Here is a 101,063-nt window from a genome sequence, read left to right as displayed (position 1 = left end):
TGAACTTTTCCTTGAGATGTTTTATTTCTGTAATGACCGATTGTACTAATAAAACCTCAGTTCGAAATAGTAGCTGAAAAAATAAAGTACTCTACGTGTTTATTTATTTTTGTTTTATTTGTTTTGTCGGAATTTTATGGTCTGTTCACCCTCTCTGCTGCTATTAATTTACCACCATACCAAGTTTGATGAATATTTCTCAACTCGTTCTCGCTGTCGTTTTTCCTCATCTGTTTCATCTTTATTTGTTTCATCTTTATTTGTTCTATGTTTCAAGTAATATTCAAGTTCTGATGGTGGTTTTTCTATTTTTGGATTTATGTTCTTTCTGTGTTTATAATATATCATCAAACTTCTGTATCGATCTCCACCGCAATTTTTGCAAATCTGATATAATCCTCTAACGCCGTTGTTTTCAACACAACTTCGTGGACCAGCATGAAGGTTTTTCTTTATAAGATAATTATGTTTCTTGCAATATTCTCCACGGCATTTTTTATTACATTTATCTGTTGTTCCTTGACGCAGCCACGCACAGTTGTTCATTATCTGTTTAATTAAATTTAATTTTATCATCACCCCTGCTACCCAAATATTTTATCAAGACCCACACGATATCTTGTTCTTGGATCATGTAAATTTATTGTTATAAATCCATGTGGAGTAGCTTGCGCTCGTGAGAAGAAATTTTTGAAATTAATTATATCCATGTCACCACCACACCAAGTTTGATGAATATTTCTAAGTGTGTGTGTGTCTACGCCATTAAACACAACTAAAATGTTGCAGTTGTCTCTGATCACCTTCGGAATTTGTGTATATCGTTGAGTAACATAGATCACGTCTGTATTTTTATGTCTACCTCGGGAAAATATTCTGGCTGGATTTGATTGTTTATCTAGCATCACATCGTCGTATACAACTAAATTATTAATAAATCCGTCTATGGAATCTACGGATGGTGCTTCATCAATATCGGTTATAAACTCTATAACATCATTACCTTCATCCAGTAATCGTGCGTTTTCATTGAAATCTTTAAGTACATGATAACATCGTTGATCATCAGCGGATGGTGCTACTAAATACAATTTATCCCATTTCAACCATCTCATTATCAGATTAAGTAATAATTGCGTCTTACCCGATCCAGATGGTCCTATGATAATCATTCTGATGGAATTTGGTAGCGCAGGATGGTGTTTAACTGGCTCTCGTTTTCTTGTTGCTGAGAAATCAATTATATCCATATATTTTATAACATGAATTTATATTGCTTACGCTGTAAAGTTAAAACTCCAACTACTGATTTAGCTACGGTTACAACAAAAAATAAAAAAATAGCGTACGGTGGAAAATGTTCTATATGCGGTAGAAAGAAATTTTCGTTTTTACCTAATAAGCGCGGTGGTGATATTGCTAATTTGATGTCAAAGTTTCCAGGTGCTCCATGGGCTAAATACAGTGGAGAAAAACATCTACCGGGATATAATTATTGCGGTCCTGGTACCAGACTTGATATCAGGCTCGATAATCAAGATCAACCAAAACCAGGCGAGGAACCAATAAACGCTATTGATCGAGCTTGTCATGCTCATGATGTAGCTTATAAAAGTCAAAATCTATAACATAGGCATATTGCAGATGTGAAATTAATTCATGCATTAAATTCTATAAAAAATAAAAATATTAGAGAATCATTAGCTAATTGGTTAGTAAGATCCTCGATGAAAGGTAAATTAGCACTTGGGCTGGTAATTAATAATGGAATTAATTTATTATTCACCAAGAGGATACTGGAGAGGCAAAGCAGCAATTGGTAAACTCGCTGATGCAGCAGCGGTTAAACATTCTACTGCTAAAGCGTGGTTATCCAAACAAGCAATATGGCAAATTTATCTACCATCACCGAAACGAATTCAGTACGCGTATTTCGATGTCAGTGTTCCTAATGAAGTTCATCAAGCTGATATTCTGTTTTTACCGCATGATACTGTGCGTAGAAAAACGTACAAATACGCGCTAACCGTAGTTGATGTTGCAAGTAGATATAAAGAAGCAGAGCCGCTATCAGCGAAAACATCATCTGAAGTAGCCGATGCGTTTGAACGAATTTATCAACGAGGACTCGGACCACGAGGTGGTCTGCAATGGCCACAGCTACTACAGGTTGATCCTGGTAAGGAATTTCTTGGTCCAGTATCATGGCTGATGAAACGACATAATACCAAAATACGACGAGGTCATACTGCAATTCACCGTGATCAAGCAATTGTTGAGCGATTTAATCGAACACTTGCTGAGCGGTTATTTGGATATCAATACGCGAGGGAATTTATTCAGGATAAAAGATCTCGCGAATGGGTTGCAAGATTACCAAGCGTGATAGCTGCATTAAATAATGAGATCACACGAACAACCAACATGAAACCCATTAATGCAATTACAAAAAAAAATATACCAACACAACGAAAAGATGTTGAAAAACAAAAAATATTAGGTGATGTTACAGTTAGATATTTATATGAGCCTGGTGAACTTGAAGGTGGTAAACGAAGAGCAACTGATCCTATTTGGAGTGTTACCACACACAAAATATCTACCGTGACAAGATCCTCAGGTAGACCTGCAATCTACAGATTAGATTCGGCTGCTCCTCAGCGTGGATTTACACGTGAACAACTACAAATAATTCCCGCGGATACACAACTACCGCCAAAATCACTTCAGTGATTTCGATCACTTAACTAGCACTAGCGCCAAGGGTGCCAGCACCCAAGGCGCTAGCGCCTCTACGTCGATTACACTCAAGACAGGTTAACATGGTATTTTCTCGTGTATGACCGCGACTATTATATTTTCTATCTACGGTAAATTGTCTTGAATCATTACTCGAATACCGCCATAACATTATACAATTACAACTTGCGCAATGATTGTTCTGCTGCTGTTTTAACTCAATAATAAATTCAACATCAAGATCAAAGTCACGTTTATTTTTTTTGTCAGATTGTTTGTATCCGAATAATTTTTTTCTTATTATATCATCATCGATGATGTTAAATTTATCAACGATTTCAGGAATTATAATTCTACGTAATTGAGATATATTTCTGACCCTCGATACCGCTAAATAAACTAAATTTGACCACTCGATACGATCGTCTACAATCCAGACTCGTGTATCAGAAATAGTTAATCCCTGAGACGAGTGGATTGTCATAGCGTATCCCAACACCCATGGAGATTTGTCAGCGTGTATTGCATCTTCGACCACACTGATATCAACGGCGACAATATCATTTAATACGAGATTTTGTTTTTCAGTCTGTCCTGGAATATCGACATTAATATTCTGTTTTCGTGTATCTGATGGTCTATAACACAACGGTACGGGTAATTCTGAGTATTTTTTTTATGCCGCTGAAATAACTGCTGTTGTAAAGCGTCTCTGATTATTTTTCTACTTGCTACGATCAAATCGGTGGGTCTCCATAATTTCAAAAAATCACTCATTGAGGTCTCTGAGATCACTCCACGTATTATTTCACACTGAATTTTGTTTGATTGTAATCTGATTAATTTTTTTAATTCCTTCAAATTTGCATCGAGAGCTCTATGATCATCATCTATTTCTTCGTAATAATCAACGAAATTTTTTAACCAATCATGTGGAGATGGTCCAACAAAAGGCGGCGGTTGACCATGATCGCCACACATTACTATAGCGGTATTTTTCGTCAACAACCAATCAAGAAACGTTTTTAATGTATCCAATGAGACCGTGCATATCTCATCCCAAATAATTATTTTAGGTATATATTTTTCTCCCATCCGTTCAGGAGTCCATGTATCTCCGCGCCACCGAAAGAAACTATGATACGTACACGATTGTACTTGCCGCTGTTTCATCTCACGTGCAAGTCTATGTGTGGGTGTCAGCACGATTATATCTGAATTTCTAAAAACATTAATCGCTCGAGTCGTTTTGCCGCATCCACCAGGTCCATTGAGATATACTGTCTTATATCTGGTTATTGGATCACTCAACGATGGTGCTTTCGACATTTCTGATATTTTATTACCCTTACGATAAAAATCTCTCATTGGAACATCTGCCGATTCTGCATAATTGTGTAATAGTTCCTTTTTTATTCTCCACGACCCCCATCGTTCATCATTACTTGTAAATTTCATAACAGGTTCTAAATATTTACTTGAAATATAAAACGAATCTGTTGCGACTCTGACTGCGGTCTCAGGAAATCTATTAATCATCGATAATAAATTTATAGAAACATAAGCCACCATGGAAGATCTTAGATGAGTATATTGTGGGGAGACGTCATTTATGTAACTAACGATCGTACCCAATTTTGTTCCGTCGGATAAATAAACACTTTCTCGATTTACAAATATATTTTTCGCTGTTGTATCAGCAATTATAAAATCGTACTCGGCATCATCTAGAATTAATCGTGCGTGATGTCTTTTATAATCATATGCACCACCTTGAGTAAATTTACCTATAATTTTTCTACCGAGATCTTTTGCGGTTTTGAGTTTATTAGGAATATCATCTTCGGAAACATCAGGATATTTTTCCTTAAACTCGCTAATAACTTCAGAATCTGACATGGGCAACCAAACTTTGGTCTGTGCATGATATGATATAATTGCCTCACTGACCACCAACGATGTCAGTATCGTACAATCTAGCATGTATCGTAACAAAACTATAGGTGCCCAACGTTTTTCACAAAAATGTCTACCAAACCAAACATAACAAATCTTGTGAAGATTTTCGTTAAACTTTTATGATTCAATACAGGCGAATCCAGTCAGATCAAAATCAGGTAATGGTCCATTAATTGCCACTCGCGTCATCTCGTTTGTTGGGTGACCAAATCTTTCAAAGTACACAGAACAATCTCCGTATCCCAGAAAACTTCCTGGATAACATGCAACCATATCAACCGAAATAACATCATTGTAATTGTATTTGGTATTCCATAATCCGCCATGTCCATATTCGACGCAACTTGCGCGTACGTCCTCGAGTAAAATCAAATCGTGTTGGTTTCCATGAATTTTTTTCTCCAGCGAAATGAGCCGCAACAGATGGAACGGTAAAACAATTAGTTAGTAATTTGTCAGTATTTTCCGCGTGCTTGCACGGTAAAAACGTCGCGAGATTTTTCATCTCGTCATGGAGGGATTCTGTTCGATATATTTCACCGTTTGGTTTGACAAACTGATCAAATTCACCTTCCTCATTACTTTTAAATAACCATACCGATACAGGATCGGTTTTACTTATTTCTTTAATAAAATCGAATATACCTCCCCCAGAATTATCTGTGGGGTAAAATCTAACAGTTCGATCACGTGGAAATATTGTTACTGCGTTAGTCCATGCGTGCGCGTTATGATCGATAATATTTATTGGAGCTCCTTTCGATTTATATTTAGATTCGTACAGAATTTCTCCCGTTATTGTCGCTACGGTTATTGGAAATTATAATTGTTTTCCTAGTTCAGCAACATCTTTTATTGTAGCACCGGTATCCTTAACTGAATCAGCCCACGAGTTTATTTTTTCACGCCTTAAATCAGTTAATCCATTTCCACGCATCGCGTTTGTAAAGTGTTCTATTACTCGTTCGGCTACACAATTTAACCTTGAAAATTTCATCGGCGCTAGTTTATCAACGTTGGGTTTTCTATTTATCTCATAGATTCCATAAATAACCGCTGTTACAGGATACGCTCGCTCATAATACAGTTTGTCAATACCCGTCAGTAGACCCGGTCTGGAATTTTTACTTAATATGACAGTTTTATTATTGCCAAGGACAGGATCATATTTGTCACGGATAATCCAACTACCTGTTTCTGTTAATACAATAAATTTTACTCTGAAGAAATATTTTTGATTGCCCTCGTATTCAGCAATGTAGTTAATGATAGTTGCCGCTCGCTTGTCGTTCATTGTGGCGTCCGTGACAGAGTCGACACTGACTTTGTCAGTGTTGCGTATGATCTTGAACGTTGACCATGTATGAGATGCACCATCCGTGTAAAATTCTTTCTTGGCGTCGTGAATTTTCGAGATCAGACTTTTATTTTTCGGATCAACCAAATCTCGCACTGGTAAGTCTGGAGATAATCTGTCAAGGTTGAATTTATATTTAACAGGCCTAGTTTGGGATAATCTCTCAAACTCGTTCATATAATTAAAACAAATATTTAAAATAAAAAATATTATATATACAATGTCTCAATGCAGATGGTTGATGATCGGCTCAGTAAATCGATGCAACAAATCCTGCAGAAAGGAATTTTGTTGGATGCACTTACAAAACATACGACGAGGAAGTCTAGGACCAATACCATGTCTGCGGTGTGGTATTGGAGTGCGAGGAAAAACAGAATTATGTGGAAAGTGCGGCGGAAAACGGTTCAGAGAACTTAAAAGATATTATGACAAAAAAAATAATAGCGGTGAAAACGCTATAAAATCCGTGGAGGATAATATATCAAGATTTCAGACAAACAATGATTTAAACAAATAATATTATTATAATGGAGCAAAATATATTTGTCCCACATCCTGTCATAACAAACTATGAATCAAATATTAATGGTATCATCAGACACTGCAAGTTGAAGAGACCAGTTGGTTGTATTAATAATCATGGTTATCTAAGGTTCACATGCGAGGGGGAAAGAAAAATTATTTCTGTCATCGTTTCATCTACGAATGTTTCTTCGGAGTGATCAAAGACGGTCTTGTTATTGATCATATTGACGGGGATCCTCAAAATAACTCCCTGCACAACCTTCGAGTTGTCACACGAAGCGTGAACTCTGCATGTGGTAATACAGGAAGATGTAAGACAATCGGAAAGAGGGCGGTAATTTCCACAAACACAGAAACTGGCGAAAAAATTATATTTCAGTCTATGCGTGCTGCTGCAAAATATTTTGATATTGACCCGCGTGTGGTAAAATACGTCGCAGAAAATATAACCAGATCTACTTTCTCGAAAAAATATAAACAGAAAATTACCTTTCAGTATCAATAATTATCATCACCACATTGAATTATATCATTATTTGAGGGGGTCCAGTACTGTCTGATTGTATACTACTGAATTTTTGATTATATAAAAGGGAGATTACTTTGTAATATATAGTTTTCTTCGTAGATTTTTGATTTTTTATGATCGTAATTAGTCAGTTTAACTAATTACATCGTAATTAATTACTCGTAGAAGTATTATTTATGTTTTTTAAATATTTCCCATCATACAACATTACGAGAAATCATGATAATGTTATTGATCAGCAGGGAAGCTGTAATACAGGTACAGAATAGAAACCGTTGTTATGGTATAAATCGATCTGCAGGTGTGTTCATGCCACTGTTATTATTGATTCGTAGTCTGCTTAGGAAAAACGCTGTTTTATATTCAGAAACTGTTGTTATAAATACAGAAACTGTTATTATTCAGAAACCGCTGTTTTAGTGTAAATATTGGTTCCTTGGTTATATATTAACTTCCGAAACATATGTTCGTAACAAGGTTTGATAGCTCAATCAGTATGGTATTGGACTGTGACGCTCGCGGTCCAGGATCGAATCCCCATGGCTGACAATTTGTCGGTGGTGCGCGCATAATTGCGATTTTTATAATAATGGGGGAACCGCAACCCCCCCCCCCCCCCCCCCGCTCAGCAAAATTCAACCACAATATTGACTGGTTGTTGATACATATTTTCGTATCACCCACTGGATTAATTATTGTGGGTGGGATTTTTGCTGAGCGTATATGTTTGTACTGTCCTTAATTAAGTTATATGTTTGTGCCGTCCAATGCATAATCTGAGCTCGCTAATACACTCGATAGGAGCTCTTCATTCATAATCTGAGCTCGCTAATACACTCGATAGGGGCTCTTCATTCATTGTATATAACCATTTCATTGTATATATCCATTTCATTGTATATATCCATTTCCTTAGTTAAGTTATATGTTTGTGCCGTCCAATGCATAATCTGAGCTCGCTAATACACTCGATAGGGGCTCTTCATTCATTGTATATAACCATTTCATTGTATATATCCATTTCCTTAATTAATGTGCCGTCCAATGCATAATCTGAGCTCGCTAATACACTCGATAGGGGCTCTTCATTCATTGTATATATCCATTTCATTGTATATATCCATTTCCTTAGTTAAGTTATATGTTTGTGCCGTCCAATGCATAATCTGAGCTCGCTAATACACTCGATAGGAGCTCTTCATTCATAATCTGAGCTCGCTAATACACTCGATAGGGGCTCTTCATTCATTGTATATGTTGTACTGTCCCTGAAACATCCCGACGAACTCGCTAAAGACTCGATAGGGGTTCTAGGGATATTTTTTTTTATTTTAAAGATTTATATATTATATAATGAACCATGAAAATATCAATGATGTAATTGTTGCTATTAAAAAATTGAAAAAAGATGGAATTAATATATCTGATGAACTTAATCCTGAAAAAATAGTTTCTGACTTTGAGATTTTACAAGAACGTAAAACCCAGGGGACACGCACACTATCATCTGAATACAAGCTCATGAAGCGGATTCAGGCGGCAATGTTTCAGTCGCTAGCTACCGTAGAAGATGATCATGTGAAGGAGTTCGTTCCTCTCTCTGCCGCCGTAGAAAGAATTAAATCGTTATTATCCCACGAGTACGAGGCAAAGAAAACGATTAGTACTCGTATAAGACAATTAAGAAAAATTATGTCAGAAAGTAACTTCGTTACTGGTGAAACGATCCAGGGTAACTTCGTTACTGGTGATAATGAAAATGAAAGTTTTGGTAACTGGGGTCCCTGTCAACGCTGACCACGTGTAGTGTAAAATGATCAAATTTTCAGAAAAAAAAAATTTTTCTTTTGCAAGGCCGATTAATTTCTACCAAACACAAATTTGTGCCAGTAATAATAAAATATTTTTTATTTATTTTTTTTAAGTTGATCGAATTTGATTCTGATCTCTGTTACAAATGTTCTTCTAACTGTTAAGAAATCCTCGTGTGTAAAAACCCTCCATTACATAAAGATCTACGATTTCACATACAGATTTATCACAAGTTCTTCTCCACGTATGTCAATTAAGCGATTAAGGTGGTCTGTGAGTTTAAAATTGATTCGTGTTAACATATTATTGTGACACCGTAAATACACAGGATTAGTTGGTTCTTGCACGATTAAACTTCCAGGAGGAACTTGTGGTGTGAACGTGTACAGGATGTATCCTTGTTGAGCCTGATTTGATCTTCCGAGATCTATTTGATAGCTGCCATCGATTACGTCACAAACCAGACTGACCGCGACCGTTGGTGTTATATTAAAGATTCCCGGAGATACATGTCTCCCGCCGCCATGTGGATCATTATCATATCTAAGAACGGTTGCTGGCGGAATTAATTTTCTCCATGCATCGAGTATTTTAGGAAAAAACTCATCAATGACATCATTGACAGATTTTCTTAACTCAACTACACTATACCCGGGAAATTTAAAATTTGGTACATCGGCTTCTGTTAATTTATATCTTTCTAACCATTTATCTGCACCAAATTGTTTAAATGATTTTAAACTAAGCATCGCTTGAACTATTCGGTTATTAAAATATTCCATATCTGATATAAGCTGATTTAATATTTCCACACGCGTGATGATTTTTTCACGTGATGACGCTGATATGTCAAACATATGTTCGTTAAAATATTGATTTAGTTGATCTAGTTGTTTTTTACATTCTTGATTGATTTCCTGAAAATATCTGACAATCTCACTTCGAAAAACACCTTGAGTAATTGTTTCCTCGGGAGTATTTCTAAAAGTCCATGCCTCATCATAACTGTAAATTAAAAACATGCTAAACATTGATTTACTTTTTATAATACGTAGTTTTTCCAGGTATGATGGATTAATTTCATGATATGATTGCCTATCCGTGACATAATCAGACTTTTTCGGTTCTGGTGGTATCGGTGTTATCGGTGGTGATATTTCAGGCCATCCTAGCACGGATCTTATCGTGGATTGATAAATATCAACGGCATAATCAGGCGAGTTTATTTCAATCGTCGAGGACAGGGTCGGTTCATGAACATGAATTGATATTTTTGATTCTTTTCCCGTTATTGATTTTATTCTACGTTGAAATTCCTCATTGATCTCTTCAATCTCATAACTGCCAGTTGGTATTCCAACAACAACCCAGTCAGGTGTTCCATCGGGTTTGTTGTTGTTAGCAAATACAAGCGAATTATTTGCTGGTGTACCATTAAATGATTTTGATCTGATATTTGGCCAGCTGTAATATACTCGTAATTGCGCTAGTGCTGTTTCTTTTACTGGAATTGCAGTAGGAAAATTAACACTAAATTCAGGATTAATTGAACTTACCGAGATCATCGTTATCTTTGGCGGAGTTGTGTTGGTCACGATCTTCTGGAGTAATTCTGTTATTATTGATACTTGTATCTTTAATACCGATACCTTCGTCGTATATTTTGGTCATCATTGAAAATTCGAAATCAGATATAATTCCATCACTGAGACTCGCTGATAAAAACGAGGATAATTTCGAGTATGCTACCGTCGCTGTATGTAATTTTATTATGTAATCGGATAATTTTTCGTTCGTGCAAGTACATATCTTTTTTGTGATGATATTAAACACACCTGCAATAGTTGTTGCTGCTGAAATATAAATAGTCACAGCTACTGGTGCCATCGTTGTCAACGCTGATAATATTACACCGGTTCCAGCAACAACAGCGGATACTGAATAAACAATCACGTCGACGATAACCAATCGTCGTCGATATTTTTTTACTTTTACTGTATATTGATCGACTTGATCTTTTAACGCCGCCTGCCATTAACGCGCTTGATTGTACTTGTATTGTGCACCGTCCATATATATTTTTATGCAGTAACCAATTGAGGTGTTTCAGCTAAAAATTCCAAACACCACCAGTAAGATGTTGCGGTTAATGTCTTATCAGCTGCTTCCAGAATAAATATTTCCTCGTTTCCGTTATTTAATATAACAGATACAACCCCGGAAAACCTGTCGGTGGAATGACGCCATGGAAACGTTGTAAATATTTCAAATTTTGCAGCACTAAACACAGACAGCCTGTACACGCCAGTGACTGTTGCGGTATATTTGATAGTATTATTTTGCTGCGACCATGTTGCAAATCCCGATGATACCGTGCATACGATGTTTGTGATGTGCCCCGGAGTTATTCCAGCTGGAATTTTAATCAAATTTGTTTTGTTGACAATCTCAGGAATTCCCGCTATGATGTCTAGCTGTGTTTGTTTGATCGTGTCTAGGTTACTTTTGATATCAGAAAGTTTTATATCGATGACGGGAGGAGTTCCAAAGAATTTATTTATGGCATCATCGGTTTTCTGAAAATTTCTTCGAAGTCTTGTAAACGCGCCCACGTGAACGTCATACTCGGCCCGCAGCGTGGATAGTTTTACATCCACGTTGTCAACGTATTTTTTGTTGCTGCGTCTTCGTCAGATGTTGGATCTCTTAAAACTACTATTTTATTTCCGTTCATGCTGAGTTCACCTGTCATTGTGTCACCGGTGTTTCTCACGCGCTTAGCAACACTTTTTGCAATTTCATCTCTAATTGTTGCAAACGATATACTTGAATCTCTGATTTTGCCGCTATCAGTAAACACGGGAATATTATCTGTAACTGCACCGAGTACTCGCCGGACTATATCATTCCATTTGATATTGCTGGTTTTTAGTTTACCATATCGATCTTGAAAAATAACAACTTCATCTGGGTCAACTCCAGCCAGGTTCATGATATCAGCAAGGTCATCTTTAGTCGCGTACTTTGACAGATCAACGTCGGATTTTATTTTCTTACTAGTAGAAGATCTTCCGTAGATGTCAACCATTATATAAGATCCTTCGGATCTAAGATCTGTTTAAAACGCTTTACGCGCAACAAATCGGTTACTTGTATAATCATGCACGACTTTATGTGGAGGTTTGGATGATTTTGATATAGCGTCGAGTACATTAATTACTTCACGGCCGCATATTGGCGGATCTGTCATTGTTTGTGTGGGTAGCGTTGAATACCAAACTCTGGTTGTTGCGTGAAGTGGTGCGACATACTTGATAAATTCAACAGGTGGAGCTAACCCGTACGAATCAAAATAAACAATTCCACGTGGATCAACCGCGTATGATACCCAATGAGTACCGGGTCCGGAACGTTCGTCAAGATTAATAATACCTGTTTCGAGTTTGTTTGGTTGTTTCGGTAATTGATCTCGCATAAAAACACCTCTAAAGGCTTTTATTTTTAATTTTTTAGCGGCATTAAGCAAATCAAAATTTGATGCTGGAACGTCTAACGAAGTGATCCTGGAAGCCTTAGGCCTCTCCCCCAACGAGATCCTGGCAATCTTAAGCCGCGTCCCTTTTTTTGTATCCTTGCCCTGTTGCTTTCTTTAGAGCCATTCCAGCAGCTGTTCCAACAGCACCTAACGCGGCTGCTTTTGCTACGGCTGGAGCAGCTGCAGCTATTAATGCCGGAATGGCCGCAAGAAGTGGAAATATACCACCTGTTTTAACCATGTCTTTGATGGCGCTCGGGGAGAGATGGAATTGAACTCCAGTTTTTGATTCTAGGGCTTTATTGAAATGTTTAATCTGATTATTTGTCAGCGATAATTTGTTTGGACCACCACTAATCTGATCTCGTTTTAGTGATATTTTAGTTCCGCATTTGTTGGCGGTTTTTGATTGAAGCTTTTTTACCTGACCGGGAGTCAGAGTAACATTAACATGACTATACGATATTTTTTATATAAATAATATTTTTTCTGATTAATTAAAGATTTTCCACTGGTGCATCAACAACTCTCATTCGACCACTACCACCTTCAAGTAACATGGCTTTGTCGCTAAGTATGACCGCGATCGCTCTGTAGAAGGCACCACCACCTGGCGGGTTAGTAACATGAGCTCGAAAGTGTATATCAACGACAGATTGCTTGGATAAATCAAGATGCTCCAGCGAAAAATAATAAATCGGATATAGACCTTTAAAATCTAGTTGTGATAGTTGCAAACCGGTATCCACATTTTGATCACGTCCCATAAATGACATCAAACGATGATATGCACGCGCTACATGATTTTGATTAAAATTTAACAATATATCCTCAGCCGGTTCTTGATGTCCATTTATCCTCAAGGAAACTTCATTAACTCCAAGGTTATCAAATATCATATGTGAACGTTGTTGATCATTTATCCGGTCAATATTTTGCAGTGCAATAAAAATATGTCGTGGTGCAGAAACACCCTGTTGTGATGCTATATGCCATGTAAATAAACCATTAATATTGCTTTGAGCAGCATCTGTGGTTACTGTTAACCATGATAGCAATGATTTACCTCCTTGATCCATAAAAGATAGTAATTTTTGTTCTTCAGTAATAGATGGTGTCATTACTGGCATCCACAATGAAAGTTTTGTTATATCTACTTTACCAGCATCAGCAACACCAGCACCTCGCCAGATTGCATCATTATCATCACCTTTTCTTACGAGCACAATTGTGTGTTTAGCTCCAAAGATTACCTTTCTAACATTTCTGCAAAATCCAAAGATGTGAGATAATGGAATTGCACACGAAAAATTTCTATTATCTCCTGACAGCGCTGCTCGGCGTGCTGCAAACCCAAAGTTGTAAGTCGGGGCAATATCTTTTATGATTTGAAAATCACCCCCTGGTCTAGTTTCACGATCGGGGTTGGCAGCTTCTGCCTGATTAGCAACAGAAGTATTCTGTGGTGTGAGTAACTTGATATACTGATTATGGTTGGCGTTGTCGGTAATATCTTTAGCGAACATCATTGTTGGACCAGCTGATCTTGTAAAGTCGTCAGAATATCTCGCCAGACCAATTATTGTTGTAGCAACATCAACATCCTTCTGAATTGATTCAATATTTTTTCCATCAATCATGTATGTGGCGCTATCAAACAGTGCCATAATTCCGTTGTTGACAAAACCAACACGCAAATTGGCACCATATGCCGTATCATCCCCCTTTACAAGTCTACCTTCTACTTCAATAAACGCTTCAGCGGGCAAGAAATATCTACTTGTATCATGAACCTGTAATTCGATTCTCCCCCGCTGATTTGGTAGTCTTGCGTCATAGGAATAAAATTGATAATCACGTACCGATTCATACTTAAGGACAGGTGCCTCCATATCAAATACTGGGTCGGATATACGTTTAAACATTTTATTATAATTATCATTTTTCCAAATGATGATCATCGTCGACGAAGACCACTTCCTGCTATTAAATTTGCTGTTATATTTTTTTCCGCTTCTTCAGATAATTCCGTAGTTTTTGATTTGCAGCTTGATTTATTATTTTACTGACATCTGCAGGCATCACCTCAGTACTTGCCAGTTTCACTGGTGGTTGTTGTTTTCGTCGCAATAATCGTGCTAGTCTTTCTTTGATCGCCGAGAACGCCTTACCAGCAACATTGACAATTGCACCAGGAGCTTTATTACGAACAATATCAATAGCCTTCATCGATAATTGTTTTGCTACAGGTGCTACTTTTGGAGCTATCCTTGTAAATAATCCCTGAATAACATCACCAAGTCCATCTCCGTAAGTAGCTCTATAGATTGGTAATCGTGAGTTTACCGCTCTGACCTGTACAGGTTTGCGATGATTATTATGTATTATCATCTTATTTTTATTTACCATTTATCTAACAACTAGTCATCAACAAGTTCATCGATAAGTTCTCGGTAAACGCCGATATCCATGATACCACCTTGAAATAGTCGCCGACAAATATCAGCTGCTTCATTAATTATTTCTGGTGAATTATTTCCGGCACGTTTTCCTCCTATGAGAACTTCTAACCGTGACACGTCATTGATAATATTATCAGGACATAAACCAGATCCTGTTTTAGGTTCATCTTGAGGTGTTTTAAATACTGGTGGTTGCATTACCGGAGTAAGTACTTCAGTGGTGACCGGGGGTAAGCCAGGTGAGTCACTTCCTCGAAATCCAGGTGGTGTATCTATCGGTGTAAATGTTATTTCCGGTGCAGAAATTTTACGTAAAGGTGAAGGAATTTTCTTCCAGGAGGGTGATTTTTTAAGTAGCTCTTCAGCCTTTTTAATTTCCGACTTTAACCTTTGCTGGGGCAAAGAAGATTGCTGTTGTTCTATTTGTTGCAGAGGTGGAGGAAGCTGATACTGGGAGAACTCTCCTTGTTCTGGTTGTTCCAGTCTCTCTCTGTAAAGTCTTTTTACTTCTTCATTAAGTCTTTTGAACTCTGGACCTCTAGCTTGTTTTTTATTGTAATATACGCGATATATCCATTTAATGAAATTATCATCACTTGTTTTTTCATGAAAGGGTTTTAAAATATCAGATTTATCAGATATATTATTTACTTTCATCTCGGGTAATTTTTCTCTTTCAGTATTTCTAATAATATCAACAACTCTTTCGTTAAATCTTGCAATTAATTTTAAGTTTTCTCCTGCTGATTTGGATTTAGATGCAAGTTTTTCTCTCACATCGGCGACTTCAGTACGAAGTTCTCCAATACTTTCAAGTATTTCCTCACCAACAGGTGGAGGTTGAGCTGCAGCTATGCCAGTTGGAAGGTCTCGTAAAATCTTCTTTGCCTGTTTAGTTCTTCTTGCTATTTTTTCTGATACTGGAAGAAGATCTTCTTTGATGACAGTTGTAACTTTCTCAGTAGCTGCAGTGACGGGCTTAAATAGTTTTTTAGTTTCTTCTTCATACTCAACTTGTGCTTCTTGCTGCGCTTGCAGATTTTTTCTGAATGAGTCTCTGACAGGAAGAAATTTTTTAATTGCTTCTAATCGTTCTCGAGCTGTTCTTGCACTATGAGATTCTGGATGTATCATTTTATTATAACATAATGATTTAATTAATATCAGCAGAAGGGGTGTAAATTAAATTAAACAGATAATGAACAACTGTGCGTGGCTGCGTCAAGGAACAACAGATAAATGTAATAAAAAATGCCGTGGAGAATATTGCAAGAAACATAATTATCTTATAAAGAAAAACCTTAATGCTGGTCCACGAAGTTGTGTTGAAAACAACGGCGTTAGAGGATTATATCAGATTTGCAAAAATTGCGGTGGAGATCGATACAGAAGTTTGATGATATATTATAAACACAGAAAGAACATAAATCCAAAAATAGAAAAACCACCATCAGAACTTGAATATTACTTGAAACATAGAACAAATAAAGATGAAACAAATAAAGATGAAACAGATGAGGAAAAACGACAGCGAGAACAAGTTGAGAAATATTCATCAAACTTGGTATGGTGGTAAATTAATAGCAGCAGAGAGGGTACCTACCAACGTTGGTCGTCAAAAAAATAAACAAAAATAAATAAGCACGTAGAGTACTTTATTTTTTCAGCTACTATTTCGAACTGAGGTTTTATTAGTACAATCGGTCATTACAGAAATAAAACATCTCAAGGAAAAGTTCATTTGTAAAAATTTGAACCTTTCTACGAGATGATTTTATTTGTTTGTTTTATTTGTTTTGTCGGAATTTTATGGTCTGTTCACCCTCTCTGCTGCTGTTCTAAAAGCATCAATAATAATAACATTACCAAACACAGTCAATCTAGAGTCTGGTTCACTTGATTAATTACTTGTTTATGTGTTAATCTTTGATAAACAAGGTTTAAAACTCAAGAAATTCAGTGTTATACCAATGTAATACGACTATATTTCTCATGCTAAAATTTTACTTGAGAGGACATGGTTGTTTAGTGACAGATTGCCTTCAGTGCAAAAACTACTTAATGCCTTACTTGCTGTGAGGTGTCAGTGATCTGTAAAGACAAGCGTCTTAGATCACTTGGCCACCCGGGGCCCTTCTAATTAATGTAAATCTGGGAGATAATTTAATATATCATATCTACCTGCATAATCACAAACTATTAATTTCATGTGAATCATCATTTTTGCAATTTTTGAGTCATATGACAATCAGCGTTCGTACTTTCTATGCCATAATATTCCTACGATGCTAGCCGTCCACCTGGAAAATAATAATGGTGGAAAGGGTATTGGCCCTGGGCCATATTATCCAATCAGCAGAGTAGAAACAGAATTATACCATTGAAGCTAATTTCTAACATTGTGCCAACAAATCATCTAAATGCACATTAATCATGCATTAAATGTTTAATACTTACCACGTTAATTGTGCATTATATGTTTCATACTTACCAAGTCAATCATGCATTAAGTTTCATACTTATGTAAATCATGCATGATATGTTTCATACTTACTATGTCAATCATGCATTGTTTCATACTTACCACGTCAGTCATGCAGTATAGGTTTCATACTTACCACATCAATATTCATTATGTTTCATACTTACCACATCATTCATGCATTGTTTCATATTTACCACATGAATCATGCATTATATGTTTCATACTTACCACATCAATCATGCATTATATGTTTCATATACCACTCTGGTGGCCTAGTGGTTAGAGAGTCCACTCTGGGTGTGGGAGGTCATGGGTTCAATATCCAGCCAAGTCATGCCAAAGACTTACAAAAATGGTACTAACAGCTGCCTCGGCACTCAGCATCAACAGATTAGTATTAAGACTGGTCGGCCTGGTGTCAGGATAATGTGACTGGGTGGGACATCATGCTACATGTCTGCGGCATGATGCCCCAATGCTAGACATCACTACAAACTGCCACACTGCAGACATCGTAGCGATATGACTGAAATTTTTTTAAAGCTACATTAAAAATCCAAGTCACACACACGTTTCATACTTACAAGATTAATCATGCATTATGTTTCATAATTATCACATTAATCATGCATTATGTTTAATACTTACCATGTTAATCATGCATTGTTTCATATTTACCACATCAGTCATGCATTGTTTCATAATTACCATGTTAATCATGCATTATGTTTAATACTTACCATGTTAATAATGCATTATGTTTCATACCACATCAATCATGCATTGTTTCATAATTACCATGTTAATCATGCATTGTTTAATACTTACCACATTAATCATGCATTATGTTCCATACCACATCAATCATGCATTGTTTCATAATTACCATGTTAATCATGCATTATGTTTAATACTTACCACAGGGCCCCTGAGTGGCCGAGTGGTCTAAAGCGCTGTCCATTATGGATCACTGCCATCTCACCTCTGTCTGCGTGGGTTCGAGTCTCGGATTCAGCCAATGTGGATATGTGAGAAAGCTTGCCAGTAGCTTCTTGTGTGTCAGTGGTTCTTTCCGGGGTTTTCCCGGGTTCTTCCTCCACCATTAGTACTGGCCGCCATCTATAGCCTATCGTGTGCTGAAAAATGGCATTAAACCCTACAACAACAACAACACTTACCACGTTAATCATACATTATGTTTCATACCACATCAATCATGCATTGTTTCATACTTACCACATTAATCATGCATTATATTTCATACCACATCAATCATGCATTGCTTCATACTTACCACATCAATCATACAGTTTCACACTTACCACATCAGTCATGCATTGTTTCATACTTACCACATCAATCGTACATTATGTTTCATACTTACCACATCAATCATGTATTATGTTTAATACATACCATGTCAATCATGCATTATGTTTAATATTTACCACATTATTCATGCACCACATTAATCATACATCATGTTCCATAATTACCACATTAATCATACATCATGTTCCATAATTACCACATTAATCATGCAATATACCACATTAATCATGCATTATGTTTCATACTTACCACATTAATCATGCATTGTATGTTTCATACCTACCTTTTCTTCTTTGTCAAATCCTTCTACAATACAGAAAATTCTTTCCTTTTTTACAAATTGAGAGGTGGATTTCCTCCTTACATTTTCAGTTACAGTTATTACTGTAGTCAGTTATGCATGCCAATTCTTATTTGTCCATCAGCTCTGATCATTTTCAATCTTTCTGTTGTTAAATAAACAAAGAAAGGTAGAGAGGGAATGTTGCATCTACAGTTTTTATACTGAATCAACTTTCTTTTGGTATTTTATTTCTCTTAATTTTCTTTTTTAAGTAAAAAGTGAAATCAACAAAATAAAATATTATCATGAACTGTTAAAACCAAAAATTGAAATTTTTAATTGGAATTTGTAATCACACCACTGAAAAATACTCTTTTCCAAGTTTATTTCTTTGTAAATGTGATAACTGGTAATATGGGTAATTTACGATGGAATATTTGTATCATAATATTAGTCTAAATTGTTATACCTTTTAAAAGCTGAAAATGATAATTATTTTTTTGCTTATAATAATTAGTACTACATACACACACACACACACACAGAGACAAAAATATAACAAGAGACCCTAGTGCATCTAATATTGCTTCTCAGCAAATTGTGCACACAGATAATATATTTATAATATATATGGAAGTAAAAACGAAGCTGGGTTGCATTACAATTCATGGATTACTTCCCTTAAATAATTCAGTTGGCATGTCCAAGATGCTTTCAATCTAGTTTAGTAAAATTCTTTCACAGTTTTTTGTATACATGATCATTTAAAGGTTTATATGTTTAGTAATGGCAGATCAGCATCAATTTGTATACATTTAAATGGTCTTGATGCCAGTATGCTGTTATATAAAACAAAATTCTCATCAGATTTGGAGAAGTCATTTAAACATTGCTTTTTAAGAACTGTGGCCATGTTTGATTATGGATCAGCATCAGTTCGAACAATTCTATGCCAGGAAAAAAACCTTTCTATCAAATTTGTCCAACTACAGATTAATGTTTTTTTAAAGGTTTGTCAACTCTTAGTAATGTCACCCTAATCTGATGGTGGATTGGCATCACTAGATCAAAAATATATCTAATTTTAAAGACCTTTAATGTTATCAATCAAATTTGTTTGATTCTATTGAGTGGTTTAACAAAGTTGTTTTAAATTTGTCTTCTTCAGTTTTAGACATGGTGGCCATATTTGATGGTGGACTGGTATCATTTGATTACATGGTAAAGACCTTCAAACTATATTCTGCTGAGTGGTTCTTGAGAAGTTGTAAATAACAGATTAAACACGACTATGTCATAAGCTAAGAAAAGTGTAAAATAATTTACAAAACAGCACAGGTAGGTTCATGATCTACTCTTAGTAATGGGTATTGCATTCAATGAGGATACAAAAATTTTAAATAGTGGCCAACAAGAAATAAATGGTAGCCCAAAGAAAAAGGCCAAAGTGGGTATAAAATTGCTCATCTGGCTGATATTCGCCTAATAACTGTACCAACAACTTGTTAATCAACTAACCAAATCTAAGAACATTTAGCCAAGTTTTGTGTTAGTTGGAAGCCATGAATATAATTGTGTAGGATGGTATTTGAGCAGCGAAAAAAGAAGAGTTCAAAGTGTTATTTTTGGTACCAGCAGCAAAATTTGATGACCTATCTCCATTATTGACATAAATAGAAAGGAGTTCGATTCACTGATGCCTTCTGTCCAATTCAGAGTAAACTACTTATAAGTTTTGAAGTTGTTCATTTAAGATTTATTTCTGTTTTCCATAATCTGGCCATATTTGATGGTGGATTATGATCATCATTTGAATAAAAAATGTCTTTATTCTAGGATATCCCAGGTCAAAATGTAGTAAATTATCAAGTGAATTTTTTTAAAATTAAATATTTTTTAAGTCTGTACAACAACAAAAACAATGTTGCTTAAATTTGCAGTTAATATTCTGTTGAGCAGTTTTTATTCTTAATTTCGCAACCTTATTTTAATGGATAACATATAGCCCCTAATGTGCTGATGTACCATAAAATCATGCTGCACATAAGCATATTGTCAAGCAGTTTTGGAGTCATTTAAGGATTTTTGATTGTAAAGAGTCCAATTTTATGGCAAATCAGAATATTTTTAAAAAGTATTTTAAGACCATGATGCAACAAAACTCTCGGTAAACTTTAGGTAAAATGTATGATTTTTCTTTCATTGAAAAATTGTCTGCAGTTTTTATTTAAGTTTTGCAATTGTGGCCATATTTCACAGTGACTATACATTACTTAAAAAATTTGAAAGGTCTGGATTCCAGAAAGCTATTACATTGGGTTAAATTCTGCTTTTTGCAGTGTTTGTCATACTGGATGGCAGATCAACATGTTCGATTTAAATTGTTTTCATGACAAGGAGCTTTTTGATCAATTGGTCTAAGTATGTACCGCAGTTGTATGTTTCACTATTATTAGCAGCAGTGGCCATATCTGATACCTGATATACTAACATAATAAATCTTTTGTCAAAATAAGTCATACTCTGTTTAGCAATTTTTGAGACATAATTTTTGAGGCAATAAAGAAGGACAAGAAAACTTACTAAAACCTGTACTGGTAAACGAAATCAACCAAAAATACTCGGACTATGTTAAAATATATACCGATGGATCAAAAACAAACAACCCACCAAGAACAGCAGCAGCAATAGTCATCCCTGAATTCAATATACAAACGGGATCCAGATTACCTGACTATTGCTCCATTTACACCACTGAATTCTGGGCTATACTTGAATCACTACAATGGATCAAAGACAACCAAATACCTAAAGCAGTCATTATAAGCGATTCCCTAAGCATTATCAAATCGATCCAAAATCGCAATACACACTCTAGGGAACAATTCCTCGACAGAGCATGCCAATTAATCGACGATATCACCACAGCACATCAATTAGTCGAGCTCATGTGGATACCGTCGCACATTGGAATCTCTGGCAACGAAACAGCAGACAAAGTTGCAAAAAACCAAACTAGGAGATCAAAACACTATCAAGCTTAACTATAGCTCTACAGAAGCAATAAGCTTCGCACAAACATATATAGACCAAACATGGCAAGATTTTTAGAACTCCTCCACAAAAGGGAAAAATCACCATGAAACCCCAAAAAACGTAGATAGGAACATACAGCTACCTAAGGGTACCTATTTAGAACAGAAAACCATAAACAGGATAATAACTGGAAAAACTAAACTAGCAAGCAGTTTTGGAAGGTTTATAGGACCCAAACCAGCAACCATTAACTGCTTTAACTGCCACACCACCGAAGATCTACACCACGTATTCAATATATGCCCAAAATATCAACTCGCTCGGAAAATATTTATCAAAAACCAAAAAGAGATTGGATTACCACACACATACCCAGAGTTACTTATGGACTCTAATAAAAATAAACAATCAGCATATAAAAATATAAATCAATTCATAGACTCAGCAGGACTTAGGAACAAAATATAATTACTATCCCCACAAAACCAAAAGACCCAGTAACTAGCTAAATAAATGTAGAAGCCACCACATAAAAAACCATAACATATCATTCAATTTTATAAAAGTATTAATAAATAATTCACTTACGAAGCACCTATAAAAAACTAAGGAAACCGCAAAATCGGATGCCCTAGATGTCCTTAACGAACCGAGTAATGAGATTGGATTCCTGTCCTAGATGTCCTTAACGAACCGTGTAATCGGCTAGGACTCCGGTCTCTTGCTAAATAAAGTATAAATAACATTCAATCTCTAAAAACATCAATTAATAAATAACTTAAAGAGGTAATATCTAAAAACTTATAAATAACATAACGTAGGAAACACACCCTAAACACCTCGACTAGTAATACCATAATAATCTTGAAAATCTCTCTTCATACATGATATCTACTAAGAACCTCTATAAACAGCATAGAACATCCCCCCTCCTTTTAGAACATTTTGAAGAGGAAAAAAAAAAGAAAAAAAAAGAAACCAGCGATGTAAAGCAAACAGGACCGTTCCCGAGCTCTCCTTCCCACTAATGACAGCCAACCATTCAACTGTAGGGACCTTTATGGACCCACAGATTGAGGCCAAACTATCAGGGTTCCTTGAATCCATAAAAGCCTGGGGGAGGTGGCACCATCCCCTTCCCCAGGAACAACTAGCAGGCTGCGGTGCAGTCAGAAAAAAGTGGCACATGCACAATTGTGCGAACGCTACTATAATTAAACTCAACAACAACAACGACATAACTATTGCAAGGCTTTTCTATTATTATAAAGGTGGCTATATTCAGTGGTAGCTTTGCACCATTTTCAAAAAGCCTTGATGTTTGGTCTGTCAAGGTCATTCTGTACAGCAGTTTTTGAGAAGTTTTTTTTATTTTTTTAAGCTATGGTAACCATTTTATGTGGAAGATTGGCAGCAGACTGGTGTCATTTAAGTTCAAATGCCTTCCTTGATTCCAGAAACATTTATCTAAAATCTGGAGCAGAACTGCTTATCCTAAAGAAGTTGAAAAAAAATTGAAACAGGAGAGCTGATGCACGACCTATATAGGTCCATGGAAAAAACTCACCTGGCCTAATGGATAAATGAGGTAGAAATGGCAAGCCAAGAATATCTAGCCTTTTGAATAGGTGAGCAACATATGACAAATGAAAAGTGAGAACATATTGTACAGAAAATTTATTTATCATGATAATATTGATAAATGCTATTAAATACAAACTGAACATACAACAGATCACATACTTTTGTACCATTCATAAAAATTGCACACATAATTACTACGACAAACTTCATCCATCTTTAACATTTTTATGAAACGAATCTTCCACCCTTTATTCCTAATTACCATCATTGCAAAGAGTACAATAGATTCCCAATAAATAATGCATTGCTAGTGAATGCCATATTCTTATCCAATAAAAAAGTTCATGCTTGACAATAAACCCCCCACCCATTTTTATTAAATTTTGGCAACAAATTACAAAAGAAAATCTGTCTTATAATATTCCCCTCAATTTTGTCAAATATATTAAACTGACCTCTGGGTTTTAACATCAGAAAAGTATTGTAAACCATGCCTAATTGCAAAAACAATCTCAAATCTTCCTAACTGCAACAAGAGGCCCAAATCTACCTGCTAACGAAACAAAAAAACCTACCCAACTGCAAAACTAGATCCATATTTGCCTAAATGCAAACTCCCCCCCCCATCAGCCTAATTGCCAAAACAAACCAAAATTTAACTGCCCACAGATCAAAACAGACCCAAATTTGTCTAAACTGCAAATCAGACTCAAATTTACCATTGCATAAAAGTTTAGTGTCTACACTGCATCATTTAGCACAACTCTTAGATTTACAAATTGTATACACTAGATAGTTTTTGAGGCAAGTCATATATCAGTTAGTGTACATCATTAACACAAAACTTTTATGCATTCATTAACACAAAAGTAATAAAATTATTTTAAAAAATTATCAGTGAAATATACACATTTCTCTTGCAACACATCCCATTCAACACCAGTTAAACTCAAGTATGGCTTTAAAAAAAATTCTTAAATCATAATATAAAATTATTATTGATGCTACATTGTAATTCATATCTCAACTGGTAACATATTGACGCCTAATCAAACTAGATCCATAATTTTTTGTTAACATGCTACCACAGGACATAGAAATACTAATTATCATGATGGCTACCAAAAACCTGACAATCATGAAAACCATTTAAAGTCTTTTCCTTTACAACAATTCATAGTCTTCACACCAAGACAGATAACTCATTCAGCAAATCATCAAGACAGATAACTCATTCAGCAAATCATCAAGACAGAATAACTCATTCAGCAAATCATCAAGACAGAATAACCACCCAACAAATCATCAAGACTGATAACCCATTGAACAAATCATCTATTTTTCTATAGAACAATTCCCTTAGAGTATAACTTACAGCCATTTTATAAACAAATTAATGTATACCATTTTTGTACATGTGTTATTAGTCGGTCTAAATTCAACAGTTGCTGGACTGACAAGGAGTTGATACAGATACAGACTGCATCCAGACAAGAAATGTTTGGAAAAATTTGATGCAGTGACTTGATATAGTTGTTGTTGTTGTAGGGTTTATTGCCATTTTTTCAGCACAAGATAGGCTATACATGGTGGCCAGAATAAATGGTGGAGAAAGAACCCCAGAAAGAATCATCAACCCACAAGAAGCTACTGGCAAGCTTTCTCACATACCCACATTGACTGAACCCGAGACTGAGGTGGCAGTGATCTGTAGTGGTTAGTGCTTTAGACCACTCAGCCACTTGGGGCCTGACTTGATACTGAAGAGGACTCCTAGTTGTCACCCATATCAATGTTGACCCTATCAACTGAATTCATTTGTAAGCCACAAAAAAAATCTCCAAGTTTTAGGAGCCATTCATTCGAAATGTGAATTCCACGTATACTGTTCTCCACCATGGCCAGTTGTGTCACAAATAATAATAAAAAAGGTCATGACCTGCATGTCTAAGTGCTGCTGTAAAACATTTGATCTGAACCTAAAAGTCAAAGGGGAAAGTAAACACACTGCACAATGAATGTCTTAGCTTTATAATAGTTCATCCAAAGAATGCAGAAAATCTACGAATTGAATTAGGAAATATAAGCAAATGAAAACACTTTAATCAAAACCTTAATGCAAGGTTTCTATGGCAGTAACCTTGAACCCTATCAACTGAATTAACACTGATGGCAATCTAGTATGTTACAAACAAAAACTATCTTAGCATCTTACAAGTTCATCCAAAGCATGAATAAAATCCATCCAAGGGATTAGTAAATAAAAAGCAAATGAAGAAGAAAAAAACTTAATGCAAATGTTTTGGTCACTTTGATCCCACCTCAAGGTCATAAGGATAAGCAAGCATACTACAAAATGAATTGCTTTTCTAGCTTCATAATGATTTATCCCAAGTAGGAAGAAAATCAACCAGAGTTTTGGAAATGTAAGCAAATTATTATTTTTTAAAAACAAAACCTTAATTCCAATTCTCTTGGAATGTGACCTTGACCAAGTGTCAATTGGGTAAGTTTTGTAGAATTTATTGTCTTAACTTCATAATGATTCATACCAAATATGATGAGAATCTGTCAAGGAAATAAAACCACTGTCACTGAATGGTGTGTGTTTGTGTGCATTTGTGTTTGTATGTACATTTATGTATAATGGTTTAATGGCACATAAGCAAATGCTATATAATGCTGATTAAAAGTTAGTGTATACAAAATACTTTAAATTAATGAATATCCAAACATGTTAGGAATATAAACCCCTGTCAGTTCAATAATGACTTATCCCAACTACAAAACAAATTCATCTAGGCATTTAGGAAATATAAACTGTGAAAAGACTTGAATGAAAACCTGAATGCAAATTGTTTATGACCAACACAGACACCAAGTGAATGAACTCTCTTGGCAACACAAAGACTCGTGCCAAGTATATGCAAGACAAGAACTGATCATGAGATGTTGGAGATGTGAAGAAAAACTTTAACCAAACTAAAAGCTGATGCTGCTGCCAGCAGAAAAGTGACTCATATATCTCACTTCCATAAATGCAGGCATAACATAAAGTAGTGGAGAACAGCTTGGTCTACCTTATGCATATGACCTTGATCAATACCATTCAGTAAACTAAGAAGGGTATTTTGACCTGATGGATGTTTCACAGTCTTTGGCATCCTGTGACTTTCATATCAGCCTGCTTCCCAGCATTGTTTTCTACTTTATAATATAATAATGCAACAAAAAAAAGCAGTGAACCAAATTTGGAAAATACCAGTAAGAACCATTCTGTGTTGTAAATACTAAAATTATCTGTCAATGGCAATTTAGTTATTTTCCTAATAAGGTATGGATTAATATTTCCAAGGATGAAACAGCCAGAGAAGTTGTTGGTCTTTTTGACCATTTAGAATAGAGCTTATTGGTTAATATGAATATTTGTATCATCCAATGGCAAATGGCTAACTTCAGCACTATATTCCTAGTAGCACTGCTAATCAATACTTTACTACAATGAGTATACTGAACATACCTACAAATCCCTGACATTGTGATATGCATCAAATATGACACTTGGAAATGTTTGGATAACAAAGAAGATACAGTACAAATATGAGTCTTTTTTATCGTTTTGTAAATATTACTTAGGATTGACAATGATTTTCTTATTTAAAAAAGTGTAAAAGAAGTCAAAAATGTGAGAAATGTGACAAATGAAAAGCACCATTTTCAAATATGATGCTGTTTCTTATCTTCATGTTCTATCTTTTCAGAATATAGACAACATACAAAATAGTGCACTTTTATCTCTCTAATTATCTTTAGGAAGGCAATTATTCTACTATCTAATTAAGTACCAATACAGTGGCATATGCCGAAGAAAGACTGCTGCTAAATTGTTTCCCATCAAATTGTTTTTTAAGATTTTTTTATGGCAGGTATTGAAATAATACTAAATTAAATATTTCTGAGTATGGACAATGTCATCTTGTGTTAAACCTGGTGCAGAAAAAAATTAATTTTGAAATACATCACATGGCAATGATTTCTAGCAGCGGCTGAATAGGAAACTTAAAAAACAAAAAAACATTCATGCTGAAATAAAATGTTCAAATGAGTGATGTCCCTTTTAAAAAGTTTAAGACCTCAGCTTGAACATCATTACAGGATAAATACCAGGGCATCTTTGTTAATCACATCTTGCAAAATGCAGTTGGGCTAATGACTGCATTTCTCATTTCATTCCCAGAAGTGGTGAATGACTGTCATACAATGATTTGTACCTGCTTCATTCTGATTATTTCCAAGTATGAAGAAAATCAATCAAGGTGTTTCAGAAACTTAAAGAAAACCTAATAATTTCTTGAATCCAAAGTAAAGGGGTGTTTAAACTGTTCTGTTCCGAAAGTGACTGTTGTTTCATTTCCTACCAACATGGTTTCAAATTTTTTTTTTTTAAATCACTTAAATGAGATGGAGTTTTTAAGCAGTTTTGTTGTAGATGTAATCATTGGAAAGCATTATAAACATGACTTAGATATGTAAATTGTGATCTTTATAAAATAATGCTTATTTAGGGTAAGTATCATATTCTAGCACAGCTACAATCATAACATACTTTCTGACTAGGTGAATATCAAAAGTTACAGCAATGAAGTCCACATCAGTGAGGTTGATGCTGTGATGACATGATTCTCCCTGTGATGTAATATCTAAAAAAAATTTGCATTTTCTCCTATTTTTGTAAATAAATTTTAAAAGTGTGAGAAAGGAGATAAGAATTTTGTGTCCAAAGTTATTGAGACACTGGTGGTTTTACTGTTCCATTTTGCGAGTTCTGCTGAAGCATTGTTAGTGAAACTTAAAATAGCATCTCAAAATCCTCAAACACAAGATACAGACACTGATACAATGGCAATCCAAACTAGTGTCATAGGCAGAAAAAATCCTGGCTAAAGTACCATCACATCTAGCACCATTGCATATTCAAGTAAAGATCCATTTGACCTATCACATCTGCACCCAATGGGTTCTCTGTTTCACGGTCCAGGGCCTCAGCTTCATTTCAGATGTTTACATCATCTGATGTATGATACATATCACTGTCATCAGGAGAAGATGGATATATGAGATATATCGTTATGTCAATTTTTAAATATTTTTTATTAGCATCAGGATGTGGCAGTGGCATAAACTTTGGAATACTTGGAAGACTCAGACACGTTCTTCTGATGAAGCTTCTTTGCCCACTTGGGAGGGCTTTTTGTCTGCAAAATGAAATCAGTATAGTTAAGAAACAATCTCTTCTGCCTCTCACTCTCTCAGCCATACATATACCAACATTTACCATTTGTGCAACTATTATAAGATTTCTTCTTTTTTAAAAATACAAAATACTCAGTTTTAATTCTACCCAGACTATTTCTTCCATTATAAAATTAGAGATGGGGGCATCAACCAAAATAAATGCATCCAAAAATAGTGGATACGTATTATCAAAGATATTTTATTAAAGTAAATATCGGTCCAAATAATACTTTTAAAACTGGGGTGGGCATATTATTAAGAATGTTATTATCATCAGATGAACTAAATACACACGACTTTGCAAAAAATACAAGTCACGAGAAAACTGGCCTATTTCAAATACTAGTTATTTTTGGTGGTGGGGGTCAAGAATTTTTAGTTCTTATTCAATATAGCCCATTCTAGTCAAAATTTATGATGAGTCAGTTAAGTTTTATTTCAATCATATTATCAATACTATCTTAGTGAGTCATATCATGTGTAACTAGTATCCCCTGACTAATAAGCTCTTACTAGTTATGACTGTATTGCTAATAAGCAGCTTTTCAAAATGACCACCAGACAATCCATGTCCCAATTTCTAAACTTGGCTACTGATGAAGACCAGCAATTTTTGGACAGAGGTCTCAGTTTTTGCCAAAACGTATCTCTCTTTAAAGCAAATGAATGTGTGACTAAGCAAACAACAGATGACATATTTTTCAATAAATACATGAGTAAGAACTGCAATTATGAATTGTGAATCATATTCAACTTTACACATCTAGTTTTGGATTTTACATTATGAACTATTTTATTTTTACATACAATTACAATATAAAATTAAATTCCTTTTGCTACTTAATATTGTATGATATATGATACATTTCTACATTTAGAGTAAATTAAAGTAAAACTAAAAAAGTGAACTTCATATTCGAAAGGATTCATTAAGTCATTAGGCTTGAATTATGCACTGCATAGACAGCCATGGCAACTGCTCCGGTGGCTTAGTGGTTAAAGCATTCGCCTCAGATGTGAAAGATCTCAGTTTGAACAATGTCCGAGTCATACCAAAGACTTATACAAATGGAACTAACATCTGCCTCTCTTGGCGCTCAGCATTAAGAAGTTAGTGTTAGGACTAGTCAGCCTGGTGTCAGGATAATATGACTGGGTGGGACATCATGGTACATGTCTGCAGCATGATGCCCCCGTGTTAGACATCACAATAAATTGCCACAATGATGGCATCGTAGCAATATGACTGAATTTTTTTTAAAGCTACATTAAAAATTCAAATCACACACAACAGGCGTGGCAGAGTGAAGCCAATCATGCACAGTATACAACAGATTTTCAAACCTAATGACTTCAAGAATTCTCTAAAATTTGAAGTTCAATTCTTATATTTACAAAACAGTAATAAGATAATAATGAATCATATATTAAATAACAAAACCATGTTTTAAACATTGCTAGAAATACAGTTACAACATAAAAAGGTAGATGAACACAAAAGCAGTTCCTTTCTGTTGTTATGAAAATTTAACTGCTAATTCTCTACATTACATGACGCAAATTGAACCATTCTATATCCTTGTTATAAAAATGAAGTAAATTTATTCAGTTTATAAAACTGAACCATAAAAAAGTGAAAAGCAAAGATGTTTTTGGCAAGTAAAGATAACATACTGGAAAAAAACAAACTTTCTGTCATTATTCTGCTTAAAATAACAGTGGTAAGGATAGCAATCAATAAACACCAAACCAATTAGACATGTTCTTTTATTATTTAAATGATCATGTTTTACAATGATGTTCCAATTACTGGCATCTCAACTGGTACAATGACTCTATAACCAAAATTACATGTACATCATTAAACATGAAAACTATGAAAAAATTACTAAAATGTGTGATTTGCAAACCTTTAAGTACAAAGCATGGTCATTATTCAACAAGCCTTAAATATTTCAAATGAAATGACCGCAAATGTCAAATTATATTCAACAAAAATAAAATAAGCCAAATTATTATTCAATTTAACTCTGCAAAATGTTTAACAATATGATTTAAATAACATTCTGATATCTTGAATGTTGTTGTTGTTGTTGGGTTTAACACCATTTTTCAGCACAAGATAGGCTATGCATGGCCGCCAGTATTAATGGTGGAGGAAGAACCCGGGAAAACCCCGGGAAGAACCACCAACCCACGAGAAGCTACTGGCAAGCTTTCTCACATACCCACATTGGCAGAATCCTAGACTCGAACCCATGCAGACAGAGGTGAGATGATAGTGATCCGTAATAGAGAGTGCTTTAGACCACTCAGACACTCAGGGCCCCTTGAATGCAATGAGTATGGTACATGGACATAATGGTGATAAAATGAAAGAAGGCAAACTGATGAGGTCATGTGATAGTAATTGTTATTTTGTGCTAGCTATAATTATAAAAAGCTACAACTCACCAGTGATATTGAGCCAGGTTTAAATAAATTGGGATCATCATGAGGTTCAAAGGATGGTTTATGAGGAAAATGAAGTGAGGTACTCTTGGGTTTGGATAAATCATGGGACTGAGTCTTTGTATCACCATGACGACGTGTGGAAAGATTCAGCACTACTTGCTTCATGATGGCCATTTCCTGCAACAACAAAAAAATATTAAATTATAGGCAAAGTCTAACAGAGATAAAAATGAAATTCTAAACAGTTCATATTATTGTAAACAAGCCAGACTACTACCCACAAGATGAGACAATGGATTGTTCTAGATCTGTAATTAATTTTATTTATTAATTTTCACTGAACAAAGGTTACAAGGAAATTTTCACTCCTAATCAAAGCTCACAGAAAGTAAGAAACCTAACATTAATATTATATGCAGCACACAACTATTATTAAAGAAAGAGAGGAAGGGGCAGTCTAGCATGTTTAGAATCATGAACTGCTAAACATAATTTTTTCTGTGAATTTCAGTTTGAAATATTTACACATAATATTATCCAAAAAAACTTTAAAATCCAAGTATTTGTCAATGATCTATTTCAACAAAGCAAGGTAATACACATTTCAACCTTAAAATTGGCTATGAATATAATTTCTTAGTTCTCAATCCAAACAATTTGTCTTTCTATTATAAAGATCAATTATCCAATTACTGGAGAATAATAAATTCATATTCTAGTGTCATTACATTCGTGAATTCTGTCAAGTTCTTTTATAAAGAAATTTTGTGATATTTTAGTTGGCAAATACCCATAATGGGTTGCTATCATCAATCAAAATAAAATTAATGGTTGGCATAATTTGCAGAAATTCTACCCTTGAAATAAAAGGTATTAGACCTTAAGTATTAGAGCAAATTTTCCTGTTAACTCTCTCAAACTGATACAGTAAAACCTGTTACAAGAGACTGCCCCTTCTGCCAACAAAAAGTGGTCTCTCAAGACAGGTGGTCTCTCACACCAGGTGTGTACAAAAAGACTAGTTTCCATGGTCATTTTCAGAACAGTTTCAAGAAGAATAACCATAATCACTGTACATATATTCTATTCTTTGTTAATAGTTCACACAGCTCCGGTGGCCTAGTGGTTAGATTGTCTGCATCAGAAGCAAGAGGTCATGTGTTTGAACCATGTCCAAGTCATACCAAAGACTTACAAAAATGGTACTAACTGCCTTGCTAGGTGCTCAGCATTAAGAGGTTAGTGTTAGGACTGGTCGGCCTGGTATCAGATTAATGTCACTCGGTGGGACATCATGCTACATGTCTGCGGCATGATGCCCCAGTGCTAGACATCACTATAAACTAAACTGCCACAATGAATTACGTCTTTTCCTTTATAACAACCTAAATTTGTTTTATGAATGTTTAAACTGCTTTTTTGTGAGCGGTCCGCTCTTTCACTTACAATAATTATTTTCTTGAGCTGTAAAACTTGTCTCTTTTTAGCTGGAGGTTTGTCCATTGTTATTAAGGTTCTAGGTGCTAAAATTATTAGTGCTCAGTTGTTATATTGAACGTAAAGATGGTTTTGACTGGACTGTGGGAAAATATGAAAATCTATACATGTGCATTGCATATCAAACAATCAATGAAATAAAAAGAATTATCTCATCCAGAAACAGAACCATTTACTCAGAGACAAAAGTCAATGGGGGACCCCAAGTGGCTGAGTGGTCTAAAGCGCTCACTGTTACGGATCACTGCCATCTCACCTCTGTCTGTGTGGGTTTGAGTCTTGGATTCAGACAATATGAGCACGTGAGACAGCTTGCCAGTAGCTTCTCATGAGTCAGTGATTCCTCCTGGGGTTTACTGGCCACCATGTATAGCCTATCTTGTGCTGAAAAATGGCGTTAAACGCTAAAACAACAACAACAAAAGTCAACTTCTTCATTCAAAGATGACATACAGGGATTAAGCAAAGTGTGTAAGCTGGCCACACCAACTTGAATAGATGACAGCTTTGTGATTGGGATGTAAACACTTAAGATCGGAAGGGAAATACAACATCACAAGTCTCTAACACTATCAATCAAATCCCGTAAACGATTCTTTCTTGCTGGCTTAATAGGCAATGACTTTATTCACCCCTGGCAATATGGAATAACTCTAAAGACAAACAATATATGTGTCCACTACATCAACTGTGGCACTACAATGGCAATTCATGACATATACATTAGCCTGGTAGCAACAATCCTTTTTTTAATATTCCTTTTATGTTTGTTTTTTATCAGAACAATCATTACTAATCAAGAGGTTGTTGTAACAACTGATTACATATAAGTCAGTTGTGTCTGTTCTCATGCTACGGTCGTTCATAGGGATGCTGGGTCCTACGATAAGGCAGGGAAGCAGGCTAAGTGCAGAAATAATTAAACTGGTTCCCTGCTTTTTATGCTCCCTGCATTGCTCTCCCATATATGAATAGCATAGAACAATGCAGGGAACATACGTAGCAGGGAACCAGACTAGCAAATAATCTACATATACTTTAGTCTGGTTTATGACAGAAACTATACAACACTATAGGCATAACTATATAAAAAAAATCAGACATCGGTTGCCTGCCTATTTTTTTTATTTTTTGTCAAATTTAGAATGGTATGAATGGTAATTTTTTACAGGGATCAAATAAAGGTCAGTGGAGATTATCCTTGTTTTTGTGCTGCGGTCATTCATAGCAGTGTCGAAATGCATATTTTGCCATGACATTACAGTCACTGGTCATGTTCAGCAGGTAGTCACTCATAACAGAGCGTCTATATAATAAAACCCATCCATGCATTATGAAATGACAAGTGGTCGCTCATAGCAGAGGTCGCTCATAATTTTTTACTGTACTTTATTGGTCTTCTTTTATAGTTTGAGTCATGCAAATGCAAGCAAAGGTTTGTAACTTGTAATTTAAAGTATGTTCTTCTGAAACTATATGCTTTCTTTAGTTAATATTTATCTCACCTCTTTTTGATTGAGAAGCCGCTCAAGATCCAAGGCCATTTGATTTTTGGTCCTTGCAACATCAGATTTTTCTTTCTCAAGTTTCCTATAAAAAAAACAAGGAATAATACATTTTGGATTAAATATAATGTATTCTAATAATCAGAATCACATTCACTCTTTTGTATTAACCTACAGAAAATAATAACTGTTTATCTCAATATATCTGTCACCAGATTGGCAAAGCCTTGTCCATAGTTAATCCTACAAAACTGACAGATATTAGGTTTGACAATCCTCATAATTTTTGCATGTATTTGTTTCCGATTTGCTGATCCTGTATAAGCTAAGTTAATAATACTTGCTGCATGCCTTCATTTCTAACTTAAAATAAAACACTGTTACTGTAATTTGTGGTTATCAAATATGGTGGCTTTGTTTAAAAATACATATTCACAGGTATTTAATTTAACTGACTTGTCATTTTAACAGAAAACAGTGCATGAAAATGTATACAAGATTAAACTGACATTTACTTCCACACAATTTGGTGCAAATATGCTATAGCAGTAATTATTGTAGCTTATCACGAAAAGCAAATTTGAAGTAAACTGTGTTTCTCCAGGAATACTTATCCAATTTCGTCACACTGGAATATTAGCCACATGAATCAAACCCAGCTAAAAGTAGAAAACCATCTTTATCTAGCTCACATGGACAAATGGTAATAACTCTTTCCCATTACCTTCCCTTGCCACCACCAGGGGCCACGAGCTTTTTAAGCTGAGTAATATACTAAAGAGGATGATCCCATGGTGTGAAGGTGTTTAAGTAATGTGATTGGGTAAGTATTCTCTGAGAAACAATTTACTTTAAAATTTGTTTTCTCCTTCAAATACATTCCCCAGAGGTGTTACATTGAGAGAATAGGTAATATGAGACAGGAGTGCTGGGCATCTGATCTCTACATCAGGTATCTTTCTATGGAATGATGAATGAATTCTCATGCAAATTATAACCTGTTCTTCTAATGACCACTTGATCTGTGACCTGTACATATGAATAAGAGAAAATTATTGAGATCTTCTTACCTACAAAATGTCACTGGTGAATCAGTGAAGCTGGTAGGCTGTGTTGTTTTAATTGGGTCTGGTGGTCATCTTGGCTGCACCCATTGGACCTACCAAGTTCAAGGTTTAGCAGAATAACTTAAGAAGGCTGACAGTGCAAGCTAGTAAACAGCTTCTACTATAACTAGGGTCAGAACATTATGTTTGACCACAAGGCTCACAGAGATTGCTCTAATCTCATGAGTGGTAATCTTCATGAGGCAACTCGGATCTTGTGAGACCTATGAGTATGCTAGGAATATAATCCATTTCAGCCACGAAGCAAGCGCTTTCACCAGCAGAAATCGGCATTTGCACGTGCCAAGACTTGTCTCTGTGCGTTTCAAGCAGTGCTTGAGTTCACTAACAGGATCTTGCATGGCTACTATTCTAGACCTATCTAAGGAAGAGAGGGATCAAATGACAACTCTTTGGTTATGGTTACTGACAGACAGTAACCTATTTCTGGCTACAAAGCCTGGTTGTGTCAAGAAGACCACTGAACCATTCAACCTTAACTGAAATAGTTCGGGTCAATGAAAAAGGCATGTAGCTCATTCACCCTGCATGCTTGAGCTATGTTAAAACCCAGGACTGATTCCATTTTGGAAACAGACTGAACAATTTGGTCAATTGAAATCAAGACTGGCAAAAAGATCTCGTAGATCTTTATCATGTCCAATATCACCTCAATCATGAGGCTGGAATGTGTCTGATATCATGTCCAATATCATATCAACCATGAGGCTGGAATGTGTCTGATATCATGTCCAATATCATGACTATGGCTGCTTGAGAAGATTCAGGTTGGCCAGAATGTTACTGGGCAAATCTATTGCTAGATCAAGTAGATCAGTAACCCAGGACTTGTCCCATTTTAGAAGGGACTATTAGAATCATCTTGCACTTCTGACCCGTAACTTGTGGATTAGTTTTGGTACCAAGACTAATGAGTGGGGTGGGGGTAGGCAAATGCCCACAACCCCTCCCAACTGATTGACAGGGTACAGGGAGTCCACAGCCCATGTTTCTAGGTCTGGAACTGGAGAGATAAAGGTGGGCAACTTCCGATTCCACCTTGTCACAAAAGATTGATCATCGAACGCCCCCAAAAGTTGAAAGAATCCAAGTAAAGACTGACTGATGGAGAGACCATTCCTTGTGAAGGACATGACCTTTCCTGGATAGAGCGTCAGCCAAGAAGTTGAGTTCGCTGAGAATGTGTCTGACTTGTATGTTAATTTGGAGATTGGCACGACAAAGTAGATACTGCCAAATCAGAAAACACAAGTCAGATGATTTGGTGCCCCCTTGTTTGAGGAGGCAGTTTTTGGACATAATGAGGACTGATTTGCCTGAGAGTCAATACTTCCAGAAGTGAAAGGCATTGATGACAGCGTCATTTTTAAAATGTTGATGTGTAGAGACCACTACCCTGGTTTCCATGTGCCATTAATGGTAGTGAAATCTGGCAGGAGGTGGGGGCCCATATGTACTGAATGCAGTACATAGTGATTTCTGCATGCAGCATCTCCAATGGGATCCTAATGGTCAACCAACCTGGGTTGCACTACTATCACAGGAATCCTTCTATGTCATGCATAATCAAGACTGTTTGATTGAGGGGAATTGAAAAGGGACACCATTGTGCAAGCAACATCTTTTGTAAGGGGTGCATAAAAATGATGGCCCAAACCAAAATAATATTCACTGATGCAGGAATAATCCGTGGAGTTGAAAGAATTATGTTGTTGAATCCAACTGAAGTGGACTCAATGAGTTCAATGATTATAATTATGCAAACATGAGGAAGCCATACTGGATTCAGTTTGGTGATAAACTCAATACCCAGATGGAAAGAAAGGAGGATGGATGGAGCTCGAATTTGTCTCAGTTCACTAGAAACCCATAATGATCTAAAAGTGAGAGAAGATAATTTCTGCCTTGGAGCAGAATAGAACTTACTATACAGAAGATGTCATCCAAGTATGCCACTCTCATTGTAGATGAAGTCGATCTGAACTGGGTAACAAGGCAGAAAAGTTCAAGGGCTGATGCTGAGGCCAAAGGGTAGGAGAAATGGATTGATCTTGCCATCTCCAGCTTGAATTTGAGTGGTGAAATGAATTGACTCAAGATTGATGATCAGCCTCAACTTTCTGTTCACCTTCCAAATAAGAATCAGCTCTGAATAAAACCCTGGAGACTGTGGTCTTTGCATAATCTCCACCACCTGTTTTTCAATGAGTGACCATTATCTCCTGTTGTAGAAAGGCACCCTTTCCCCGATCTGATGGTATATCCATGAAGAAAGGAGGAAAGAGGAGAGGGTAGGACAAATGTAATCCAAAACCCATCTAAAATTAACTGGATCACTCACTCAGTTCAGGGAATAAGGAGATCCCTTGAGCCTGAAACTGAAGGAGGTGGCACCCCACAGGTAGGCTGTCTGTGGGCAGTGAGGAGGATAGGTCAATATCTAGAATTAGTAGTCTTGAATGCAGAAAAACTTTCAGGACCCACAAGTAGGCAATCTGAAGACAGATGACCTATACAGATCACCATGTCCATCTTCTACGACAAGGATGAAATCACTGACAACTTTAGTTCGAAATGTTGGCACTGGTTTATCAGCTACCCAAAGACTAGTGGGCTATCAATGCTTCGACATTCTTACAGGAAGCCACGAAAGACGTCTACCACAATATGACACCAAACGAGGTAGATGACTATGATGCTCTGATGAAAGCACTACTACGGCACTATGAACTGTCAGTGGAAATGTTTCGGAAAATCTTGATATCTAGTTATAAAAGACAGTAGATATATTTAATCCTGATCGATTACGCTAAATAAGGAGCGTGTTTCCCCACATAAAATTTCTTGGTTTTAATATGCCCCATCGCAAAATAAGAGTCTACATTTTCCTGCAAGAGGAAAAAATATGGAAAATATTCTCTTGTAAAACATTTATTCAAGGGACCAAATGTCTGGAAAGTCGATGGACGCAATTCTGCCGGTAGAAGTGAGCAAAGCTTGAAATCATAAGATATTTGTGTCATTCTCAGGTAGTTTTATTTTCTACCTCTGTATTGTTGCCTCCCAGCTTGGTTAGAATGTTGCATAAAGCTTGGAACCATATTGCAGATCTGACTGAAAAGATAATTTGTCCCTAGTCTACTTATCACCTCTCTGCAGTGGTGGGGACTGATTGTTTCGAAATGCCTGTGTGGGTTGAGCAGTGAGTTGGAGGGTCAGTTCCTAATCTGCCTGCCTCAGAACTTCTTCAATGTTACCTCCAAAGAGTAATGGTGACCCAAAACAGGGTCATCCATAAAGCCAGGGTATTATGAGACTTGAGTGACATGGACTGGAGACATGCATCACATCGTATCAGTCAAACATGGAAGACATAGTGACTACATTCTGGACTAGTTTTGACATGATGTCGAATACATTTTTGTCCACTTTAAAAACAGCAGAGCTGTGAACTGCTGCTAGATTTTGTTTTCCACTCAAGAGCTGGGAGATCAGATGAGGACTGAGAACATCGCTAGTACCTGGCTTCATGAAAAGGAAGCCTCAAAATTCCCTGGGTCAGCAATTCTACTCAACATGTGGTCACCGATCTCCTTAATTTTAGTTGATTGGGGAATAAGCCAATATGATGGCAGTTGAAATCTACCAATGCTTTAATTTTATTGTCTTGGGTAGCAGTAGGAGGTGTAATGCATTCTGAAGTTGCCAATGCCACATAAATGTCCTTGACTGCAGCCAGGAGGCAAATTTCAGTCTGTTCCATGGTAGGATCTGAATATGGATATTTGTAGGCACTTTGTCAAATCCTGACCTGCTTCTGCATGCAGCTCTGGATAAGCCATACCAGGTGCATGGTTCCAACGCTTTTCTAAAGATAAATTTCCAGAGTTTTTCCAAGATGAGATTAAATTTTTCAATAAATGGAATTGAAAAACATTTTAGATTACAAAACATGCATTTTCTAGATCTAAAGATGGTTCTCTTTCAAGACTCTCCAAAACATCTAAGCCAGAAAAAATGATCATGTACAAAACCACAAAATGTATCACACGAAACAAGTTTGATTATATTCCTTTAAATTGGCATGTAAAGTCATTTCAATGTACAAAATAAAAATTCTAACTTTATTTTGCTGACATGCATTATGTTGCTAAGTGGAAACAACATAATAAACATACATTACTTTTGTTTCCTTTCAAACCTTTGATTCTAAAGAATTCTATAGCAATATATATATATATATATATATATATATATATATATATATATATATATATATATATATGCATCTTTTAGAAAGTAAACATTTCCTATTATAGTATAAAAAAACAATAAACGCAATTAATTAGAATCTTGTTTTGCAACAAAGAGTTTAACCCTGAATTTATCTGTGCCAATAAAATCCCAAGCAAGATTTATCAAACACCCTAATCTCCTTAAGATTTGGTTAAAAATCCATCATTTAAAAAAGATTTTCAAAAGGGTTGATTTAAATTTTGACACAAGACCTTCAAAATTATATACTGTTGTATAAACAAAGACTAAATTTTTTGTAAAATCAACTTGTCTACTTGTAATTCATTAAACCAGTCCCCAAACCTGTACTGATACAGGGGCTTGAATAGTTTTTTAATATATAATACAAGGGATGACAATTTCTCATTTCAGCTCTGAGATTCAACTATTTGGACTACAAATTTGGATTAGAACGAATAGCAGTCCGGGTTTTTTTTTCAGGGTTTCCTCTGAATATTCCCACATTTTTCATATTTTGGACATTTAGGTTGGGGTGTGGGTTCATTGCGATTGCATATCGAAAATTTGGAATTTGCCGCCGCATTGCAGTAATGACATTTGGTAGTCGCTTACCTGTGGGCCTCGCAAATATCATGTCATATCAACAACAAACTCTCTTTTAATGTTGTTGTAGAGAAATTCAATTATATTAAATGAAAGTCAGATACTTTTTGTAAAAACCAACAATCTGGTCAGTATGATTTATCAAGCAGAGAGCACATGTCAACATGGTAGTCCGGTGATGCAACAAAACTCCGGAAGTTGTTGTCGGAATATATAAATACAGAAAACTTTGTGTTCTTTCATTTTAATATTTTGATTACAACCAGCATACGACTTTCATTTAATATTTTTTTATTTTTTCTCTACAAAATTTGAAAATTTGGGTTGCTAGATTTGTATACTCATGCGACTAGCAATGCAAATCGCGAGTACCAGGTCACATTTCATCAACTCCAATTTTAATACTCACAATTTCAGAGACAATAAGTAATTTTCATATCCATTTCATACATGTTTCACTCAATCTAACAACATTTAAAGTTTGCAATGGCATCCGGTAAGCGGCTACGCTTTGCCAACACGATGTTCGCCTCTTGTGATGCTAGAGTAGTTTTCATAGCTTCCACATAGGGAAAGATATGGATATCAAGCTGACATTGAAAATTGAAGTCTACTAGATGAAACTAATCCACTGAGCATTTGGATTGACTCAGCATACATGTTTATTGCAAGCATCCAAATACTACATACTGCACCCTCTGAATATTCAGGTTAGAACTCGAATTATTTAACTCACGATCAGTCTAGTTAAGACTCAGTTATGTGATTGTTTCAGGCGTCAAGTGGTGGCGGAAAATCTCAGGTTTTTCCCGACTTTCATCAATATTTGCAAAATTCCAGGACTTTTCACAGTCGGAAAAAAATTATTAGCATTGCTCCTTACTTTTTCCCAATTTCCCAGTAGCGTGGGAACCCTGCAGGTGGCATCAATGTTCAGTTCTGTCCTCTATTTAAAATGTCACTAACTTTCCTACGTGGATAAGTAGTGAACATATGGAAGTTTGGCACTGCCAGAACAGCCAGCTGGCATGACTGTTGTATGATCGTCATGGTTGATGGAGGTACAGAAGAGGGTTTGGCTATCACCAGTACCAGCCACTCCAACGGCCTGCCTGAACAGAAAGATTTCTCACTGAAATCTCCATCACAGTAAGGATATGTTATTAATGGGATGGCTGAATGAATGGATCTGTCACAAAGATCCCTGTAAATCCTATTTGACCAGACTGTTTGATCAAAATAGTCCCCATGCTGGAACAGTTGGATAGTTATCACCAGTAACAACGGTCTTCTCCAAGGGCCTGTCTGGAAGTACAGATTTCTCACTGGAATCTCCATCATATTAAGGTTATGTCACTGACAGTACAGCTAAACAGATGGATCTGTCACTAAAATCCCCTTAAATCCCAGCTGGCTGGACCATTTTCTCAAAAGGTTCCATATCATGGATGGTTGGTGACAGCTGAATGGCTGGTGACAGTGAGGCTGTATTAGGAACGGGATCCAATAGATCCAGTACAAACCTCATATATCCAGGCATACAGGTCTAAAGGCCATACTCAGACATGCAGGGGGACTTATACCCACTGGGTTGCCTTAATTTGAGGGACACTCCCTGCCAATTAGCTGGAACAGACCCCTTTCACAACACACATTTCTGAGAAGTTACTATTCTTAATACCAAGCACTAAATATGAAAACGAGGCTATCACTACTGGGCTAATGTTCTTTGTATTGACTTGGCAGTTAGATCAATGTTAGAAAATCTAAATAATGTTATGACATCACATTATTACATGTAATTATAGTGCTGATAAACAAAAATGAGTATTCAGAATAATAATAATAATAAACCTATTCCCCAATTTTTTAAATAAAAAAAAACAAAAAAAACAGCCAAGCAAATTAAAAATTTCTCTTAGAAATTGATTTTATACTAAAAATCTGTTTTAGAATTATTGTATCATATTTTGCACTAAACCAATTTAAGCAAGTTCTTCTTAAGTTTTAATAATATTTGTCAAATCATGTTTAGTGGTATATACAGTTTAGATATCAAAGCAAGTTTAGAAGTATGTTGTTTAAATAAACTGTAATTACAATCAGTGGAAAAAATAATCACTATCCTTCCAGATTCAGAAGGCGACAGCCCATCCCCACTCTTTCTATCAAACTTAAATTTAAAATGAAATTTTTCTTAGTCCCATTAGACTACTAGCAATGTTCAGAGTTAAGTGAAATCAACTAGTCTCTAATGGACAACTGTTAGTCTCAAGCCCTGAAAATGTCAACATAAACCTATTTTCAGAATCCTGGATCTAAGTCTGACAATTAACAAAATAATTTTAATTTAAAATAATATTATTCTATTGTTTTAATAACATTATTCAATAGTTTTAGTATTTTAATTAAAATAATGTTTTTCTATAATCTGGTATTTTAATTAAAATGACATTATTCTATAGTTTGGTATTTTAATTAGAATAAAATTATTCTACAGTTTAGGTATTTTAATTTAAAAAAAACATTTGTCTATAGCTTAAGTATTTTGATTTTAAATAACATAATTCTATTGAGTTGTTTTTTTTCATGGATGCACTTTCACATGCAAGTTAAGGTCTCTGTTTCTTTAAACTTTAATCACAGTCCTTTTAGCGAAAAATGCAAACAGAATTTCTTTTTCCTTTCATCATTGTTTTTGTTTTCTCTACTAAAAAGTCATATATAGTCATAAATCTGATGGAAATTGACTTCTAATATTTTTGTTTTAAAATCTAAAGTCCATTGAGCATTTTAGGACAGCCATAACAGATTGTGAAATGTCTGATATCAACAACACATTTCACCTATTATTTTAATTGTAACATCCTTTTTCCTGCAAATTAGGGCATAAATATGCCATATTAGCGTGGTCATTTGTCCTCTGACACTATCATTTTTCGGATTTAAGATTTCTTTTAATTGTTTGATGGTTACAGACTTTAATTCCTCTAGACAGAATACTTCTCACATTCTTACATTTTGGTTGTTTGTAAATCTCCCAGCAGTGAGAGCCTCATTTTGAAATTGCAAGTTTCTGCTAGATAACCAGAGAATGTTATTTTCAGGTATTTGTGAAAGTGGTCTTTTGCAAGCAATAAACTTTAGTTTGTCTTTGGATGTATGCCGACAACTTCAATGTTATCTTTATCCACTTATTTCGTCTCCCTTTCCCTTTGATGCCTTCTGGACTGTTGCTATGAACTATGCATTTCATGCATTTAGTTAACATTTCTTTTGAAATGACACAGGAATAGACAACAGCATAAATTTGAAATTCAGCACCTTACTAACTAGCTAACACTGTAGCCCAGACTTCCCTTGTCCATGTATTATAGACACTGCATGTCACAGACAAAATAAACTTAGTATATAGAATACACAAGTCATGGCTGACTTCTTTTGCTTTGGACTTTTGCATTTCATGCATTCCATTGACATTTCTACTGAAGCAACACAAGACAAGAAAACAGGATAAACGAGTAAATCAGCATGTTACTAACCCACTAAACCATCTTGTTACTAATGGAGTAAGTGAAAATAGTCAGTGTCACACTAACTCATAAATGACAACATGAGGTCAACAAAAGTGTGGTATAATGTGGTCTTACATAGATTAAGTTCATAAAGGTGACAAAGTCATTCAAATTTGGCATACATTGTAAAAATAATACATACAACCTGTAAAAGAATGGTTGTCCAACAAAATAAATTCAAAATTTTTAAGGTTGGTTGCTCCAATCTGAACACTAAGATGGCTTGCATTGTCAGAGGTTAAATGAAATGATGGTCAGAATGTATTGCCCTTTGTCTATGCAAGAAGATATACATAAAAAGATGTTTTTTGTCTTTTAGTAGGCTGGAGTCATGAGGTAGCAGGCTAATATTCCAAATGTAATATTATTGGTGAATGTATTTGAAGGAGAAACCACAGACACTGGTGTCCCACACATAATAGTGAATTCACACTGTACCCCTCCCTCAATAACATTGACCACAGCATAAGCAAGGGCATGAGATTGTGAAGGAAACAAACTTTGGTTAACATCAAAAGTGGGGAGAGGGATGGGTTGCCAGGTAGTGCTTGCAGCTTTGAGAACTACAAACTCCTTTGTCCAACACAAACATTTCCTATTAATGGATGCTAGTCAAATAAAGTTAATACAGGCAGACTCTTAACATAAAATCCATTTGACATGCTGTACTCACAAACTTGTGCAAAAGTTAAGTTGGAGTTGTCTCCCTCTCTCTTTTAAACCATGTGTATCCATCATAAGCAGGGATAAAAAGTGCATTAAAAGCCTCAAGGATCATAAATCACTGGATATTAAAAATAGTCACATAAAGAACAATACCACTTGTTACTTCTGTTGATAAGCTTTTTCTGCATGTGTAGGGTATGGTTTTTATTTACTTTAATTTAGTTTGTGAGGGATAAAAAGAAGTAAAGCTGTGAGCAAGGGGTGTCACAAATTTAATATCAATAAATTATAAATAAGCATCTAATTTACATGCTTTTGTTAGTGTGTTCACTAGATATAAATCCACCCAGTTTCATCCTGTTAGAAGAGTGAAAGAGCCACAAGTTAAACAAAAAACAATTTGAGAAATGTGGGTCACAGTGACCTTTGCAGAAGTGTGCACAAAATCATCTAGTTTGAAGATTCCAACAGAAAAAGATCTTGAGAAAGTAACTTAAAAAATAAAATTCAGTAAGCAAGAAATGCAGGTCACAGTTATCCAGAATACTTTTGTGATGAGAGTGTAGTGCCCCATCACAATGCACAGTTCACCAAGTATCATGTTTCCAGGTACAACAGTATGCATACAGGGTGCACAATAACTGAACTAAATAAAAACAAATTTAAAACATATAAATAATGTACATGCATATCAAAAGTAGGCATCTTTAGTCCTCTCCCCAGGGGGAAGGTGTTATGAGACCCACATCATATGATTGTTTTGGACTTAGGAAGAAATAAAGGTTTTGAGGCTGTAAATATAAATATTTGCTTTTATAGGTTCAGTTGCAGACAACCAATGCCGAATCTAGGTTTATTACAATAGCTCTCCTCTACTTTGTGGAGGGGCATTTAAAAAAAATGTAAAAAAGACTGACACTATACTAGCAAAAGAATTTCCTGGAATTAAAGATAAGATTCATTCTTCTTTTTATCTGCTGAATGTTGAAACCATCTCCAATATTCCCAAAGTAACAAGATTTTCAAAATTGGTTGCTGTGGTAGCAAATGGGATGTAAGATTGATACCATTTCATTCTGAACCAACCTGACATAATTATTAGTCTTTTAGTGAAAACCCCATATGTATGACCATTCTTTCAGGAACCACAATAACAAAATTTTCATGATGGCCATTGTGGTGGCCATACTCTATGTCTGAATGGCACCATTATCATTTAGGACTAACCAGACCCTGGGATCAGTACGCTTAAAGTTTCATGGCAATCCCTGTAGTTTTTCTGGAGGATTAGCAAAAAACAGCTTGTGCTAATGGACAGATGGACAATGGCTGATGAAAGGACAACAGTCAGCCCATAAGCTCCTTTTGTCTATGAACCATGCCAACACAAAATCCACAAAATTGGTATACCACACACAAAAATATTGATTGACAGTATGTAAAATCGGCATCCAGCAGCTTACTTAACATCTTCCTCAAGTGTGATGATATAATCTCTCTGCTTCTGAATCTGGTTGTCTCTCACTCGGATACTCTCAATCAGGTAGTTATATGGTTGCTGTGCCTGATCTAACAAGGAGTTACTGTTCTTTAGCTGGAATATGTAAAGTATCATTGTGCAAATTAAGTTTCTGAAGAACAACTAAATAATGCTAACAGAATGTTGTGGAGTTAAAGACCCTTTAACAGTTTCATTTGCACATGATTTTTAACCTATAAGGTCTAATACTCTTACCTATAAGGCCCCATAATCATACCTTAAAGCCCCATAATCATACCTTAAAGCCCCATAATCATACCTTAAAGCAGGAGCCTCATTAAATTACATCCAATTACATGTCTCAACATGTACACATATTACAATGGCATGCAATGAATTAAAATTGCTGAGAACTGGTGAAAACACTTAAAATGCTTCATCCCATTGTAAGTTTGCAAAATTTTCTTGTTAACAATAATTAACTGTACATATTTATAGAAATATCAATAAAGCAACAGTTTTGCAAATACAAGACACCTGGGGGTGAGCATATAAGATTTTGACATTCTTTAGCTCTTAACTTCTCACAACTCTAACACATATACTCCAAGAGTTTTAAACCATTGTCTTGATGCCAAACATGTTTTTACAATATGGACACATTGTAGACTCAAGTTTTGCATTGATTATCTGTAAATAAATCAAAGCTGACATTTTATGAACTGAGATCACATAAGCAATATATGTAAAAGTAATAAATAATTGACTTAAGTAGGCAACAGTAAACAATAATGGACACTTGCTAGATGCTGACCTTACCCGCTTGTTAGGAGAAGAAAACACATACGTAATTATTCTCAAGGTGCTAATCTGATGTTACTCTGCCCAGGGAGAAGGAAGCACCAACATTTCCTTAGCACATTTAATTTTTACTGAGTCAGGGTGGAAGAACAAGTGATTTTCCCCGAGTCCTGGTTAGCTTCATTTAACATTTTCATGTACTTTTATATTGATTTTGTCTTGGGGGTGATTATACCAATATGGGTATGTGAGAAAGCTTGCCTGTATCTTCCCATGGTTGGTGGTTTTTCCCATGGTCTTATCAAGTTCTTTTTCCACCAGAAAGATATACTAGCAGCTATGTCATCTATCATGTACTGAAAAATGGCTTAAAACCCATAAAACCACATAACCCCAAAACTAAACAAACCTGTAACAAATTAATCTTAATTTATCTTATCTTAATCAACAGTGCATCATTTTATTCTGGAAAGGAACCTTAAAAATCCAGACTGACTTTTTACACATACCAAACAATTTGTATATACCAAATAAATCCAGATAAATTACATGTTTAATTTTTTATATAAGGAAATCCCACTAAAACACTTCATTCTAACATGAATTCAGGATATAGCAAAAAAAAAGCTGATGATTCTTCTTTGGTTTCTCTACAATGCATACTGTGGAACTGTTCTTCAATCCAGGGAAAATAACAGACCAACAATGCTTGCTCAATCAACCCCAGAACACATGCCCATGTATCAAATTGTTGTTGAAACAAGTTAATCATTTAAACTGATGGAGTAATTTAGTTTGCAACCATATACTAAGTATTTGCAAATCATCAATGTCAATCCCTGATTCAAAGGCTACAGCAGCTATCAGCCATTGCCTTATAACAATAACAAATAATCACCAAACAAAAGCAGCTTTCGTGCACACAGTCTGGCTGTGTTGTCAAGCAATCACCATGTGATCAAATGACTGACAACTGTAAATGAATCATTTCTACTCCTGATGTTACCCCCTCAATAACTGGAATGAAATATTTTATATATGTAGTGTACCATAACTTTGTGAGTTTATTAGTGAGGGTATATGTATTCTGATTTCAATGTAATTTACCAAAGAAAATTCAAGAAGATTAAAAATTATGACACTTCATAGCGACCTCAACACATATGCACATGCATACTGAAAAATAACTGTGCTATATATTTCCTTATGTAAGTTTCATATTAATGTTTGTAATATAATTCATACACATGGTCAGTACTGGGATGATTACACACTTCTTATGAAGGCATTAAGGATTCTTGTCATGGATGATATCTAATGACTTGGCAAGTACCATACACTGTAATTAGTCATGTTATTCAATTGCCAGTTTTCTCACTCATGTATGTACCAATGGATGGTTTTCTGCATAACATGTATGTACCAATGCATAGTTTTCTACCTTACATGTATGTACCAATGGATGGTTTTCTGCATAACATGTATGTACCAATGCATAGTTTTCTGCCTTACATGTATCTACCAATGCATAGTTTTCTGCCTTACATGTATCTACCAATGCATACTTTTCTGCCTTACATGTATCTACCAATGCATAGTTTTCTGCCTTACATGTATCTACCAATGCATAGTTTTCTGCCTTACATGTATGTACCAATGCATGGATGTCTGTCTTACACATGTACCAATCCATAGTTTTCTGCCTTACATGTATGTACCAATGCATAGTTTTCTGCCTTACATGTATCTACCAATGCATAGTTTTCTGCCTTACATGTATCTACAAATGCATAGTTTTCTGCCTTACATGTATGTACCAATGCATAGTTTTCTGCCTTACATGTATCTACCAATGCATAGTTTTCTGCCTTACATGTATCTACCAATGCATAGTTTTCTGCCTTACATGTATCTACCAATGCATAGTTCTCTGCCTTACATGTATCTACCAATGCATAGTTTTCTGCCTTACATGTATCTACCAATGCATAGTTTTCTGCCTTACATGTATCTACCAATGCATAGTTTTCTGCCTTACATGTATCTACCAATGCATAGTTTTCTGCCTTACATGTATCTACCAATGCATGGATGTCTGTCTTACACATGTACCAATACATGGTTTTCTGCTTTATACATGTATGTACCAATGCATGGTTCACTGCAGAAAATCAAAAATTATGATTGTCAAAATTTTGTTGTTGTTGTTTTGGGTTTAATGCCATTTTCCAATGCATGATAGACTATAAAATGCAGTATGTATTACTGGTGCAGGAAGAACCCAGGAAAACCCTGGTAAGAACCACCAACCCACAAGATGCCACATCATTCCCACATTAGCAGAATCCACTCTCTTCTGCCTGCAACTGGTTGTGCCGGATTTCTGTTGCAAAAAACTGATGTGATCTCAATAATTGTGTAATACTAAGAAAAACAAATCACTTACCGATTATACCCTTTTATTTGTGTATTTGAAATATGATTTTTATCTGAACTGTTAATTATCTAACCAATTAACCCTTTGCTGCATAATGAGACCTTTTGACACCAGCCCCTTTACTGCATTTTGACAAATCAGATTAAGATACATAATACTACTAAACTTAAGTCTTTGTAAACATAACTATCGCATACGTGGCTGACTGAATGAATCTAGAAAGTACATATGAAGCAAACAATTAGTTTATCAGCACAGTTTAATCTACTCTCATCCATTGTATGTACCAGTGTATCTGCCATTTGTAAACATGCCCTGCATCTCGCAGTTGTGACTTTAAGTTATTTGAAATTTTGAAAATTACAGCTGAAAGATTTTTGCTAATATACACTCAAATATGCCATTCTTTGAACTAGTCCATTTTATTGTTACCAAGGATTCACCACCAAAGAGGGAATATTAGAGCAAACTTCAAAACTCTGGAATGAGGCTAAAAATAAATAACTGCTACCTGTTCACTTCTTAAGTCAATATCTGTCATTTCACCAAAATGATTTGACCAAGAATCACCAATTTCTCAAAAATATGGATTTTCAATATTTAGAAACATGTACTCGCTAACTGTAATATTAATCAGCATGAAAAATATACAAATGAATCCCCTGAATATTTCTCTTTTTTCAGAAACAAGGAAAAACCATTAGTCACATGCCAAGGAATATTCTGCTCAACTCCGCTTATCAACAGTGTATTCATTCCATTTCATTCTGTTTTCGTTCCTTTTCATGTCTACATTTCGGTTGTTTTATCATCATTTTTCATTAATGATTTAGGAAATGCATAATAAATTTGTGTTTGTTGGTTCCATTCATTGCTTTCTGTAGATACTTACATTCTAATGCATGTGACAAAGCAATGTTTACATGTAGATGCATACACTTTAATGCAAAAATGTCTTCTATAGCTTAACCTGGATTAAATCATCTTACCTCCTCTGCCAATTGCTTAAATTTATTTTTCTCTCTTTCAAAGTCTTGTTTCAAAGATGTATTGATTTTCTCAAGCTGAAGAACTCTTCTGGCAAGGTGAACACTGTAAGCATACAATAATAATGATTTCAAAATCAAGTAGAGAAATATTTAATAGTTATCAAATTTATTCTATAGCTGATGAATCTGGATAACATTTTCTGCAATTCATGCAAATGAGCAAAATGTCTTTTTCTAGCATATAAGAATAAATCAAGGCATTACAAATTATTATGGAATCAACAGACTTTTGATGCTGAAAATCAACATAGCCACTGAATTTTGATGAAATTATCCATAAAAGCATTAAACAAATGTTAGTACTTGTAAATAATTATAAATATTCCAATAATAGTGGTATCAGAAGATGTGAGCTTTCCCATTAAGCTCTTGCTACAGCTTGTATCATCCTTTCATAATCTACACAGTCCTATTCAACTTTTCATTTAAAAAGATTTTTGTTTTCTTTCATAAAACATGAATGTTGAATTTTATCCTACAGAATTCAGGCTGTTCCAGTAAAAAATATACTTGATACTCTGGGAAGGAACTTTTAATGTGGGGTTGTCACCCATGGATGCAATTAAAACTTTGTATCATTTTCATATGAACTCCAAGCAATAAGAGTACACCGGTATATATATTTTTTGGACTATTTGATTATCATTTTAAAATCTTGCATGTACTGCAACTCTTCACACTGTGAGTAACTGTTGCAAGATATCAACAAAGTAAAAAGCTGGAGAGAATCATTCAAATGTAAGATTGTGTGAATTCTAGAGATCAGGAGATGGGGTTTTCACATCTCCATGGTCATAGATTTTAGGACTATACCACTCCCTCAATAACTCACACCCTGATAACTCACAAATTCACTTATAAGGTGGTGTCAGGTGTGGATTCCAAAACCAGAAAATACCCCAGAACTGATCCCAATTTGTTGAATTTGAAGAAAATCATGATCAAAGTTGGTAAGTGAAGCTCTGATATATCACTCATAAAAATAGTAGAAAGGACATGGAAATTTTAATCAATAGTATGAAATTATCAACTTTTAATAAGAAGTCACGTAATTTATTACATTTTCTTTCCAAACAACATTCTTAGTATACCTTAAATAACAATATTCAAGGAAATTTCAATCAACAAAAATATCACTTATGCCTCTAGTGGAGGCAATACTTTAATAAATAAATACCAATTAAAGAATTTTTAAACAAGTGAAAACAAGTGTGTTTTAGCTCTATCATTTATGTCATTTTAAATGTAATCATCATAAATGCAATGTGTTCTCATGTAATTAAACTAGAACTATATCCACAAGCAATTCTCTGAGAACCTAATTTAAGTGCCAACCATGTTTTGATATCTGACTAGCACAAGTATTTATTGTATTGTTGTACAGAATTAAAAGCTGGCCTTCTTTATATTATCATGTTAATTATGTCTTTTGAATCCAATACAGGAGGTGGAATACAAGAAAAGTTAAGTTATGCAAATACTACATGCTTAAGAACTAGCAGCCCCAGTCAAATGTCGGGTGAACACTGTTATAAATGTTATTGTGTATATAATTAAACAACTTTTAATTAACCTGCTGAATCATAACTGTTATCCAAAATACAAAGGCTACTAAGCCAAATGAACACAGTAAACCTTTTATGAGAGACCACTCCGGTAAACAAGAAACGGTCTTTCAAGGCATAGGTTTTAACAGAAAGACCAGTCTTTAGGCCCAGTTTCATAACTATTTCAAGAAAGCTAACCATTATGCTCAAGTAATAAAGGGAGAGGTGTATAAGGTGTATGAATAAGTAGGGAAAAATATCAGCACCAACAAACCACCAGATCCTAAAACCAAAAATCAATTTAAAAAAATACAAATGAAGCTCAGCAATAACCACCACTTCAGTAGACACAAATTCCAAAAATGTAGTAATTAAACACTTGTGGCCCACAATTTTTTAAAATATAAATCTAATGATTTTTTAGAAAAGATAAAAGAATTTCTTGCCACTCATCATCACCTGGGAAAATTATACAACAGTTAGGTAGGTAGAAACAAAAGAACCAAGTGAGCCTGATATCACTCACTTACTTGTATAACTTAGAAGCTGATCATTACAATAAGGAGACTTATATAGTATTGCAGGAATGAACACAATCTATGCAAATATAGCAATTTACCTATTTTACTACAGTATGATAAATATTATTTCCAACAATAAAGGCATAATTTTGATGGTCTCTTTCCCATATTTAAGCCATCAAATATCTTTAGACATTTAGTTTGCAGTTTGGCAGCTTATAGTGATGTCTAACACTGGGGTATCATGCTGCAGACATGTAACATCATGTCCCACCCAGTCACATTATCCTGACACCATGCCAATCAGTCCTAACACTAACCTCTTAATGTTGAGTGCCAAACGAGGCAGCCTCTAGTACCATTTTTAAGCCTTTGGCATGATTTGGTCAGGAATCGAACATGCAACATTCAGCATCTGAGGCAGATGATCTAATCACTTAGGCCATTGAAGCAGTCCACATAAATTGGAATTACAATTCAGTTTTGTGTAGGCACTGAGTATCTTTACTCTTGCTAATTCAAATCTGGAACTATTTCATGAGAAAAGCATATCTAGATATTTCTTTTATTAAATCATAGGAAACAATTCCAAATTTGTGAGCAATGGCACTGAATTTTTAAAAAATGCCATAAAATAGTTTCAAAAAATAATCAACAATACATTTCATTAGATATAACTGATAATGTTTCAGACAACTTACATAGCAATATTAACAAATGTAAATATCTATTTCACCAAATATACTGTACTTGTTGCTAACAACTGATGAATTTTCAAATGTGGAAAAGATTTTAGAAATATTTCTCTGCAAAAAATATATTAACTTAGACATGTTTTGGGCAAGAAACATGTTTTATTGGAGCAAATATTAATATTAGACAAAAACATTTTGCAAACAAATATCTATTACCATGTAAGAAAATTCTTATCCTTATTTACAACATGGCACAATTTAATTTTGATTGCAACTGTACAGTTTCTCTAACAGTATTTCTATTTTATACCTTTTCTTTCGGTTATAAATAACAAAATTATTCATTTTAGTAGCTGAATTATATTATTTTGCTAAGTTTTATATATTTGTTCTATTAACCCCAAACTTGTTATTCTCAATAGTCAATTTCATGTTGCATTCCTTGATTTGCTTTAGTTTTGAGGTAAATGTTATTTTAAAGGCAAGCAAACTAAAATATGTTCAAGCTGTGTAGATTTGAAAACCTGTCATAACTGTGCTGATTTTGCTTATAAGTTTGATCAAATTTGTATTTAGACTGGTTTCCAGAGTGGTAACTACAGATAGACAATGGACAATAGACACAATGTCACACCATACACTCGTTATTGGCCTCCTGTGAGAAAAGTCAATAAACAGAGATGGATATAAATTTGTTTTCTCCCAGTGCTTGCCAATTTTTTCTCCCACCTTGCTAAGACAGATGATCTGCATGTATTTTTACTCTGTGAAGTGCAGACAGGGGATTTGATTTCATACAGATTAACTCTAAAGAGTTATTTACCTTTGCTGTAATCGCCTCTTTGATGTACTGGGTACATTAGCTCCATAGCCATAGGAAAATAGAACCTTTTCTGCCTCTTTTTCATCCTCAACTAAAATGGAATGATCAAAACTTTAAATATCATTAATTTAAAACTGTTATACCACATGATGGAGCTTAAAACAGCACTGCGGTCTCAGTAGGAGTTCAACAAATTATATCACTGACATCACAGATAACATTAAGAAAGTTCAAGAGTAATGATGTAAACTTAAGTCTCTTGATAAGGTTAATACATTTTTTAAATAGCATGACACTGATGACAGTAAATGAGACCACAGATCATGATGCATTTGTTTTATCAGACCTGTAAAGACCACATCCAAAAACGTAATTATATGAAACAAAATATTGAAGATGGTAATAATGAAAATTATATTTTAAGAGGAGAAAAAGAAAGTATCATAAAATAAACCCAATCATCACAGTAAATCAATTTGTTTAGTAGTGTTTAGAATGAATTTCATTTAGATCAGTCAAGATGGCTCATCAAAGGGGTGAGGATGGTTTGTTTTGTGAGTTTAACAGCATTTTTCAGATATACATGGCTGCCAGTATATTTGGTGGAGGAAGAACTTGTGAAAATCTAGAGAAGGACCATTGGTCCACTTGAAACTACTAGCAAAGTACCCATGTCCATATTGGTATAGACAAGTCTTGAACCCACATGGACAGAGGTCAGCTGTCAGTGATCTGTAAAAACATGAACCTTAGAGCTGTCAGCAACCCAGGGCTCTGGATGAGGATTGGGAAGGATGGGGATGGGGGTGGTAAATTTTTCATCTGTGGGGTCAAGAGATTTTACCACAAAATATTATAGTCTCAGTTCTGAACATGATAAAATTTATAAGAATGGATCACAACAAGATGACTCATATTCAGACTTTTCTACGTTTTAATTATAAGTTTTCTATCCATTTTGCCAATTAGATATAAAGCACTGTCACAACCACTAAACCACTGTAAGAAGCCTCCGATTTTCTTGCAGACATTCTTGCTAAATAGTCAGTTCTCACTGATACTGGCAACGAAGCATGTGACTGACTAATTGCAAAACATCTGTGACTAAAAACTGAACCAGCACATGATCAAGTATGTACTTGAAAAATTTTGTGTTTATTTATAATGCATATAACAAATATATGTCCTCAGTAGGTTGAAACTGGCTGCTGCAATTTTCTGAGGTAAACTATGCAGATTTGTGGAGGAAAATATAACAGTAAGAATGACCTAAGAGTGTCAGAACCTGATTTTTAGTTCCTTTACTGATCATCATTAACTATAGTTTAGGTAAGATTCAACAAACACTGCCATGAGTTCCTGATTGCCTTGTTGAAATATTAGAAACTACATTCATTTTTTTATGTTATATTCCAACCCATTTTGGTCAAGGAAACTGCATCATCTAAAATGAAAATAATCTGGATGGCCTAAGGATGCAGCCTGGGCTGAATAAAAGAGTTGGAATTAAGAATAGATCAAGCTTTGTAACTTGATATGAAGTAGTTACAAGGTGGCATGATTTAGGACAGTAACTTTAGAAACCTGAATTGTGATTGACAGATGACAGGGAAGTAACTCCATATGATATTAGGACAGAAATCTGAAACATTGTATCAATGAGGAATGTGCCAAAGCAGCTGGTAAGTGGATTTTTATGAAACATCTGTTTTAGTTCATTCAGAAACAAAGTTAAACAACCACAATGTAAAGCGCCTCTTACGCGAGTGTACATGATTTGTTTACAAAACAAAAGTACTGGCGTCTGCATCCATTGTTTGTTTAAAATAGAAAGTAGTTCCTTTATTCACCTGAATGATATATGTGTATTGGCACGCGAGTTCAGTATCGGGTAATACTGCACGATTCTGACAATGAAAAGTTGACGGGGGAAAAAATGAGCATATAATGAAATACATATCTTTACTCTGTGCTCAGCCAGTCATAATAATGACTAGAGACACTGTATGTTGTGGTAGGTCACTGTCAATAGATCTACAAATTGTTAGGCATCCAGTATGCATGCAAATATCACACTACATCGCAGTCAAGTAAGGCCTATTGAGGTAACTATTTATGAATGAAATACAGTATGCTTGCATCAGCAGCCATATAGTTACTCTTATCTCAAAGTTACTTAAAACATGTTATTCACACCATGTAATTCTAGTTTATATGAATGAAAAATGACAATATATTCTAATATTTTTTACAGCCTGGAAATAATACTCATATTAAGTTCATATCAACATTTTATGGTGATCCCACTTTACATTTTTGGGTGAACGCTCTTATAATTGTCTTCTAACTGTATGCCATATCTCATTTCATGAAATGACCAACATTTTCTTGTAGTATCATTTATACAAATATTTGTAAATAAGTATTTCTCATACATCCTTTTTTCTCTAGTAGTAGCCTGTTTCTATATACCACAACAATGACACAAGGACATGTAGTTTGTGAAAAGTTAATTTGCAGCATGTACAAAGATGAGAAAAATCATCCCTCCTTAACCAAACTGTATTGTCCACTTGGTTGGTTTAAACATTAACAGTTAACTCACATGTCGCATTTTTCTTCTCCGGTTTTCTATATGTCTTATGCCCCTAAGATAACAGATGGAATTATGAAACATATCATAAAAAATAAAAATGAAAGGAAATAACAGCTAATGCAAATTACTGACATTTTTGCTGATGCAGTACAGATATGTATTACTTAAGACGGCTTTTAATGTTCCACACTGATGTGGGTAAACTTGGGTAAAATAAGTCGTACAAGTCCTTCTTTATGAAAAATTATTGAATCTTTAAAAAAATATTTGTCAATTTGTTTTTTGTCTGGAGTGTATTTTTGTCCCTGTTTCTCCTAGCTATGAGCCACTGTAAATAGAATTAGCAAATATAGTTAAGAAATGATAGCAAACGAAGGCATGATAAACTGTTTCACTTACTATCAATGTTGTTTTAATTTTTGTTGTTGGTACTGTACTCGCTTACATGTCAAGTCCAAATGCAAGCAATATAAACCCTGATATGCCATCACATAATGCTTTGGCAGATCAAAGTCTATGCTGCTTATTCTACTGATTACTCCTTGCAAATTGCATAGATGCAAATCTGTCAGTTCATTATGTGATGACAAATCTGTGTCTATATGCAGTTGCAGCTGGAATTAAATTATAAGTGTGCATATATGTCTCAATTTTCATGGTTTTATGACAAATTGTATTTTTGTTGGTACAGATCAATAAAGTACTAATTGTTTTTAATGATGGATCCTGGTTTGTTGGGTCTTTAATTCTTGATTAGTAGTAGCCACAAATTCCATGAAAACTGATATCCCGTGAAAAATACTTTATTCACAGTATACAGTGTCATGTGTGGTCTGAACTGGTTTGCAGATATACAGACCTTCAGCTGCCTGCATCACGACATCATCAAGTTCCTGTTCTAGCTTCTCATATGTTTGAAGTCTAGCTGTTTTTTCTGACAAATGAGACTCGAGTTCTATCACTTTTTTCTCCATATTGGCTTGTAGAATGTAGTATTCCTTTGTCAGAACCTGACAAAATACAATTACTGAAGATGCATAAAACAGAGATGTCACAATGGTAGACAACAATAAAGAATATTATTTTTTTAAAATGTTTATTTAATGTAAATATTCAAAGAAAATTAGTTCTTGATATCTAATCAAAAGCATCAAGACATTGGTACAGTGATCTAATGAATTTCTTAGATTATTTTCAATATTTGATGAACTATGAATAACAAATCTGCTAATTTTAAGCCAGACATACATGGAAAAAGTTTACATTACACTTTCTTTTAATGGCCTAAAAAGTGGCTCTAGCCATCTCATCTGGATACACATATGACTGACAGATGGACTTATTCTGAGCATGCATGTGAAATAAGACAATTGGTTTTAGAAACCTAAAAAGTAGCTCTAGTAATCTCATCTGGAGATGCATGTGACTGACAGCTGATTGGACTATATTGGCCAACTTTATAACACTTACAATGGGCCAGGTTCCCAACTGGACTACATTGGCCAACTTTATAATATATAACACTTACAATGGGCCAGGTTCCAATTGAACTATATTGGCCAACTTTATAATATATAACACTTACAATGGGCCAGGTTCCAACTGAACTATATTGGCCAACTTTATAATATATAACACTTACAATGGGCCAGGTTCCAACTGGACTATATTGGCCAACTTTATAACATATAACACATACAATGGGCCAGGTTCCAACTGGGCTATATTGGCCAACTTTTTAACATATAACACATACAATGGGAGAGGTTCAAACTGGGCTATATTGGCCAACTTTATAATATATAACACTTACAATGGGCCTAGCTCCATCATGTCTATATTAGACTAAACTGTAAAAAAATCCACTATAATTTAACTGTTTAAAATGTATATTAACATACACATGTATATTTAGTTTACTTAATCTATGGGAAACCCCACATGGAATACTTCTAAATATACCCACTAAAATAACTCTCAAAATTTGATACTGCAGATCTTATGTTACGTGTTTAGGCTCGAATAAACAGCAACACAAGAAAGACTGAAAACCACAAGCTTTGAAAAAATTTAACAAATCATTTATTTCCCTGGTAAAATACTGTAAAAATGAAAAATAAGAACTTACGGTTTTAAGAATCAAATCCAAAAATAATCCAAGAATAATCCATGAATAAAGTTTAAGAAGTCCTAATATTGAAATGTTCTAATGAATTCAAATTCAGGTCCTGACGAAGAATCCAAGATGGAAAGCAATAACGTATGCTGTATCCAATACTGTGTTGAAGTCTACAGTTTCTTGTAGAAACACAAGAAATAACACTCCGGTTTTGGAAATCCGAATAAAATTTTTAAGAAATGTTTTTGTTCAAGAATTCTGCATGAGCACACAAAATTTTTCCAGCGAAACGAATTAATCTTTTAGAATACAAATAATTTGAATAAACATTAAAATGTAATTCCCAAAATGACACAACAAAAGAAACACTTTTAAGTCTCAGTGTTTAGAAGCCTGACCATGAGATCTCTCTCTAAGCAATGGTTTAAAACTTGAATATTGCACAAACCAGATGCCCAGAAAAGGGTCACATGATCATGTTTACATCACGTACTGTCAGCATGGCCCTGACAAGAACCAATTATTTTACTCAAAGAATAAAATTACAAAAAGTTGTTTACTTCACTAAAATCTATTTACAAGTTGAGGGTCACATATCCAACACAGGCTTGATCTCAACCTTATTATTCCCACAATAAAAATAAATTTTAAAAAACTTGTTGACGTGACTGTTACTAATTTTGAATTAATGTCAGGAACTAGGTCAGCTTCATGTGTTTACAAAAATGAACAGTCAAGGTCAAACTATTTTCTGGAAAAAGTATCAAGTTCCTAGTAAACAGAACTACATTATTTTCACATATAATGAAATTAAAAAATAAAAAATTTTAAAACTTACAAACAATTAGATCAGATATAAATTAAATCAAGTATACATAACAAAGATAAATAGTGCTTTGAAGAAATTTTTAAATGTCATTCACCTCAAGTTTTTTCTTAAGTTTCTCTATTTCCAGTTCACTCTCTTTGAGGTTACGCACAGTTTCCTCATGAACCATAATTGTCCTTTCTGTCTCAAATGTCTTGATCTTTAGCTCATTAGCTATTTCTGATGTCCTGTTGTCTCCACTCATTTGAAGCCCACGGAATCTGGAAAAGGGAATAGTGCTAAGGTTACATTTAAATTTCACCGATATGTTTATAAACTCTTAAAATGAACAATGAGGTGTATAGTTGTAAAACTATATTGCATTAAATGACCATTTATTATGTAATTTAAATGGAACTGGCAGCTTATATTTATTTATTCAGTTTGTAACCAAAATAATCTGTCAAACAGTAATCATAAACAAAAAAATCTATGAAATAAGGCATTTTATTACATGTTTTGGGTCCTTTACTGTTCTCAAAATATGCATGATGAATAAAATATTATGCATTTTTTTTGCACCCCTTAATCTGCAGGGATTCTAGTTAAGTGTGAAGTTTTATGTACAGATATTCTGTTACAGTTACATGTTATAAAGGACCAAAAAATTTGCTCGATAAACTATTGATGGGTCACCTCCTAATGCTCTGACAGCAGCAAGTATTAATTATTACTTCAGCTATATAAATGAATTGAAAAGAAATTTTTCCTGCAATAAGCTAACTGGACCATACTAACTTAGCTATATTGATGGCAAATAGTTACAACATATGGTTCACTATTACATACATAAACAATTTGACTTTCGGCATTAATATCATCACAGTAATGTCAGATTGGGATAAAGTGACCAATTACTATTCTTATCATCTTGTAATAAAATATTGTATAAAGTTATTACATTTGTCAATATTTTATGTTAATTATTTAATGTAATGCATAAAACCTGGCTGATAAAATCAATAATTGCAATAGGTCTCATATGAGAAGCTTTATAAATAAAATCAAACAATAAGCTTTATAAATAAAATACATAATTTCCTATCATGATATATTTGGGTTTTTTAAATAAATTTGATAAACAAGCACTCCAATTCCAAATAAAATTATCAGACAACCATTTGTTGTGCAACCGATTGAAAAGATATATTACCTAAGCTGTGGGAAAGCCATATTTCACAAAATCTTAGATATTACAAGTCTAACGGAGGTAATCCAATTTTATTTTATAATAAAACAGTACTATGATATTGTTCACAACAGTGATCAGACAATGTTTCATTCAAGATGGCTTTCAGCTTTGCATGTTTTGTACATGGATAGCATTTGACCTCCTGTGACAAATGTACTTTGCAAGTTTAAACAACAACTGCTTACTTACACAATGAATTTTACTGAAATTCAAAGATGGATGAAAATGTAATGAAGAAAACTTGGACTTGATCAAAATGAATTTTTAAAAATATCTTTCTGATTCAGAATCAGTTAAAATATTGTCTCCAGTACAATACCTTAACTGTTTTTCACTATTCCTGAAGTTTCTTCTGCAGTACTGTCATTGATTTTGATGACAGTAAAATAAAATGTCATTGATTTTGATGACAGTAAAATAAAATGTCATTGATTTTGATGACAGTAAAATAATAAGTCATTGATTTTGATGACAGTAAAATGTTACTGATAAGCATCTAGTTTGTTAAAATCTAAATAAAGATATGTTTTTCATTACATAAAAAATTACAACTACAGACATCTTGGCCTTAAATTTTACTTTTCTTGAGGGAATAATGCCATATTATTCTGAGTGTACACAATGTTATTCAACACGCTGTTCTCTTAAATCTCTCTTCTCTGCATCCAACTATTTGTCATATACAGCACACTAGTCTTGAAGGAAGTGATTAACTTGCAACAAATAAAGTATTATATCCAATAATATCATGATTGGGTTCATCACATTTTGCACAAGAAAAGCTTAAGCTCAACTGACAAAATGAGTGTTTGATTTTGTATGGCACATCAAAACAAATAGCTTATTTAGTGCTTATGCAATTGGATGAAATTACTTTGCCCCATGGAAAATTATCTGGCCTGATTCAATGACAGTATTCAAACTTTCACTGTTCTGGTTGCAAATCCAGTGTGCTAACATACTTGCCTAATTTAGTTGCCTCTTACAACATGCAGATGGGTTCACATGACAATTTCTATATCTCCAAGCCTGCAAATGGAGGGAGGAGACCACAAGGCTCTTTCTACATCCCCAAGCATGCAGGAGGTTCTATATGGCACTTTATACATCCCCACGACTGCAGAGAGTGTTGGGTGCATCAGACCTTTCTTACAGCCTAAAGCCTGCAATGGCAGACTGGCAATAGAGTTCCATACGTAGAGTCTACATACTCAAGCCATCAAGGGATGGGTGGGTGGTCATTGCCCATTCTACATCCCCAATCCTGCAGGAGGATGCATAAAGACTTTTCTACATCAGGGGTGGGGGGATAAAACTAAAGTGTACTACTTTCAAGGTAGTAAAATAGCCACATATTTCCATATTTCATAAATAATCCTAACAACAAAAAATATCTGAAATAAAACCAGTTAAAAAGTTGTCATACTCTTGTAGGAGCTGCTCGTATTTAGTATTCATCTCACGCTCTGCAGCCTGAGCCCTTTCCTTCTCTGATATGGACATATCCCTTGCTTCTCTTAGATTCCTGTATGATATTGAACATAATGCATGAGAAACTGTCAATTACGATATTTATGGTAATAAAATCTAGATGTTGGAAAGAAATTTGGTAAATGAAAATCAAAATTTCTCCATCACCTATATTCTGAATACAATGAGTGTATTTTCCTAAATTTACTTTCCTCACTGCCAGCATGATATGTACTGAAAGATCATATAATTTAACATGTAAACAGATCCAACTTTCTAATACACTAATATCCATTTTTTTAAAATGGCTGCTGACAAGAAATCTTAAAATACAATATTTATTAACTAGGTTGCTTCAACTTGATGGAAATGCCTTGAGCTGCTACCTATCTCTTGCTGAAAACTGCAACATTACATAATGTATGTAGTAAACATATATTTGATCAAAAATGTAAATTGTCACAAAACACTACCCAACAAAAAATACATGACTTACCTATTTTCACGCTCATACATCTCCTTGGTACTGGTACGTAGCCGGTCTATCTCTGAATTTGTACGAACTCTGATCTGTTCCAGTTCATCACGAAGTTTGTTTTCATATTCTGATTTATACTGTTCTCTACAAAACGGTATAGATGAAAAAACAGATGATTAAAAAAGTGAACAACTCATATAAAATTTACAACAGAATGCATCATGTAAAGCACTAAAACAGACTGAATACTGAAATGGATTTTCCTGCTAATAATGAATAGATATGCTGTTTTTTGGGCACAGTGACTGAGGAACATTTATTGCCACACTCCTTAAAAATATAATTTTTCAAAAGTAAATTACAATTCTCTGAGAACACTTACCCAATCATATTACATTAGTAATATTAGCCTGCTACCTTGCAAAATGAGCCCTACTAAATGATGAAAATCACCTTATCCTGTCTATTTCAAACATAGAGCAGCAACTCATGCTCATTACCTCCCCTTGGACAACCAGGTGTCATTAGTTTTTAGCTGAGCAAGATACTAACAAGGATGATTGCATCACAGGGTGGTTGGAAGGGTATTTAAGTAATGTGATTGGGTGTGTATTCTCTGAGAAATTTATTTTCTTAACAAATTGCTTTCTCCTTTGAACACATTACACAATTAAGTTAGGAGAATAAGTAATAGGAGGAGGGGATGATGAGCATCTGACCTCTACCTCAGGTATCCTTCTTGGGAAGAATAGCTGGATTCCCCAAGTGAACAATAACCTGTTCTCCTAATTACATAAGCAACACAGCCTGGGCTCTCCTTACCTGTGATTCTCATCTATGATTTTTGATGTTGAAATCTTCTTACCTACAAAATTTCACTGGCGAATCTAGCGAAACTAACAGACTCTGTTGACTGATTTAGTTGGGTCTGGTGGCCATCTGTGCTGCTGCCACAGTCCCGACCAGATCCAAGGTTTTCTCTGTGATGCTAAATCTGAGACAAAAGCTCAACAAGGTTGACTCTGCATGCCAGACAACAGCTTCTACTTTATCTTGGATTGAAACATTCAAATTTGAGGCTCACAAAGACGGCTCGAATCTCATTGCTGTAATATTCATGAGGTGGCTCTGGTCTTGTGAGACCTCAGATGATACTGAATGTATAACCCACTTCAGCCATGATGCAAGGGCTTGAAGGGTGATATCCTGTTTCCAGTTTTCACAGGGAGGAAGAGGCCTGTGTACGTGTCATGACTTGTCTATGTGTATTTCAATTAGTACTCGAGAGTGTGAATGCTGTGGTTCTTGACCAGTCTATGGAAGAGCGAATGGATGGTAACCTCTTTTCAGCAACAAAGCCTGGTTGTGTCAAGAGGACTGCTGAACCATCAGATCTGAACTGAAGATAGTCTGAGTCAACAGAAAGGGCATATAGCTCACTTGCCCTGCATGCAGAGGCTAATGCTATTAGAAAACATGTTTTGCATGATAGAAACTTTAGCAAAGTGTAGGCTAGAGGCTCAAATTTACTCGAACTGAGCCATGTTAAAACCCAGAAATGGTTACACTTTGGAAACAAGTTGAGGGAATTTGGTCAAGTGAGATCAAAATTAGCTAAAAGATCTAAAAGGTCTCTATAATGCCCAATGTCATATCTGCCAGAATGTGTATGATATCATAGAGTAGCAGCCTTCAGTAGAGATAGGGACCAGCTGTTTCTCCTCAATGAGCCAGAGAAAAAAGTCATTAAGTTGAGGGACTCAAAGGGAAAATGTTATTGGTCTGGCACCAGCCCCTAAAAACAGCACCACTTTTCTCTCATAAGCCTTCAGAGTGGAGGGTCTTCTTGCTCTTGAGATTCTCCCACAATCAAAGGTTTAAACTGGCTGTCCAGTTAAGAGCTAAGCATGCAGAAGAAGTCTGGGCAGGGATGGAATGGAAGAGACGAAAGTGGGTAACTTGTGATTCCACTTTTTCGCAAAAAGGTTGATCACTGGACATTCCCAAGTGCACAGATCCAAGTGAAGACTGATTGATTGAGGGACCATTCTGTGTAAAAGACTTGACCTCTCCTGGACAGAATGTTGGCCATCAAGTGGTTATGACTTTTCTGATTTCATAAAAAAGCCTAGATGTCTAAAAGACAAAGGAGATCTTTCCTACCATGGAGTAGGATGAAACTTATGATGTGTTTCTGGAGGATGTTATCCAGTTGCACTGCCATCGAGGTAGATGGCATTGACCAGAACACGGAGGCAATACAATCCATAATCTGGGTAAAATCCCAGGGCTGATGCTAAGGCCAAAGGAAAGAATGGTGAATTGATAAATGGTGTTGTGATAAGTGAAATGGAGAAACTTGCAGGTTATGGAGTGGATAGGGATAAGAGAGAATGTGCCAGTCTGATTAGTCTGGTTGAGACTGACAGCATACTCGCCCTTCCTGACAGAGAGGTGGATTGACCTTGATGTCTCCATCTTTAACATTGGAGGTCCAATGAATCAGTTGAGGCAACTCAAGTCGATGACAGGCCTCAGCTTGCAATTTACTTTCTGAACTAGAAACAGCCATAAATGAAACCCAGGGGATTGTGGCTCTTGCAAAATCTCCACTGCCTGTTTTGAGATGAGAAACTGTATCTCATTTTGAAGGAAGGCATCCTTCTCCCGATCTGCTGGGACTTCCATGATGATGGGACAGGAGGAGAGAGAAGGGGGTTGAATGAACGAAACCCAAAGCCCCTCTGAAATTACCTGGAGCACCCATCCATTTTAAGGGAAGAGAGAGATCCTATGAGCCCAAAAATGCAGGAGCCAGCTGCCCATGGGTAGGCTGCCTGCAGGTGGTGGGGAGGGTACATCAATGCTTACAGTTCAATGCCTCCGAGCTTCTTCGATTTCTCCTCTAAACCAGCTTAGATGTGGCACAGAACAATATTCTTATCCACTTTGTAGTACAATGGAGCCAACATGTGGATGGCTGCCAAATTCTTGTAGAAAGATTGAAGGTCAATACTACATTTTATACCAGCATGAAGAGGAAGTCGTTGAAACCTGGCTTTCCAAGAAGAATGCCTTAGGGCATAAATGACTCCAGCCAGACATATTTAGCAATGTCACTAGCTCTCCCTTGAGGGCAGGCAGTGAGTATTCAAGTCTCACATAGCCAGCTATGCCAGCTGGTGTGAATGATGTGTGGTCAGCCTGGGTGCTGATGGTATATAAGACGGCCCCCAATCACTGGTATTGGGCACTTTGAAGGCCTGGCTGAACAGACAGATTTTTCACTGAAATCTCCAGTATAGTAGTGACAAGATGCCAACAATGCAGCTAGATGGACGGATCTAGTATGAACTATTTGGCTGGACCATTTCAACAAAAAGCACCATGCTGGGAAGGTTGGACTGCTGGTATTGCTAGATGGTGGGTGATGTATTAAAAGTTGGATGCAACAGATCTGGCTTACAGGCCCAAAGGCCATGCTCAGACAAGCGGGGGGGGGGGGGTCAGGCTTATATCTACTGGACTCCCTAAAGCTGGGGAAAACTCTCCAATGAGTCAGTATAGCCAACAATGAACCACAGGTTGTCTTCCTAATTTATTTCATCTTTCCTTCCAACCAATGCCAAATATACTATTGCTTTGAATGTGCATTTCATGCATGCAGTAAACATTTCTCCTGGAATGACACAATAAGAGAAAACAAAGCATAGATTAGCAAATTAGTATGCGACTAACTAATAGCATAGATTAGCAAACTAGTATGTGACTAACCAGCTACAAATTCTTCTTCTGACCACATATTACAGACACTGCATAACACAGATGTTGCATACTTAGTACAACTAAAACATGGTAGACTTCCATGCTCTTAAGTTGCATATATAGCATTTAAATTACATTCTGCTGAAATGAGACCCAAAAACAATTTAAGTGGAAACTAGTAATGTATTTGAAAGTCACTAAGTTGCTAAAACACTGTCGTAACTAACAGAGCACTGAAAGTGTCATTCCAAAAACATATGGCCCTGTTATGAATTTATGCACAATGCTTAGTTAATAATTAAACCATAATTCGATCAAAACAGCGTGAAATACGAATAAACAAAGCATAAATATCAAGCAGCACTTTAGAATTACAAGCCCCATAATGGACAGAGAAAGCGAACAAAGGCAGCCTAACTCATAATGACCTTGTATGAGATCAATAATAGTGTGGTGGGAAAGGGATCTTAAAAGATGATGTCCCGAAAGGTGATAAAATCACCTAAAATTGGCAGAAATTGTAAAATAATGCATATAACCTGCAGTGGATCAATAAGTCCACATAATAAATCCAAAGGGAACATTGGATAGGCCTATAGGAACATAAAAACAGCTGGATTGCTGGAAGATTAACTGTACAACGTGTGCGCAATACAGCAGCAAAAATAAAATAGTGACAGCTGAAGGTGCCAAAGAAAGGTATTGGCCAAGAGTTACCGCCCTTTGTCTTTTTAAAATGGATGGGTTATGACAATTTTTGTCTTTTAGTATGGCTGGATTCACGAGGTAATGTGATTGAGGAATGTATCTGAAGGTGAAACCCAATTCCTGTTCATTCTCATCAAAACAGTTTGTTCATACTTTTGTAATCCATACTGTTTGTAACTCACTGCCGAAACAAGTGGAAATATTTGGTTTTCTCATGACCATTCAAAACAGGATCTCTTTCAGTAGACTAACATGCTACAATCAAATAATTATTCCCATTTTATCAATTAACAAATTCATCTAAAATGTATTTAATTCTGACAACATTATAACATGTGATTTCTACCACTCTAACTACTTGCCAAATAGTCACTCTCAGGAAACATTACTTTCAGGTCAGAGTACACAAGTCACATGTCACAACAGCCTGGCATCTGATAAGTAATATGTTTCATATGTGCAAGACAGACTCTCTTCGGGGCCCCGAGTGGCCGAGTGGTCTAAACCACTCTCCGTTACGGATCACTGCCAGCTCATCTCTGTCTGCATGGGTTCAAGTCTAGGATTCGGCTGTGGGTATGTGAGAAAGCTTGCCAGTAGCTTCTCGTGGGTCGGTGGTTCTTCCTGGGGTTTTCCCAGGTTCTTCCTCCACCATTAATACTGGCCGCCATGCATAGCCTATTGTGTGCTGAAAAATGGCATTAAACCCCATAACAACAGACTCTCTTATAAAAGGCATGGTTGTTTCTCATGTGCAAGACACAGTGTATTATCAAATGCATGCTTTTCTCACATGTGCAAGACAGGTTGTCTTATTGAATGAATGCTTAGTTCAACATAAACCTTTTTAGAGATCTACACTGCATAACTGTGACTGTAACAATAATGAAAAGACTCCTGATAAAGGTAATCCAAAGTTTCCTCCTACTTTCTAAAGAGGAAGGGCCCTCTGGGTTAATTTTATGGGACCCTTTTCACTTTCTGGGAGCCCCTGCCTATTATTTCCGCATTTAATGTGAACATTATTTGCATTTTACATCACCTCAAATATGCATTATTGCAAAGTTTCTAATGTTCTTATTTAAGTTAAGAATGCCAACAGATAAGAATAAAAATAAGTATACATAAACTCCATCATGGATTGTTTCATTTCATTTGACAATGTTTTGATGAACCATTTTTAATTTTACTTTGCTAAATTCTGCAAATGTATAGCCCACAGAAAACAACAGTAATCCAATCTCAACAAAATTATAGTCTTACCTTTGAACAGAAATACTGAATAATTCTACAGTGAAACCCGCCAAAGCAGTCTCCTCCACATAAAAGACACCTGCTCACAAAGGACAGCTCTGAGCCTCTTTCTTAGGTTTACTTATGTCACCTGCATAAAAAGGTCAGCTGCTCACAAAGAAAAGTTCTGAGCCATGTTTCTCTGGTTTACATACTTATGTTACCCAGATATAAAGGTCACTGAATGAAAAAGGCCAGCTCCAAGTCTCCTTAGGTTTACATGCTTATGGCACCTGTATATAAAGATCACCTGCTCACAAAAGGCAGTTCTAGGCTGTTTTCTTAGGTTTACTAACATGTCACCTGTATGTAAAAGTCACCTTCTCACAAAGTACAGGTGAAATGTAAGGAAACCTAAAAAAATGGTGTTACGGTCAGTTCTAAGCCCCCTTTTCTTAGATTTACATGCATATGTCACCTGTATATAGAGGTCACCTGTCCACAATGGACAACATTTTATGGTCCACTGAGCGACTTTATAAAGAGAATTCTCTCTAAAAGAGAAAGCTACTTTGATGAATTTGTGGTTCACCCACAACTAATTATAATCCTACCTGGATGTTACATATTTCTCATACATATCCTCTCGAGCTCGTTTGGCATCTTCCAGTTGCATGTTAGCCTGAGAAAGTTTCTCTTCTGTGAAGGTCACCTTGTTGGCCATTTCGGACACCTGCTTGGATAGGTAATCCTTGTCCTGCTTCAAAAGAGCTAAAGACTGCCTGGCTGCAGATACCTGCAGAAAAGTAACATTATGATTGCCTAATTTTAATAGAAGAAATTGCTTCAAGTTATCATTATAACCATAAGCTGAATACAATCTAATCCTTCTTAGCTGTGCATACAATTTTTGTCGTTAACATAAAACTAAAACAGTTATCTGACAAACAGATTTGAGTTTTTCATTAAGTTTGTGTTTATTGTTCAGTGGAAAGACAGAGTGATGTATATGCCTCTCCCCCCCTCCCCCCGCTTTCATCCATATGCCCTTAATTTAATGCCCCTTTGTCTCTGACTGTACCCATGAACCCATATTTCTGCACATATTTTCAAGTGAATTCTTTGCCAAAATATGTTTTAAAATATTATTTTTATATACTTATATTGCTCATTTGAGGTTAATTGCTACACCACTAAGATAATTAATCCCTATGCAATCATCTCATTTACTGGCAACTTATGATGATGAAATATTTATGTTGCACTGCAAAGACCTTATAGGCAAAGTAATTCTCAGGCTCTGGTGTGATTCTTTGAGAGGGCTGAGGACACCATCAAGAGCATTTCCAAGGAACATTCCTGATTGAGACAGACTCTGTTCACATCTTTTTGAACTCCACACCCAACTGGGTCAAATGCTGAGATGAGACAATATAGGATTTGTCCTTGCTGACAAACAGTCCGTAAAACAAGGAAATTCATGTCTTGACATAGAAATAGAACACAATTGGTGTCACTGTAGTACATCATTCAGATAGAAGGAAGTCTAAGACATAGAGATAGCCCTGAAGTGAGACACTATGCTGTCCATGACTTTTGTGAAGACTCAAAGACTGATGTTGGGACCAAACAAAGTCCCCCTCCTAAATGGATATTAGAACCAAGCTCAGTGTTTCCTTTAAGAACAATTGTACCTGCATGAAAAGGTTGAAACATGGTTCATACAGAGTTATTTTTCTATGACATATCAAAGACATCCAAAAACTTTAAAAGAATATTTTGACGAATCAAAACTGACCCTTTACCTTATGTTACTTTGTTAGCCACTGTAATTTGCTCACATTTTGTTCATTTAATCTTTACTCTTTTGGAAACCACATAAATAACAAAACTTATAAACTTAAAAAGTCATATATTTTACACAGTTTTAACATTTTGTTTTCCCTTATATAAATTCTATGAGTTCTTGGCAAAATTCAAACTGCTTTTCAACAAATTCAAGAACTTTTCAAAGGTGAAAAGATCTTGAAACTCAAAGAGTTTTCAAGGCAATCCCTCAAATTCAAGGATTTTTTAAAAGTTGTTTGAGGTTATAAGTGACTGAAACATGTGATTAGCCTTTGGCACCAAGAAAAATCTTAAATTATAGTCAAGAGATTTTAAGTTCTTACAATCTCTATCACCCTTTCAAGAGAAAACTGTCCATTTCCTGCTGCTGAACATCAACTCTGAATGTGTTTTTTGGGACATCTGTAGAGCATGGACAAAGTAGAGGGAGGGGCACTGAATATAATCTGGAGACCCTTTATACAATTTTCCCCTCTCTCTAATTTTTGTTGTCACTGGCACTTGAGAACCGATTTTAAATGCATACAGGAAATGTAGGAATGATTTTTTTAGGCAGGCCATAGAGTGCGTCCTATGTCTCTATTCCCCATTCTGGAAAGATCATTGGGTCTCTGATGCTGGGCCAGTAAAAGATTGGTCTCCTTGGAGGCCTGCTTGTGGACTTTCAGACATCATCAAAGAGCAGTTTGAATGACAATGGTTGCAATCTAGGCGTGGCTTTGTGATGCTTTTGGAAGAAGGCAGAAGTGGACTGCAATGCATCTCTTTTGGTGAGCCATAGAATCCCTGTTGGCACTGGTATGTGTGTGTTGTGTCATCCTGTTCGGAATGTGTGCCATTTGTGAAACTAATTCCCAAGCATAGCTAGCATGCCTAACAGCTGGTGAAGCTAACCCAAATTTTGCCCACTAGAAGGTTGCCATGAATACCAGGTCAAGCTTACAGCCTACTGCAAAAATGTTTTGGATTAATTCTGGCCTATCCATACTGAAAAGGATTTCAACAATTCCAGGCATGCTATGCCTCTACTGATGACTATGTCCTCTGTATGAAAAAGTACATTTTGTTAGAGTTGCTATGAAAGCAAAGGTCTGCTGACACCTAATTATTATGACTGGATTGTATATTTAAAGACAAAAATCTATAACTTCAAAATCTGTGCTAGATTAAACATGGCCAAACAGAAAGAAGTTTATTTAATCATGCATAACATATATCTAAGCCTCCAAAAGACTTAGATCATTCTTGATTTAATAACATATCTCACAATGCAAAACCCTTCCAATTTCTGACTGGATTCTTCATAAAATTAAGATGCTGATTATTGGCATTGACAACAGAAACATTCATTTGCTTCGACCAGAAATTATTTGCTAATAAAAAAATATAGAAATAAATAAATATTTTGGTTGTTATGGTCAGTATTTATATGTTTTAAGTTTATAAAGTATATTTTCAGAAATTCTGACAGATATCCCCACATGACGCTTGGGAAACCTAATTTATGAATCTTCAGTCTCTACACTTATGATTAAAGATTCTTAACTGAAATGTTTTTTATACAATATTGGTGTAACTGCACCCTTGCAAAGGTAATTCATTATATATCAATACTTTCATTCTTATCCCTTTTGTAAATATGGTTGCTAGAATTTTTGTTTATTTATAAAATTCATTTGACATTTATTTTAAAATGCACTGAAGTGTAACTTACAAAATATTTCATTAATGACTATATTGTGCAATAAAATTGTTTACAACTGAAAGAGACAAACTTCAACTACTTAAAAAGCTTGATAAATGCCTGACATAATTAGTAAAACAGTTCTATCCTGTGTAAGGCAATGAAACAAAAATGAAAACATGGTGATTTCAGCATTAAAGTTTTCTCTGAGTGACATTTTTAAAAATCTCACAGTGCACTTAATTTGATATTAATGAAACACATTCAGCTTAATCATCGACTACCACTTTCATCAATCAAACAATAATTTTCCATAATGTTCTTCAGTTCCATTTGGGTTAAACATCCATGGACACCAAAGATAGTACTTTCAAATTTCTAAAGCTACCCATTAAATGCAAATCAGAATTCTGTATAATTTTCATGATAATTTAAAGTAATTTAAGTACCCTAGCATTATGTTCAACCTCCTTCCCTTTGGTACAAGTATATTTCAGTGGATCAGTTTTCATTAATTAAGCAACTAAACTCCTTAAATTTCATCCGGTTTGCCTGAATTAAGGTTCAAAAGTTAAAAAGTTTTTAGAAAAATTAAAAGACTAATGTAGCTATATGAACTGCTTGATTGCTAAAACTGAGTAGCTGCTAATTTAACCAAAAGCCACCACTAAAATATGTGAAATCATGAAGTAAATTTAATCTATGTCAATTATCCCTCAGTTAAGAAAATGATTTACGTCTCTAGCTATTAGTCTTGTGAGTAAATTATTTTTCAAATTTTGTTTAATCAAAGTAATCTGCATTTTGGAGCAAATGGAAAAGAAAAGTTGCTGGCGAAAGTGCCAAATAACCATTCAATTGGATCAGACAAATTAAAAAATTTCCATTCAGGTAATACTATAACAAAAAGTGATTCAAACTGTTTAAATGAGAGACATGTAGACCAAAATGATATCAGACATCTTGTATTAAATATTCATAAATGTGCTACCACAAAGTGTAAATAACATGGCACTGTACCTATAACCTGGAATGATGTGTTGACATGTACATGGATTTGAAATGAAACTAAGCTCCTACTCAAAGCAAATATATAAAAAACATGGTGAACAACATCATGTTTACCTTCCTTTTCAAATTACCATCTTCTGATGGCAAAATCTGCATTACAGAGGAATGCAAAGAATCAACATGTTAATATTGACAACAATGGACATTATTACAAATCCGAAAAACTCAATGTTTAAGTTAACATCAATTTGTTAAGGAAAAAATATAATTTAAGCAAATGAAAAATGTAATTTTACATTTTTAGGTAAGAAATCCCAGCTTCAATTTATTATCAAAACTAATTAACTGTGATTATTTTGGCACTGTTAGTCCAATAAATACATTCTTCTTGGCATATGGACTATTCTTGACAAACAGACTTTATCAGGTAGTGTTTAAATAATATGACTCTTATGGAACAGGTGTGTGTGTGTGTGATTTTGATTTTTAACGTAGCTGTAACAATTTTTCAATCATATCACTACAATGTCTGCAATGTGGCAGTTTATAGTGATGTCTAGCACTGGGGCATCATGCTGCAGACATGGAACATTATGTCCAGGCTAATCAGTCCTTACACTAACCTCTTAATGCTGAGTGCCTAGCGAGGCAGCCATTAGTACCATTTTTGTAAGTCTTTGGTATGACTTGGGGGTTCGAAACCACAACCTCCCGCATCCTAGACAGACGCTCTAACCACTAGGCCACAGAAGTGGTCCTTATGGGACAAGTAGCATTTAAATAATATAAATATATATACAAAGGATTGGAACTTAACGTAAAATCTAGTGTGCCACTCAACATTAAATAACAACTTTCCAGCACTGACATTGTACACAACAATCTGCAAAAAATATGCAAATATTTTTTTGGAAATATTTGAGGTGAAATAAATATGACACTCTTGCAAAGATGTATTTTGCAATATAATTAAGATTTTGATACCAAAAAGGTAAAATGTTCATTTGGCAAGTAAAAATCTCAAATTTATTTGCCAGTGAGCAAGCAAACTTTACATGAAATTTTAAAACCCTGCAGTAAATCAAATTCGTTGATGTCATGTAAATTATGATAAGTAAAACAAAATGGTAACAACTCTTGCATGAGTAATATTATCTGAAATGAAATTATATATACATATATATATATATATATATATATATATATATATATATATATATATATATATATATATATATATATATATATATATATATATATATATATATCCCTTGCATCAGTGTCAACCATAAACAAGAGTTCTACATAACATGATGTAAGCAAGCAACAATATGATGCCAGAAAACTACATAATAATGTCAGAAAACTAGTCAGAAATTTACACTATAATGTGAGAAAACTACTCTATAATGTCAGCAAACTACTCTATAATGTCAGAAAGCTTCACTATAATGTCAGAAAAGAACACTACGTCAGGAAAATATATTATCAGAAAGCTACTCTATAAAGTCATAAAACTACATCATCAGAAAGTTACTCTGTGATGTCATAAAACTACACTATCATGTCAGAAAACTACATTATCATGTCAGAAAGTTACTACATAATGTCAGAAAGCTACACTGTAATGTCAGAAAAGAACACTACGTCAGAAAACTACACTATGTCAGAAAACTACATCATCAGAAAATTACTCTATGGTGTCAGAAAACTACACTATCATGTCAGAAAGTTACTCCATGATGTCAGAAAACTATACAATCATCTCAGAAAGTTACTGTGATGTCAGAAAACTACACTATCAAGTGCTTTCTCTATAAATGACTAATACTGATCTCTAAGACGAAACCTTCCAAACAATGTTGCCACCATTGCCAACAATGTCATTTCCCTAGAAAACTTAAGATACCTTTTCCTCAATATCTGCTGACTAATGCAGGTTTGACAAGAACCATGTACATATATTTAACTGTTACCTCTCGATTCAGATCATCTCTTTCCTTCTGAAGGGTTTGGTGGGCTGCTTCTAGCACTGAGTACTGCCTATGTATGTCCAACTGATCCCTCTCATAGTTATCCCTCTCACTGACCACGTAGTAAATGAATAAAAACCACAGGAATGACTTTAGTATCAATTTGTATTAACTTGTAAATAAATTCTGTGAAATGCTATCTTCCCTACTCTGCTTGGTAAAAAGTCCTATCAAAATCACTAGAGAAAAAGAAGGTCACTGTGAACTCCTTTTTCTAGTTTACTTACCATGATCAATATATCAATTAAATTTCATAAATGTGTATTAACGTTGTGAGAAAACTGGAAACAAATGTAAAAATTAACACTGATGACTGTGCCAACAAATATGCAAATGACACAGATGCCATCAAGAAAGTGATCAACTAAGGTGAAACAAAAAGTATCATTTTCTTATTTTGCTGTAGCATAGTGTGAAAATGGTTGAATGTGTAAAATAAGCTACACACCCAGTGATTGTCAAACTCAAGTGAAAACTGGAAACAAATGATAACAGTAAAAAATTTAAGATCAAAAGTCGTAACTCTACCACAATATGTTTAGCCACTCAAAACGTATGCCATGGTAAAGGTAATGGTAAATTATTTAGTAAATTATGTTCCTCTGAAAATACATACCCTGTCACATTAACATTAGAAAATAACCTCAGTTAACTCTGAATCCATGCTTCCCTGAAAGATGAAAAAGTCTTTCCATCTTTATATCAGTTACTTTAGATTACCTCCCCTTATCCCACAGGTGATCACATATATCCCAGAGGTTTACAAATTTAATCTTGAGTAAAACCAAAAATATGGATGCTTGTATTTTCAGATAAGGGTGGATGGGATTGTGATCAGTAAGAATTCTTGGAGACTGAGGCTGATTGAAAATGTTCTGAATTGGAGAAATGCCCCACAGTATGTGAAGTGAAGGAACTTGTGAAATACCAAGTAAATAGCAATGCACTGGACAGATCATATACACCTTTTTGCACCTGGCAAAAAAGGTTGTTGCTGCTGAGAAGTACCCATGTGTTTTTTATGTGATGATCTTCCCTTCTCTGGTAAGAGCCATGATGAGGTCAAATGAGGTAGGACTTGCAAAGTCTTCAGTTTTATGGCCCTTAGTTTAAGTTGCATAGGAGGTTGATTTGTGCGATTGTGACCAACATTACTGTGTATACAATTTATTTCTAAACATTAAATGCATTTAGGTCAAGAAGTAACTCAGAGGCTTATTCGTCTAAATCCAAAAGAATTTCTTTACTCAAAACCCTTAAAATGTCATTTATTTTTATTTAAATGATGAGTTCACATTTGATACATGTCACAAATATTCAAACAGAAAATCTAGTATTTTGCTTCAGCCCATAGTAAAGAGACACGCAGACCAAGTCTGCAACAGAAAGATCTAGATTTACCATGAAAATGAATTACCAACTAGCACCATAATATAATTAATGCTTATAGCGCTTTGCTAGCTAGTAAAGGCTGTCAAAAGTCAAATCTTAAAATGAAAGTAATAACATCAACTGTGTTATTGAAGAGGATACCAGCAAACACACGCATATGTATACAATGGGCTCAGAACTAATGATGGTCACAAGCAAATGGAACAGGAAAAATCTAAAATCAACTAAACTTGAACTGTGCACACAAAATCATGAATGCCATGCCACAGTAAGCTTGCACAAAAGTTTCCACGATCAGTGTGGGTTATTTAGTGAGCTGTTGGAATAAACTGCTTTGCCCTTAAGCTGATCAGATGGTAGAAATGGAACCGATGATGATGTGTAACCCGAAATGTCCATTCCCATTTTTAGAAACAATGCAGGAAAAATGACAAAACTTTCAAAAGGCACCTTTCATGTAATTTTTATATATTGGCCAAAAATGAGATGAATAATTAATAAGCCATGCTGATTGCAAGTTGTGGTAAAGGGGGACAAAAGTACGAACTGACAGGGAAAGAAACAACTGAAAAAAGTATTTTTGTCTGGTTTAAATAAAGTACAAAAGCTACTTAATGACCAACCTTTTGACTTTGTCATAGTTTTCAACTTTATAATTGTCTTGCTTGACTTGAGACTTAGCATCAGCATAGTCCAGTGTCAACTTCTGGTATTTTACTCTTAGTTCACCATGAACTTGTCTCTCATCATCCAATTTCTGCAATGCAAATCAGACATTTATTATCAAATAAAAGAAATCTTAAATATCTCTCTTAATATGGCTGAAAGTACAAGTGGATCAAATTAATGTGAGAGGAAAAGGTAGTCAAATTTCTAATTCCTATTAAAAATATAAAATACCATTTTGTTATCATACTTCACAAAAAAAACTGTCAGATATGTATGGAATCCCTCAATGAGTAGTTTAGGAATGATACCTAAACAGATGCCAATACTAAAAATTTAATGGATAATGACAGTATGATTTACTTTAAGCACTTAATAACAAAACAAGATTGCTCACCGGGATTATACAACTTGACTATTAACCATTTCACTCAGCAGGATTATGTAGTAATAAAATAACACATGCATGTAAACTATCTCCCAAGTTTATATCATGCTGAATTTACCTATCTTATTATATCCTGATAAAAAAAAATATCTAAAGATGAATGCATAATTAATACGCACAGTTTTGCTTGTAATTAAAGTCATCTGAAAAACAGGTCTCTAAGAGGGTAAGAAGTCAAGTAAATCAGATGCAAGATCACATCATTAATATGCACTGATCTCACTCATCACTGAAGCTTACAGTCCAGGCTTGATCAAAGTCATATTACAAACATTGCTTTTATGAGTGATAACAAGGTCCACCAATCAGATCCAAGTTTACATCAAATTGTGTGGATCTCATTAATAAATTTTTAACCAAGATCTTGATGATACAAGACAATATTTCAAGTTTGATACAAATCAGATCAAAAATATAGATTCCTGAGTGGTAGCCAATCAGATGCAAGATCATCTTACTGGTCTGCATGGATCTAACTCATTACTGAGCTTGTCTGAGACCTTCATGCTGATATACATATATTCCATGTTTGATCAAAATCAGATAACAAATATGGTTTCCATACGAGTTCAAACCCTCATATGGATCAATCCCTATGATCAGGTGAGTTAAAACATGTACCAATTATATGGCCAGGTGAGTTAAAACATGTTTCAATCCTATGGCCAGGTGAGTTAAAACATGTTTCAATCATATGGCCAGGTGAGTTAAAACATATATTAATCCTATGGCCAGGTGAGTTAATACATGTATCAATCCTAGGGCCAGGTGATTTAAAACATGTTTCAATCCTATGGTTAAGTGAGTTAAAACATATATCAATCCTAAGGCCAGGTGAGTTAAAACATGTATCAATCCTATGGCCAGGTGAGTTAAAACATGTATCAATCCTATGGCCAGGTGAGTTAAAACATGTATCAATCCTATGGCCAGGTGAGTTAAAACATGTATCAATCCTAAGGCCAGGTGAGTTAAAACATGTATCAATCCTATGGCCAGGTGAGTTAAAACATGTTTCAATCATATGGCCAGGTGAGTTAAAACACACACTATTCCTTCTTACTTTTGGATTATTCACAAAATTGGTTCCAATGATGGTTGAATGCTGATGTTCATCAAGACACTATTAATTCATTCCCATAATATTTTTAAGACCTATAACATTTGTCTTCAATATCCATATGAAACAATATTCCTTGCCTGCAGCCACTGTTTAATGATTGTCTGTCTTACTTTTGTGTGGTTATTCCATGAAATACAACAGTATTACTCTTAAGAGCTAAATAATATGATGAGATACGACAAAATAGGACATGGGTTGCATCTAAAATTTAAAATATTGGGACCATGTGCCCATTTCCTCTAAGTGAAGTAAGTGTTTAAGTTTCATAATGAAAAACTTACTGAAAAGAAGATTTTACTGAGAAAACTCATTAGGCTGTCATATATATATATATATATATATATATATATATATATATATATATATATATATATATATATACAACGTCACAGACACTGTATGTGCACTTTGTTTGTCATCCTAAATACTTCTAAGTTATGTTAAATAAAAGTAGCTGATAGCCTGAATGTGACTTTTGTTTCCATCATACTCCTAATATAAACTTAAAGCATGAAACTGCCCCATCCCCAAATACTAAAAATTAAGAAAAAATCGAAGTGAATTGGGATGTCAAGATCAACAATATTTTTCATGTATACAGGCAAGATCAACAGTATTTTTCATGTATACAGGAATATTTGCAGTGAAATAAACATACAGTATTTATAGTGCCCAAATAATATTTCAGTATCAAGCTTTTCATGTATGTACAGGAATACTTGCAGTGACATAAATGTACAGTATTTATGGGAACAGTTCCCAAGTAATATTTCAGTCTCAAGCACATACATCACTTTCTTCACCATTTTCTGTAATCATAAGCGTCCTCATAAAGCCACCAAAAAAAACCCCATCTGTCTGCATAGTATTTCCACATATCCAAGCTAGGATTTTAATACTGCATATATTGCTTATAGGTCAACCAAATTATAAGCTTTCTGACCATTTGCACAAACTGATTTCTCAATGACTCCTATTTACAATAAGTCAATGTGTACTTTGCCATAAAATCTGACTGCAAAATAGGTAACTACACTTACACATGATCTAAACATGTGCCCCTTCAATGGCCAATTACTAAGAAAAGCAGTTCATAATTTGTCCAATATTTTGATTCCTTTGGGAATACCAGATTTCAATCCTAGACCACTCTATTCATCACCCACTAACTCCCTTTTCTGTACAAAATTTTAGAAGATGTTTAGAACAACTGGCCTGCAAGCCAACACTCTTTCTTACTGCTTACAAGTTTAGTAAACATTTAGTGACTTTAAGAGTTATCAACATAATCTATCTCTCTTGGAAAAATGTAATTCAACTGCTAGGGGTGTTATATGACTCAAGGGATTTACACATATTAACAATAAAATAAACCAACATGTGGTATATTTTAAAGAAACTGCATTATATTTATTTGAACTTTTATTTTCTTTCATCTCTTTTAGTACCTTAATAATACATACCCAAAATGAAAGTTATCAAAAATATATATGTAAATAATACATGAAGGTAGATACATAAAATAGACAGAGTTGGAATGTACTTAGAAGAGAAAATGCAGATATGTACATGTTGATATTTATGAAGATTACACAGTTAGAATGCAGATATTGATATGATTATTTAATTTGTGTTGTTTGATGGATTTTCTAAATGATTATATGTTAAATATATTTTTATTTTGTACATGACCTTGTCCAAAATCAAGTTAAATGTGTACCTGGCGAAGAACATTACTTTTGTAAACAACATAATACATAGCTAATATTTCTCTGTGAGAACAGATTAAATAGTATCATTATCAATTGAAGGAAACATGTTTTTCTTAATTTGAGTCAACAACATTGGAATTCCCCCATGGAAAAACCTGCTGTACCTTATGTTTGCCATGTTCCTTATTATAACTTTAGTAATAGATATATCTTGTTGACAACTTAGAATGTTGTAGAAATGAACTTTAAACCCTCATCATGGTTCTAGTTTTGTGTCTTAACTTTTTATATAATGTTGTTTACTTGAGAAAGTACTCATTCTCATCTTAACATCTTGAGTATTTATTCAAATTATTAGTCACTGAAAATACAAAGCACTTATCAATAATATTTTTCGACAGAAACATTAACTGGAGTTATACTGAATTCAGATAAAAACATTTCTAGATTATATTATTGTGATACATCAAAAGGCTATTAGCACATCATCACACTTCTGGCCACTGGCACATTACTACATTTAAGACATAAGACACATCAACATATTCAATATTATACCACTGGAATTCAGTTTGAACTTTATACACTGGTCATGTGATAAAAAATTTAAGGACCATCTGGGATTAATTCACAATAATGTAAGTTCATTTAAATTTTCACTTTGCATTCTAAGGAAATAAATTATTTGTTTAATTGTACAAAACTTGTTGGTTTTCATTCTTTCTGTTACTTAGTTTAAGGACATAGAGTTGTAGCAATATACAGAAAAAAGGTTTTAAAAAAAAGGTTTGGAAATAGCTAGATTGAGAGAGAGAGAGAGAGAGAGAGAGCAATGAGAGCTATTCTGTGACAACTTATTGATACAAACAAATTAAACACTTGTGAACACTTATTTTATCTAATTATTCAACAATTAACATTGAGTCATCTTGAAATGGATGACATGCATCAAAATACCAATTTTTTAAAAGTAAAACGTATCTTTGAGAATACTTACCAAAACATAATACCATAGGAGATCTACTACTTCGCAAATCCAGCCCCACAAAATAACACTTTTAGCTAAAATAAGCTACAAGTTATCTGCTCACGAAGGTGGTGGTCAGGCAGAATGATCTCCCCTTGGTATGGATGTATGCCAAATTCCATGAATATCTCAGTTATGACTTTCACTTGTGCCAAGCAGCACACTCACATCAAGAGGGACCTTGCAAAATCCTCCACCAAGTTTCAGGAAGTTCTATGATGATTGGATAGTTTATTTAAAAATATCCACCATTACATAACACTCAAACATTAGGGCTGTTCTATTTAAACATACATGGTAACAGGGAAGGCAGTTTTTAAAAAAAATATATGCCAGGGTACTTTGATTTCATAGTGTTCGTATTAAAATGATAAGAAATTTTAAATTGCATCAATGGGTGGGTAGCCCACTTTAAAAGTGCCTTCCCTGGGTCCCGTGTATTTTTTTAATGGAACAACCCTTAGTATGGTGGATTTGTACTCATCAAGACTCAACAACTATTACTGCCTGCCTCTGTGGCCAACTGTGCCAAAGAAACTGACATAAATGCCAAAACCATGTCAACATTACCAACTTTTAGCTTGCTGTATCAATGGACAGAAAAGGCTAATGCACAATCCCACTTTTGCATTCATGGCAGGGCATAACAAGAAAAAATACTCTGCCCCCTTCGAATTTTGTTTCTCACTGCTCTATCTCCAGTACGTAAGGCTAATTGGAGCTGAATGTCACTTTATGCAAATGGAAAATCAGCACTGAACCAAAATGTAACCTTTAAAACTGTCAGAGCTACTCATTCAAGCAAACATGAGATGAAAACTGGCTACTACTTAAAGTTGATTGTTCTACCTGCTGCAGATTAATGACTTGTCTTGTCAAGCTCTTCTCTACATCATCTGATGATTTTTGCATCATTCGCAGCTGCTCTATCTCTGTTTCTAATGGTTTCACAGCCTCATACATTTTCAGCTGAAATACATTTTAAAAGTAGCTAGTCATATTTGGTTGCATGAGAAATGAAGAATGAAGTAAAATCTGCTACAGTCAAATTTTACTTTATGAAAATATTATTATTAAATTCAAAATGTGTGTACATTCTTCAGCTACACGAATCAACAAATTTGTGAATGTTAGTTTTACTTAAGGCCCAGCATCTACAAAATAAATCATAAAGATGCCTTTGTACTCTTATGTATATATGTATGTATGTATGTATGTATGTGATAGCATACCTCTCACTACAATGTCTGCAGTTGGGCATATATATATATATATATATATATATATATATATATATATATATATATATATATATATATATATATATATATATATATATATAGAGAGAGAGAGAGAGAGAGAGAGAGAGATAGATAGTATAATATAACAATTTCTTCTAACACTGAAAACAATGACCAAGGTTCAATTAGAACCAATTCCACTTAAGTTTTCTCAATACAAGGCTTTTCAAAACTTGCTTTTTGAAGTGATGCCATGCTGAAACGATGCATTTTACGATAGAGCTCAAGCTTGAAGGCATTTTAATATTTATCTCACAGTGTCTTGGCAATTGGTTATCATTTTACTTATATAGCTTCTATTGTTATACTGAGATGAATAATGTGGTAAGTATTTATCACCTTTAAGAAGTAAAGATGCTTACCAATACTATCACTCCATATTATCAACTAAAATAATAGAAGCTTACCCATGCTTTTATTCATGCAATAAACTAAAAACACAGCACTTAAAGAAAAATGTGAAAGTAGCAATCAAATTACAGCAACAAAATCTCTAAGGGACAAATCTTCTTCAGCCATTCCTCTCAACTCATAATATCTTTCTTCAGACAGTTCCAGATCCCGTAGAGAGCGGCGAACATTTCCTGCTTTTTCTTGCAGCCTAAAAAGTCAAATGAAATGATTCATAAAGGCTAGTACAGCATCACACTTGAAGTGTGGTCTTATGACAATGCATATCAAAATACGGATGTCAAAAATCTGTTGCCACCCAAAAATCTATGAAAATCAGAATGTTATTGAACATTAGAAGAACAAAAAGCAGCAAAAGGGATCCCAAATCAAACTAATAAGACTGGTCCTGATAGCTACCTTCCTGCAAATACTGTATCCCTGTTTAAAATCAGCCATATGGTTTGGAATAAACAAATCAATATTTTATACATATAAAAATGGAACAAAATTGAATTAATTTGATGAAAAAAAGAGAGCAATACATTTAAATATAGTTTGGAAACATCTGCACAAACTAAGAATATATAAATGCTATGTGAGAAATCTCCAAGGTATCACATAATCTCAATCAACATACAAATGTTAGAAGAAGTCAGTCAGTTATGCATGCTATATTTTGGCTTTGCCTTTATTTAATAAAACAATATTGGTTGCTATCAAATGTTGAGGCGATCATAAAAAAGCAATGAGGAAAGGTATCCTGATGTTTATTTATCTTTTTTTAAATTTCAGTTTACAGTATTGTGGTTTCTGCCAGGACATTTGTAGAGAGGATCAGTGTGACAACTCTATTATATTATATGAATGCTCTGAGAGGGAAATTAGTAAGGTCAAAAAGGGACAGAAACTAGTCTGATATGATGGATAGAGAGCCAATGACAATTTGATATAAAATGTTACTATACATGGCTTTACAAAAATGTTCAAAGTCAGCTTACCAAGGGCATGCTAACTTGAAAATTCGGCTTGCCCTTGGGAATTTTGAACTTGCCCAAAATTATGATAACAAAATATTATATAGTGAAAAAAAAATGGTAAGAAATATTGAATCTGTTAAGGAAATTGCATTGTATTCATTTTACAATCATGGAACTTGTTTACATTTTATCTTTCTTTGCACCTTAAAACCATATGTCAATAATATCCAAAAAGATATATCACAATAGTTCATATAGATAGATACATAGATGAGTAAAACATGGGTTCCAATGTAAATTTGGTTAGAAGATCACATATAAACAAATGAATAAATGGATAAAGAGATAAGGGTTTTGGAAATTGATTTTTATAAGAGAGAAAGAGATGGGGACACATTTATGTAAAAAGACATTTAATTGAAAAATCCGCCAACATCTGAGGATTGTTGGCTTAATTTAAATTTGTAAGATACAATAACGTACATTTCCTCTTAAAGATAATACAACTTTAAGCATCCATCCAATGAGAAAACAAGGTAAAACTGCTAATTCAATGAAATATCAATGAATTCCCTCTTTGTATTGTATAACGAAATTATATCCACTCACATGTATGCTTCAACTTCCATGTCATTCAAAGTTTACCTTAAAATTAGCAACATGCATCTAAACAACCTCTGATAAGCCAACTTCTGAGAATGATTTGAGAACACATTTTTTATCCATTTAATTATCTTCCATACAGTAAACATATTAGGTCTCACTAGGGTTTTAAAACTAGGAGACCAGGACTCCCATTTTGGTAAAAACACGAGTCCCACCAACAAAAGTTGCAGTCAGAGTCCCCTCCCAAAATTTTTTGAACTTTGCAGATTAGAAGAACTATTGGTTGCCATCGAGTTTAATTTCCACATTCTTTATAACACTGACATGTACAACCATGTCAACCTATTCTGTGCATCTTGAAATTCTGCACAACAATACGTCATTTCTGTAAACATTGGATCACGTTGTTTTGGTTTAAAATCCTATTTGTATCAAGACAAATTGATCGTTCTTTAATTAAGGAAAGTGATATTCATAAAGTGTACAATTACAACCCACATTTCTATTCTAAATTAGCATAAAAATGTGATTTCTAAAAGTAAACTTCAACACCCAATCCATGACCTTCTTAAACTTGTGACCCAGAAAAACCTATTTAATATTTATCTTTTAGTATCATACAAATAAATACATTATTTAAATGATAGAATTATTTACCTTTGAACAATGCTGTATCTTAATCCAAGTTTCTAATTTTGCAAGTTGTCCCACTCCTACTTTATCACCTGCTATCCAATTTGTCAAGAAAGCATATAGTCTGTTTCTAAATTCTTTAGTAATTTATTTTCCTCATAAATGTGAAGTTGTAAACACATTATATCCTATTCACTGTTGTTTCTCTTTCAACATAATAGCTTATTTGTTAATAAAATAATAATGAACTTTTACTTATTTTTTTTTACAAAAACGGTTAAGTTTGCTCAATAGCTCTTGCCATTTAGTGGCATTGTTACACTGAATTCTGTAAAACCAGCTATAAACATGACCTAGATCATTGGCTGAAATTCTGACAGAAAAAGTCCAAAGTAATGCGTTTCATTTCCATAGCCTGATGCATAAACATTACATCTTTTCAAAGCCATGTGCAGAATAGGCCGCCATATTGCGAGTCATGAAAACATAGGAGTGGTATCCCATTTGTCCAAAATTAGTATTATTTTGAACAGAATGTTCTGGTGACAATTGCCACTTTTCAACTGGTAAGCATTGCAGAATCTTATTTTTGTCAATCGGTCAAATTTGGTATGCGTTTTGCACCAATACTGAATGTGCAGAATAGCCAGATAGCAGTGTAACTCTTCTTCGTCCTTCAGGGTGAGACTGAATGTTGTCAATCCAAGTAATGGTCTTATTCCAAACACTAAGCCAGGCATCACACACTTTCTTACACTTGGCTACTACCCCATTCAAACTATCAGTTCTATGAACTTTAGCACTCTGCTGAATCTCATTCAAATCTTTGTCAGTTTGCTGTTTAACCCCAAAATACTTATCCAAATTTGCAAACGACATCTTGTCCAAGTCTTGATGTGTCTTGATTTCAAGGCTGCATGTACTATTTATTTGGCTACAACCAGAAATGAACACAATAATGGAAGCTAAAGTTCTGATGTACTCTTATAATAACCACATGTACATTTCTGGGTCTTTATGCCTCTCAATTTAGTCACTGTAAATATCAGCACATGTTCCTACCCAGTCTTTGAACTTACCACCCAGCTATTGCATCATGTTCTTTTGATGACATCTTTTAAATACAGCAGGCACATCTGAGGTACTTTTAACCACTGAATTCTGTCATTGTAAATAGAAGCACAGATAAAATGATCAATTAATCAACACATTCTCACATTCTGTAGGTGGTTAAAGTAGGACTGGCAAAGCTTTAAATTTGCCGCCCAGCTATCTGCATGTGTTCTGAGGAATCCTGCATGGGTGAATTTCTGAGTCCCAGGAAAAAAAACTGGCATCCAAATACAGGTAATTAAGCATTTCCAAGACCTCTGATATATATATATATATATATATATATATATATATATATATATATATATATATATATATATATATATATATATATATATCAGTTTCATATAATAATCACATAAACAATAGATGATAAATGCCACTTACGGGACTTAACATTCCCAGGTGGCTAACTGCTTAAAATGAGCACCTTTATTTCCAAACACACCTGTCAAACAAATCTCAAGAGTTATACTATTTACAATTCTTGCATAGTCCTAATACGAATGTTAGGATAAAATATCAATATCTTAGGTCTTGGAAACACTTCATCGTGCGTATCTGGATGCAAATTGTTTATCTGGGTTTGCCAGTCATGCTTTAACCACCTGCTAAGTGGGAAAATATGTTGATTACTTGATCATTTCAGCTGTGCTGATATTTAAAACAACAAAATTCAGTGGCCTCCAGATGCATATGTTGTCAGTATAAGAGTACATCTAATGAACATGATGCAATAGCTGGGGACAAATTCAAATGCTTCAACTAGGTGCTCATTGGTGGAAAAATGTGCTGATATTTACAGTGACTGAATTCAGAGGCACAAAGACCCAGATATGTACATGTGGTCATTACAAGAGTAAATCAAATGAACAACTTTAGCCTTTAATATGGTTTTTGTTTTCAATTGTAGCCAAATAAGTAGTGCATGTGACTTCCAAATCAAGACACACTGAGACAGAGACAATATGCTGTTTTCACACTTGGATAAGTACTTTGGGGTTAAATGGCAAGTTGATGAAGATTGTAACGAGATTCAGAACTGACAGTTCAGATGGAACTGTAGGCAAGTGTCAGAAAGTGTGATGCCTAGCTTATTATTTGGAATAACACCTTTCCTTGGACTGGCAAATTTCAGTCCCACTCTGATGAATAAACAAGAGCTATATGTCAGTGGTATAAAGAATCTGGAAAATTAACTCAATGGCAACCCCAGTTCTCTCATCTGGACATTAAGCTAATTTAAGTATGCCCAATAAGCCTCTGGAAGAGGATTGCAGCTTTCGCTGTTGGGACTGCTATTTATGACAAATAGGAGTCCTTTACTCCTTGTTTTAAAATTCTAGTGAGACCTCTGAATATTTATTTCCTATCTGTGTTAGTAAAACAAGTTTCTTCATGGTTGAATTGTAAATATGTACATGTGCACATCAGGGGTCAAATATAATGTCCATATCAGGGATCGTCCTGGGCTTCGCCAATGTCGCAAATTGTGATTTTTTTTCCTTATTGGCGACAAAAATATCCCATCTGGCGATTTTTTTGGCGACACTTTTTGGTTATTTAATTTGTACATACAATCATGGATTTGGACTGGATAAATTAAAAGGCAGAACGAAAGGAAGCCACAAACTTGACAAAGCAATGCATTGGAATCAATCTGTTACACAAACGATCCTTTGTTCTTATTGACAACCCCATCTTTACAGTGCATTGTTACATCATAATCTGCTTATGCTGACATTTGGGCTGAGGACTGTATGCTGCGATATAGTCAATCATGCTACCGCACTATACCTACAACTGACCGACTTCTGAAGACGCGAATAGAACAGATACAATTAACTGTATGGCTAATCCTTCTGTTTTTTTTTTTTTAATACATATACCAATACAATAGTTTTGCTGAACCTTCATAGAAAACTGATAACCTTTGAAGTACCGACTACTGTGTATAAATACAAAACAAATGGAAAAAATCTCAATCACAATTACATCTGTCGCCAGTGCAGCATTTTACTCATTGATCTTTTCCTTTTGCCATCAGTCTCGTGTTACGGCTGCAGAGACTTAAACTCCGCAACAAGAAATAGCAAAAAAAAAAAAAAAAAAACAGTTTTGCATAATTAATAATAATTATTTATTTCTCAAAATACAGGAGTGAAAGAATCCCTAAATCGGGTGTGAATTTATGCTTATATATACGGTCCAGTATTGCCAGGTGTTGACTCGTGTAAGTTTCATTCGTGGGAACGGAGATCCTATTTTTCTTGTCGAGAAAATTTATACAGCATTCAGTGATCATTCTTGGGAGTTAGGAAGCAATTCGCTACAAGCTTTGGGAAGCTAGCCATGGGGGGGGGGGGGGGGCTGCTGAGAGACTACTGGTGTCACCTGTCAGCACTGTAGACTGTGAACGTGGATTCCGTATGATGAACCTCATAAAAACTGACATCAGAAATAAGCTCTGCATCTCATCTCTCGAGAATTTAATGAGAATCAGCATGTACAGATGTGAAAAATTAGACTTTGAAACTGCATTCAACAAGTGGGCAGCCCTAAAATCGCGACGGATCTTCATGTAACACTTTGTAACATTTTGTTAATGCTTGTTGTAATTAAAGTATTAACTAACCCATCTTTTGTAATTTTCATTGCCTGTTACATTAATAGACTAAATTAACACTTGGAAAAATGTACACTACTTGTTTTGGCGACACTTTTTGAAAATTGGCGACAAAATATTGAGGTTGGCGATTTTTTTTGCGACAGCTTTTTAAAAGCCAGGACCATCCCTGCATATGTTTGCAAAATGCAAGTTAACTGTGAAAAATGCAAGTTGAGATTTCAAGCTTTTACATCACTGAGGCTGATTTTTCAATGAGATGGAGTACAGCTACTTCAAGTACATAAAATAAGACAAATACAAAATATTCATAATTCAAAAATGTAAAAATAAATGTGATAATCTCATGAAGGTTAAACACAATGTGCTCTACTTCAGCTATATAATAAATGAACTCAGATTACATGGCTATAAAAACTGTCCTATTCGCATGACCTAAACAAAGGACAACCCTACCAACTTCACCTTTCATTTGTCCCTTCAAGCTGCCTCTGTTTTTGACGTACTTCCTCCAATTCATTTTTAATAAGTTCCTGCCGTCTCCTAGCTTCATCCTGTTGTATAGTCAACTGAGACTCTAACCTTGCTTGTAGTATTTGCTTCTGATGTAATGCATCTTGCAATTTTTCTTCTAATTCTTCTACCCGTTGCAACGATTCTGCCTTCATATTTTCCATGGCAAGATTTTTCTTTGACAGTTCTATCCTAACAAGCTGCAAATCATGTAGCAGCTGTTTTCTTTCAATCAACTGCTTTGTAATTTTCGTTCTTCTTTCACGTCTCTCTTCGTCGCGATCGCTTCTTTCAGGGGAGAGTGTTAGATCGGTTGGGACCGAAGTCTCCAAGCTGAGATCCTCAGACTCCATCTCGTCAAATGTCTTTGACAATTCTTGAGCTGCCATTTTGGTTACTTCAGAAAAAAATCTACAAATTTAACGGAACTTAAGCATAAATGTATAGTTTAGACATGTGCAGTGACTACATATGCATGTGCCATATTTAAAACTAAAATGACAGCATTGAAGAGCTCGGCAGTATATTCACCACTTGCAAGTTTACATGTTTAAACCTGTTTCCGGTTTTGGCAAGCGGTGAACAATTAAAATATTTACAGTATGCCTATTATTTATATACCAATAATATTTTATGATATATTTTATGTTGATTTTGTAACTATTTGTACAATTATACAATGCACTTAAGATAAGAGTTGTAACTAAGTCGATTTATCCAAAATGATGCATTTATCTGCAAAAGTCAATTTGTAATGGCAGATAAAATGTTACATGGTTAGTTTATGACACAGCACCCAGGTTTTGCCTAATATAGGACACACTATAGATTTGTTCCGTTTGGTACTAGATCATCTGCATTGCAAACTATGTAATATGAAATCGAATGATTTAACCCAGCAAATGAAATTATAAATCCAGATTCCAAATGATGTAGTGTCTCATGAGATGTTTTAACGAACAAAACCGAACGATGAATTTAGATTCCAAATGAAATGGTATTAAATGAAATGATGTAGAATGAAATGAAATGATTTAACCCAACAAATGGAATGACGAATTCAGATTCCAAATGATGTTGTGTGATACGAAATGATGTAGCATGAAATGAAATGATTGAACACCAAAAGTGAAATAATGAATTCTGCTTCCAAATGACGTGGTATTAAATAAAACGATGCAGTCTAAAATTAAATGATTTAACCCAACAAATGAAATCATGAATTTAAATTCAAAATTATCTGGCATTAAATAAAATGATTTAAACAACAAAACGGAAGAATAATTTTGATTCCAAATGACTTTTTAATAATTAAATTACATAGTATAAAATCAAATGATTTAAACCAATACATGAATTGATGAATTTAGATTAAAAATGATGTGCTATTAAATAAGATGATTTAAAGAAGAAAATGGAATGATGAAATCTGTTTCCAAATGACGTGGTATTAGATAAAATGATGTAGTCTAAAATGAAATGATTTAATCCAACAAATGAAATGATGAATTTAGATTCCAAATGATTTGGTATTGAATAAAATGGTCTGAAGAACCGAATGGAATAATGCATTAAGGTTCCAAAGGATGTGGTATTAAATGAAATGTGTTGAAAGTAAACGGTCTGACTGGGAACAGCACTATGTTGTAAGGTCAAACTGCAAATCATCTAGCGTAAATCCAAACATACACAGGGGGGCTCTGTTATACATGACGTATGGGGTCAGCACGCTCAAATTTATAATCTAGGGAAGTACGTTCAACATTCGGTTGAGATTTTTGCAGACGAAACTTGGACAGCCAAGTTGTTTCCGTTCCTATGATATAAACAAGAACTATATTTTCCAATCAGCGTCAATTTCATACCACATCATTTCATTTAATACCACGTCATATGGAATCAAGATTCGTTATTCTGTTTTGTTCGTAAAATCATTTCATATGACACAACATCATTTGGAATCTGGATTTATCATTTCATATGCTGGGTTAAATCATTCGATTTCATACTACATCATTTGATTAATGTAATTTTTGGCGGTGACGGCTGACCATATACTGGTACTACTACAAATAAGACTAATATCCTTATATATGCATTATGGTCAAGCCAAGTGCGACTAATCACCCCAAAACTCTTGAAAAAAGCAAGGCATCTCAGAGTATGTTTATAATTGAAATTCATTTTCAAATGAACAGAAATGATTGAATTTAATATTAAATAACCAAAACTGAAGTTTAAAAAAGAGTTGATTTTCTAGTCTCGCATAGTGACGAAAGAGTTATAGTTCGTGCACCTGATTCTAAGTACTGAATAAGAGCGTTATGTATTATATGTATAAATAAATATATACGAAATGCGCTGTAAACTAATGGTTAACTCGCTTTTTTAAGAAAAAGAACATGAACAATTATATTAATAAAAGCAAATCGCAGGTCGCACAAGTGGGGAGTACCACAACTTCTACTATATTATTATATTGATGTCACTAACCTTTAGAAATACAAGTAACACCACTAGGTCAACATGAACAGTCAGAGCAAACGAGATCGTTTGGGTACATAAATGTAACATTGCTATGGCAGAATACAATGAATATCATGGAGTGTACAAACGCTGTAAAAGAGAAAATAAATAATATATAATTGTGAAGTATGAACAATTTCCGCTTACACAAATAGAACAAAGTTGATGGTATTATAATCATTACTATAGCAACAAATTTGGAATGATTTTTGGAGACTGTTGTCATTTTTTTTTGTGGGGGGGGGGGAAATAACATTTTGTAACTGTACAATATAGGGTTTGCAGTAACAGAACGGTTTTATAAACATACCTCTTTCTTTGTGAAATTTGGGACAATGTTATTTTTATCACAACGATTGTATCATACCTCAAGCGTTGCATTGTCCGAACAACCGGTTTCAACGGGGAGTCTGTGATTGGAAGTCCCAGACTTTATCAATGGTAAATACTGTTTCCAAGGAAACAGCAATAAGTAGTTTCCGTGTTCAGGTCTTCCTTTAAACAATGGTAAAAAAAAAAAAATTCTTAGAGGAAAGAGTTACCGAACAATGGTAAAATTTTCTTCTAGAGGATAGAGTTACCAGTAGTTAAGTGGGCCACTATACGTACGATGGAAATTAGCATTACGGAGACCCCTGGGCGAATATACGTACAATGGAAATTTAACATGGCGAAAAATCGTCGGTTAATATACGTACAAGGGGAATTAACATGGGAAAAAATTGTGGGCCGATATACGTACAAGGGGAATTTAACATGGGGAATAGAGTTTGGGGGTTGTTTAGGGACAAAGGGGAATTGAATATGGGATTTTTTTTATAAAAAAAGTTTTTTTAAAAAGGGGTAGGCAATGGAAAGGCTATCTCTTTTCGAGAAATATGGCTTGCCCTGAAAAGGGCCTTTGGGTTTTCTTCTTCTTCTGCTGCTTCTAGTTTCTTCTTTTTCTCCACCAAGTTCTTATTTTATCTCCAACACTCTTTCTCTTCTTTTCTTTCTTTTTTTCTCCTGCTCTTCTTTCTTCTTCTCTTCCTCCTCTTCTTTCTTCCTCTTTTCATTTTCTTCTTCTTTTTCAATTTTTTCAATCCATGCTCTCATCCTTATCCTTTCCTCTTCATCCTCCTTCTCCTCCTTTATTTCTTTCAACAGATCACTGATGATTACCTTCATTTTTCGTAAATTGTTTATCTCCATCTTCACTCGATGGGGACTATAAGAATAGTGATCCTCGTTTAGGTTAACCAACATTTGCTCTATCATTCCTAAATTGTCGAGGACGTTTTCCAATTTTTCCATTTTGTCCATTTGGTTAGAAGCCATCTTCTTTTTTTATTCTTTGCAGAATGGTTTGAACGACGAATACTATGGGTTCTTATACGAAAAGCGCGGACGTGAAGGAAAACATCCCCCTACTTTTTCATTTCATATAATAAAACCCAAACTATACTTTCTCATTTCATATAATAAAAACCCAAACTATACTCTCCACATACGCTAAGAAACAATAAACAAAATCCATAATCTACTATCCACACAATCTTACGTGAGCGCTTACAAAACCCAAACTATACTCTTCACATACGCTAAGAACAATAAACAAATCCATAATCTACTATTCACACAATCGTACGTGAGCGGGTACAAACACAAACACAAACACACAAACACAAACACACAAACACATACGCTAAGAAACAATAAACAAATCCATAATCTACTATCCACACAATCGTACGTGAGCGGTTACAAAACCCAAACTATACTCTCCACATACGCTAAGAACAATAAATTAATCCATAATCTACTATCCACACAATCGTACGTGAGCGCTTACAGAACCCTAACTATACTCTTCACCTACGCTAAGAAACAATAAAGAAACCCATAATCTACTATTCCCACAAACATACCTTAGCTCTTACAAGCACCAACACACAAACACATACCCTCACACTATCTTAAAAAAGAGTTAGTGTTTATAATCGCACTACTCTACCTACACACATTGGCAAATCGATCGTTATTTCTTTTCTAGAGTATTGGGTAGCCCTGAAAAGGGCTGTTTTTTTTTTGAACTTCATGGACACCTGGTTAATGGTGGCACCTTCCAGGCCTGGCGCCACATACACATCTTGTCCCCCAGTTACTTTTTACCTTTTTGGGGGAGAGAGCAGAGGCAGGATATGTCGCTTCAGAATCCCAATTTTCGCTCTCTGGGATTCTGAAATTTCTTCTTCTTCTCTCCTTTTCCTCCTCCTCCTCTTCTTTGTATCTTCTCTCCTCCTCTTTGTATCTTCTTTCCTCTTCTTCTTTATATCTTCTCTCCTCCTCTTCTTTGTTTCTTCTTTCCTCCTCCTCTCTTATCCTTCCCTCCTCCACAATGGCTTCCGCGGCCAGTTCATTTAATATGCGCCTGGCATATTCCAGATGCACATGAAGTTCCAACAGTTTCTCCAGTCTCGTGTTCATTTTTGGTGTTGATCAATCAACAAGGGTAGCTGGACTGCCGAACGAGTTTCAATTTATAGTGAAAGCGCGGACGTGAACGAAAACATCCCCTAAAACATAAAATTGATCTTACCTAGATCATGACCATAAAACAACGCGCCGACCTAAAAGAAACACTCACTCACTTTTTATGCTACCCATCACTATTTTAAAATTTTTTATAAATCACTTCAATAGACTATCCACATACGCAAAGCAATCCAATCTAACCCCAAATTTACACCTCAAACACCAAAAAAAGACATCATTTTAATCTACTATCCATACCAACTTACTTAACCACTTACAAACACAAACACACAAACACATACACTCTCACTATCAATAAAGAGTTAGTGTTTATTTTCACACTACTCTACCTACACACATTGGCAAATCGATTGTTATTTCTTTTCTAGAGTATTGGGTAGCCCTGAAAAGGGCTGTTCTTTTTGTTTGCTATGGCATTCTTTTTAGTTTCTAAGAATGCGATGTCCTCTGAGGATAGACTTTCTGGCGATAGGTCTGCTTCTTCGGAAAGAGAAGAAGAACTCTTTGGTGTCGATACGACAATCGACAAAGCCTCTGTCAGCTTCAGGTTACTGCTGCTGCTCTTGTTGTTGTTGTTGCTGCTGTCTCTGAAGTCTGTACTTCTCTGTCCATTCTTCTTTTTCCCTGTTCATTTCTTCTCTGAAGAGCTCTTCTATCAGGTCTTCAGTGATTTTTAACATTCTCACATTCTCTATTTCTTCTGGCTTCGGTATCAGACTGTGTCTGACCCTATGCAAATTCACGTAGGCTTCGTTGAGTTTAGCTAGTTTGGAGCACATCTTCTTAGGAGGATGAGTCGACAACGGATGGTTAGACTGGAAACAACCCAGTTCTTAAAGTCAAAGCGCGGACGTGAAGGAAAACATCCCCCACACGGTTTTTGAGTCGCAACGTTTAGTGAGTGTCATGAGAGGGATAGTAAGAAATGAAAGAGCATCAATCCAACATTCTTATAGCTAAACAAAAGACAAAGGCATTTTTTTCAAAACACAACATTTTTTATTCAAAAATCACTTAACACTAAACAACAACTCTAACATTTTTAACAATAATCCAACAATATAACATCAAACAGTTTTTTCAAAACACAACAATTTTTTATTCAAAAATCACTTAACACTAAACAACAACAACTCTAACATTTTTTAACAACAATCCAACACTAAAAGTTTCTCCACTAGGTAAAGAGGGATAACAGTCTTCCATGGTTTCTAGTAATCTAGGATGACTTCTCTCAAACTGTTGATTTCTATGTTATTATCGAATTCTGCATACAGGATGACGTTCACCGTTTCATCAGGGTCTCGGTCTTTAAACTGCATTTCCACACGAATCTGGCCGGATTTTATAGGGTGGAAATGTCCCTCGTCGCTGCCTTGGTCTGGAATGAAATCGAAATCCCACAAAGCGTAGCCTCCTGCATAATCCTCGTACGTAATACCGTGACTGGTATTGGTTCCTAACTGTCCGGTGGCTTCGTACAGGGACAAGTACGATCTCAAGTAATTCTTCTTGGTAAAGTCAGGTTCGAAAGGTCGGGTACACAAGGTCTTGCCATCGCGACTGACTTCGATTTTGGACACGCCAAAGTGTTGAAAGTAGAAAGGATTTTTTTCGGCAGCTCCGTTGAAGGCTGTATTCTCGACGATACCAACGATCAAACGTTTGGGTAACTGTCCTTGGAACAGATGATCTTCGATCATGGATCGCTGTCCCTTGGGAATGGTGAAGGTTTTCACTTCCACGCGTCGTATGGGATACTTGGCAGTCGTTCTGCTCAACGTCTGACTGATGTCGTTTCCCACTTTAGGTAACACTTCCACACGGCGTACGTAGAGTCTGGCTTCTAGGATTTTGGTTTTGTAACCGTCACTATCAGCCATCAAATGGAAAGCGGCACTGCTACGATTCAGTCTTAGGCGGACATCCACCCCGTTCAGCAAATACTTTTCTTGCAACCACATGTCCAAATGCAAACGATCCATCAGTTCTAAACTTGTGTCGGCTCCCGTGATTCTCTTTCTTCGTTCTACAAATCCATCATTGTTGTCTTTCTTTTCATCAGTTTCCAATATTTCAAACTTGGTAGGTTCGTCAGCTTCCCATACCACACAGGCATTGAGATGAGTGTTCTTGGCATCTATTCCGTACGTCAAGAGATCTTCCAGGTAGGCACGATAAGGGTAAGTATCCATGCTGCTACTGACCAGTTTGTTATTCAAGTACAAGTCCACTCCACTGAACAAGGAATGCATGAAATTGTTGACGGGAGCTACTGCTTCATCGTCTATAGCACCTCCAGTCTTATCTAGAATTTTGACTTTCAGGTACAAGTAACTGCTATTCAGATCGATGTAATCTTCGGGCTGTCCTTTGATTTCAAACTCGATGGGAGCGGAATCGGTCAGTGACTAGACGGGGTGAAATTCCACCCACTGGGATTCTTGCATCGTCATCATCGTGGGGGACATGGCAAACAGATCCAGTTCCGTCTTGGAACAAGCGCAAGATTCTCGGTGCATCATTTTTTTGTCTCTTTTCTCAATAATCGAAAACGTCTAAGTCTCGAACGGTTCTTCTTTTCTTGGCCTTTCTCGCTTGAAGTCTGGTGAAATGGTGTTTTCTTCGTCGTCTCTTTCTGCCTTGTCCTTGCTGAATGCCTGACTCGGTAGCGTGCAGGGCATTTATAGGTGTTTCTCGTTGGCCTAAAATGTCTTTGCCCGTTTGCAGCAAGACATTTTTGCCTGCCCTCATGAAGGCTTCTTTAGGGTTTTGTTTGTCGATGATGACATTTTGGAGAAATTCTTTGCCTTGCGTGAGTGCCGCATCTTTCAAGGCGTGCAATCCGCGTGTCACCATCGGTTTCAACACCGGGGCCACCGAACGAAAGGCCGATTTTAACATATCTCCTAAGCCGTGTCCTCGCTGTCGAGCAACCCCTCGGTACACTGGATACATGACTTACTTACGAGTCGTGAGAGAACCGTTTTCGAAAATGGAGTTTCACCGTGACTTTTCCTTTGGTGAATGGAATATTTTGTCCCAGATCTCCTTTTATAGCAATGTTGACCGTGTCCAAATACGACTTACTGACCGGCAAATAGTGAGGATGGACAAATTCGCGGTGGACGTGGTAAGTGTTTCCACCTTCCTCGTCAGTGTTCGTGGCAGAATCCACTTTGAAAGGAATGACACGCAGTAACGGTACGGAGGTGTGTCCCACCACGTTGTACTCCACCACATCGGAATACACGAACATCAAATTCAGTCCTTGGTTCAGTTCTACCGGGGCACGAAATAACTTGCTAAAAGACTCGTTGTCGTAAACGATGGGTAATTCGTTTTTCTTCATCATGGTCTTTCTCATGTCCATGTCTCCGCCCAACATGTCATACAATTCAGGACAAAATAAAATGGACAGGATTTTACTCCGTTCAAATTTCATCAAGAAGCGACGAGCTGTTTTGTGGTACTCCATGGTGACATGTTTGTTGACATGCTCCAAAGCTTTCAGAAACACGACATTAAACCTGGAGGTTATGGTGCTGACCAAATGTTGACCACTAAAATAATAGCCTGGGGGAATGAACAAGTGATAGGTGGTGTACTTTTGTGTACGGGTTTTCTTGTCATATTTGACATTGCTATCCATCCACTGTTGCATTTGCTCGTCATGAACTTCCACATCAAAAAAATTTTGATTGGGAAGGACATTGAGGACTTGGGTCGGGTGAATGATTTCTACTAAAGCCACTTCCCAATGGGCTTCGTGATCTAACTGGATGGCCTGAGGTAATTTGGCCGTGTAACAGCACAACGTGTTCTTGGGAAACACCTCCATGGAACTGTCACTGGGTAAAGTTAAGTAAAATTGGTTTTGGTGACTCATAATTCCAGAGTTCTGTGGCTGTCCGAGGGGATATTACTGGACGTCAGAGGCGTGTCTCCGTCTAAAATGGGGTTCTGGTTGTGATTGAAGTGGTGACTGGCACTGGCACTGGACACAAGGTTCCCGGGGTTCCCGTTCGAGGTGAATTTCATGGAGGGATTAGGAAGCAGGTAACCGATGCAACTGCTCAATAAAATGGTCCACAATTGTTTGTCTCCTTGTTGCAAACTCAAATTGGCGATGGCTGCCCCGATGACACAATACACCACGAAGATTTGGCAGAAAAAGACGATTTGCGTTTTAGGCACACGTTCTCCACACCACACCCACAAGGGTTGTTTTTGTAAATCTTGCACAGAAGAACTAGGTGAAGGAGGAGTGGTCGACGTAGCTGCGTCTGTTGTGTGAAAGGGCATGATGGTCACTTCTTTTTATAGTCGATGACTTGCGAAGCGTCGATCCAAGAATCAAAACTGGGTGGATATCCTTTCCAACGTACTTTGACTTCTTTGACACGTCGTTTGCCCACTTTACGGGTTCTGCGTTCGAGAATGCTTTCGATGTCGTACACGTCGTCTTCTTTTTTGGTGACACGTTGTAACTCGGGCAAATAAAACGTTCCTTTGAGCACTTCTCCGTTCATGTCTTCCAATTTATAGACGGCAGGATGACGGCCATGCACTCGTCCAGTGACGCGAAACAATTCGGTCGTCCAGTTAGGTAAGTAACCTTTGTCGAAAGTGCGTTTGGTTTTGCCAATGCGCACCCAATCTCCTACGGCCAACATTCCACTTTTCTCGGGGACAGCCCTCGTCGGGGACGTACCAAACAGGCGCTCAAACACCAGCACTTCGTTGTCGGGAGTCACGTCTTGCGGGGCACGTCCGATGCTTCGATGGTAAGATTGGTTGTACGCTTGCACCAGGTGCGGTAAGATGTCGATGTACTTCAGAGTGTGGTGATGCGTAAAATATTTCCACATGCGTTCTTTCAAAGTGCGTTGAAAACGTTCCACGATGCTGGCTTTGGTTTCGGGATTCTCGGTGGTAAAAAAATGAATGTCACGTTTCTTTAATTCTTTTTGGAAAGCTTGGTTCAGAAATTCGGTGCCTTTGTCCGTTTGCCATCGAAGAGGGTGACGACCGCTTTGTTTCAACACTCGTTGCAGGGCTCGCACTAACTCGCTGCTCGATTTGGAAGTCAAGGGCACGACCCAGGCAAATTTGGAAAAGACGTCGATGACACAGAACAAATATTTGTAGCCACGATTGTAGCTGGCCAAATGAGAGACATCGGCTAAATCGGCTTGCCATTGATGATCGATGCCTTCCACTCGGGTGCGACTTCTGGCAAACTTGCGTCGAATGGGTTTGTGTAAAGTGTAGGTAGCTTGTTCTTGTAACCATCGTTGCACTTGAGGTAAACGGAGACTTTTCAGTCGAGTTTTGGCAGCATGATACAATTTTTGAACTCCTGCGTAACCTGCAGGATGGGAGGGATCGTAGTAAATGCTGGCTAAGACTTTTTCCATTTTTTTTGTGTTGGTTGGTGTGTTAATAAGACACCCACTCTTGGAGGATGCTACTCTTTTTCTCTTGGGGTATTTTCTTGGATTGCAATGCTTTGCGTGTGCGGCCAGCAATAGGTGTCGAAGAGGAGAAGGATGTCTGAGCGGGGGATATCGGTTCTTGTTTCACTTCTGTCTTCACTTCTGTCTTCACTTTCTTTTTCTCTTGTGAGAAAGAAAGGGTGGCCATCATCTTTTTAATCCATCCAATTCTGGAGGTAGGTGGTGTTGTTAACTTGCGTACTTTTTCTGGTGGAGTTTGAAACCCTTCCTCTTCTTCTCCTTTTTCTGTCTTGGTCACGGGTACTGGTGGTACTGGTACTGGTACTGGTACTGGTGATGGTGCTGGACTTTTCATCAAGGTCTTAAAATCTTTCAGAGTGGGTAGAGCTGTTTCGTCTAAAGCTTTCTGGTGAAAGAGTTGCAGTCGTTGCAAGAGTTGACCGTACTTTTGCGATTTTTCTGTTTCGGACAAATCTTGGCGATCCATCAAGGACTGCAATTCGTGTTGTAACTGGGACATCTCGCTCAAATGGGGATTGGGAGGTAAATGCGGGTGTGTTGTTCTTGCCACCGATAGTATTCCATCCATCGTTTGTAAGGCACTAAAGCTAGTTTTCGTCCTTCCATGGGGTTGTCAGGGGTCGATTCTGAGATCTTGGAACTTCCGAGGCCTTTTTATCTTGCTCCCACCAGTCCTCCCAACATGGTTCCCAAGACTCCTTTCAGTATGGGGCCTAACAAGAGAGGTAAAATACCTCCACGTTGCACTAACATCTTCTTTTTTTGACGAATGGGAATTTTCTTTTGAACCATTTGGCGAAGAACGTGACGATGTTTGCTTAAGCATTGTTTCTGGTGTTTGGACAAAGGGATCGTGCCTTTCAAAACGTTCAAACAACATTCGCACACGGTATCGATGACCTCTTTGGAGGCTGTTTGAATGAGTTTTTTTCGTAGGGGTGGAGAAGCTTTGGACAGGACAGATAACATGTCCCCATGTTTGGCTAAACCTGGTGGCAGTCCTTTCCTTTTCTT

The 101,063-nt window shown here is 35.5% G+C and overlaps 1 protein-coding gene across 1 annotated transcript; it reads right to left on the bottom strand.

Moving 5' to 3' along the window:
* Positions 1 to 23,719: 23,719 nt before the first annotated feature.
* On the bottom strand, positions 23,720 to 90,068 carry LOC149797471 (progesterone-induced-blocking factor 1-like). The gene is made up of 16 exons (XM_089962281.1): positions 89,461 to 90,068; positions 83,128 to 83,248; positions 82,196 to 82,315; positions 76,994 to 77,127; positions 74,922 to 75,030; positions 69,017 to 69,198; positions 62,715 to 62,840; positions 62,175 to 62,273; positions 59,612 to 59,777; positions 57,429 to 57,579; positions 53,974 to 54,064; positions 50,328 to 50,430; positions 46,084 to 46,214; positions 34,393 to 34,477; positions 31,391 to 31,567; positions 23,720 to 28,896 (listed from the first exon to the last, which is right to left on the bottom strand). Exons 1-16 carry the CDS (start codon positions 89,895 to 89,897, stop codon positions 28,801 to 28,803), a joined length of 2,328 nt encoding a protein of 775 aa, XP_089818407.1. The 5' UTR covers positions 89,898 to 90,068; the 3' UTR covers positions 23,720 to 28,800.
* Positions 90,069 to 101,063: the final 10,995 nt, after the last annotated feature.

This window comes from Sinohyriopsis cumingii, chromosome 6, assembly GCF_028554795.1.
Source record: "Sinohyriopsis cumingii isolate HCF-2022 chromosome 6, ASM2855479v2, whole genome shotgun sequence".
NCBI lineage: Eukaryota > Metazoa > Mollusca > Bivalvia > Unionida > Unionidae > Sinohyriopsis > Sinohyriopsis cumingii.
The sequence above is the reverse complement of the archived record's forward strand: the minus strand, read 5'-3'. Positions and strand labels throughout refer to the sequence as shown.

What these genes read in the sequence shown, in the direction of transcription:
- LOC149797471 (XM_089962281.1), bottom strand. Translation starts at nt 89,897, where the DNA reads ATGGCAGCTCAAGAATTGTCAAAGACATTTGACGAGATGGAGTCTGAG. An exon ending in AACTTAAGAAAAAACTTGAG is followed by an intron (nt 57,580 to 59,611) that starts GTGAATGACATT and finishes GTATTTTGTCAG; the next exon opens with GTTCTGACAAAGGAATACTA. An exon ending in TTAAGCAATTGGCAGAGGAG is followed by an intron (nt 46,215 to 50,327) that starts GTAAGATGATTT and finishes TACATATTCCAG; the next exon opens with CTAAAGAACAGTAACTCCTT.